The sequence below is a fragment of the Zingiber officinale genome, chromosome 4B (assembly GCF_018446385.1).
Source record: "Zingiber officinale cultivar Zhangliang chromosome 4B, Zo_v1.1, whole genome shotgun sequence".
Classification (NCBI taxonomy): domain Eukaryota; kingdom Viridiplantae; phylum Streptophyta; class Magnoliopsida; order Zingiberales; family Zingiberaceae; genus Zingiber; species Zingiber officinale.
The window spans coordinates 2,492,617-2,623,299 of NC_055993.1; the positions used below are offsets into that span (position 1 = coordinate 2,492,617).

Here is a 130,683-nt window from a genome sequence, read left to right on the forward strand (position 1 = left end):
ATGCCACAAAGTTATATAACAGTAAGAAATTAAAATAGTCTTTGAATTACGTAAGGCCGCCAAGGAAGCTTGGTTGTTCATCAGTACCGAAGCACCCTGGATCATTTGGTTCTATCATATTTATGAATGTTAAGAACAAATCGGACATTTGAAAATATTTTTAAGAATACCAACATACCTATGAGTATGCCACCACCTATGCCAGCCAAAATAGTAAATTATTCATGCCAATAAAATGAAAGTGATATACAGAACTGATAAACTAAAAATATAGATATAACTATGAAGATAAAATCCAGCACCAGCACTAGGATATAGATCACTTGTTCCAGTTGAGAGAAACTTACCAATCCTCGAATGAGGGAAAGAAAGGTGAAGTCACCTGATGTTGGTAGTCGCCTAGTCGGATAGAAAGTTACCTGTGAGTTTCTTTGTTATTATTGCAGCAATAGCAAAAACGAAGCCTTAATCCTTCCCCAAAACAGAATCTTTCTTTTGCACCACTCACCAAACGTAATCCAAATTTGATATATGCTAAAAGGATACAAAAATGACTCATTTATTTCACATAAGTCAAAATAAATAAAAAGAAAGAAATTTAAAAAAATATTAACTGATACTGAGACTAAGTTTCAAAACCATAAGATTGTAATTACAAAAGGCAACACATGCCAAACATTATTATCATGACAAAGTATCAATCATCTAGTTCATTCAATTCTAATACCATGTTAATAGGAAATTACTAAGGTAACTTTCCCATGGTAGTCCATTCTACCTATGATTACAGACTCCATCTCTCTATCAAATGCAAAATGAAAACTACAAACTTAGATGAATCACAAAGCTCTGCCATCAGGTTTCGTCGCTTCTCTGATCACCATCGCCAGTATCATGCAAAAAAAAAAAAAATCAACAAGAATAGTGACTTTTTTATATAACAAGCATCATTATCAAAAACAATTAAGTTAAAGCATCCTGACAATGATATTAAAAAATTTCTCAAATATAGTCTTAAATGGCTAAGATGCCCTTATTTTTTCAAAAAACCAAGTTTGCACTTGTAAAGTATAAAGTTAACTTTAAAATGAAGAGAAATACTACCAACTCTGATCTCCATGAATCAACCTTGTCGTGAAGAACTTGGATAATCGATAATTGGGCAGCCATATCTCTAGTTGCATCGTTGATGGCCTGACAAACAAAAGAAGAGATTCTATAACAAGAAAGTCCAAAACAACAACTATGACAAAGGTTGACCAAATACAACTATGTTGGAAAAGAGGAAAAAAAAAACAACACAAAGAAATGAAAAAGCATATGAGAATGATCACTAGCAGGAATTGAAAAAGGCTCTTTCTGCTGGATGCTAACTGGAGCTGCAACATTAAATTCTTGAATTCAGTATGATTAAGAAAAATAGTTTTGATTTGTTTTTTTTTTAAAAAAAAGTGCAATTAACAAAAAAAAAAGGCACTGCTATTCTTTTTTCTCCATTTTAAAAAGAAACATATTGCTTAAACAAGAATGAAGGAAAAATAAATTTTAAAAAGTGAGCTTAAATAGAATTCATTTAATATTTGAAAATTTGTGGTTATATTTTCATAAAGGACCATTTATTAGGAGATATATTGATAAAATTCATTAAGATAGTAAGAAACAAATCATTTAGGAAAAATTATACGACTTTCATAGAAAAGAAAGAGAAACATGGACAAAATGAGTGCTTAAATCTGAAAAAAAAAATATTATAGATTCACTAAGACAATATGGAAAGTGACAATCATTAAAGAATTACTTTTTTACACATTTTCTTTTCATCTTCTTTTGTCTCAAAGTACCGTTTGATTTTTCTTAATTTCATTGTGTATTTCAATATTTCATGAATGCGAGATTAATTATAAGTTTCTCTCTTAGAGTATAGATTGAAATTTATTGTATAGTTTTTTTCTTCATAACTTTACTCTATAGGTTGACAATAGAATTATATATCTGTAGGATCGTAAATACGCTAGGGGGGTGAATAGCGTATTTCAAGCATATTAACTAAAACATTTCCAATAAAGATAGGGTTATGTCTCAGCTCTATGTCTCTATCTTTTTACACTAATTATGGACAAACTCACTGGACACATTCAAAATGAGCAATATTAAACACAATGAGACAATTATGAACAAGAATCACTATCATGCATCTAACCAAAATGAGCAAAGAACATGAGCTCAGTTGCTTACCTGATCGACAAGAGTGCATGTCATCTGTAGAGACTTTAGAACGTCATAGTAGAATGTCGAGAAATCTACTGCCAATTGTAGACGGATTGGATTTAGTGGCGCTAATTCTGCCTACAAGAACAATACCATTATGCTATCAGAACAATACCCTTATCCTAATGAAAGATTGACTGTGACAAAAAGGAACATAACCAAAGCCGTCTTATAAAAGGATAAGGTATTATCAATAGCGTCCTTGCACTGGGATTCTGTCTTCAACTCTATCAGGTGACGGTAATAATCTCCCTTCATCTTAAGGTAGAAAACCTTGGATTCAGATTTGTGAGCGCCTGGGATGAGAATGGAGTCAATGAATTGGACAATGTTTTTGCATATTGACGATAGATCGAATTCGGCCCGTTCCTCGAAGATGGGAATGGAGTCGATATGGTTTCAGTGGTCGAGCTCTGTCTCTTCCATTCTTATTGAAGAGATGTTCTTCAATACGGTGCTTCGAGATAAGATGGCACTGCCATAAGCTTCCGAAAGGAGTTCGCGCTCCTCTGCAGTTAACTCCTTCTCAGCAGCCGTCTCAAGGGCAACCTTCTCCATAATCTCCATCATATCATCAAATCTACCCACCTTTTTTGTTAATTTAGCCAAGTATAGATCTTGTTTTCTCCATAACTTAGTTCTTTCACAATGCTTGAATGTTTTTGACATCATGTATTGAGGAAGTGTTACCATTGGAGTAAGAATTGTGGCTCTCATATGTGTATAAATATTGAAGAGCCTTCTACGCAAGCTTTGCCAAGTAGCCAAGTTAGGGAAGTCAGGGAACGAGTTAGGGTATGCAATCCCTGCAAATTGGAGCTTAACAATATAGTTTCAATCTCAAGACCAAGACCATAGTATCTCAGTGAAGATGGAGCTAGACAACTTTGCAGTTAATTGCTGACCGTACACATATATATCTTGTAGATGATATGGCATCCATATGATCCCTGAATATGTTCTTAAAACATTTGTTGCTTAACACATTTGTTGATACAAAATCAAATATATTCACTTTTAACTTAGTCCATTAGCAAGGTGATCACAAACTAAAGGAATGCACTAACTCAATAATGTTGGGCCTGTTGGCCGCATGAATCATATTCATCCATTGAGCTCTAATTAATCCTTCTTCCTAATAGCCTAAAACAGTGATGCGGCAAGAGATCATCAAAAAGAAAATCATTGAGAAAGAATGGTGCAATGTGTTTGTAGCATGGGAATATTATGGGAAAAAATGATTAAGTCTGATTTTTTAATAAGCTCAATTTAGGGTTGGTGATCTAAAAATAAAGTTTCATGGAATTTAAGATTTTGATATTAAAAACACCACCAATAAACTGTAATTGAGATATATAAAATATATTTTACTTACCAAATAAATCTTTCCAATACCTCCCATGCCAAACCGAAAAAGATCAGAATGTCTTTTCTTCTTCTTTCTGCAGTTAGGCCAAACTGGAACATCATTTCTTAGGCCAAACTGGAACATCTCACTCCGCAAGGAAGTTTTCTACCTGTCAAAAATCAACCTTTTTGTGTTTAACTTCCAATTTCCAACGGTCATGTTGCAGATCGCAACACACGAATCAAGGAGAAAGAGACAGAACGAATACCGACGGTTTCTTTTGGAGCATCGCTCAGATGTAAATCGATCTGCTCCGGCCTACTCCAGTCGCAAACCTCAGAAGCGTTTTCCGGCTGAAGGCGATGGAGAGATGGAACTGAATAGGGTGCATGGGAAATAGGGTTTGGTTTGGAGAGTAGGGGTGGCGGCGCAGTGAAATAGAGGGACCATCCCTAACTGCAAAATGCAATTTACACCTAACGAATTTATTGGATTCGGGCTGATATCTATTTCGGCCCAAATTGATCCAAATTAATCAATTCAAGTTCAGTTAGGTCGACCTGTGATTGGAGGTGCATCGATTGGACCCGATCGCGAACTCAATTCCCCAACCCACCCACGCAAGGCAGCTGTTTCTATCGTTATCCTGCTCCTTCCTTCTCCGTGGCGACGCCGTCATCCTCCTCCACGTCCACTCTACCAGCGTCCTCTACGGCGCCGACTGGGCTGCCATCGACCTCTCGGTCGAGTCCGAAGATGCTGCGTCGGAGGTGCCGCCCCAGAAGCTGGAAGAGGACTTCGACGCCTTCACGGCGACCAAGGTGCAGGACCTGGCTCAGCCGTTCGTCGAGGCGCAGATCCCCTTCAAGATCTACATCGTCAAGGACCACGACATGAAGGAGCGACTCTGACTCGAGGTCGAAAGGCTTGGGCTGAGCGCGGTCATAATGGGAAGCCGAGGATTCGGGGCATCCAGGCGGAATAATAAGTCTCGGCTTGGCAGCGTCAGCGACTATTGTGCGCATCACTGTGTTTGTCCTGTTGTGGTGGTTCGCTACCCCGACGATGCTACTGGTCTCGGATCCGGAGCCGTGGGATCGTCTTCCCCTCTTGCCAATGGCTCCAAAGTACCTGTGGGGAGGGATACCGAGCTCCATACTTTGCCTGAAGAGGAGCAAGAGTATCACGACGCTGATGACGAGCATCAAGGTGCGATCTTCTGTAAATTCATTAGAATTTAACTTTGCGAAATACTTAGGACAATCATTTAGTTAAATTGTGCCTGCTTGTTTGTTAAGGTATTCAAATATGTGCCTGCTTGTTTGTTCTGCTTGTTCTGATGAAGAAACACGGGTTTAAATCATTTAGTTAAATTGTTAGCAAAGTCTAGTAGGGGGTACATATTTAAGCAAAATTGGTATGGTAATTCAATCTTGGTATTCTGGTGTTTAGCTTGCACTAGAAGAAGTGAATTGCTTCTGCTACTGTTATATAATTGCCATATATATTAAGAGCCACTTGTATCAGTAGAAACTGATGTGTCCTGAGTTAATCTTTAAAGATTTAGTAGGGTTACAGTGACATCTGCACTTGTCAAGTGCTCTAATCAGTTTAAAACTCTACTTTTACATTCCTCCACTTACAGTAAAGTGCCTTTGTGGAGAAAACAACCAAGTTTGCATTAATCATTAGCTGCATTTTTTATCTAATTCATTTTGTTACTTGTTCTATTGAATATGCTCGTCAATGATTGGATAATTAGTTCACATGATTTAAGGATTTTCTAGTCTTTGTTACACCCCAAGTCACAACTATTAAGTTCTCTAATCATTTAATGTTGTTAACAACAAGTCACAGATGGAATGTGAGTTTTTGGGGGGTTAAATTTAGGGATGCATATTTAAGGACTTAAAGGCCTTAATGAAGTTTGGATTTAATTATGAAGCTCCGTTATGAACTCTAGGCCAAGTGAAGTAGTTTCCATATGCCGTGGGAGGTAATAATTTGTTTGCCATTTTTAAATGCAAGTTACATTCAAGAAGACATTCTATATTTCTAGTATGATGTTTACTTTTAAAACTCTGCCGGTGATGCTTTTTATTTTAGTTTCAACATAATACTTGCTGATGATGTACTGTGGTTTGGTCTTTAAAGGTCTAATCTGTTGGTTGCTACTCGGAAAACCTATAGGTTCCACTGTACAAAAATTTTGTACAAAGATCTGAACCTTTTCCTAGCTACCATGTGTTCTTTTAAATTAAATTTTGGATCTCCTGCGGAACTTAACACGTTTGATCCAAAACTTAATCTATTTGTTCTTTTAGATTTTGACTTGGATCTCCTGCGGAACTTAACACGTTCGACCCAAGTCTCCTTAAGTTATTAACTCCATTAAATATTAATTTCCATAAAAGGTTCCCAGTACTGACGTGGCGAGGCACATGGCCTTCTTGGATATGGGAGCAACCACCACCGACTAGACAAAACCTTTAATAGAAAGCTAATATTTAATTTCCTAAAATAACTTTAGGTTAACCAAAGAGAACAATCAAATCACAAGGAAAAGAAAGAAACAAAAGAACACAACATCAAAAAACATATTCGAAATACTAAAACGTAAGCCTCTTGTATTTGGTATTATTTCCATAAATAACTAGCATGATGCGGAAATAGAAATTACTAGTTATACCTTGTAGAAAAACCTCTTGATCTTCTACCGTATTCCTCTTCTAACCTCGGACGTTGTGTGGGCAACGATCTACCGAGATGAGAAACCACCAACCACCTTCTTCTCCTCCAAGCAAGGTTCGGCCACAAAAGAAAAGCTTCACCAAGGAGAAAAACCAAAATACTAACCAAGCTCCAAGAGATACTAACTTTCTCTCCTTCTTCTTCTTCTTCTCCAAGTAGTATCCGGCCACCACAAGAGCTCCAAGGAAGGGAGAGAGGTTCGACCACCACAAGAGGAAGAGAGGGAGAGGATGGCCGGCCACACCAAGGAACAAGAGAGGGAGAGGAATAATAGATGTCATGTCTTGAAGACACCTCACCCCTTCTTTTATATTCCTCGCCTTAGTAAATTAGGAAATTTAATTACAATAAATTTTCCTTAATTTCGACATGATTTAATTGAGAGAAATAAAATAAAATTTCCCAATTAATTTCAAGTGGCCACCATCATGAAAACAAATTCGACAAGTTTCAATCAACAATTAAAACTTCCTAATTTGTTTCCGGAAATTTTTAAAAATAAAATTTCTCTTTAGAATCTCTTCATGGTTGATAAAAGGAAATTTCTATAATTTTAATTTTATCAACACGTGAATAATTTTAAAGAAAAATAAAACATCTCTCCAATCTATAAATAAGGAAAGAGATCTAATCTCTTTCTTTAATCTTTGTAGATCTTTTACAAAAGAGATATTTTAATTTTAATTCTCTTTAAAATATATCTTCCACATAATAATAAAAATTAAAATTAAATTTCTTTTTAATTTTATTTGGCCGACCCTACTAGCTTGGGTTCAAGCTAGGGCCGCCACCCAATTTTATGGCCGGCCCCCTTTAGGTGGGTATAGAAGGTGGGTATAGGTGGGTATATAACTCTATAAATAAGAGGCTACGATAGGGACCGAGAGGAGGAATTGGTTTGGTCTCCGATAAAATTACATCCCGTGTTCGCCCAACACACAACTTAATTTTATCAATGATAATTCATTCCACTAGAGAACTATCATCAACTACCGCATCAATCCCAAATTATATTTTGGGCTCCTTCTTATTATGAGTGTTAGTCTCCTGTTTAAGATATCGAATGTCCACTAATTAAGTGAGTTATCGACAACTCATTTAATTAATATCTAAGTCCAAGAGTAGACCACTCAACCTTATCGCCACGTGACTAAGTCCACCTGCAGGTTTAACACGACAATCCTTACGAGCTCCTCTTGGGGACATTATCAACCTAGTATTTCTAGGACGCTTCTTCTATAATCAACAACACACACTATAAGTGATATCATTTCCCAATTTATCTGGCTTATCGATTCATCGAACCAAATCTCACCCATCGATAAATTAAAGAAATAAATATCAAATATATGCTTGTTATTATATTAGATTAAGAGACACACTTCCATAATAACCGAGGTCTTTGTCCTTTATAAAGTCAAGATAAAGAAACGACCTCAAACGGTCCCACTCAATACACTCATAGTGTAGTGTAATTATATAGTCAAGATAAACTAATACCCAATTACACTACGACCTTCTAATGGTTCGTTCTTTCCATTCGGTCGCGAAGCATCGCTTATAATTTATAAGTATCGATAACATCATCTTCGATGTGATACCACATACTATGTTATCTACAATATAAATTAAACGAACAACTACAAACAAATGTAGATAATTGACCAAATGTGATTCTTTATTCATAACGAATGTTTACAAAGCTTGCTTTCAGATACACCCAACAATCTCCCACTTATACTAACGACTAACGCCATATCTTCTACCATACATCCGATTCCCATTCCTCCACACGCCGATCGAAAGCTTTAAGGGCCTTAGTGAAAGGATCCGCCAGTTATCCGCTAATCTTGGCGACGATAACTTCTCCTCGCTCACGATATCTCGTATCGGGTACTTACGCCTATATGTTTACTCGCCTTACGGGCTCGTGGTTCCTTCGAGTTCAGAATGCATCACTATTATCACAATAAATTGTGATGATTTGCAAACCAGAATCACATCTAAGTCCATTAGAAAGTTCCCGAGCCATACCGCTTTAGCCGCCTCGAGGTCGCTACATACCTTCCACGGTTGAGTCCAAACGATTGCTAACACCTCCACGAAACGGCTCCACCTCCTAAAGTAAACACATACCGATGTAGACTTCATCATATCCCTATCTCGCCAGGAAATCGCTATGCAAACTATCTGCCCTGTAAACTAGCATATAATCTCTAGTCCTTCTCGTACTTTAATATACGCCATCGCAGCCCAATGTCCTCGTCTAGGTTACTCCGATATCTCACGACCACGCCCACTAGAAACAGATATCGTGTCTCGTACAAGATCGCATACATTAGCTTCTTACACCAAGCATAAGGAACGCTTTCACGTCCTCTATCTCTTTTGACGTCTTCGAGACATCTCTTTAGATAAAGCTACCCACGCCTAAAAGGTAAGAAACCTTCTTGGAATCTTGCACGCTAAAACGAGCAAGGATCAGATCTATATACGAAGCTCGGGAATGACACAACATTCTTTTCTTACGATCCCTTATAACTTGATCCCAAGAATTGCGCACATTCTCCCAAGTCCTTCATATCAAATTGTTGGACAACCATACCCTTACGCCCGATAATACCTTGACATCGTTGCCAATTAACAAAATATCATCTACGATAGACAAGAAATACCACCACGCTTCCAGCACACTTTTATATACACAAGACTCATCCGAACTCAATAAATACGATCGATTACTTCATTAAACCGATGTTCCAAGACCGAAGCTTGCTTCATCCATAAACGGACCGATCGAGCTTCAGACACTAGACGCTTCTTTCGCTTTTTCAACGAACCCTTCGTCGCTTCATATGGACGTTCTCTTCAAGACTTCCATTAAGGAAAGCGTCTTGACATCCATTCGCCAAATCTCATAATCCATATGAAAAAATGGATAAGAGTATCCGGATACATTTAAGCACGGCTACCGGTGAAAAGGTCTCCTCATAATCGATTCCTCTTTCTGACTTTCGCAACAAGCCTAGCTTCAAGGTTTCTACCTTCCCGTCCTCTTTTCCTTTTGTAGATCCACTGCATCCAACGGCTTTTACACCATCGTGGTTCTACAAGCTCCCAAACCTTATTAGAGTACATAGACTCTATTTCGTAATTCATCGCCTTTTGCCAAGACGCCGATCTATATCTTGAGTCATCATATATCGGGATCAGGTTCATGTTTACCCGGATCAAGTCCAAGACTCTCCCAAAAACACGAATCTTTCAGGTCGCTCACAACCCTCCCACTACGACGAGGCATGTTGGGTATCATGTGTGACACGTGGTACTTCATCTTGTATCGCTGGTACTCAACATGTCCCCTCTAAGTTCTTCTAAAACGACTTTACTATCGGGCTTGTGATCCATTATATAGTCTTCTTCTAAAACCGGGTATTAGTGCTATAATGACCTTCTGGTCTTTAGACTATAAAATAAACCACCTTCGCTCCTTCGGGATATCCTACAAACACGCCAACTTCTGACGAGATTCTAACTTATCAAGATCTCGTTTCAAAGACATGTGCTGGACTACCCCAACCGAATATGCTTTATGGGTTTTCGCCATTCCACAATTCTACGGGAGTAAGAAACGATTTGAAGGTACTAAGTTCGTAACGATATCAGCTTCCAGCATATCCCAAAACGACTCTCAATAACTCATCATCGATCTAACCATCTCCATAAGAGTCCTATTCCTTCATTCCGCTACACCATTCTGTTGCAGGATTGAATCTCAACCTCCGATAAGTAATTCCTAAACCTCCTAAGAGGTATTCGCCACCACGATCGATCAGAAGTGTCTCGATACTTTTACCTAATCGCTTCTCCACATCGCCCTCAGATTCTTCGAACTGTCAAAGCATCTTGATCATGCGATTAGGTAAACGTATCCATATCTCGAATAATCGCTCATGAAAGAGACAAAATATTCAAACCTCCTCTTGCCTGGACATACGACCACACAAATCGTAGTGAACCAACTCTAACACTTCTTCGGCTCTATACCCTCGGCCTCGAACGCCTCTGGTCATTTTACCTTCTAAGCAAGATTCACAAGTTGAAAAATTTTCCAACTCTAATGAACTCAAAAGTCCATCATAAGCCTCTCAATCCTACTTAAATTAATACGACCAAGTCTTAGATGCCAAAGATACGCTGTTGGTCAATCTTTTCTTATTAGAATTAGAAGACGAGTTATAAATTTCCATGTTTTGCTTTGTGGAATCGATTTAAAATATACAAATTGCCAACTAATGCACCAGATCAGATAATCACTTTATTTCTTTTAATAACTACATCATATCGAAAGAAACCGAATATCCATCTAAAAACAGTTTAGAAACCGAAATTAAATTCTTTCTAAACTGGGTACATAAAGACAATTTCTTAAACCAAATTTCTATTTCTACTAAAAGACAAGTAGACGCCTCCCATCGCAATACCGCCACCTAAGAGATCGCCACGTAGATCAGAATCTCCCTTCAGATAATGGTTTCCTCGAACCCCGCAAGGAATCGCAGACATCGATGGCTCCAGATTCACACACCAAAATGTAGATAACACCGCTAAACATGTTTCAACAACTAGAGTACGAGATATACCTTTGTTTTGTTCTTACGAGATCCGCCTTCCAACGTCCCTCATTGCAGATGAAGCACCCTTCTTTCTTCATTCCAAATTTTAAATCCGACTCGAGATTTATTCACTTTCACGAACCACTTGCTTTCTTCTTCTTCTTTCCTTTCGGTTTAAGTAGTAACCATTTTCAAGATAGTGAATTCGAGCATCGCGAAATAACCCTTCACGTCAAGTTCTCACAAGAGTTCCCCAATGAATAAATCCTTTATTCATATTATAGTTCAGTCGAAACTGCTCATAGGTAGCGCTTGGAGGATCATATCGATCCGGGTTTCCCATCAATTTCTCCTCCAAGGATCTCAATTTCGTTCGGATAAGCCATCATCTTTAGGATACGATCCTCACAGGAGTACCCCTCGTGGCTGTCATTATCTTTCTCATGGCTTCTTGCCTAATCCCCATGACCAAAGAGTTCCTTGAGATTGTTCATGATATCATAGGCTGTTGGTAAATCTTGATGCTAATGTTGCAATACATTTGACATTGAAGCCAAAATGTAACACCGCGCCATCTCATCTGCTTTTACCCATTTCCTATGATATTCAATCTCCTCTTGGGTAGATTCTCCAGTAGGTACATCAGGGCAATGCTCAGTCAGTACAAATTTATAGCTTTCAGCAGTAAGAACAATGTCCAGGTTTCTTTTCCAATCTATGTAGTTAGGTGCAGTAAGTCTATTTTGTTGAAGTATGATGGACAGTGGGTTGAAAGACATCCTAAGAATCACAAATAACTTTTGGCCAGAACTCTAAATTTAGAATAATATTGATTCCTCAAACAATACTATTTTAAATTAACCAACACCTTAAAACACCGTGAATTTTGTATGTCACGTTAGTGTGGACGTATACAAATTCAACATTTGTAAAAGGAGGGTTTTATCCCATTAATTTTATTATCTTGTCAACCTAACTTTTTGACAAATAAAATCAATAGTTGTTATCTTCGTCACACAAATAATAATAGTGACTCCGTTGGGAGGATACTATTAGACGTGCCAAGTGTATACCATTACTCGACACTAAGTCCATTAATAAGATTATGCCCTTCCGCTGGAGAAGATCACACGCTTAATTAATTTCCTATAGCATCCAAAATGGAAGTTCCAGTGATCCACAAACAAGCTCATCCGCATGGAGGAAGGCACTCAGAGCCAACGCCAAGTTTGTTTGCATCACTTACAAACCAAGAATGGAGACCATGGGATTTATTTAAAATCCTCTCCCACTTAGTTATTTATAAACGAGGAATTTTAACTACGCTAGCCTACTAAACTTGTAAACTAACACGCACACACAAGACAATATAAAAGCAATAAATAGAAATTTTAATTTTCAACTATTACGGCTTTTATCTCTAATCGTCTCCGCATGTCATTATCCCAAGTCACGCCATATTCGCCACCACCTCCGGGTCTGTCGTCGATCCATCTTGCTCCTAGTCCCGCCTACCGGGTCCTTAAGGTTCCACGCTGCAAGATTCGATCCATGACATAAATAGAATTTTACATTTCGATCCTATATTCCATAAAAGGAATGTATATGTATCTAGATCAAAAAATCCTAATAAAACTAAATACGACTCCTCAGATTTTAATACAATCACGCACACACATATAAATTGCCTCGATACGTCCAAGGGTCCAATCACACACATAATTAACTAAAAGCCATAATAGTTGATCCTCATCCACAAAGTTAGACATCCTACTATTATCCCGCCTAAATTATGTATTTATACGTGCATAATTAAACTAAATACCAAATACACAGAGGCAAAACCCAGCTCGATACCAATTGTTGGTTACTCGAAAAACCTATAGGTTCCACCGCATAAAAATTTTGTACAAAGATCCGAACCTTTTCCTAGCTACCACGTGTTCTTTTAAATTAAATTTTGATCGCCTCGGAACTTAACACGCTCGATCCAAAACTTAATCTATTTGTTTTAGGTTTCGACTGGATCTCCATGAACTTAACACGCTCGACCAAGTCTCCTTGTTATTAACTCCATTAAATATTAATTTCCATAAAAGGTTCCCAAGACGACGCGGGCACATGACCTTCTCGGATACGGGAGCAACCACCACCGACTGTATAAAACCTTTAATAGAAAGCTAATATTTAATTTCCTAAAATAACTTTAGGTTAACCAAAGAGAACAATCAAATCACAAGGAAAAGAAAGAAACAAAAGAACACAACATCGAAAACATATTCAAAATACTAGTAAGCCTCTTGTATTGGTATTATTTCCATAAATAACTAGTATGACGCGGAAATAAATTACTAGTTATACTGTAGAAAAACCCTCGATCTTCTAACCAGATTCTCTTCTAACCCTGACGTCATGTGTGGGCAACGATCTACCGAGACGAAACCACCAACCACCTTCTTCTCCTCCAAGCAAGGTTCGCCACAAAAGAAAAGCTTCACCAAGGAGAAAACCAAAATACTAACCAAGCTCCAAGAGATACTAGCTTTCTCCTTCTTCTTCTTCTCCAAGTAGTATCCGGCCACCACAAGAGCTCCAAGGAAGGGAGAGAGGTTCACCACCACAAGAGGAAGAGAGGGAGAGGATGGCCGGCCACACCAAGGAACAAGAGAGGAGAGAAATAATAGATGTCTTGTCTTAAGGCACCTCACCCCTTCTTTTATATTCTTTAGGTAAATTAGGAAATTTAATTACAATAAATTTTCCTTAATTTCGACATGATTTAATTGAGAAAAATAAAATAAAATTTCCCAAATTAATTTCAAGTGGCCTCCATATCAAGAAAACAAAATCGACAAGTTTCAATCAACAATTAAAACTTCCTAATTTGTTTCCGGAAATTTTTAAAAAATAAAATTTCTCTTTAAAATCTCTTCATGGTCGATAAAAGGAAATTTCTATAATTTTAATTTTATCAACACGTGAATAATTTTAAAGAAAAATAAAACATCTCTCCAATCTATAAATAAGGAAAGAGATCTAATCTCTTTCTTTAATCTTTTAGATCTTTACAAAAGAGATATTTTAATTTTAATTCTCTTTAAAATATATCTTCCACATAATAATAAAAATTAAAATTAAATTTCTTTTTAATTTTATTTATCTTCTACTAGCTTGGGTTCAAGCTCTACCACCATTGCTTGGGTTCCTAGCTAGCTTGGCCGACCCCTACCCCATGGGTATGAAGGTGGGTATAGCTTATAACTCTATAAATAAGAGGCTACGATAGGATGAGAGGAGGAATTGGTTTGGTCTCCCGATAAAATTACATCCCGTGTTCGCCTTAACACAACTTAATTTTATCAACGATAATTCATTCCACTAGAACTATCATCAACTACCGCACCAATCCCAAATTATATTTTGGGCTCCTTCTTATTATAGTCTCTCCGTGTTTAAGATATCGAATGTCCACTAATTAAGTGAGTTATCGACAACTCATTTAATTAATGTCTAAGTCCAAGAGTAGTACCACTCAACCTTATCGCCACGTTTGACTAAGTCCACCGCAGGGTTTAACACGACAATCCTTATGAGCCCTCTCGGGGACATTATCAACCTAGTATTTCTAGATACGCTTCCTTCTATAATCAACAACACACACTATAAGTGATATCATTTCCCAATTTATCGCTTATCGATTCATCGAACTAAATCTCACCCATCGATAAATTAAAGAAATAAATATCAAATATACGTGCTTGTTATTATATTAGGATTAAGACACACTTCCATAATAACCGAGGTCTTGTTCTTATAAAGTCAAGATAAAGAAAAACACTCAATCTACCAATACACTCTAAGTGTACTAGTGTAATTATATAGTCAAGATAAACTAATACCCAATTACACTACGACCTTCTAATGGTTTGTTCTTTCCATTGTCGTGAGCTACCGCTTATAATTTATAAGGTAATCGATAACATCATCTTCTGTGCGACACCACATACCATGTTATCTACAATATAAATTAAACGAACAACTATAAACAAATAGATAATTGGACCAAATGTGATTCTTTATTCATAACGAATGTTTACAAAGCTTAGGCTTTAGATACACCCAACAATCTCCCACTTATACTAACGACTGTCGCCATATCTTCTACCATACATCCGATTCCCATTCCTCCACATGCCGGAAAGCTCACTAAGGGCCTTAGTGAAAGGATCCGCCAGTTATCCCCGATGCAATCTTGGCGATACAACTTCTCCTCGCTCACGATATCTCGTATCGTGGTATTTATATGTTTACTCGCCTTACGGGCTCGTGGTTCCTTCGAAGTTGCAACTGCACCGCTATTATCACAATAAATTTGATGATTTTGGGCAAACCAGAATCACATCTAAGTCCATTAGAAAGTTCCCGAGCCATACCGCTTTTAGCCTCGTAGGTCGCTATATACTCGCTTCCACGGTCGAGTCCAAACGATCGCTTAACACCTCCATTTAAACGGCTCCACCTCCTAAAGTAAACACATACCGATCGTGACTTATCATATCCCTATCCGATCGAAATCAACTGTAACCCATGTGAGCGATCATCCGCTTGTAAACTAGCATATAATCTCTAGTCCTTCTCGTGTACTTTAATATACGCTACCGCATCCCAATGTCCTCGTCTAGGTTACCTCGATATTCACGACCACGCCCACTGAAAATGATATCGTGTCTCGTATATAAGATTGCATACATTAAGCTTCTTACACCAAGCATAAGGAACTCGCTTCACGTCTCTATCTTTCACGTCTTGGAGACATCTCTTTGATAAAGCTACTCCACGCCTAAAAGGTAAGAAACCTTTTGGAATCTGCACGCTAAAACGAGCAAGGATCAGATCTATATACGAAGCTTGGGATGTACACAACATTCTTTTCTTACGATCCCTTATAACTTTGATCCCAAGAATGTACATTCTCCTAAGTCCTTCATATCAAATTGTTTGACAACCATACCCTTACGCCCGATAATACCTTAAACATTGCCAATTAACAAAATATCATCTACGATAGTACAAGAAATACCACCACGCTTCCGTTACACTTCTTATATTAAGACTCATCCTGTTTCAATAAATCCATACGATCGGATTACTTCATTAAACCGATGTTCCAAGACTTTAAGTTGCTTCAGTCCATAAACGACCGATCGAGTAATTAGACGCTTTCGCTTTTTCAACGAACCTTCCGTTGCTTTATGGATGTTTCTTCAAGACTTCCATTAAGGAAAGTTGTCTCGACATCCATTCACAAATCTCATAATCCATATGAAAAGAATGGATAAGAGTAAGACTTAAGCACGGCTAACGGTGAAAAGGTCTCCTCATAATCGATTCCCTCTTTCGGAGTGTAGCAAGCCTAGCTTTCAAGGTTTCTACCTTCCCGTCGTCCCTCTTTCTTTTCAGATCCACTGCATCCAACGGCTTTTACACCATCGTGTGGTTCTACAAGCTCCCAAACCTTATTGGAGTACATGGACTCTATTTCGTAATCCATTGCCAAGACGCTGATCTATATCTTCGAGTGCTTCATTATACGATCGGAGATCGTGTTCACCCGGATCAAGTCCAAGACTCTCCCAAAAACACGAATCTTTCAGTCGCCTCACAACCCTCCCACTACGACGAGGCACCGCGTCAGGTATCATGTGACACGTGCATTTCGTGGTACTTCATCTCATCGCTGGTACCAAATGTATACGCCTCTCTAAGTTCTTCTAAAACAACTTTACTATCGGGCTCATGATCCATTATATAGTCTTCTTCTAAAAACCGGGTATTAGTGCTAACAATCTTCCGGTCTTTGGGACTATAAAATAAACCACCTTTCGCCCTTCGGGATATCCTACAAACACGCCGAACTTCCATTTAGATTCTAACTTATCAAGATAAAGTATCACTTCCCCAACCGAATATGTCTTAGATGGGTTTTCGCCATTCCACAATTATGGGAGTAAGAAACTGATTTGAAGGTACTAAGTTCAGAACGTATGCTTTCAGAGCATATCCCCAAAACGAATTCAATAACTCATCATCGATCTAACCATCTCCATAAGAGTCCTATTCTTCATTCCGCTACACCATTCTCATTGGGTGTTCCAGTGCGCATAATCGATCAATCCCACCTCGATAAGTAATTCCAAACCTCCTAAGAGGTATTCGCCACCACGATCGATCAGAAGTGTCTTCGATACTTTTACCTAATCGCTTCTCCACATCACTCAGATTCTTCAACTTATCAAAGCATCTGACTGCCGCATTAGGTAAACGTATCCATATCTCAATAATCGCTCATGAAAGAGACAAAATATTCAAACCTCCTCTCGCTTGGACATACATAGACCACACAAATCAGAGTGAACCAACTCTAACACTTCTTCGGCTCTATACCTTGGCCTCGAACGCCTCTTGGTCATTTTACCTTCTAAGCAAGATTCAAGTTGGAAAATTTTCCAACTCTAATGAACTCAAAAGTCCATCGGCTATAAATCCTACTTAAATTAATACGACCAAGTCTTAGATGCCAAAGATACGGTTCATTTCAAGGTTCTTTCTCTTATTAGAATTAGAAGATGAGTTATAAATTTCCATGTTTTGCTTTGTGGAAGAAATTGATTTAAAATATACAAATTGCCAACTAATGCACCGGAACGTATAATCACTTTATTTCTTTTAATAACTACATCGTTATCGAAAGAAACCGAATATCCATCTAAAAACTTTAGAAACCGAAATTAAATTCTTTCTAAACTGGTACATAAAGACAATTTCTTAAAACCAAATTTCTATTTCTACTAAAAGACAAGTAGACGCCTCCCATCGCAATACCGCCACCTTAAGAGATCGTTGACGTAGATTGTAATCTCCTTCAGATAGTTTCTCGAACCCCGCAAGGAATCGCAGACATGATCAATGGCTCCCCTATACACCAGGTCTTGTAGATAACATCGCTAAACATGTTTCAACAACTAGGAATGAGATATACCTTTGTTTTGGTTCTTACGAGGACAACCGCCCAATGTCTCCGTCATAGATGAAGCACTTGCTTCCTTTTTCATTCCAAATTTTAAATCCCAGACTGAGATTTATTCACTTTCACGAACCATTGCTTTCTTCTTCTTTCCTTTCGGCTTAGAAGTAGAACCATTTTGAGCATTGTGACGAAATAATCCTTCTGCTGCTTGAAGTTCCGTTAGTAGTTCCCCAATGAATAAATCCTTTTATTCATATTATAGTTCAAAGAACCGCTCAAAACTTCTAGGTAGCGCTTGGAGGATCATATCGATCTAGGTTTCCCATCAATTTCTCCTCCAAGGATCAGTATTTCCGATAAGCCATCATCTTTAGGATACGATCCTCACGGGTACCCCGCATGGTGGCTGTCATTATCTTTCTCACGGCTTCGCCTGAAGCCCTATCCCGACTAAAGAGTTCTCGAGATTGTTTCATATATCATAGTTGGTAAATCTTGATCGATGTTGCAATACATTCGACATCAAGCCAAAATGTAACACCGCCATCTCATCTGCTTTACCCATTTCCCATGATATTCAATCTCCTCGGTAGATTCTCCAAGAGGTACATCAGCAACGCCAACAAGATAAATTTATAGCTTTTGAAGAACAATGTCCGTGTTTCTTTTCCAATCTATGTAGTTAGGTGCAGTAAGTCTATTTTGTTAAGTACGATGGATACAGTGGGTTGAAAGACATCCTAAGAATCACAAATAACTTTTGGCCGTAACTCTAAATTTAGAATAATATCGATTCCTCAAACAATACTATTTTAAATTAACCAACACCTTAAAACACCGTGAATTTTGTATGTCACGTTAGTGTGGACGATACAAATTCAACATTTGTAAAAGGAGGGTTTTATCCCATTAATTTTATTATCTTGTCAACCTAACTTTTCACAAATAAAATCAATAGTTGGTATTATTTGTCACACAAATAATAATAGTGACTCTTGGGGAGGATACTATTAGATGTGTCTAGTGTATACCATTACTGACACTAAGTCCATTAATAAGATTACGCCCCTTGTTGGGAAGATCACACGCTCTTAATTAATTTCCTATACCATCCAAAATGGAAGTTCCAGTGATCCACAAACAAGCTCATCATGGAGGAAGGCACTCGAGCCAACGCCGAAGTTTGTTTGCATCACTTACAAACCAAGAATGGAGACCGTGGGATTTATTTAAAATCCTCTCCCACTTAGTTATTTATAAACGAGGAATTTTAACTATGCTAGCCTACTAAACTTGTAAACTAATACGCTGTATCAATGACAATATAAAGCAATAAATAGAAATTTTAATTTTCAACTATTATGGCTTTTATCTCTAATTGTCCTCCGTGTGTCATCCCAAGCTGCTGCCATATTTGGCCACCACCTCCGGGTCTAGCTGTCGCATCCATCTTGTTCCGCCTCTGGTCCTTAGAAGGTTCCACGCTGCAAGATTCGATCCATGACATAAATAGAATTTTACATTTTGATCCTATATTCCATAAAAGGAATGTATATGTATCTAGATCAAAAAAATCCTAATAAAACTAAATACGACTCATTTTATAATACAATCACGCACACACATATAAATTGCCCTCGACATGTCCAAGGGTCCAATCACACACATAATTAACTAAAAGCCATAATAGTTGGATCCTGCATCCAAGTTAGCACATCCTACTATTATCCGCCTAAATTTATGTATATGTGCATAATTAAACTAAATACCAAATACACAGAGGCAAAACCCTAGCTCGATACCAATTGTTGGTTGCTCTCGGAAAACCTATAGGTTCCTCTGTACAAACAAGTGTCGAACCTTTCCTAGCTACCACGTGTTCTTTTAAATTAAATTTTGGATCGCTCATGAACTTAACACGCTTGATCCAAAACTTAATCTATTTGTTCTTTTAGGTTTTGACTTGGATCTCTGCGGAACTTAACACGCTCGACCCAAGTCTCCTTAAGTTATTAACTCCATTAAATATTAATTTCCAAAAGGTTCCCAAGATCGACGTGGCGAGGCACACGACCTTCTTGGATATGGGAGCAACCACCACCGACTGACAAAACCTTTAATAGAAGCTAATATTTAATTTCCTAAAATAACTTTAGGTTAACCAAAGAGAACAATCAAATCACAAGGAAAAGAAAGAAACAAAAGAACACAACATCAAAAACATATTCAAATACTAAAACGTAAGCCTCTTGTATTTGGTATTATTTCCATAAATAACTAGCATGATGCTGGAAATAGAAATTACTAGTTATACTTGTAGAAAAACCTCTTGATCTTCTACCGATTCCTCTTCTAACCCTGGACGTTGTGTGGGCAATCCAAGACGAGAAACCACCAACCACCTTCTTCTCCTCCAAGGTTCGGCCACAAAAGAAAAGCTTCACCAAGGAGAAAACCAAAATACTAACCAAGCTCCAAGAGATACTAACTTTCTCCTTCTTCTTCTTCTCCAAGTAGTATCCGCCACCACAAGAGCTCCAAGGAAGGGAGAGAGGTTCACCACCACAAGAGGAAGAGAGGAGAGGATGGCCGACCACACCAAGGAACAAGAGAGGAGAGGAATAATAGATGTTGTGTCTCATGGCACCCTCACCCTTCTTTTATATTCCTTGCCTAGTAAATTAGGAAATTTAATTACAATAAATTTTCCTTAATTTCCTTGACATGATTTAATTGAGAGAAATAAAATAAAATTTCCCAATTAATCAAGTGGGCCACATCAATAAAACAAATTGGACAAGTTTCAATCAACAATTAAAACTTCCTAATTTGTTTCCGAAAATTTTAAAAAATAAAATTTCTCTTTAGAATCTCTTCATGGTTGATAAAAGGAAATTTCTATAATTTTAATTTTACAACATGTGAATAATTTTTAAAGAGAAAATAAAACATCTCTCCAATCTATAAATAAGGAAAGAGATCTAATCTCTTTCTTTAATCTTTTGTAGATCTTTTACAAGAGAGATATTTTAATTTTAATTCTCTTTAAAATATATCTTCCACATAATAATAAAAAATTAAAATTAAATTTCTTTTTAATTTTATTTGGCCGACCCTACTAGCTTGGGTTCAGCTAGGGCCGACCACCCAATTATATACCCTAGCTTGGCCGGCCCCCTATTGGTGGGTATAGAAGGTGGATATAGGTGGGTATAGTACTCTATAAATAAGAGGCTACGATAGGGACCGAGAGGAGGAATTGGTTTTGGTCTCCCGATAAAATTAAGCATCCCGTGTTCGCCCCGAACACACAACTTAATTTTATCAATGATAATTCATTCCACTAGAGAACTATCATTGAACTACCGCACCAATCCCAAATTACATTTTTGGGCTCCTTCTTATTATGAGTGTGTTAGTCTCCCTGTGTTTAAGATATCGAATGTCCACTAATTAAGTGAGTTACTGACAACTCATTTAATTAATGTCTAAGTCCAAGAGTAGTACCACTCAACCTTATCGTCATGTCGGACTAAGTCCACCTGCAGGGTTTAACATGACAATCCTTATGAGCTCCTCTTGGGGACATTATCAACCTAGTATCTCTAGGACACATTTTCCTTCTATAATCAACAACACACACTATAAGTGATATCATTTCCCAATTTATCGGGCTTATTGATTCATCGAACTAAATCTCACCCATTGATAAATTAAAGAAATAAATATCAAATATATGTGCTTGTTATTATATTAGGATTAAGAGCACACACTTCCATAATAACCGAGGTCTTTGTTCCTTTATAAAGTCAGTATAAAGAAACGACCTCAAATGGTCCTACTCAATACACTCTGAGTGTACTAGTGTAATTATATAGTCAAGATAAACTAATACCTAATTACACTACGACCTTCTAATGGTTTGTTCCTTTCCATTCTGGTCGTGAGCTACTATTTATAATTTATAAGGTACTGATAACATCATCTTCTGTATGTGACACCACATACTATGTTATCTATAATATAAATTAAATGAACAACTACAAACAAATGTAGATAATTAGACCAAATGTGATTCTTTATTCATAATGAATGTTTACAAAGCTTAGGCTTTCAGTATACACTCCAACATAATCTGCAATGTTGACTTCAAATTTTATGTTTGTAATCACAGTTTATTTTTCCTCTATAACTGCTGTTTTATTTTAGTAGTTTTTTGTGTTAACTCATCCGGATTTAGAAACTGAACATTGAAAGAAACTGCATTATTTGCAGAAGCCGGATGCAAACAATTTTATTATGATTTCAATTTGTGATTTTAGCAAGTTTTTTCAACTACTAATTTTTTGTGATTGGTTGATTAGCGTATCTTTATTGTAGTACATTATTCAGCAAAATAAATCTTCATTCTAATTATCGGTTGTAATCCTTTTCTTCTGATGTGTCCAATATATGCTTTTCTATTGTGGTGCAGATGCATGATAAGCATGGCATAGGCATCTTTGTTTATGGTAAGAAATTGTAGATCATAACCATGAGCTATTTTTATGCTATAGATGTTCTACATCACTGCCGCTAATTTTGGTAATTAAGAGATTGCACATTCATTTGTTTTTAATTTCTAGTGCAGATTCATTTCATTTAGGTTCTTAGTATTCAATTTTGTGTGTGTGTGTGTGTGTGTGTGTGTTCCTTGTATGTCTCCTCTCCTCTTCTTTCTGCTGACGTTGAATAAATTAATTACTTTAGGGAACTACTTGTGGCTAGTAGAGCTTTCAGTGGCTAAGACCATTGATTCAGCACCCAATGTTTTGAGTGCCCACTTGAGCTTGGATATAATGTCAAAATTATGTATCAAATAGACAAGCACTTAGATTCTGTAAGTTGTCTTTGGAAAAATATCGCATTTGAAAATAAATAACTTCAAATGGCCTGTAGTCAGAAATCCACCAAGGTAGCCCAGATCCAGGAAGTGTTAAGGTAATTACTAATTAGGAGTTGCACCATCAAAAGTTATCTCTTAGCTCCTTGCACTGCTTCAAGTAGGTTAATTCGATTCAGATAAAACCTGTATTTGCTAGGCTTTCTTTCTCTTTTGCAGATAATAATGACTTCCATTACCTTAAGATTATTCTCAGTTATCTATTAAGATCAACTTTGACAAACTTGATTCAATTGTTCTCAAATATTAGTTTGTTTGACTATCTTAGGCGGGCCACAAGGTTTATTTGGTATACGTCATTAGAGATCATTCATCATTTCATGTAAAACTTCAATAAATATAGATAATTTTTCTTTTCGAATTACTATAATATTTTCTCTTTTTCTTTTCCCAGACAACAGTTGACATGAACAAAGGTGGTGGTAATCTTAGTACGGGGAGTGAAACTCTTGTGTAAAGTCTAAAGTTAGTTGTTCACGCTGATGTTTGTTTAGTGTAACTCTAAAAGCTCATGAGTGCTCATCTTTTATATGTACCAGGCACTTGAAACCTGGAATACCATCGAAGTTCCTCCTGCTCTTTTTTGTTTTGTTTTGTTTTTTGTTTTTGTGTGTAAATAATCATGTTCATTTAGTCATATGGATCATATTTGTGCATGATATTAATAGATTTGAATGCTCTAATTTATTTTTCTTAGAGAAAATAAGCAGCAGTTATAAGAAATTTAAGACCATCTCTCATGCATATGCATGAGCTCAGGGCTCAACCTGAGCATGAGCACACAGAACTCCATCTGGTCCAACACACCATCCCGGTCGAGGTCACCCTCCCTCACCATACTCGCCGCCGCCTCCTCGGTGATGCAGCCGCCGAGTCCAAGTGCAGTGGCAGAGCTTCGCCTGAGGCTGTCCGCAGTGATGACACCCTTCGCCGGATCCATGAGCAGTCGGAACCCCTTGCACAGCTCTTCCATCAGCCCCTCCGTGCCTAGCCGCGCCACCATCACAGGCAACAAGTCCTCGAACTCGATCGACGATTCAGGTTTCTCCTCTTCCATGACGATATCTTAGTTTGTAAGTTGGATGAAGCCATTGCGCGTATATATAGAAATCCAAGGTCGAGGTTTAAGAGGACGGTGAGAAGGAAGTTAAGCTTGTGTGCATTACGTTGCGTGCATGTGAATGTGGTGTCGTGAGGAAGCTTTTTGGAGGCGGTCGCTGCGATTATTTGAGGGAGGTTCACGAGGAAACGACGGAGGTGAATTAATTAAAAGGTGTCCAAGTTAAGTAATGTGGGCATTCCTGTTGCCTTCCTGGAACCTACCTAGGGCTTTCACGCGTTCCGTCTTTAAGCATGGTGCTAAAATTGATATATATGTGAACAAATTCTTTGGAAAATTGATAAACGATCTTGTTGATTATTGTTTGTAGCGACTGAGCTTTCATATGAATTATTGTATCAAAATTTAGCCAGCAATAATTGAATCAACTTTCTTTCTGTTTTGCCCATGTTGACCAACTTTCTTTCTGTTTTGCAGATAATTATGAAGTTCCCCAGAAATCACTAGGGATCTCATAGTTAGCCACTGCAAATTTAGTGCTTGAGATTGGAACGACGCAGAGCCCTTTGCTTCTAAGATCATCCTATGGTTCATTCATCCTCTACACAAATAATCAATAACATTAATTAGCTCCTCCCAATTTTGATAATAATTAAAACAGATTGAAAAACAAAAACCTTACTTGCTGCATTTTGTGTGCATTCTTCAGATATGGAGAGCTTGAAACCTGGTTTGCATTAAACCCTATTTGACTGATTCAATTTGCTTGAAACTTTGAATGTCGCCGATGAAGATGATGTGACTAATCTAGGCTTCTTACTGCTAATTTTCTTCTCTAATGCTGAGGAAGAAACTAGTAAGTTAGCCTGCGTTGGTAATAACCTAAGTATCAGATATACATTGAAATGCCACTAGATAGAGAGAATTAATCAAGTGTGCGAATCTAGAACTCCACTTGTTGGTTTGGGATTGGAGGAGACATCCTCGAGCAGTTTTGATTCATTCAGGTGTTGTGTCATCTGCTGATAATTAGTTGGATGATCATGCATATTATTGAGAGTTTGTAGTAATGGCTGTGGATGATGGAGAAATGCTTGCGGTAATTGGCTTTCATTTTGTTGTAATAGTTATCCATCGTGATCACAGGATGAAGAAACTATCAGTGGGATGGTGGTGTTATTATTGATCATGTTGGCGGTGGAAATGCCATGGAATAAGAAGCTGGATCGAGTGATGTCCTCTTGTAGCAAGGCATGTAGGCTGATTGCATCATCACCTCTTCCACTGCAAGCAAAATATTGATCTATTACCAAAAGGGAAACAACTGATAGCTAGGTTTACTGTAAATTGTCGAATATGATCCCGGTGAGTTCACATGCGATTTGTTACACATGGATTTATGTCATATACTCATTATGTGATCTAACTTATATTTATTTTTTTTTAGGGTTTGAGTTATTGAATGTATGTTCATATTTTCAACGTTTTCCTTTGGAAATGTTTCATCAATCAAATATATACATAAACATGTATTTTAAATATAAATGAACACAAACGAATAGTTATGTGGGATGAAAATTATTATTTTTATTTTAGAATTATATATATATATATATATATATATATAATAAATTGGCAAAAAATTTAGCTTATATGTGTTTCTCAATTCGCGGGTCAACCCAAGTCCATCGCGGGCCGACCCGCGCGGGTCGCGGGCCTAGGCATGTCGGCCCGTGGCGGGTTTGGGTTGATAAAATTCTAACACAATCTGTTTAAATTATTTGACAGGACAAGTCAACCCGACGAACCCAACACAAATTGACGGCTATAAATACATGGGATTAGGAAACAAAATTCCCAAATGCTTATAATATTGTGTTTAATATATAGGTATGAACTTACAACAAAGGTTGGCTCCATTGGATGGAATTAGAAGACGAAAGAAGGTCGAAATTCAACGCTTTCACGTCTTGGAAAGTAATCGCACTGCTGGAGATCGACGTCGGCGACTCGTCGCAGGAGCTCGTGCTGGCGACGAAAACGTCGAAGGAGGCGGTGGAGGGCAAGTTGTAGCTCCTGGAGACGACGGCGAGGCCGGCGGTGGCGCTGAACCAGCTCCCGGTGGTGGATTGGAATTGATCGGCCATGGATTTGAGCATACAGTTGGGATTGATTTGGAGTGAGGGAAGAGGCAGCAAGGAAATGGATTATGGTTGGATACTACTATAATAGTGATCTTAGAATCGAACAATTTTTTTTATGGAATCGGTTTAAAATTTTATGGTTTTCAAAATTTGATCAAATTTTGAAATTCAAAAATATTTTCGACGAGGAATTTATGTCATATCTAATATTTTTAACCCTAATAAAAATTATAATATAATTTCCATCTACAGGTAATATTTTTTTTATAATCTAAATATCTAATTTTTTATAATAATTTTCTATTAACTATTATTAACTATCAGAATAAATAAATAAAAAACTTAAGATAAATTTTGATGGAGCTTAGAGAATTAAAACATGTGATTTAGAATTCCTCCTAGTCCACAACCTTTCCTTTTGGAAAGGATCTTTTTCTCTTGGAATTGGAAAATCATGATCAAAATAGCTAATCTAAAATTATTGAATTTGGATATGATTTTGTCGAAATGAAATGTCCTTATTTTACCTTTTCTTTTTATTTATTGTAAAAAATTTTACGATTATAAACAATAATAATGTTCGAAATCAATATATTTTTGTTTTGCTCCACGTAAGTCTTCTTCAATCAGGCTTGGACAGAATAACGGAGTAAATACAAGTATTAGTAGTATAGTAAAAATATATTCCTCATCATTAATATATTTGCTCATGATAATTGTGGCCTATCGAGAGAATCGATGACTGAACAATGGATCCTATAATTCTCAAATATAGTACACAATGTTCCTATAATTGAACTGAACAATGGATATCTGTTCCTATAATTTAACTGAACAATGGACTTTCCCCATTTTGAATAAAAAAGAATTAGTTACGCATAATGATGACTATTTTTCTCTCGCTCAAATTTTAAACTATTATATTTATTTTACAGTTTATTATTTTACCTATCGCGGTTTGATCTAAAGAATATTGGGAAAAAGAAAAGGTCAATTCGAACAATCTCGAATCAAGATTCAACGAAATCAGTGGTCGTCGGTAAAGATTGAGATATATTTTGGAAAGATCGAAATTTTACTCACTATTATTCAGTAGGCCGTCATATTTGTTATTAATTTTGTTTGGAATATTAAAATTAATTATTATTATTTACCCTATCAGAATATTAGAACCGGTTATTAAATTTATTAATGATTTTTATATTGATATTATATGATCAGGTAGTAAAGGAGGGGGCCCGTACGGACAGAGGTTAATGACACGTGGAGGTCAAGGTCGAGACGATCAACGTAAAAGGTGAGCTGAGCGGGAGACCACCTTGCCGATCGGCCGCAGCAAAAGGTCAGGCGGCACGGAGGTAACTTGACTAAGGGTCGAGTTTCCAACGCTCAGGAATCCACATACGACAGCTGGTTGGGCCGAGCGGCCTCTCAGCTGGGCCATAGGCCAACGTAGGTGCTATTCATCCGAGCATATGACCGAGTGGCCACTCGCTCGCCCTCGCCTGCGTCCCCCCCCCCGGACGACCAGTATGGCCGAGCGTCTCTCCCGCTCGGCCCGATAAAAGACAAAAGGTGCAGAAGAGTACAAAGGGGACGGCTAGAGATATCCTTCTCGAGATATGTGTCGTCGACAGATAGCATGGTCGGCGGTCGGACTAGACAGAGAATCGTACGGTGGAAGTTTCCACTATCATGTCAGAGATATGATCGGACGGTTACGGTATGGCGTTAGACGTGCTTTTCTGACACATCCATTTTGAGATATGTTTAGGGAAGCGTGCACGCATCGATAAGCATGCACGCACCTCCCCGGGGGCCTATATAAAGACCCTCAGACTTCGATGGAGGTATGCAATCAACCATACTGTAGCTACAGTTCTCCTTATTTTGCTTCATCTTTTTTCTCGCCTGACTTGAGCGTCTGAGGGTCGTCGTTGGGAACCCCTTCCCGGCTCGGCTTTGTTGCAGGTTCGCCGGAGGGCCACCTCATCCCGACGTCTACATGGAGCCAGCAGAGAGCGCTACATCCCTAGCTTCCATCAACTCACAGTTCGGACAGGATCAAATTGGCGCCGTCTGTGGGAACTCGAAGGCATAAACAAGCCGATCGCAGACCTTCTGAACGAACTCATCCGAGTGGATGTACTTCTGCCTCAATACGACGAACCGGCTTGGCTCAGCCTCCTGATACTCCTTGAGAGCAGAGCGAGAGGCCTCGAGGGCCTCCTGTAGGGTCTTCAGCTCGTCCTTGAGGGTCACCACCTCGGCCGAACAACCCTTCTTCTCGCCGTCAAGCAGATCCGCCAATTCCTTTACCCGTTGTTCCAGGGCGCGGGCCTCCACATTCTTCGCATCCAGATCGGCGATGGCGCTATTCTTCCAAGTGGTCTCCAGTGTTATCTCGTGGTCATAAGCTTTGACCTATTTTTCGAGCTGGCCCAGCATGTACGCCTGATCGGCTGTTTTCTTCCGCTCGGCCTCCAACAGTCCCTGGGTCTTGGAGAGCTCCCTCTGCAACTCGGCATATGAGGGCGCTCGAGGGGTGGAGAGCCTGCTAGAAATTTTGAGCAGCTTCAACTCTTCCTCCAGCATCGCCAGACGACCGACAACAGCTATGTCTTCCACCCAACGCTAGAGAAAAAAGAGCTTTTAAATCCCGAACGGAAAAATCATGCAAATAGGTTGCAAGGAATTCACCCCGGTGGCATGCTGCAGGAAGCTGTCGCCCAACTAGCCGGGACATATCGTGGCAACACGAGCGCGCGGGTCTTCCCATACCTTGGCGAGAGGCCCACGAATTGTGATGGCATGTTCAGGAGCCGTTGGCCGAGCGGATTCGGCCATATAGTCCTCTGTTGGGAGGTGCAGGACAGCCTTTATGACGCATCGTCCGCCTGACGTCGTATGAGCGGACACTGAAGGACCAGATGGTTGGTCTGATAGTGTTGAATGTATGCCCGAGCGGCGAAGCCGGGGAGGCACTGGAGGCAGGGAGCTGATCGACACCACCTCGAGGGGATCTGTCGGCAGATCCAGCTGGGAGGGTGTCCGGTCAGAGGAAAGGGTCTCGACTGATGGAGCCTTGCCTTTGGGAGAGAGAGACCCCGTCCGCGGGGGCACTGGTGTGGCTGAAGCGGCCGAGCGCAGAGGCACCTCCGTGCTGCGTCTCTTCCGGTTAAGGGGAAGATTGTCCTCTAGTCGGAGCTCTCCTCCCGAGCGGCCGGCTCCCTACTGGACGATGTTGCACCCGTCGCCTCAATTGGAGAAGTCTGGACGGCCGATGCCCCAACGTTAGCCTCGCTCTCACCCTCGTGAGAGCCGACCGGAGCGATATCCAGTCACTCCATTTCCTTGGCGGCCGCTGCCTCGATCGCCACTGCTTTCTTCTTCAGAATTTTGAATAGCACGGACTCCATTACGACGTTCGCTGTGAGGTAAAAGGAAGAAAATCAGTTAGACACAAGGCAAATGCATAAGTAAATTGCTTACCAAAGCTGCTCGGGAGTCTGGTTCGGCTCGGACTCAGGCTGAACATGTACATCACTCCTTCTTGTAGAAGCTTATTGATATCGAGCTTCAGGCTGACCATCATATTTGCAGCTTGAAGGTAGTCCGGGCGGGTCTTATACCTCTTTAGCTCGGGGGAAGTAGGTGGTCCAACCTGCCACTTAGTCAAGAAAGGGTGCCGCCCGGGAAGACGAAGGAAGAAAAAGTATTCCTTCCAATGCTTATTGGAAGTGGACATCTTATCGAAGAAGACCAAGCCAATTCGAGACTGGAACAGATAAGTGCCCAACTCGGATTGTTTGGAGTAATAAAAGTAATAGAAAACCTCCGGACGGAGGGGAATGTTGTGGATTATAAATAACACAACTACCCCGCACAAGAGGCGGAAGGAATTAGGCACGAGTTGGCTGAGCGGAATACCAAAGAAATTACAAACTTCGACGATGAAGGGATGGAGAGGAAACCGCAGACCGGCTACAAACTGGTCACGGAAAAAGCAAAGTGTGTCACGCGGTGGGATGTGCGGCTGATCGGAAGGTGAGGCCAAAATAAGTTCGAAATCAGAGGAGAGGTGAAAGGCATTGATCAGGCTCTCCGCGTCCCACGCCTCGAACCGCGACTCCATGGTCGTGTACCATGGGCCGGGAGCGAGCTCAGAAGGCTAAGAGGTGCTGGTCATTGCCGGAACAATGCGAAGAGCAAAGGCCGAAGAAAAACGGAGAGGACGATGAAGAAGGTGATCGGAACAGTGCTAAGAGAGTGCAAACACAACGGGAGGCAAAGAAAAGCGTGAAAGAACGAAGGAACAAGGGGCAAAGAGTTCTTACAGAAAAAAGGATGTTCAGAGAAGAGAGCAAATGGTCGGAGTGCGAAGAACCAGTTCGCCGGAGAACAGAGCAGGAACCTTCGAATGCACGCGATAACACGAAAGCGGCGGAGTAAGAGGAGACGGAGTTATAAAGCTTGGGCCCGATCGCTCGAAGCCGTCCGATCCAGGTCAAGGGATCCGAGGAGCAGATCTGGCCGTCAAATTCAAAAGGGCCAAGTGTCACATCAGCCCTGACAACACGATCGAGCGGTGACGGCTGCATGGCCACGTGGCGATGACTCATAGGTCGCATTTAATGAGCGTCATTATGCAGGCGTGGGCGCGTGCTCGGCCTTAATGGCGAGGATTTGCACGAATTCCGAGGAGATTTGGAGGACATCAGCATTGACCGACGTTGGGTCGGCTAGGCAATCACCGGCAAGTCGAACTCTCCGAGTATCAGTGGGTGTCACACCGAACGACAACACCTTGCGTGGCCCCCGAGCGGATGGGCATTCTCATCAGCTGCGAAACGACCGTCATGTCGCCAGGCCAATAGTCCAGTCAGTCGGAGTTGCAGCCTCCTTCGACTAGACTTGAGGGAGAGGCACGTGATCCGGTAGCAAAGGAGGGGTCCCGTACGGACAGAGGTTAATGGCACGTGGAGGTCAAGGTCGAGACGATCAACGTAAAAGGTGAGCCAAGCGGGAGGCCACCTTGCCGATCGGCCGCAGCAGAAGGTCAGGCGGCACGGAGGTAACTTGACTAAGGGTCGAGTTTCCGACGCTCAGGAATCCACATACGACAGCTGGTTGGGCCGAGCGGCCTCTCAGCTGGGCCATAGGCCAACGTAGGCGCTATTCATCCGAGCATATGACCGAGTGGCCACTCGCTCGCCCTCGCCTGCGTCCCCCCGGACGACCAGTATGGCCGAGCGTCTCTCCCGCTCGGCCCGATAAAAGACAAAAGGTGCAGGAGAGTACAAAGGGGACGACCAGAGATATCCTTCTCGAGATATGTGTCGCCGACAGACAGCATGGTCGGCGGCCGGACTAGACAGAGAATCGTACGGTGGAAGTTTCCACTGTCATGTCAGAGATATGCTCGGACGGTTGCGGTATGACGTCAGACGTGCTTTTCTGACACATCCATTTTGAGGTATATTTGGGGAAGCGTGCACACGTCGATGAGCGTGCACACACCTCCCCGGGGGCCTATATAAGGACCCCCATAGATAGTTAGTATTTTTGTGCATAAATTTGGCTCTTTAATTGAGTATTTTGCATCTCCTCATATGATGAATTCTTGTTTTATCTTATATCTTATGAGTCGAGGATTATTTAGAGCATTGTTGCATTTTCTATATATTTCTTGTGGAATCCTATCTAATAATGGTACTTTATTTGTTTTGAAGGAATAGGCTCATTGGACTACAAGAATTTGGATTGGGCCCGATCCATTAAATGGAGCTTTCCTCTTGAGCTAACCCATGTCAAACCTTCTCATCAAATCCCTAATTTTCCTCCTAAACTAAGCCCTAAACCAAATGCAAATCCCGGTTCAAACCTTGGTATAAAACCCAAAAGAATCGCGGATGAACAGTGGCTGCGCCTACTGTTCATCGTGCCATCGGCGATTTCTTCTCCGTTAGCGCGCGCGCAAGCCCCCGATTCCAGTGATAATCCCATCTTGAGCTACAGATCCATAGAGGAAGATGCAAGGAAGCTGCTGACCTATTTTTCCTGAAGCTGGAAGTTCGCCGGAGAGGTCTCGACGGAAAATTTTGCTAGGATTCAATCTTCATCTCCACTCCTGTTTGAACGGTGATGATAGCAGGAGTTCATCCTCTGTATTCGGGGAACATCAGAGAGGTTTCTCTGATGGATTTCGACTTACATCAGTCCGCCATCCACCATCCTGCAGCAAGCCATTGCTGAGCACAGAACTGAATCTCAGATCCAGATTTCGACAATTCCACACAGATCTGAACCTGTACTCTTCCAGAGAGGTTTCTTTGGTCAAGATCAGCGGAGTTCAGATCTGAAAACAGATCAGCTGCGTTTTTTTTCTGCTTTTCTGGATTTCGCATTTGAGGTTTCAAGTGAGGACTCTTGTGTGACGACAAGAGTTGTGATTCAAGAATTGGTTGTGATTGGAATTGGTTTAGTTTTAATCTTGCATTTTATTACTGTTTTTAGCTAGATCTAGATTTCGTTTGTAGCACAGTTTAGTGGACAGCTCAGTTTCTTTCCATAATTTTGCTTTTATTCCCTGTTCTGTAATGCAGAATTTCCAGCAAGTTTCTGTTAATAAAATTAGTTTACAATTCTGGTTTTCAATTCAATCATTTCAGTAGATTTTGTTGAGTTTAAATAGTTCCTGGTCTTGTAGTTGCTACAGCTTTGATTACTGTTCTTTGATATAGAAATTTCCAGCAGAATTCTTTAGTGGACTTAGTTCTGTTTTTATTTGATGTAGTAATTCCAGTAGTTGCTGTTAGTGTAATTAGGTTTTAATCTTTGTGTTCGTTGTAGTAATTTCATAGGATTTGTTAAGTGTAATTAAATTCAGAACTTGGCTTAGAGAAGAATGTTATTGTTTAGCAGTAAGAGTAGTAGTTGGTTGACTGTAGTTGTTTTAGATCTTAATTCTGCATTTTAACTCTTTTCCTCTTGTTTCTCTAGCTCTATTTCTGCACTTTTATTTCTGCAAATTTAATTCTGTTATATCTCTTTTAGTTTCTAAATCACAAAGTACGTTAGTTTTCTTTATCTAGGATTTAATTGTTGCTTAAGATCAGTTTTATTAATTGCATTTCAATTCTTAACTTAGGATTTGAAACAAATCTAAACACTTCAATTTTATCAGGAGAAAACCTCAAAAGATAAATAATTCTAATCTAAGATCAAGCATTCTACTATTAGTTTCCTTGTGAGATTCGACTTGGGACTCGTACTACATCATCGTTTTTATGAATAGAGAGTTTTCAATATTAAATTGTTAATTTGATGATTGACCATTACCAAATTTTGGCGCCGTTGCCGGGGAAGCTAGTAGAGTTAGTTTGTTTTTAGATTGTGCATAGTTTATCTTTTCTTTGTTTTCACTTTCTTGATTTTATTGTCTATCCACTTTTGTTCTAATTATTGATTTTTGGTGGTATGACCAGGTCTTCATGTGATAAGTTACTTGATATTGATCCGGAAATTGAAAGGACCTTCAGAGCTTTGAGAATTCAGGAGAAAATTTCAGAGGACTCAGGAAGTTCTTTATCATCTTCAGATACCCCCATGGCTGATCATAGTAGGACAATGAAGGAGCTTGCAGCTCCTGATGAGGCTTTCAAGTATTCATGTATCACTTACCCAACTTTAGCTGGTGATTTTGAGCTGAGATCAGGGTTGATTCATTTGCTTCCCAAATATCAAGGATTATCTGGAGAAGACCCAAACAGACATTTGCATGAATTCCATGTGGTTTGTTCAACCATGAAGCCACAAGGAATTTCAGAAGAGGATATCAAGCTAAGGGCTTTTCCATTTTCACTTACTGGAGTAGCAAAAGATTGGTTGTATTATTTACCACCGGGATTTATTACTTCATGGATTGATATGAAGAAGGCTTTCTTGGAGAAATTCTTTCCAGCCTCAAGGACTGCAACTATTAGGAAAAGCATCTGTGGGATTCAGCAAGTGGTGGGAGAGACATTATATGACTATTGGGAGAGATTTAAGAAATTATGTTCAAGTTGTCCTCAACACCAAATCAGTGAGCAGTTACTAGTCCAATACTTCTATGAGGGTTTATTACCTATGGACAGAAGTATGATAGATGCAGCAGCCGGAGGAGCTTTAGTGAACAAAACTCCAGAGCAAGCACGGGAGCTAATTTCGAACATGGCTGAAAATTCACAGCAATTTGGAAGTAGAGCACTCACTACTAGAGGAGTTGGTGAGGTTCAAATGGTTTCTAATGAACAAAAGGAGATAAAGAATTCATTGATGGAATTAACGACCTTGGTGAAACAATTAGCTTTGAACAATGCTACTCAACCTTCTGTTGTGCCGAATATGCAATTTCCATGTAAACAAAGCATAGTTTGTAGCATTTGTTCGAGTCAAGATCACCTTTCAGAACTTTGTCCAAATCTCCATCAAGATGAATCTTTGGCAGCATTCTCTAGAGCTCAGTTCCAACAAAAACATGACCCGTATTCATCTACATATAATCCGGGTTGGAGAGATCATCCAAATTTGAAGTATGGCAATTTATTCTATCAACATCCATCTTCAAATCAGCATTTCAGCCACAATTCCAGCAATTTCCAGCAACCTCAGCAAGGTTTCCAGCAGCAAAATCAGAATTTCCAGCAGCATAATCAGAATTTCCAGCAAGGTTTTCAGCATCATTATCAACCTGCAAATCAATATCAGCAATCGTATCAGCCTTATCAGCAATTTCAGAATCAGAATCAGAATCAGCATTATCAATCTCAAAATCAGAATTTCCAGCAAGCAATTCCAGCACTTCCAGCACCTACAAAGATGAGTTTAACTCAAGGAATTTCCAATAATGTTTCAAATTCAGATCCACAGCAAGCTAGATTGGAGGAATTAATGCAACAAATTCTTCAGCAGCAACAAAATCAGGAAAGGCAGATTGGGCAATTGGCTTCTAGCATTAATCAGATTCAAGCTCAGGGATCGAGTCAATTACCATCTCAAACAATTCCGAATCCTAAAGGGAACGTTAGTGCATTAACTTTAAGGAGTGGGAGAAAAGTTTCAGAATCTTCAAGAGGAAGAGCTGCTGCTGAAAATTTTTCAGAAATTCAGCCATCCGGTTCCAGCAATGAAGGACTTCCAGAAGTGCAGAATGTGCCAGTTTCAAGTTCTAATCCAATTCACATTGATCCATACGGTTTGGAACATTCACAAGGAGGTGGAAATCTGATGCCAGATTTTTCCAGCAACTCTTGTCTAGCTGAACATTTTCCAACAGCAACAACTTCAGAAAGCAGCAAATCTGGAAATGCAGGATTTCAGAATTCAGAGCAGAGCATTCCATTGCCTTTCCCTCAACGCAAAGTTCAACCAAGGAAGAATGTAGAGGAGGAGAAAGCAAAGGAGTTCCAAGAGCTTGTGGATTTATTTAGCAAGGTAGAAGTAAATGTTCCTTTACTCACAATGATCAAGCAAATTCCAAAATATGCAAAATTTTTGAAGGATCTTTGTGTGCACAAGAAGAAATTGAAGGGGAATGAGTTAATTAGCATGGGAAAGAATGTGTCTGCACTTCTTCAAACAGTTCCTCAGAAATGCGAAGATCCTGGAGTTTTTACAGTTCCTTGTGAGATTGGGAGTAATTTGTTTAAAGATGCCATGCTGGATTTGGGAGCTTCAATTAATGTGATGCCAAAATCAGTTTTTCAGACATTAGGGATTGGACCATTACAACCTACAGGAGTAGTCATTCAGTTAGCTGACCGCAGTCAGACTCACCCAGCTGGAGTTATTGAAGATGTATTGGTTAAGGTGAGAGAACTTATCTTTCCTGCAGATTTTTATATCCTTGATATGGAGGGAGACTATCCGGCCAGTAGATCTCCACTCATTCTTGGACGACCATTTTTGAAGATTGCAAGGACTAAGATTGATGTTCATGCGGGCACACTTTCTATGGAGATAGGAGACACAGTGGTCCGATTCAGTATTCTTGACGCTATGAAGCATCCTAGAGAGGATCATTCAATTCTTAGTTTGGATATTTCAGAGGAGCTGGACAGTATAAATTTCTTTTCAGTGATTGATTCAGACTCAGATGCTGCAGAGGGTGGTATAGGTGATTTTTTGTTTTCAGAAGAGGAGGATATTTCAGCCTTGGGAGTGGATGATGAGTCTTGTGGAGTATATCCGAGTGAGAAAGATAATTTATGCGTAGGGGATTGCTTAGGAGAAGCTCTATCCCTAGGATCGCCCAGAGAAGAGAAATTATGTGTAGGGGATTGCTTAGGAGAAGCATTACCCCTAGGATCGCTTTCAGTTGACCAGACACAGGATGAGTTGAAGCAATTACCGCCACATTTGAAGTATGCTTATTTAGGAGAGAACCAGCAGCTACTTGTCATCATAGCCCAGAATCTAGAACCAGAACAAGAAAGCAGATTATTAGAGATTTTGAGGCAGCACAGGAAGGCCATTGGATGGACTTTAGCAGATATTCCTGGTATTAGTCCTTCTATTTGCATGCACAGGATTTACTTGGAGGAGGATGTGAAACCAGTGAGACAACCCCAGAGGAGACTTAACCCGCTGATCCTTGATGTGGTAAAGAAAGAGGTGACTAGACTTCTACAGGCAGGTATCATTTACCCTATTTCTGACAGTAAGTGGGTAAGTCCTATCCATGTGGTTCCAAAGAAATCGGGGTGACAGTTGTGACTAATGAAGAGAATGAGTTAGTGCCCACCAGAGTGAAGAATTCTTGGAGAGTTTGTGTGGACTATAGGAAGTTGAACCAAGCAAGCAGAAAGGACCACTACCCCCTACCTTTTATTGATCAGATGTTGGAGAGACTAGCGGGCAAGTCACATTATTGCTTCCTAGATGGTTACACGGGATATTTTCAGATTTGCATCGACCCAGAGGATCAGGAGAAGACCACCTTCACTTGTCCTTTCGGTACATTTGCCTACAGACGGATGCCATTTGGATTATGCAACGCTCCAGGAACTTTTCAGCGATGCATGGTAAGTATTTTTGGTGATTTATTAGAGCATTGCATGGAAATTTTCATGGATGATTTTTCTGTATATGGTTCATCATTTGATGCATGTCTAGAAAATTTGTCTAGGGTTTTAGATAGATGCATTGAGACTGACTTGGTACTTAATTTTGAAAAATGTCATTTTATGGTTGAGCATGGTATTGTTTTAGGACACATAGTCTCTAAGAGAGGTATTGAGGTAGATCCTGCTAAAGTTAGCGCTATATCTTCCTTATCTTACCCCGCATGCGTGCGGGATGTTCGAGCTTTTCTTGGCCATGCAGGATTCTATAGGAGATTTATTAGGGACTTCAGTAAGATTGCTCTTCCACTGTCTCAGTTGCTTCAAAAAGATGTGGAGTTTCAGTTTGATCAGAGGTGTAAGGAAGCTTTTCAGAGATTGAAGGAGGCTTTGATTTCTGCACCTATCATCAGGCCACCAGATTGGGCTTTACCTTTTGAGCTGATGTGTGATGCTTCGAATTTTGCCATAGGGGCAGTACTTGCACAGAGAGTAGAGGGAGCACCACATGTGATCTGTTATGCATCGAAGACCTTAGATTCTGCTCAAGCAAACTACACCACGACAGAAAAAGAGCTTCTTGCCATTGTTTTTGCTTTAGATAAATTTCGATCATATTTACTTTGTTCTCACGTGGTTGTATTTTCTGATCATGCAGCGTTGAAGTTTCTCCTTAAGAAGCCAGATGCTAAGCCCAGATTGATTAGATGGATGCTTCTCCTCCAGGAGTTTGATTTGGAGATTCGTGATAGGAGTGGAAAGGAGAACTTGGTTGCAGATCATTTGAGCAGAATTGAAGGGGATTTGGACAATACGGTTATTGATGATGATTTTAGAGATGAGCAGCTCTTCAGGGTGCATGGTGAGTCTCCATGGTATGCAGATCTGGTTAATTTTTTAGTAGGTAATGTTTTTCCTACACAATTTTCAAAAGCTCAAAAGGATAAATTGAGAAGTGATTCGAAATATTATGTGTGGGATGATCCTTATCTGTGGAAATTTTGTAGTGATCAGATTATTAGGAGATGCATACCTGATTTCGAGTTCCAGTCGGTACTTACATTTTGTCATTCATTCGAGTGTGGGGGACATTTCGGACCACAGAGGACTGCAAGGAAAGTTTTGGAGTGTGGATTGTACTGGCCCACCCTTTTTCGTGATGCCTATGTTTTTTGTAGATCATGTGATAGGTGTCAACGAACTGGGAACATAGGACCTAGAAATGAAATGTCTCAACATTTTTTGCTATTTTGTGAGGTTTTTGATGTGTGGGGTATTGATTTCATGGGCCCATTTCCTGTCTCTTTTGGATTTTCATATATTTTGCTAGCAGTTGATTATGTTTCCAAATGGGTGGAGGTCATCCCCACCAGGACTGATGATTCTTCAGTTGTTTGTAGTTTTGTCAGGACACATATTTTCTGCAGGTTTGGCGTGCCCAGGGCAATAATTAGTGATCAAGGATCACATTTTTGTAACAGACGCATGAAGGCTATGCTGAGCAGATATGGAGTTTCACATAGAATTTCTACTCCCTATCATCCCCAAACAAATGGACAAGCAGAAGTATCAAATAGAGAAGTGAAGTCAATTTTGGAGAAAACAGTGAGACCTGACAGGAAAGATTGGAGTAAGAGATTAGATGATGCACTTTGGGCTTACAGGACAGCTTTCAAAACACCCATAGGGATGTCTCCATATAGGATGGTGTATGGTAAAGCTTGTCACCTTCCAGTGGAAATTGAACATAGAGCATTTTGGGCAGTGAAAGCTTGTAATTTTGATGCTAGCACAGCTGGAGAAGAGAGGAAATTACAACTCCAAGAACTTGAAGAAATTAGACTAGAGGCATTTGAGAACTCAAGGATCTACAAAGAAAAGACCAAGAATTTTCATGACAAACACATTATAGGGAAGGAGTTCAAAATTGGTGACAAAGTGCTTTTGTATAAATCCCGGCTTAAATTGATGAAAGGCACATTGAAATCTCGTTGGGAAGGACCCTTTAGTGTGACTAACATTTTCCCTTATGGAGTCTTGGAGATAAAGGAAGAGTCTACTGATCGGAAATTCAAAGTGAATGGACATAGGCTAAAGATATTTCATGAAGGAGCAAATGGGATGGTGATGCAAGAAATGAACAGTACCGAGGTCATCTATCCAATGTGAAAGGGGAGTCTTGCTATTTCTCATTATTTCTCGTCTTCGTAGATATACATGTTGTTACATAATTGCATGAATAATTCACTTGTTCGTTTTGGTAATTTTTATGTTTTCTAATAATTCACTTGTTTACTTGTTCCTGTCTTTATGTTTTGGTGGCTAGTTTAACTTTTTCGTTTTCTTAATAATTTTGCTTTCAAAATTAATAATTCAACTTTTAGGAATCAAGTCCTTGTGAGTATCGTGGAACTAAACTTGGTAGTTTCAAGTAGTAATAAATGGTACACCCCCCTCCTTTACACTTCTTTATATCATTTTAGAGGTTTTAAAATAAAGTTACATTTGAGCATGAAGTTTCAAGTCTTTGTTGCATAAATGAATTCTAGGCTTGCGTAAGGTTACCATTTAGTGATGGATTCTAATTGATGATTTGAAATAATAACTTTTGCTTGCCTAGTGAGGATTGAGCCTACTTGTGTGATGCACTGATGGTTTTTGTCACTCTAGAACTTGCTTGAATCTTTTCAATATTCCACTTGATCAGAGATTAAATCATTTGAATGAAGGTTATTCCAATTCCCCACTAGTTTTCACTAATTGTCTTTTCCTAAATCATCATATTATTTATCTTTCCCTTTGTTTTATTATCTTGGATATGGTTACAAGGGATGTTGTGTGATGCTTTTATTTTGACCGGGACGCCAAAAATTTAAGTGTGGGGGAAATAATTAGTCTTTGAGAGTAATCATTTACAACAAATGAAGGACCTGTTTTAAGGGAAGAAAGTTATGATTTCAATTTATGGAATAATCAGCATCAAGATTTGGATGAAAAGCAGAACTCAGATTCTGGAATTTGCCATTTTGTGAAGAAGAAATGAAGTGCTGGTTCTTGATATGAAAAACATTCTGCTGATACTGAATTGCTGAAGCTGAAAAATGATATACAGTTTCTGAAATTTTCAGAAACTGAACCTTAATTCCAAATTGCTGCAGAAGCATAATTTGTGTTCAATCTGTGCAGAATTGGAATGGAATTCTCAAGCAAATTGGAATGGAATGTCAACTGTTTAAGACATCAGATTAGCAAATTGAAAAAAAAAAAAATGGTTGCAGAAGCAGAATTCGTGTTCAATCTGTGCATTCAGTGAAGTGGTAATGCATTGGAAGGAAGTACAGTAGAATTCCATTTTTGAAAGTGAAAACTAGAATTGCAGAATTCAGAAATTGCTTCATTTGGTTTAAACTTATGGTTGCAGAAATCTGTAGAAGTTGAGTTTTGAAATTCTGATACAATGGTTGCTGCTGTTCGTGTTTGCACATCATGTTTTTCAGTAATCAGAGGTGATACTGATAGTTAATGAACAAGCTGAGAATTGTCAGTTGGAGTTGAAATGTGTTCAGTTTCAATTCCTAAGTTTCAGACAGAGCTGGAATTTAGTATCAAGGTGTATCACAAATCTGATGCAGCATTTCAATGACTGATACGTTCAAGGGAAGCCTTGCAAGAAGCAGAAACAAATGGTATTTCAGATTTGTCAGGTCCATTTTGATCTCAAGAAACTGAGTACATGTGTGCAGGAAACATTGGACAGTTGAGAAATTAGATGAAGGGCTAATCTGTGCAGAATTGGATGAAAAAAAAAATGGATCAAGGGGCAGCAATGCAGAAACAAAAACAGAATTGCAAGAACTGAAAAAAAAAAATAATGCAGAAATATGATGTTATGCATTCAGAAGAGAGAGCAAGGATGTATTCAGTTTTGTGCAGAAACACAAAAATGCAGATTTGTGCAGAGTTGCAAGAGCTGAGAGTTGTTAGCTGAAGTTGAAATATATTCAGTTTAATTGATTCTTAAGTGCTGATGGAACGAAATGGGACAAGTAAGATCAGAGAAGAGAGAGCAAGGATGTTGGTCCTGAGATAGAAACAGGTGCAGATAATTCTTAACTATGATGTGCAGAAATATGATGTTATGTGCAGGAATGTGCAAGACTGCATACTGAGTTTTATACATTAATTAGTTTAGCTTGATCGGACTGAATGACAATTAACTGTATTTGGATCAAATAAGAAGATAGTCTTTTGAAGGTTCAAGTTCAAACAGATTCGGAAAGGTTAAGAGCAATTAAACAGAATGCCCAGAAATTCTGCTGATGGTTATTTCTGTGCCAATCTGGGGATCAAGTTGTAACCAGTTAGAATTGCTGAAGCTTGTAATTCTGTGAAGTATGCATTAATATGGATCACAAGAAGTTAGATGAAGAGGAGTTGAGATTTGAGAGCAGTTAATGATGTGTAGTTGGTACAAAGTGAGGGCTGTATGAAAAATTCAGAATGGCAGTAAACTGTGCTATATGGTGTAGAGCTATTGGATCACTGGAAAATCAGAACCCAGCTATTGTTTGAGTACGATTAAATGATGATCTTGTCTCTCTACAACTTGCATGAATTGTAGGTGGTGAAATAGATATGAAAAACAGAAACACAAGTTGAAAACTGGAAACTGAAACTATTTCTGCAGTTTGTGTCTGTTATAGAATTGCAGCTAGTAGGAATTAAAAATTCGAGTTGAATTCTTGTGTCATTTGCAGAAAATAGGGTTAAGTCTTGCTGTAGATCAAATTCAAAGGAGGATTCCAATAAAAAAAAAAAAGAGAAAATGGCAAGGACTGCAGCTACAATTCTGAACTGAACTTTATTTTTCAAGAATATTCAGTTTTGTGCACAAGTTCTTTTTGATGTCTTTGATCCGAATGGATGGAATTCAAGGTACTTTTGATACAATTTTGGTACAGAATGAAGGGAATCAATAGCATGTAATGGCTGAATCAAATTACAGCTTGACCAAATGTTGTGAAAGAAATTTTGGAGCCACCTGCAGAACCAAATCTATTTTATTTAATTGAAAAAGTTCTGAAAATTGTTGAATCTGCAGATTAAAAGAGGGAATGAAGGATATAGCATGGAAATGTGCCAGCTTTCAAATTTAAATGCAGAATGCTGGAAACGGAAGTGAGACCAACAAGGAAGTACTAATTAAAGTATCTGCCATGAGTAAAAATCTGCAAAAACATTGATCAAGACTAAGAGTACAGGATTGGAAGCCATGGCTGAAAATTAGTATCACATAGCATCCTAACTCCATGTCTTCCACTTCTACTTTAACCTCTGTTCTTTTTATGGCTTTTCTAATTCTAATGCTTCCATTTGCTTTTGCTTTTGCTTTTGCTTTTGCTTTTACTTTTAATGAACCTTCATAAGAATGTATTTTGATATCTGTGATGGAGGTGAGAATTAGATGAAGAGCAAGCATATGGTAGTGCTTTTGCCATAAGTAGCTTGAGTGATCTCTACCATTACATGAAATTGAAATTAGGATGAGAGCCACTGAAAAATACCATGTGAGAATTAGTTGTGTTATTATTTTCATTTTATTCATGATGGATGAAATCATTGAGTGATTAACCGAAGTAAGAATGGAGTTCATTTGCTTGAGTCTTTGGAACTTCATAATTTTAGGTGACTTCTTTTTACTATCTTCTGAATATGATTAAAGAAGGCAAAGGGGGGTACGACTTAAGTCGTGTTTTTAGTTTGTTCATTTGCCCGGGACGAGCAAAAAGATTAAGTGTGGGGGAGTTGATAGTTAGTATTTTTGTGCATAAATTTGGCTCTTTAATTGAGTATTTTGCATCTCCTCATATGATGAATTCTTGTTTTATCTTATATCTTATGAGTCGAGGATTATTTAGAGCATTGTTGCATTTTCTATATATTTCTTGTGGAATCCTATCTAATAATGGTACTTTATTTGTTTTGAAGGAATAGGCTCATTGGACTACAAGAATTTGGATTGGGCCCGATCCATTAAATGGAGCTTTCCTCTTGAGCTAACCCATGTCAAACCTTCTCATCAAATCCCTAATTTTCCTCCTAAACTAAGCCCTAAACCAAATGCAAATCCCGGTTCAAACCTTGGTATAAAACCCAAAAGAATCGCGGATGAACAGTGGCTGCGCCTACTGTTCATCGTGCCATCGGCGATTTCTTCTCCGTTAGCGCGCGCGCAAGCCCCCGATTCCAGTGATAATCCCATCTTGAGCTACAGATCCATAGAGGAAGATGCAAGGAAGCTGCTGACCTATTTTTCCTGAAGCTGGAAGTTCGCCGGAGAGGTCTCGACGGAAAATTTTGCTAGGATTCAATCTTCATCTCCACTCCTGTTTGAACGGTGATGATAGCAGGAGTTCATCCTCTGTATTCGGGGAACATCAGAGAGGTTTCTCTGATGGATTTCGACTTACATCAGTCCGCCATCCACCATCCTGCAGCAAGCCATTGCTGAGCACAGAACTGAATCTCAGATCCAGATTTCGACAATTCCACACAGATCTGAACCTGTACTCTTCCAGAGAGGTTTCTTTGGTCAAGATCAGCGGAGTTCAGATCTGAAAACAGATCAGCTGCGTTTTTTTTCTGCTTTTCTGGATTTCGCATTTGAGGTTTCAAGTGAGGACTCTTGTGTGACGACAAGAGTTGTGATTCAAGAATTGGTTGTGATTGGAATTGGTTTAGTTTTAATCTTGCATTTTATTACTGTTTTTAGCTAGATCTAGATTTCGTTTGTAGCACAGTTTAGTGGACAGCTCAGTTTCTTTCCATAATTTTGCTTTTATTCCCTGTTCTGTAATGCAGAATTTCCAGCAAGTTTCTGTTAATAAAATTAGTTTACAATTCTGGTTTTCAATTCAATCATTTCAGTAGATTTTGTTGAGTTTAAATAGTTCCTGGTCTTGTAGTTGCTACAGCTTTGATTACTGTTCTTTGATATAGAAATTTCCAGCAGAATTCTTTAGTGGACTTAGTTCTGTTTTTATTTGATGTAGTAATTCCAGTAGTTGCTGTTAGTGTAATTAGGTTTTAATCTTTGTGTTCGTTGTAGTAATTTCATAGGATTTGTTAAGTGTAATTAAATTCAGAACTTGGCTTAGAGAAGAATGTTATTGTTTAGCAGTAAGAGTAGTAGTTGGTTGACTGTAGTTGTTTTAGATCTTAATTCTGCATTTTAACTCTTTTCCTCTTGTTTCTCTAGCTCTATTTCTGCACTTTTATTTCTGCAAATTTAATTCTGTTATATCTCTTTTAGTTTCTAAATCACAAAGTACGTTAGTTTTCTTTATCTAGGATTTAATTGTTGCTTAAGATCAGTTTTATTAATTGCATTTCAATTCTTAACTTAGGATTTGAAACAAATCTAAACACTTCAATTTTATCAGGAGAAAACCTCAAAAGATAAATAATTCTAATCTAAGATCAAGCATTCTACTATTAGTTTCCTTGTGAGATTCGACTTGGGACTCGTACTACATCATCGTTTTTTATGAATAGAGAGTTTTCAATATTAAATTGTTAATTTGATGATTGACCATTACCACCCTCGCCTGCGTCCCCCCGGACGACCAGTATGGCCGAGCGTCTCTCCCGCTCGGCCCGATAAAAGACAAAAGGTGCAGGAGAGTACAAAGGGGACGACCAGAGATATCCTTCTCGAGATATGTGTCGCCGACAGACAGCATGGTCGGCGGCCGGACTAGACAGAGAATCGTACGGTGGAAGTTTCCACTGTCATGTCAGAGATATGCTCGGACGGTTGCGGTATGACGTCAGACGTGCTTTTCTGACACATCCATTTTGAGGTATGTTTGGGGAAGCGTGCACACGTCGATGAGCGTGCACACACCTCCCCGGGGGCCTATATAAGGACCCCCATACTTCGACGGAGGTATGCAATCAACCATACTATAGCTATAGTTCTCCTTATTTTGCTTCAGCTTTCTTCTCGCCTGACTTGAGCGTTGGAGGGTCGTCGCTGGGAACCCCTTCCCGGCCCGGCTTTGTTGCAGGTTCGTCGGAGGTCCACTTCATACCGGCGTCTACGTGGAGCTGGCAGAGAGCGCCACATCCCCAGCTTCCATCAACTCACAGTTCGGACAAGATCATTATATTATTATATAACTATATATAAAGTTAATGTACAGCATTTTAATTAAATAATCAAATTAAGTTAATTCCCTCGAAAAGATCATTATTTGGAGATCGATTCCTTCGAAATGATAACATCTATGTTCCTGCAAGATAAAGCACGGGCTCCTATTGCTTATTGCTTGTCGTAATCCTTATGAAAGGAGGGGTGCGAGCTGAGCTCGAGCTAGTCGAGCTCGAGTTCGAGCTAGTCGAGCTCGAGCTCGAGTTTCATATTTAATTATGAACTCGAGCTTATTTTTTTTTAATTTTTAATTATTTTTTAATAAATAAATTAATATATTATATATTAGATACTATGAAAATAAATATTATTATTAATTCGTTTGACTCAATAAGCCACCGAGTAAATAATAATCGAGCTCGACTCGATTTCTAATTAAGTTGATTCGAATTCAATTAACTTTGAGCTTGAGTCAAATTGGGTGATTTAGATCATTTGTATTCCTGGATGTGAAAGTTTGAATAATCATCAACACCAAGCTAGTACATAGTGTTTAAAGAACATAAGTTGGAGCAAACATAATGTACGTTTGGCAACCATCATCCATCGAACGATGAATTGAAATGAATGTCCATGATTTATTTTATCCATGTTAATCTTGAGATAGATTAATAGAGATACTAGAAACAAACATATTCACTTTTTACTACTATGAATTAAAATGAAAGTGGAACCGAACACAAGTTGCCGGAACTCCGGTTGACAACGGACCGAGGGAGGTAGGAGCCCAATATTTAAAAGAAAATTAATTTTAAAATATTCCAATCAAATTTAAAATTATCCTATCTGTTCTTCGCATGCATGTGAGTCACAATCCTTATCTATTATTCAGATTCAATCATTGAGATAGTGTTTTTTTTTCATCAATTATCTATTATTTAGAATCAATCACGTCGATCACTTGCCTTGTTCAATTTCTCCACTCGGAAACATTAATCACAAACAGATAAAACAAGGATTCCACATTTAATCCTGCGCTATCCTCCAGATCATCAGATCTCTGATATCTAACTCTTGTCTCGTAGCTGCTCAACAGGAAAGCATCAACATCGGCTGGTGGCGCTGATCTGATCCTTCAGCTCTTGGATCCGCTCCGTAACAGTTCAATTCCAACAACCGTGCCTGAACACTCAACGCCAGACTCCACAGCATGACAGTGGCCTCACAGGGGACGCCGCCCGATGAGAGAGGGCGCCCAGGGCATTCATTCATTAATTGCTCCAATTCTGATACTGGGCTCACCGCGACCACACAGATTGCGGCAGCAATAACAGATCTTTGTCTGTTGTTTTCTCTTCGGAGAGGTGGAACTCTGCTCGTTGAATGTTGCCTCCGATGGCAACAGAAGATCTTCGGCCCTGTCGGGAATGAGTGAAGGAGAAGCATTTGGAATGCATAGTCAGATCTGCGATGAGTGACACGTTATATAGATTCCAGCTCTACTCGTAAGATTTTTATTTTATTATTAAAATGTTTTAGTTTGGTCTTCTTACTTGTTCGAAAGGTCTATATAATGGCTTGCCGTTTGCCGCTTGCCTCGCGGCGGAGTGTAGATGAAACTCACCTCTCTGCTCCAATGCGGGTGCGTCGCGATGTGGCCGGAGGATGCGCCGGAGACGACGCCGGTGCCCCCTCTTGGGAACGTTGCTACCGCGGCGCCCCGTGCCCGTCGCCGCGGCGTGAGACGCAGCTTCAAGCCCTGGAGGCCGTCGCTCTCAGCGATCTCTGAGCGCGGATCCACGACGGCGGTGGCGGCGGGGGCGGTCGATGGAAAAAGGGGTAGTGATGAGTCGGGCAAGGCGAAGGCTACCGTGTGTCGTCGAGTTCTTCCTCGTTCTCACAGCGATGATAACCGGTAATTAACCTCCATGGATAACTCACGTCCTCCTACTCTGTTAAAATTTAAGAAAAAGTGAACATTTTGATCCGAGTTTCTATTCTAGAAACACGAAGATTCTTTCAACTTTTGTAAAATTTAAGCTCAACGCAAAGAATTTTAATTCAGTAGTGTTGAATTATGCTATCTTGATAACTGTCTCTCTGATCTGTAGCTTTATTGAGTAGCAAGCAACCATAAACTTTCCGGTGGGTGCCCTGTACGTATCTAACAAGTGGGACTGAGAATTTGGATGACTTTGGCCTTTCAAATGGCTATCCCCATCATAATGATAATGTGTCTCAAAAGTGTGCAGTGATATATACTTGTCTTCTTTCGGGGATGAAAGCGATGATTCTCTTTTATCTTTTTGCATAGTTTCAACATCTAATATCATATGCTACAACTAAGCTATTTATTCTTTGGGACTGTGAGAGGAAAAGGAACCCTTGCATGATCTTTTTCCTTGACTTAGGACAAACCCTTGGCTGTTTAGCAGTGAGTATTTACTTGATTTTTCTTGTTTGTCGATGTATCCTCATGTGAGTTTGTCCCTCTTTCAGGTACAAGGATGTTTCTTCAGTCATTTCAGCAATTAGTCCCACTGCATATTTGTTCTAGTGCCTAAATCAGTCTACATTTGGGATCATAAAGAACATGTGATGAAGCATTATTGTCTTCTGGGAAGTCAGATGTATGTACATTTTTTTTTCATATTCTTATCGATACAAATTAATTTCGTGTGCATATCAGAATATCACCAATTCGAAGTACTGCAAAATGTATATCGGTGTAAATATTAGTAGGAACATAACACATAAAGAAGCATATCGACTATCTTGAGTTCATTTGAGATTGGGAATTAAAAGTTTGCTAGAGGTTGGTAGAGATGAGATGTGTAAGGGAAAAAGAGGTTTGGAGAGCTATTGAGCTCATTAGCGGTTGATTTTATGGGGCCATAATAGTGGCTTTTTATATAACAAACATCATTATCAAAAACAATTTAGTTAAAGCATACTGACAATGATGTTAAAAAATTCCTACAAATATCGTCTAATATGGCTAAGATGCGCTTATGTTTTCAAAAAATCAAGTTTGCATATACTTGTGAAGTATAAAGTTAACTTTGAAATGAAGAGAAATACTGTCAACTCTGATTTCCATGAGTCAATCTTGTCGCGAAGAAGTTGGATAATCTATAATTGTGCAACCATATCTGCAATTGCATCGTCATAGGCCTGGCAAACAGAAGAAAAGATTCCAAGAAAGTCCAAAAGAACAACTATGACAAACCAAGTAGAATTATGTTGGGAAAGGGAAGAAAACAACACCAAGAAATGAAAAAGCCAGATAGATTGATCAATAGGTGGAATTGAAAAACAATGGCTTTTTCTGTAGGATGCTGACTGGAACTGCAATATTAAATTCAGTATAATTAAAATAAATAGCTTTGGTTTGCATTTTCAGAAAAGTGCAATTAACAAATAAAAAAGGAAAAAAAAAAGACATCGTTATTCCTTTTTTTCCATTTTAAAAAGAAACATGCTGCTTAAACAAGGAGGAAGGAGAAATAAATTTTAAAAAGTGAACTTAAACTGAATTCATTTAATATCTGAAAATTTGTTGTTATATTTTCATAAAGCACTATTTAGTTTGAGATATAATGATAAAAATTAAATTCATTAAGATAGGAAGAATCATTTAGGAAAAATTATAAAACTTTCATAGAAAAGAAAGAGAAACAAGGACAAAATGAGTGCTTAAAATATGAAAAAACATTCATAGATTCACTAAGACAATATGGGAAGTGACAATCATTAAAGAATTACTTTTTTTTTTACTTTTTCTTTCATCTTCTTTTGTCTCAAATTACCGTTTGATTTTTCTTAACTTCAATGTCTATTTCAGTATTTCATGAATTAACACGAGATTAATTATTGTTTCATTCTTCCAACGGCTCTCTTCTTCTAGGATCTCTCTTCTTCAATCAAAATTTCAAAAGAAAGATTAACCACTACCTCTCTTTTAGCATTCTTTTTCTCTTTTAGAGTATAGATTGAAAGTTTATTGTATAATTTTTTTCTTAACTTTCTACGAACAATAACCCAATCTCTACAACTTCAATATCTTGTTAAATTTTCAGATTGAATAGAGTTGATGAACTGAATTATTATATCAACAGTTTGGCGTTAGATCAAATTCATGAAATTAGGTCAAAGAATTGCATCTTTAAAATTTTTCAACTTTGCTGCATATTTAATCCTACCGGTTATGACTTGTAATTTCATATCTTCTTGGATCCTGTCCGAAATTCAAAAAAGATGGTTAGTTGGAGATGTGGTTCTACGGTTGACTGGAAGAGGACTTCCGTAATCCTGCAAGACAAGAAGCATTAGTGTCAGGCTGAGAAAGGATTCTCGGCGTTAACCTTCCGACGCTCAAGTTAGTTCTCGACTCAGTGGAAAATAGTAGCAAACTATAGCTAGAGCGTGTAGAATGACAAATTTGCACATACCTCCACTTGTAGATGGGAATTCCCATTTATAGTGTCACTGTAGTATTTGTGTATGTATTTCCAAGCGAATGCACATTTTTCAAAATTTTCTAGGAAAAAATAAGTCAAAAAAGTGTCTCTAACATCTTTCCTTAAGGAAGCACGCAAATCCCTGATGTGCTGAAAGTTTCTAAAGTACAGTTTGGCTGCTGGACATGCTCTGTTGTCAGTGGCACAAACCTCCAAAAGAGTATGATGAGATACGTAGGTTGATCCCATTGTAGGCCGATCGGACGTCGATCGGGGGCCGCCCTGCAAGGACGTCCTCGCTCGGTCATCTTTCTTTATTCGGCATTTTTGTTGTTAGAGGGTTGTCTTTCATCCGACAGACCATGGTGTTCGACCGGGACGATGGTTGGGGGGGATTTAAGTCTTGTTTCTTACCACAGTGACAGGCTTTCTATGGAAGGTTGTTCGACCAGCCATGTCTGAGTGGTAGTGCAACCCATTCGACCAACTACGCCTGACCTAGGGATATGTGCTTCAACTATCTTTACTTTGACTTTTGTGGACTCTTTTCATCACAGTATGATTCTTGATAATTTATAACCTACATATAATTCATGATTTTGATTGTGGTGTCCCCTTAGGGCGGTGCGATGGTTAAGACATGGGGTACTGCCACATGAGGTCTTGGGGTCGAAACTCGACGTGATCGAGCATAACCTCCCCCATGTCTTGGCCATTTGCACTAATGACTAGTAGTCACCCGTGATTTACTTCCTCCGTATTGGCCTAGAGACGGGTTGGCGGAGGCACGGGGGGCGAGCGAATCGCCTTTTGCCACATGATTTTGATTGTGGTATTTTCTTTAATAAAGTGTTCCCAAAACCAAATTATGTTTCATATAAAATAATTTTACAGAAATTTACATAAACCTTTTAACATAGTATATGCGAACAGATTCTATCTGAAATGAATTCCAAGAATGTACATTCTAATGAGAATACTGATCATGCATCTAACCAAAATGTGAAAAGAATGTGCATTCTAATAAGCTCAGTTGCTTCATATGAGCCTGATTAATCATTTTTTTTCAGTCGCTTCATTTGAATAATTATGGCAAAAGGTAAATACGTTCATCCCCAGCACCCCCGTCAATCCGTCCCAGGGCCAACACAGAGTTACTTCATATGAACAAGATTATATATTTTGTTGACCCCGCAGGTCATCCGAGTTGATGTGTGGCGGATGTTGCCACAATGAGGTCGCAGGGTCGATCCTCGGGACAGCTGGGGAATAAATATCTTATCCCCCGTATTATATCATATTCATCACATGCTCACTTGGATGTTACGATTTACTTTTCTCGTGATGGCCTTGGGTCGGGTAAGCGTTTCGTTTTTTTTTTTTTTTTTTTTTTTTTGCCACAAAGATTATATATTTTGTTAGGCCACCTGTCCTCCATCTCCACTTTCCTCTCTCTATAAATTCCCACCCAGCCTCTGGTCAAGAAAAATCAGCTCATGAGCTCGTAGGTCATCAGTTATGGAAGGCCAGCAGCAGAATTCCAGGTCTAGAGTTGTGAAGGTGAACTCAGAGCAGTCGTGGAACACGTTCATCAACCAAGCCAAGGACCAAGGCTCCCCTGTAAGCCCTCTCATGGCTCAATTTCTTCCTCTCGGTCGCTCCTTTTGATGCCTGCCTGATTGCGTTGTAGGTTTTCATCCACTTCGGCGCTTCATGGTGTGTTCCCTCCCTCGCCATGAACACGTTCTTCGAGGAGCTGGCCATAGCTTATCCGGGCATCCTCTTCCTCTCGGTGGACGTTGATGAAGCCAAGGTGAGATGGATTTTTTTTTCCTTCTTTTTCACAATTCAGGAATTTCATGATACAAAATTTACCACTGTTTATTTGTTTGGTGTATTGAATGGAAATGGCAGGAGGTGGCTTCTAAGATGGGGGTGAAGGCAATGCCAACCTTCGTTCTGATGGGAGATGATGGCGCAGTGATAGACAAGACTGTCGGGGCCAATCCGGAAGAGATCAGGAAAAGGGTGGATGGCTTCGTCCAATCATTCCGCAGCTCAAAAATTCTCGAGTGAAACCAAAAAAAAAAAAAACAGTTTGATAATAAGACTTGTTTCTTGTCATTATGTGATATGTTTGACTGAGGCCATGCTGTAAATATAATCTGTAACAGATCGAACCTACATCAATGCAGTTTGAAGGTTCAATAAATAGATATTCTTTAGATAAACTTCTAAATTATGATAAGTCACTTAAACATCATTAAAGTAATCACACATTCAAAAATTTTCAAATAGTTCTACCCACTAAACTTAGTATAAAACTTTAGTCTAACCAACTAGGATTAGTAAAGGGTAGCTTCAGTTAGTTCAACTAAGCTAAATGTATCAGGTCAAAGTCATATCTTCCTAGACATGCATAGATAAAATTTTCCTAACTTACTATCATTCAAAACTTCTGAGTGTTGTTTGTCAGGTTAAACTTTTATCCCTTTTTATTACCTAGCTGAGTAAACTATTATTTTGAAGGTGCCAACTAATTTGGAGCCTCCCCTAAATTATTAAATTTGGATTTAAGTCTTAGTTTTATGTCGATTATTTTTATAGTTATAATAAATTTGATGGTAACTTGAATTTAAATTAACTTTGTAGTTATTTAATTTAATTTTTTTTTTCAATATGAGTTTGAATTTTTTTTTTTTATTTTATATTTTAGGTTTGGGTTTGAATTAATAGATTTAGTTGGATTTGGTTTTAGATAATGAATTTCATTTTTAGTTACACAACATTGATTAAGTCCTACTTGCGTGGTTAGATATGCTTTCAAAACCCAAGTTTTATTTGTTTCAAATTTTGACTTATTAAAGAAATGAAAGTTTTATTTATAGAGTTGGACTTATATCCAAGCTTGGACTTATTGTGTATATCTTTTTATATTTTCAGAATTAGGTCCAAATTTTTAGATCTTGTGGTGAAAGTTTCTAATAATCCTTTGAGTTTATTAATTTCACCTTTAAAAATTATATTTTCCTCCTCAAGTTTTATATCTTGATTTAGATTTCTATTTTCAATTTATTCCTTGAGGTGTTGATTTTCCTCGAGAAGTATTCAGTTTGTTTTTTAGATCTAATTAATTTTTTATTCAAACATGTAATTATTTTTAAAAAATTAGCAGTTAAGATAGAAGATACCTTGTTCGAACCTTCGGAAACGAGTGCGGACTCGTGGCTTGATTTGCCTTCGGACTCATCGTCTTATTCCGACTCACTTTCTGATTCCGATCCAGATGCTATCAGTGCAAGGTAGTTGTGATGCTTCTAATCTTCAACGTCTGATTCTTCCGAAGATGATTCGTTCCACGTCGCCTTAAGTGCCTTCTTTCTTCTGGTTGTTTTGGGTTTGTCCTCTTTCATTTTTGAATACTCGTGCTTGTAGTGTCTTTTCTTGTTACACCCGCAGCATGTGACCTTCGCCTTCACGTCATTTGATTTGATCACCTTTTATAGGTTCTTCATATAGTTGTTCTTTCTTCTAGTGAACATTTTTTTTTGACCATGTTCACTAGTTGTTCTTCATCGGCTTCTGAGTCAGATTTAGATTTTGTCTACGGTTTATTCTTGTACTTGGCTTCTTTTGAGAAACCTACAAAAAATGCAATACCTTTTTCGACCGGCTTTGAGTTAGTCTGTTCGTGGAGTTCAAGTTCACAAAATAACTCATCTAGTCTTAATTTATTTAAGTTCCTCAAAACTTTATAGGCATCTACTATAGATGCCCACAGTGTATTTCGAGGAAAAGAGTTCAAGGCATACCTGATTACATCCCTATTCTCTAGTTGGTGTCTGATTAGGTGGAGTCCGTTCAAAATGTCTTTGATTCTTGCGTGTAGCTGAGTAGTCATTTCTCCATCTTACATTTTAATATTAAATAAATTATTAATAATAAGTCATGCTTTATTACCTTCGCATCACTTGTGTCTTCGTGTAGTTCGATCAGTTTATCCCAGAGTTCCTTAGCATTCTTGAATGGGCCGACGCGATACAGTTCTTCCGTAGTAAGATAAACATATAGTCAAGGTCTCGGACAAAGTCTCAGACAACATAATAAGATAAGAATAGAACTTAAATTTTGTCTCCCCGAGACCAGAATTTAGTCAAGGTCTCAACTTAGGTTTCCCAAATAGACCTAAGCTGGATCGACGCATATAGTTGTTAGAGTGTATACTAAAAGTCTAGCTTTTGTATAAATATTTATTTAGAAATAAAGAATCACAATGGTCAAATATCTACATTTATTTGTTAAATGTAATTTGTTCAATTAATTTATATAGTAGACAACATGGTGTGTGGTGTCACACACAGAAGATCATGTTATCGATTCTTTATAAATTATAAACAGTTGCTCGCTACTAAAATGGAAAGGAACAAACCGTTGAAGTAGTCGTAGTGTAATTAAGTATTAATTTATCTTAACTAATAAATTACACTAATACACTCCAAGTGTATTGAGTATGACCATTTTAGGTAAGTTCTTTTTGTACTGACTTTATAAAAGAACTATGCCTTAGTTATTATGGAAGTGCGTGCTCTTAATCCTAATATAATAACAAACACGTATATTTATTATTTATTTCTTTGACTTATTAATGGGTGAGATTTAGTTCGATAAATTAATAAGCCCGATAAGTTGGGAAATGATATTACTTATAGTGTGTGTTGTTGATTATAGAAGGAAACTGTGTCCTAGTAATCTAGGTTGAGAATGACCCCAAGAGGAGCTCATAAGCATTGTCATGTTAAACCCTGCAGGTGGACTTAGTCCGACATGACGATAAAGTTGAGTGGTACTACTCTTGGACTAAGATATTAATTAAATAAGTTGTCAGTAACTCATTTAATTAGTGGACATTCGATATCTTAAACACAGGGAGACTAACACACTCATAATAAGAAGGAGCCCAAAATGTAATTTAGGATTGGTGCGGTAGTTCAATAATAGTTCTTTAGTGGAATGAATTATTATTAATGAAATTAAGTTATGTGTTCGGGGCGAACACAGGATGCTTAATTTCATCGGAAGACCAAAACCAATTCCTCCTCTCGGTCCCTATCGTAGTCTCTTAATTATAGAGTATTATATCCACCTTCTTACCCATCCTATAGGGGTCGGCCAAGCTAGCTTGAAGTCCAAGCTAAGGCCGGCCAAAGGCATGGTTCATGAGTTCATGAGGTGGCCGGCCCTAGCTTGAACCCAAGCTTAGGTGGCCGGCCCTATTAAAATAAAAAGTAATTTATTTTTTAAAATTTTTCTTATGTGGATTCCATGGTTTTAAAAGAGAGTTTAAAATTTAAATCTTTCCTTTTATAGCTTTCTACAAAAGATTAAGAAAAGATTTGAAATCTTTCCTTATTTGTAGATTGAAAGGTAGATTTTAATTTTGAGAAAACTTTCCTTTTTTAACCATGTTCATAATTTAAAAGAGAGTTTAAAAATTAAATATTCTCTTTTATTAGTTTCTACAAAAGATTAAGAAAAAATTTGATATCTTTCCTTATTTGTAGATTAAAAGGAAATTTTAATTTTTAGAGATAATTTTCCTTTTTGGAAATCATCCACATGTTTAAAAGAAAGATTTTAATTTATAAAATTTCCTTTTTATAAATCACCATGAAGGGAAAAATTATTGGAGAAATTTTTATAAATTTCCGGAAACAAATTAAGAAGTTTTAATTCTTATGTGAATTAATTTTTCCTTGATTGAGATTAGAATAGTGGCCGGCCATATGGTTTGAGAAAAGGAAATTGATTTTAAATCAATTAAATTTTCTTTTTCATGGCAAAGGAATTAAGGAAGTTTTTATTAAAATTTTCTTATTTGCCAAGACCAAGGAATATAAAAGAGGGGGTAGAGGTGCCTTCATGGGGGATAACCTCTATTCTATTTTTCTCCTCTCTTTTTCTCCTTGGGTGTGGCCGACCCCTCCTCTTTCTCTCTTTCCTTTCTTGTGGCCGAAACCTCTTCATTGGTGGAGTTGTTTTGGTGGCCGGATCAAGCAAGGAGAAGAAGGAGAGAAAGGAAGCCTAGTCTCTAGCATCCCTTGGAGCATTGGTGGTGGCCGAACCTATCCATCAAGAAGGACTCTTGGTGGCCGAAACCTAGAAGGAAGAAGAAGATGCTTGGTGGTTCTCATCTCGGAAGATTGTTGCCCACACACCGCCCGAGGTTAGAAGAGGAATACGGTAGAAGATCAAGAGGTCATTAAAGTTCACAAAGAAAGGTATTACTAGTATTTATTTTCCGCATCATGCTAGTTTATTTTTCTTTGTATGAATTCCAAACACAAGAGGCATTAGATCTAGTTTTTCGAGTTTGTGTTTTCTTTGTTTTCGAATTTGTGATTCGATTGTTCTTTTTGGTTAACCTAGAGTTATTTAAGGAAATTAAATATTAGCTTTCCTTAAAAGGCTTTGTCTAGGCGGTGGTGGTTGCTCCCATATCCAAGAAGGCCATGTGCCTCGCCATGCAGTCCTGGAAGCCAATTTTGAAAATTAATATTTAATGGAATTAATAACATAGGTGGATTTGAATCAATAGTGTGAAGTTCCGCTTGCGATTCAAATCTAAACAATTAAGAACAGATAAGTTAAATTTGGAATCAATGATGTTAAGTTCCGTCTGCGATTCCTAATTTAACTTCTAAAGAACACAATAGGTTATTTAAGGAAAAGTTCGACACTTATACAAAAAATTTTGTACAGTGGAACCAGTACGTTTTCCTAGGACTAACCAACAATAGTTCACTGGATCTTACTGGATCTCTCCTCCAGTTTCTTACCTGTTACTTATCAACTATAGTCGCTTGACTTGCTTTTGACCCACCAGATCTTCCCGCCAGCTGTCAGATCCCGCGGACCTAACTAGACTTCGACCGATTGTCAGGTCTCGCTGACCCAACTAGACTTTCCACTAGATATCGGGTCCCGCGGACCTATCTGGACTTTGTACTAGCTATCGAGTCCCACGGACCTAGCTGAATTTCAACCTTGTGTCAGATCCTTCAGACCCGTCAACTCTTGCACATTTGGTAAGGTAATTAGACCATAAAATACTTTAACTTTAAACCACTTGTCATTCACCAAAACCTGAGTTAGATTATTAGTACAAATTGCACCAACATAAAGTTTTCTAATTTCTAATGGAAACCAAATAGAAAACATGAAGCAATTGTAGTGCAACATCATGATGAATAAACCCCCTAAAAAAAGTGGTTAAAACTAAACCCTGTAGAATTCGAAACTTGGAAGTTCTACACTATAATTTGAGCATATAAAGTTTTCTAATTTCTAATGGAAACTAAATAGAAAACATGGAACAATTGTAGTGCAATATCATAATGAATAACTTCCAAAAACAGTTATTACAACTTAAGACATATGCATTTCATAAAAATAGATTTGTAACTAAGATGCTTGCACAAAAAAATTGAATCAACTATGACGATTGCACTCAAAAAACTACATTAAAACTGAGATGCATAAACTAAATAAAAGATTTAAAATGACACCCTATAATATCGAAAACTTACAAATTCTGCAATTGAACTTGGGCACCTAAAGTTCTCCGACGATTAAGGGAGAACAACTAGATCACATGAAATAATTTGACATGCTACATCAAGATGAACACCCAAAAAACAAATTTTAAAACTCACAACTAAAGAATCTGAATTCCTCCAGTTTTAGAACCTATTTAAAACATCAAAACTATTGTTACCATCAACTAGAACAAGAAAGGAACAATGCATCATGAAGGAAAGCTCCTAAAACAGTGATAAACATATGAATATATGGTATGTGAATTTCCACCAGTTATAAAAACTAATTAGAGCATCAAACTTGGTAGAGAACATGCCTTTAATTTTTAGCTACCAACTCTCTCTTCTTTGCCTTTGCTTAGAGCTCTAGAACCAGTGGAAATTTGGTGAGGATGAAAGCTTAGGGCCGGTGGAAATTTGGGAGAAGATGGAGCTTTAGGGTTTTCGGAAGTAGCCAAAGAAATCTAAGGAGAGGAAAGCATAAATTTTTTATATTCATACTAAGTCTTATAAATTTTATACATAATAAAAATTTATATTCATAGGTTATATATGTTGGAACCCCAATGTGGTTTTGGTGTGAGCAATAAGTTAAGTTAGGTCCTGTCAATTTTTAACCTTATGTCTAAGTGTGCAGGAGCTTAAGAGCACAGGTAGTCGAGCGGAAGACGCAGCTAGCGAGAAGGATGTCACACGGTGCGTCCGAGGACGAGGCGCTGCGGAAGAGTACACCGACGGACGAGAAGAAAGCATGTGGTGGTTCCGACCCCCTTTCTAGTCAGCCGCCGCGATCCAACAATATAAATTTTTATATACATACTAAATCATATAAATTTATAAAAAAATTTATACACATAGGTTATATAAATTTTTATTTACTTACTAAGTTAGATAAATTTATATAAAAATTTATACACATGGGTTATATAAATTTTTATATACTTACTAAGGGAGTGTATTCAATCAAGAGTTTTAATGACTTTCATTAATTTTTTTAGTGATAAAATTTTTATTGACTTTTATAGAATTGCACATAGTTGTGAAAAGAATTCCAAGATTGGACTTTTCCTATACATACTTTATATATCTCCTTTTCACTCTCCACGGCTTGTAACTTGAAAGTAAGAAAACGTTGCCGAGATAACACTACACGACGCGAAGAAAAATTGGGTATCCCATATCACACACCAAAAATTCATCTAATTGATGAAAAAGGAAACCACGATAAAATATCAATTTTTACCATCATACATACAAAAAAAATATGCTCATAAACAAAATACACACATACAAATCGACAATCACATAATAATCAAGGTAGGTAGTTGATGCTCAAATGAGAGTATATGCTTCCCGCAATAGATTCAAACAAATACAAACCACCACAATTTCTTTTGGATTAACCAAAATAATAAAGTCAAACGGTGTAATCCCAATAGATGTTCACCTGCCTGCGGAGAGAGATCGAAGAAGAGCCGAGGAAACGGAAAGAGAGCGCTTGATTAGCAGATGGAGCTCAGTTTTAACAGCAAAGGGGGTTGATCTAGGAGCAAGGAAAAGGCAGAATCGTGGAGAAAGGGAAAAGAGAGGCAACAACGGTCAAAAAGAGAAAGACATGTTGGGTTAAAAGTCCATAGAAATCTCAAGGATGAATAGATGACTTTTTCTTTTATTTTTTAAAGTTTACCAAGGATTTAAAGTTTGTATCCAAAGAATTTTAAAAGAATTTATGAAAATCCATAAAAGTTTAGATCCCAAAAGATTTTCATAGAGTTTTAAAAAGTTAAGTTTCAATACCATATGACTTTTTAAATCTTTATAAAAATCTAATTTGGATATCATTAAATTTTTATGGAGTTTATGAGGCCAGATCCTCTAGTCCAGAATTTTCTGGACTAGAGGAGGCCCTGCATGTTTATTGGTGAGATGAATTGGACCCCACCTATTTAACAGGTGGGGTATAGTTCACCCATCCAATAAATATGCAAGGGTCTAGGATTGATCCAGGGATCCTGGACCAGAGGATCCTTGCCCGGAGTTTATAAAAGTCTAGTTGAATATACCTAGACTTTTAAAATCCCTAAAAGTCATTGAAAGTAATAAAAAAAAAAATCCAAGATTGAATATACCCCTAAGTTATATAAATTTTTATATAAAAAATATATACACATGGGTTATATAAATTTTTATATACTTACTAAATTATATAAATTTATATAAAAATTTATACACATCAACTATACAATTTTTTATATACTTACTATTTTTATATAAAAATTTATAAATATGGATTATATAAATTTTTATATACTGGATATAAAATAAATTTTATACATATTTATATCCAACTGTTTTTTTTGTATAATTAATCAATTCAAATTACATAAATATAAGCTAACTTAATTAATTAAATCTAACTAAATCTATCTACTTAAATTCATCAATTGTAAAATAATCAAATAAATCATCTTAATTAAAATAATTTAATTTTAGACACTACAGTTTGGTTCAAGTTATCATATATAACCGTAGTTAACATAACCAAAGTTATCGAGAATAAAATATAACCTAATGTTATTTGGTTTAGTCTAGGTAATACAACAAAAACTTATTTGTTTAGAGGTTTAATGTATAACCTAGTGTAACATTTTACCGTATTACCTTCGGTAGGAAAATGTAATAAAACCTTGTTATTTAAATTTTTAAAAATTTAAATTTCAATATATATATAATATTGATAATATTATTATTAATAGTGATATATATATAAATAAATAAAATTGGATAGTATTTTTATTTTAGAATTTATTTAGATAATTTGATTGGGAGATTAAGTCTATTTAGTTTATCTCAACTAATAGTTAGGAGTTCATTGATTTAATATAATATAGTTTCAATTAAAAATACTAAAGTTAAAAAAAATCATTCTTCTTCCCTCCCATCCTAGCTTCTCCGATAGCCACCCACCGACCGCCACCCATCGACAGTCGCCTGCCGACCACTGCCCACCGCCGCCCACCACTCACTGCCACCATCCGGTGACCTGCTGCCACCTTTGACGACTCTTGCTGCTGCCCGTCAACTATCGCCCGTCGATCGTTGCCCGCCGCTCGTGCTGCCATCCGGTGATCCACTACCATCTTCGACGACCTTGACTACCGTCCGTCGACCACCACCGGCCACCTGCTGCTGCTGCTGCCTATTGCGCACGCTTGCTGCCACCTCTGCGCTTGAGTATGATGGTTATGAGGATAATTTTGGATTTTTTTTTTTACTTAACCTCCAGAATCGAGAAAGCCTAAAGCAACCCGAGGTATTCAAATTCCAGGTTTGATGCCCCAATTGCTTATGTTTGCTGATATTTCGGAATTATGAAAAACTTTGAAATATAGAAAAACTCGAACCAAATACGGTTATCATGGATAATCATAGGCAAATAACCTTTGGTTACCCTGAACCAAACTTAGAAGATTCTCTTGTTTTTAATAACAAATATAATTTTGAGTTTCTCCAATATGGTGAAATTAATTATCTACTACTTAATCTTGTATCATCATGATTGATCTTTGAGATATTGAAGAATCTTATAATAAGTTAATTGCGTCTTCAATTTATATGTGCAGAACCGTATTGAGAAAGTGTTTAAATTTTTGAAATAAAAGCATTTATAGACTTTTTTTTTTGTATATTGAACAATGGTTAATGATTGATTAAATTGAAATCGAACCAGCTAAACTTTTTTTACAAATCATACTGAACGAACTTCCTATAAAAATTGAACAAATCAAACCAATAAAAAAAATCAATTAATTTAATTGAAAACCAAAATAATTTAATTTTCAGATAGTCGAATTAACCAATTGGCTCTTACTTGAACAGTTGATTGATCACTCTCCGGGTATGACCAATGAGCGTGAGTCAAGAATTAGAAACTTTAAATTCCATATTTTGGCATAACAATCGATTGTTATGCATTTATCAGTCGACTGTTGTATCAATGATGGTTAATAGTAGGAGTCGATTGATATATTCGATTTAATTGGTTTAATTGAATATAGATTTTTAAAATCGAGATCGAACTGATAAAATTAAATTAATTGATTTTTTTATAAAATAAACTTTCAAATTAGCCAAAACAAACTTTTAAATTCTATCAGTTTATCGGTTAATTGGATTTAATACCGATATTGATAAGAGTAAGTGACTTTGAAATAAGAGAAGTAACTGAGAATGAATGAGAATTGTGAATTATGAATGATTTGAACCGGGGATGAAATTAGAGTACTATTTATAGGAATATTTAAAGAATCTTTAGACATTAATTCGGTCATTTTACGTTAGTTCGACTAAAATAAGTGAGCAATTAGAATAAAGTAATGGGTCATATAGGCCTATAGCTAAAGTAATCCACCCTTTTCCGTGAACATACACTCTATGGAAGATATATTCATAGGGTAGAGCACATAGTCTCAAGTTGCAAGCAGCTCTCAGCTATTGCTTATATCTATAGAATATCATCGAATGAAAACCAAATGGGCAACTCATTGACTCACCATCATTTCTTCATATACTAAGAAGCTGAAACAACCATAACAATGATGCTTGTGATACTTCCAACATCAACCCCTCACTGCCATTATCTCTTACACACACGGATCCTTCATCGCTACCAAGTAGGTCATAGGTTCTGGCTAAAGAGTATATGGGCAGAAATTAGAGCACTGAGAGCAAACATAAGGAAGCAGGAATGATATGGGAAAATAACTAGTACCAATGTTAGGAATGCATCTCTTCCCCAGTTAGACACCAAGTCATCAGTTCGAGCACTATCTGAGGACGATGAGGAAATCAAAAGATATACCAGTATTTGTAATAAGCAATAGAACAATTCATGCATCCATCAGCTCATTTATTATTGTCCAAACAAACTGAAAAAGGTTTGATTAAATCGAACAAATCGATCAAATTTAAAATTCAATTCAGTTATTTCTATTTTTTTTAAAAAAAAAAAGATTTTTTTCGATTAATTCGGTTTGGTTTCAATTTTTAAATTTATTATTTAGTTAAACCGAATATAAAAAACCAAACCAGTAAATCTCCCATGATTCATTATTATTAAAAAAAAATCAAATTTGATTTTAGTTAAATCTACTATTGTTAATTAAATAATATTTTATTAGTTCGATGTGTTCAATTTTTATTAACAAAATTTGATCAGTTCCATATTTTAAAAAATTTGGTATATTCGATTTCAATTAACTCAGTTAAATTTGATTCAGTTTGGACCGAATACTTACTATAGTCAAACTAAACCACAAATCCGTATTCCCACCTCTCTCATACGAATATCTATACAGCCCCGGTCCTTCGACTCAGTAGGCCCCGACGAAATAATAAAATGAGATCCCAAATAAATTTCTAATAATATATAATTTATCTACAATGACTTCTTCTAGCATTTCTATTTGTAAAATCTTTCATAATATTATCAGTTTCAAGATTTTCTAAGATGTCTTTCTCAATACATAAAATTGCCAATCAATTTAATCTTTTTTAAGACATTGACGATATCATATATGCTTTTAATAATTTTAATTTTGAAAAACTTTTTTCAATGTATGCTACCGTAACAGACATAGTCAACAAAATTCTATAAGCAATTACAACATTTGGATAATAATCTACACATTGAACAAATTAAAGAATAACAGTTGCAGAATTATCATATTTGGTAAAGTCGTTTGTAATATTTTTAATTCAGTAAATAAATCATCTAACTCAACATATGATGAGTTGTCATGAGTTAGAGTAGATTTTAAATTGACACAATATTTTTCTCAATTCATCAAGATCCAAAGTTCTTAATATTTTTGAATCGAATAAAAAATCAAATATATTTCCAAAGGTTTTCATTTGCTCGAATCTACATTTTAAAGAAGCAATTGTCTTGTCCACAATAACAATAAAATAATCAATTCTAAAGGACTCTTCTGATAATGGAACTTCATTATCTTCTCTTTCATTAAATTATCTTTTCCTAAAAATTCGGTGCTTTGTTATAAATATTGGCTATATATTCTTATCTAATGCAAGACTCTTAACAATAGTCAAACTTGCAACAAAATAATTATTCCTATACTTTCCAAAAAATGAGATTACACCTTCTAATTGTTTCATGGCAGAGTCACTGCACATAGATTTTGATTTTAATTTCTTACTCACCATATTTATAGAAAATAAGATATCATACCAAATGACCATACCAAGTAAAAATTTAAAATTTTCAATTGAATCAGCTAAACTTTCAGCTTCACTTATTGACTTTGCATCATCACAAATATTATTTAATTCAAGTAAAGCTGCTCTCATTTCCACAATTTAAAATCTAATAGTTTGAACACTTTTAATATAACTTTCCCAATGAGTATTCGACAAAGATTTGACGGTTAATACCTTCACATTATTAAGTAAAATTTTCAAACTTTTAGCAAAACTTGAAAATAATGTATATATGTGTTGCACTACTCCAAAAAAAAAATAACTTTAACATAAGAATGTGTCATATCACTAAGACTATGACAAGCACATGACATATACAACGCTCTTGGATTTATTTCAAGTAACCTCTTTTGAACTCCTTGGTGTTTTCCTTTCATATTGGAACCATTATCATAACCATGACCTCTAATATTTTCAATACTAAGAACAAGTGATTTGAACACATTTTGTAATTCATTAAAAAGTCTTAAACCAGATGTATCATCTATTTTTAGAAACTCTAAAAAGTACTCCTCTATTTTCACTTTATTACCTGACATATTAACACATCGTACTATAAAAGTCATTTGTTCTTGATGACTTATATCTGGAGTACAATAAAAAATTATTGAAAAATATTTTTCTTCTTTAATTTTATTAATGATAACACTATTAGCTAAAATAGAAATCAACTCATTCTGAATTTTATAACCCAGATAATGATAATGAATTTCATTACTTTAAATACGTCTAATATTATCTTGCATCACATAATCAAATTTAACAATCGTTTCAATCAACCCCAAAAAATTTTCATTATTGTCTTGATAAATTTTTTTATTAGATCCTCGAAAAGTCAAACATTTTATAGTTGCCAATATTCTTGTTATAACTTGTCTTCAGCGCACTTTTTCTTTGGAAATTTCTCGTTGTAGATCTTTATCAATTGTTAGATTTTTTATCTAATTGCATTTTTAATTCAATCCAAGTGTTCATGTTAATTATATGTTCAATAGTATTTTCATGTTCTTTAAGTCGTTCACTAAGATGCTTCCAATTTCTAAATCCATCCTTTGCTAATGAACTTCTATTGTTTTCATATTTAAAAAACTTGCAACAAAAGCAATAAACTTTATCCACATATTTACTATAAGCCAACCACTTTCGGTCTCTTATTTCTCTATTACTTAAATGTCTAGAATAATGAGGACAAGAAAAATACCTAGAAGTGTCATCCAAAGGATATACAATATTCATTTCTCTTATAGGCTCTTTTTAACTAAAATATCACATGTATTGTTATCAAGATTATCCCAATTTCTTGGATCATATATATCAAGTGAAGAAATAAATTGTTCATCAATGTCAATATTCGCATTATCTACCCTATTTAAGACATTTTCATGCTAACTCAAATTTTACCTTTCTTCATTAACATCATGAATCTCATTACACTCATCTACATCATTCACAGTCATAGTTGAATTTTGTGCATTTTCATGAGAACTTTTAAGAAAGAATTTATTAATAGCACCTCTTTGTGATTCAATCAATTATTCTACTTTTTTTCTTTTTTGCCTTTTCTCACATCCAGAAAGATGTTTTTTAATCAATATCTTATAATATACAAAACCACAATAATTACAAAAAAAACAAATTATTCAAATTATTTCACTAGTAAGGAATAATAGCACCTAGAATATGATAGTTTTCAATATTAATGGAAATGTTCTCAGTTGTTAAGTTAAGCACCTCATCAAATAACACCTGTTAAAAGAAAATTAAATCATTATCAAATTAAAACTAATTAATAAAATTATGATACTTAAAGAAACAACAATACTAATTATAACAACACAAGTTCAAGCAGAAGTAGTGACTAGTGACTCATCGAAACAAGATTAGATTGTCTGATCCTTGTAAAGTCTAATTCATGCTTATATTATATACAACAGAATCATGGCTAATATAACAAGCTATAAGCCTATATAAAAAAAAATGCAATTGGTTGAAGCACAATGGATACTTCTTAAATTTTGATTTTTTTTTCCTTTTTTCTTTTGCACCATATCCATGGTGAACAGAATAATTTGTATGACTGAAAAATTATGTAAACCTAAACTTATTATCATTGAATCTACATAGAAACTACAAGTCTACAATAGCAGCTATCGCAGAAGGAAGTGGACAAAATATGAATTTGAGGTGCTCACTCGGTTTTAAATCAAAGACATCAACAAGAGAGATTAATAACTGGTCATAGGCCAAGGAGAAATAGCACACACACCCTATAGAAATTTTTAATTTGATTAGCAAGTACCAATTTATTAAGAAATAACAATTCTTCGAGTGAGTAAAGAAAAATAGCATCTTAGCATAGCTAGCAAGAAACCACTAAGGCTCACACTGTTACACACTAGTCACCAAACACCACTGAACGAACAAAATTCTCCAAAAATCAAATCTAGCAAAAATTTGAGAGCAATTTTTCACAATGACAATAGACAACCAAAGCTCACAATTCACAATGAAAATTTTAATTCAATGAATCAATGGGTTGTATTTATCATCTCTATGGACACAAAAAAATTATATATTGGTTCTTGGAAATTCCACAGAACACAAATAATGGTAAAAAAATCTTGAGAAGGGACAGAGATGCAAAAGAAGAAGAAGAAATGCGACAAAAATAGCCATTGAAGAGTAATGAAGACTTAGATGAGCCGTGAGAGAAAGAAGAGGAAGAGATGCGATAGTAACAGAGAATTTCAAATAGAAAAGGAGGAGAAGGCATATCACATATCTTGGAGTCCTCTTTCTCGTAGGCGCAGGTGCAGGTAGCGCCGCGATGACCGCTGCAGCGAGTTTTTCATTGTGCAGGTGTAGGCGGTAAAAGCAAAAACTTTTGCCCTAAATATGTTTTTCGTTCCTGCACTATTAAACGTAATACTTAGAAAAAATTTTTGGCCCCCCCTAAAATCTAAGCCCAGGGTCATCTCCTAGGATTGCCCTCCTCCAGAGTCGGGCCTGTATTTACATGCATTATTTATTAACCGACTGCCCATCTCTTTCCCACAATTATATTATTTAACACAACTCCATAACACAAAACCGTTCTCATCCCTCCTCAATTATGGTATAGTAGGAGTCACATGCCTACTATTAGGTTATCAGTTTTGTAATCATGTAAGAGGGATGAGGAGTAGGAGTTATGCATCTTTGCATGCTAAAGTTTTTGCATCTTACCTTGTTGAGACTTGTTAGATTTGAGTTAGTCTAAATCATTCTTAATAAATAAAGGCAACTATTTTTAAATCAATTGAGTGAGCAATGGTCGATTGTTATTTTGGGTTTAATCAGTTGAGATTGAACTAAATTATCCAAATTAATTGATGTTTAAAAAAAATCAAATCAATTGAATTGAACTTTTAAATTTGATCGGTTTTATTTGTTATAATTCGATTTAATCAAACTTTTATTCACCATAAACAGTGATTTATTACCAACATTATCTACTTATCAAATGCAATATGCAAACTATGTCCTTGGATGAATCATAAAGAGAAAGCACATACCCAGTTTTAAATCATTGCGCAACTCCACCAGTTCGGTCTCTTCACTAACTACCATCTCGAGCATCATGCAAAAAAAAAATCAGTAAAAAAAAGTGAATTTTAATATAAAAAACATCATTATCAACAACAATTTAGGCAGTGTTTCATTGGTGGATTTGAAAATGAGAAAATAAAGTAAGAGTAAAAGATAGTTTTTGAATGTGGGTTTGAGAATGATAATTTAAAAATGATTTTTAGATTTATAAGAATCGGTCAAACATATATAACTAAGGTGGATTTAATTTTTATTTCCATTCTCATTCTACCTTATTATTTAAAGCATACTAAGATATAAAAAAATTATACAAATATTTTCGGTATAAATGACTACAATAATATTTCAATGGTGCTTAACTATAATTGTTTCAGCCGTTGACAAGATTCTAAGGAGATTATTTGTAACTCATGTTTAACAATATTTGTACATTAAACGTTTTCCTTCTTAAAATCTTCTGTGCATCCACAAAACGAATCTACCAATCGACTCTTAATCAACTTTCCGCATGTGAGAATTTGAAACTCTAAATTCGAGCATAGATTGTTATATATTTATCAGTCTGCTATATCAATGACAGCTAATAACATGTTGAGTTTAATTGAATTTAGACTTTCAAAATTGAGACCGAACTTATTAAACCTAATTAATCTATTTTTTTTTAAATAAACTTTTGAATTAATCGAATCGAAATTTCAAATTTAATCAGTTTGATCAATGAATGCAATTTAATAGATCTTTTACTCACCATTTATTTCGAGTTGATGAAGTGATAAAAAAACCACTTGTCAAGTGTAGAGGACATTGTTTTTTTGTAATGTGACGCACGCATGAAAAAAAATCTCTGCGCTTCGTAGCTGGGTTTACCTTGATGATGACTGAGAGGATGATGGAATCCCGGATTAGTGTAGTTGATATTTATATGAGTGATTAGTTTAATAAATTTTAAAATTAATTTTTAGTGAATGTTAATCTTCCTAATTTATTTCATTTCAAAGAGTGTGGAATCATCAACGAAGAGCCGTTAAGATGACGATTTTGTCTTTACTCCAATTGAGAGGATGATGAAACTACATGGTCATAGTAAGGTAAATGCAGTTCCATTGCGATTGAAGTTCTGACCTTTATTTTTGGAGTTCAGGAGTTTTGAAGTTCGTAGGCAGTCAATGTAAAGAATGGAATAATTAAAAAAAATATGTTGAATTCAAAATAAAATTATTTCGAGTTCAATTTAAATTATTTGAACTTTGCCTCAAATAAAACTGAATTATAATTTAAAATGATTTATATTCGAACTCAATTTAAAATATTTAAATTGAATATATTTAAATTAAAATTATATGAAATTAATATTTTAATTCTAACGGAATAAAAAAAATTACAAATTCAACTTTATTTTTTTTTAAAAATTAATAAATATATTAAAGTTTGACTAAATTTAATAATTTCAAATACAAATTAAATATATTTTTTTAAATCAGCTTAAAAAGCTTGTCAATAGGTAAGCAAGAAAAAGACTTTTTGTTAGTTTTGAGTCCAATTATTTCATAGGTAATTGGCCATTATTAATAGTTCTAAAAAAAATAATATATATACAGATTCAGTTAAAATTACTTAATATAAAATTTTAAAAATTAAACAATAAAATCTATCAATCAACACGTTCCCACCCTATCTAACAATATTAAAATAAAAAAAATTGCTTATATCTAATAATAAATTGCTTATAAATAGATTAGATAATAAAGCTTCTCTCTTTTAGTTGTGCCCTGTTTATGATGCTTATCTTCTACCAAAATAAAATAATAAAACAACACCAATAATAACAACACTTTTTATTATAAAAAGAGCCAGTCGATTCTAGTTGTTTCTTAATAATTTAAACCTGCAAAACCAATTTCAACCATCTGATTTCCGTCGGAATTAGAAGAGAAAAACTCAATTAATTCACAATTAGTCATGCCAGATTTCTCAAACAAAAAACAAGAAGAAGATCCTGTGAAACAAACAAAACAGAACAAAACTTCCATGGCCATCATCATGGATATGAACAAGATTAGATATTTTGTTAGGCCACCTGTCCTCCATCTCCACTTTCCTCTCTCTATAAATTCCCACCCAGCTCTGGTCAAGAAAATCAGCTCATGAGCTTGTGTGTGGGTCATCAGTCATGGAAGGCCAGCAGCAGAATTCCAGGTCTAGAGTTGTGAAGGTGAACTCAGAGCAGTCGTGGAACACGTTCATAAGCCAAGCCAAGGACCAAGGCTCCCCTGTAAGCCCTCTCATGGCTCAATTTCTTCCTCTCGGTCGCTCCTTTTTGATGCCTGCCTGATTGCGTTGTAGGTTTTCATCCACTTCGGCGCTTCATGGTGTGTTCCCTCCCTCGCCATGAACGCGTTCTTCGAGGAACAGGCCATAGCTTATCCGGGCATCCTCTTCCTCTCGGTGGACGTTGATGAAGCCAAGGTGAGATGGATTTTTTTTGTTCCTTCTTTTTCACAATTCAGGAATTTCATGATACAAAATTCACCACTGTTTATTTGTTTGGTGTGTTGAATGGAAATGGCAGGAGGTGGCTTCTAAGATGGGGGTGAAGGCAATGCCAACCTTCGTTCTGATGGGAGATGATGGCGCAGTGATAGACAAGGCTGTCGGGGCCAATCCGGAAGAGATCAGGAAAAGGGTGGATGGCTTCGTCCAATCATTCCGCAGCTCAAAAATTCTCGAGTGAAACCAAAAAAAAAAAACAGTTTGATAATAAGACTTGTTTCTTGTCATTATGTGATATGTTTGACTGAGGCTTGAGTGATGCTGTAAATATAATCTGTAACAGATCCAACCTCAATGCATCAAAATTTGATATCTTAACTCTCTAAAAAAGAATCATATTAAAACCAGTTGAAACTATGTTATTGCAGGATGTTCTTGATATCAGAAAATAGAATGAAGATACAGGTTTGATATCATTTCAGTGTTTGATAGGAGAACAAACCTCAAGAAGCTTCTTCTGTCGCCCCTTCGAGTCAACAGGGAAACGCCTCAGAAGGCAAAATAGACTGTAAAGATATTAGGATTCATAAGGATGTTGTCTGCATTACATATTAATGATCAATAAAGCAAGATATTACCTTCCTCCATACACTAAGAAACCGAGTGCAGCTACGAAGGATATTACTGAAAAAGAAAACAAAACACCAAATTAAGTTAAGCAAGAAACAGTTCTTCAGCAAAGTAGGAGAGGAACCAAAATCTAGCTATTCAAAATGAAATCTACCTGCTACAAAGATATTCCCAATTAATTCAACAATCCGATTGTCCTTTATCCACGGATACATCCATATGAAAACCTAAACATAGATAAGGAAGATTGAAGAATACCCTCCAATTCAACAAATGGTACTGATCCTGTCCAGAATCTAAGTCAAACAAAGGTCAGTTGAGATGGTGTCGGTGTTGACGGAGAAGCGACTTAGACACACCTAGCATATGCGCACCGAAAAACGGACCCCTCACGTGGAGTTCCGGGACAGTGGTGACAAAATCGGCGGTACTTAGGCTCTGCGTACACTCAAACAAGTACACGGAACGTTAGAGAACAGAAACTAGGGAAAAAGTCCCCGGCGCAGGTCTTTCGACGTTCAAGTCAGATACTTTTTCTCCAGAATAACAATGTATGAAGGAAAAAAGAACTATAGAAGACGAGTGGAATGTGTGCGTGTACCTACTCAAGGGAGAGGACCTCCCTTTTTATATGACATTGTGTACCTCTAGAGCCTAACCATTGTCAGAGAATGTCGAGTGTCTGGACCTCGGGAAATAGCTCTGGATCGATCGGTCGATCGATTCAGAGTCTCCAATCGATCGGTCGATCGATTGGGAGTCACGATTCTGCGCAATAAGCCCTAGATCGATCAGCCTATCGATCCAAGTATTTTCCGAGAGCACAGAGGCACTCTGGATCGATCGACTGATCAATCCAAAGCCTCCCCAATCGATTGGGAGCAATCCGATCGATTGGGATTCGACCGTTGGTGCGGATAAAGCCGTTGACGAGTATTTTTCTGCGCACTTCTTCCTGTCTTCTCCACAGGCGATCACGACAGCTTCTCCACAGCGATTTTTCTTCCTCACCGCCAGTTCTTGAAGGTTCTTGGAGGCTCATCCAACTTAAGAGGTGAGTTGCAACAAGAAGAAGAAGAAGCTAGGGTTTTCATTGTAATCTTGTAAGATTCATTTGTATTTTTGCTTCTTTCTTTCTCATTGTTGTATTGTGAGGTTGTAAGGCTTCTCCGCCTTCGGTAGTTACCGAGAAGGAGTGTTTTTATAGTGGAGGGTGCGTGAGTGTGTGGATCCTTGGATTAGTCACCTCTTCTTGAGGTGGATACCAAGTAAATCCTAGTGTTAGCGTTGAGTGTTGTTTCTTTGTATTTTCCGTTGCACATCATCTCAAGAAACAAACAACGACGAGCACGTGATCGCGCCGAGCTATTCATCCCCCCCCCTCTAGCTACATATTTGGTCCCAACAAAAACCACGTAATCTACCCTCTCCCTCTCATAGGAGTCTCGATCCAACATCTACAACTTCAATATCTTGTGAAATATGCAAATTGAATAGAGTTGATGAAACAAATTATTATATCAAAACTTTGGCATTAGATGAAATCCATAAAATTCTCTTTTGAAGATTATCTGCAACATCAGGTCAAAGAATTGCATCTTTAATGTTTTTTAACTTTGCTTCTGCATATTTAATCTTATCAGTTATGACTTGTAATTTCATATCTTGGTAATTTATGTTATAAATGGTTCATGATTTTAACTATGTTATTTTATTTTAGAAAGTGTTATCCTAAAATCAAATTATGTTCCGAACTATAAGATGAAATAATTCTATGGAAATTTACATAAATCTTTTAACAAAGTATAAGATACCAAATTAGGGGATTCTACGTGATTCTCATATTGTTAAAGAAACAAATCAAAAGTAAGAATAAAATGAATACCAAGAACGTACATTCTAATGAGCAAGAGTAGACATGAATGAGAATCATTAATCATGCTTTACTTTAGTCAGCTACTTACCTCTATATGTCTTTTCTGGATGATTTAGAACCTTGCAATAGAACTTCTACCTTAGCAATTTCAGTAAATCATGAGGACAATGACAAGAAGAAACAGAACCTGAGTGGCCTGATAGAAAGACATTATTTTTAATAGCGGTCTTGTGCTCAGATCTATTCTTCAACTTAATCAGGTGGCCAGAATAATATAATCTCCCTTTATCTTAGAAACCTTGGATGCAGAGTTTCAAATTACTGGCATGAGGACGCAGTCGATCGATGAGGTAGACGAGATCTCGGACTTGATCCATTGCCGGTAAACATTGTCTTGGTTGCTAAGTTTCATCTCCTTCATCTCCGTTGACGAGATGTCCTTCAAGATAGCGAGTTGAGGTCTGATGTTGTTCTCGTAAGTTTCTAAAAGGAGCTCACACTCTTCCGCAGTTAATTAGTTGTGCTCATGAGAGATCTTCTCCATATGCTCTACCATTGCATCAGACTTCCCCACCTTCTTGTTGGTTTCTACTTGGAATATCGTACCGGTTCCCCTGTATAAAAATTTTGTACAAGTCCTGAACAATTCCTAACAACCTATTGTATTCTTTAGAAATTAAATTTGGAATCGCAAACAGAACTTAACATTATTGATTCCAAATTCAACTTATCTGTTCTTAGTGGTTTAGACTTGGATCGCAAATGATGCTTAACATTATTGATCCAAATCCACCCATGTTACAAATTCAATTAAATATTAATTTCAGAGATCGGCTTCCAGGTTAAACATGGCGAGACACTAGGCCTTCTTGGGTATGGGAGCATCCACCACTTCCTAGACAAAGCCTTTCAACGAAATTCAATATTTAATTTCCTTATAGTAACCCTAGGTTTAACCAAAAAGAACAATCGAATCACAAGTTCGAAAAACAAAAGAAACACAAAATCGAAAACATAAATTTGATAACCTAGATTCATTAGCATCTTCTGTTTGATATTTCAAGATCTAAATAAAAGGATGAACTAGTTATGATGCGGAAACTAATAACTAGTTATACCTTTTATAGCTTATAGACCTCACGATCTTCTGTGGTATTCCTCTTCTTATCTCGGACGTCGTGTGGGCGACGATCTACCGAGATGAGAATCCACCCAAGCCTCCTTCTTCTCCTTGCAAGTTTCGGCCACCACCAATCTTCAAGAGATGAAGAACTTTTGGCCACCAACCAAGCTCCAAGGGATGCTTAAAAACAAAGCCTCCTATCTCTCCTTCTTCTCCAAGCAAAATCCGGCCACCAAGATCTCTCCAAGAAGATGATGTCGCGGGCCACTTGAGAAGAAGAATAGGGGAAGAGGAAGAAGAGAGGGTCGGCCACTACAAGGAAGAGGAATAATAGAAGATAGATTGTTATGAGGTGAGACACATCTACCCTCTCTTTTATATTCCTTGGTCTTGGCAAATAAGGAAAGTTTTAATTAAAACTTCCTTAATTTCCTTGCCAATGAAAAGAAAATTTTAATTAATTAAAAAAATTCCTTTTCTCTATCAATGTGGCCGGCTACTTCAAATCCTCCAAGCAAGGAAAGTTTTTAACACAAAATTAAAACTTCCTAATTTGTTTCCGGAAATTTTTAAAATAAAAATTTCTCTTTAAAAATTCCCTTCATGGTTGGTTATAAAAGGAAACTTTTATAAATTAAAATCTCTCTATTAAAACATATGGATGATTACAGTAAGGAAAGTTTTCTCAAAATTAAAATCTTCCTTTCAATTTACAAATAAGGAAAGATATCAAATCTTTTCTCTTAATCTTTTGTAGAAACTATAAAAAGATATATTTAAATTTTAAAAGTCTCTTTTAAAACCATGAGGATGGTTTAAAAAAAAAGAAAGTTTTATCAAAAATTAAAATCTTCCTTTTAACTACAAATAAGGAAAGATATCAAACATTTCTCTTAATCTTTTGTAGAAAGCTATAAAAGGACAGATTTAAATTTTAAACTTTCTTTTAAATCATAGCTTCCACATGAGAAAAGATTTTAAAAAATTAAAATCCTTTTAATTTTATTGTGGCAGGCCACCAACTTGGGCTCCAAGTTAGGGTCGGCCACCTACTTGCTCCATCAAGGCTTGATCTTGGTCGGCCCCTAGCTTGGGCTCCAAGCTTGGCTTGGTCGGCCACCTTAAGAAAGGTGGGTATGGGTGGGTAAAACACTTTATAAATAAGAGGCTACGACAGGGACCGAGAGGAGGAATTGGTTTTGGTCTCCCGATGAACTTGAGCTTCCCATGTTTGCCCCGAACACCCACTCGAGTTCATCAATAATAACTCATACCACTAAAGAGTTATTATTGAACTACCGCATCAATCCCATATTACTATATGGGCTCCTTCTTATCATGAGTGTGTTAGTCTCCCTGTGTTTAAGATATAGAATGTCCACTAATTAAATAAGTTACTGACAACTCACTTAATTAATATCTAGCTCCAAGAGTAGTACCACTCAACTTCATCGTCATATCGGACTAAGTCCACCTGCAGGGTTTACGTGACAATCCTTATGAACTCCTCTTGGGGACATCATTAACCTAGATTTCTAGGACACAGTTTCCTTCTATAATCAACAACACACACTATAAATAATATTATTTTCCAACTTATCGGACCTATTGATTTATCAAACTAAATCACACCCTTTGATAAATTAAAGAAATAAATACTAAATATATGCGCTTGTTATTATATCAGGATTAAGAGCACACACTTCCATAATAGCAAAGGTCTTGTTCTTTTATGTAGTCAGTATAAAAAGAATTTACTTTAAATGATCCTGCTCAATACACTCAGAGTGTACTAGTGTAATTTTATAGTCAAGATAAACTAATACCAAATTACATTACGACTATTTCAATGGTTTGTTCCTATCCATCTTAGTCGTGAGCTATTGTTTATAATTTATAAGGAATTGATAACATGATCTTCTGTGTGTGACACCACACACCATGTTATTTACAATATAAATTAATTAAACAACTACACTTAGCATATAAATATAATATAGACATTTGACCAATGTGATTCTTTATTTCAAAATAAATGTTTACAAAAAGCTAGGCTTTTAGTATACACTCTAACACTTTTTTTTCAATTTGGTGAAATATAAGTCCTGTTTCCTCGCTGCCGCTGCCATCGCCTCAGGATCTCTCTTCTTGAAAAGGAACTGAAAGAGAGAGGCGAGGCATGTAATTTATAGCAGTTTGATTCAGATAAACCCTAAACCTAGTTTTTTTACCTGTGATCTTAATGGATAGAAGTAGGGGCCACCGTGATAGATTCCTTTGTAATAAAAAAAATCAAGAAGAATCTTTGTATTAGTTTTGAGTTTTTTTTAAATTGGTATCATATATTCGAGATACTGACTAATCTTGAGGTGCATTAAAATTTTCTATCGCCACTAGAAAAATGAGAAAAATGTTCTTAACAGACAACTTATCAACTCAATCTTCATAAATCAATCACTAATTAAATAAAATTCATCCGTAGATGAAAATGAATTTAGAACATCTACGATGGATAGTGTTATAAATGACCCAAACGTTCATGAATAAGCTTAGTATTCGGCTTGATAAAAGCTTATTTATATTCGTTCAATATACACAAGATTAATTAAATAAATAAGTTTGAACAACTCGTTAAGCTAAACAAATAAACTTGAGCACATATGTATTCAGCTCATTAACAGTCGTGAACAACGTCACGAACCATATTTATTAATAAAACTTTTTTCAATATGCTAAATAAATAATAAAATAAAATAAATAAATAAGTTTGAATTATCAAGCTTAATAACCTATCAAACAACTAAAAGTTTCAAACAATCAAACAAACTTGAATTGAGAGTTCGATAACATCTAAACGAAACAAGATCAAACTGAGCTCAAGCCAAGCTTGAATTGAGAGCTCGATAACATCTAAATGAACCAAGTTCAAGCCAAGCTTTAAACAAACTCAACCTCATAAAAAATAAACCAAGTCAAACTTGAATAATTATTTAAAAGATTGGTTCATTTTAAGCTCAGCTCGGCTCGGTTATCTTATCAAACAAGCTTGTACACCCCAAAGTTGGGTTCTGCTCGGGTCGGCTCATTTATATCCCTAAAAGTGGGAGCTCCTTCTGTGACTGTGAGTTGGCAAGGCCGAAAAACCTCCCTCCCATAGTGGATGGAGGGTTTTCGGTTTAATTGAAGAAGCGGCTCCATGGTTACGGAGCCGCTTCTTCAACTTTTTTTATTTTTTTTACATTAAAATATTTTTTAATATTTGTTAAAAAAAATGGATAGCGGCTAATAAAATTAGCCGTTGTATATAGTTGATTGGCTAAAAAGTCCATGTTCAACAGTTAAATTTTTTATTTTAAAAAAAATTATAAATATATGATTGATTTCATCTTTTTCATTTATCTCATCGTCATCTTCACTTTCTACTTCTTATTCCTCAACTCTCTATTCTTTCAACTACAAAAATATCTTGATTTATTTCAAATGACTCAAAATCCAGATTGATCTATGCTCCATGAATTCTGGAGAAATGAATTGGCAGAAGATACGGAGGATATAGATGAACAAAGAATGCTCTGGCTATATGAGCAGCGGCAAACGGTACATCATAGAGCTCAAAGTTATTTCGATAGAACGCAGAGGAAAAAGTATTTGAATCAAGATCGTAAAGTTGGGCATGCTCGTCTTTTCAATGATTACTTCTCTAATGACCCGATATATCCTGATAAAATATTCCGATGTTGATTCTGAATGCAAAAATAGTTATTCCTTTGTATAGTCGATGTCGTGAACAGGGGCGGATCCACCCTTGGGCTAGGGTGAGCTCCAGCCCCACTTATTTTTAAAAATTACTAGTAAAATTTTATTTCAGCCTCATCCTCATTTTATTTTAGTCCATGTAATCTATAGTAATTTCATTTCAATCCTTATTTTCTTCCTATTAAATTGCTAAAAATTTTAATTAAACCTAAATTTTCCCTTATTTGCTGCTTCACCTCCCTACATATACTGCTCTATCTATCGCACAAGCAGCCAGTGTCACTGCCTTCCTTGTCCCTCCTCGCATGCGTCTAGCAGTGACTTGACTAGCACAACCGTGGCAAACTTTCTCCTTATTAGTGCGCTATATCTGTAGGGCATTGTCGTAGTCGTAGTAATGCCCCTGTCGTCACTACCCTCCTCCCTGACTATCACAGCATCACATTCATTGCTATCTCCGCTGATAGTTTTGTCATCATTGCTCTCCCTGCCACAAGCGACGTCGACTCTGCCCTGTCATCACGACTCGGTCGCAACCATTGTCGTCGGAACGCCAACACCAACGATTAGCCCCAGGTAATTTTAAATCCTGGCTATGCGCCTGGTCGTGAATAATTATTCAGAATATTTTCAATAGAAGGTTGATGCAACAGGGAAAAAAGGTTTGTCACCACTTTAGAAATGCACAACAACTATCGGTCAATTGACGTATGGAGTCCTTGCTTATCATTATGATGAGTACATATGGATTACTGAAATAACTGTCATCCAATGTTTATTCAACTTCTGTCGATATGTAATTGAAGTGTTCGAGGCCCAATATTTGAAAAGACCTAATGCTACTAATGTAAGATATCACAAATTAAATAATAGGGTTATTTGAGAAATAATCTTATTGAAATTTTTGCGAATTTTTAGAGATTTTTCGGGATTTAAACGGAGGTTGTATGACACGTTTAAGGGGATGATTATGGGGTATAGAGAAAGCATGTTTGGAATATCCCTTAAGTGGGAGTTGATTAATTTTATTAACGCTTAAATAATCTAAGTATAATCACAAAACCTAGGTTTCTATTTCTCCTCTCGATTCCTCTTCCCCTAAGCCTCTTGCGTCGATTTCTCTTCTTCCTTCCCCGAACCCGAAAACTTCTCATCCCGATTCCTCCCCTTCCCTTTTCTCTTCACACTACACCGACCACCGTCTGCGGCGCCTCCGACCATCACGGGCCGATGCTAGGTCGTCGCCGCCCTGACGCCGCCGATCTCTACGTCCACCAGCACCAATTGTGGTTGCGACGAGGGAGGAGGCTAGCTCTCGGTCAATCTTCTTCTCCACCCGATCCTCCGTCGTCTGCCTATTCCTAGTCGCAGACACCAAGTAGTTGTTGGGGCAGAGCCGAGCACCAGATCCTATCTCTTCGGTTGAGCCCTAGTAGTCAATCCATCGCCGATTCCGTTTTTCCCAGATTCGTCGTTGTCGGCCACCAGAAGCTCACAGCCAGCTCAATGTGTCCTTCACCCACCATGGGATTGACCTAGACGTCACCTTCTTCCTCTGCCATCCCCTCCAGCATGCGCGATCGGCAGCCAGGGCCAGCCACTACCAACGTTGAGCCCTTCTCCCTATGAGCAGCCACCGCAAGCATGGAGTTTTGTTGTGCCCTAGCTCCACTTTATCACTATCGCCCTCTCGATCCCGACGTCGCTGCTGCCCCGGCATAGATACCCATCGTCGTGCCCTTGCATCCGAGTGTCGAGTCTTTCTTCGTCTTCACTGATCTAGATTAGGGATCCTTGTTCCGGCTAGAATACTCGCAGGTATTAGCGATACGAACAGAACCTGAAGATCAATGGGAGGTAGGGTTCTTGTTTAAGGTTTGTGGATTTGAATTTGGGGCTAATGCTTAGATGTGGATGTGTGGATTTTTGATCTAGGATGCTTGATTTGGAGATCGTCAGTTTTATCCAGCTCCGGCCATAGTTTCCGGTAGCGGGTGCTCCATCGACAAATTAATGACGAAGTATACAGCATGGGTGAGTTTGGTTTGATTCATGATTGTTATTTGGTAGTGGCTTAGATGGATGCATGGTTGATGTTAGGATCATTGAATTATTGTGGATGAATTAAGTGTGAATTGATCTTAGAAGATGACCATGATTAAATTGATTAACTCATGAGAAGGATTGAATTGAAGGAATTGTGGATTGAGTTAAACCTAATTGCATTAATGAATTAGGTTAATTACTTTGATTAAGGTTTTCCCTAATTAGGTTGAGGATTTTATTTAGCTATTTGCTACATATGTATTAGCTAAACACATTATGTGATCACAGGATTTTGATTCGAGGCGAGCGTCTCGACATGGATTGATTTGATACGATCTTCTTTTTGGAGACGGGTACTTCTAACTTATCTTCTTGATATGATCATTTTAGATATGCATAACAGTTTATAACTAGTAGTAATTATTATGTTTGCATTTGCTTTGGTATGTTACAATTTGGTTTTTTGTAGTATGCTTATATCTTTATCTGTTATGCATTCATGCTTATACCATCTTGATTGTTGTCATGTGTACTCATGTTTTTAGAAATAGTGACATACATTGACCTACTGTGTAGTAGACTCGTTATTTGTCATATCTGATTTGTGTACTTAAATTTACGATTCTTAGATCATTGTATGATCTATTTCCTTTTTGGTGCATTATATGGAAGTGTATACTGTTTGTATCTACATGTTTAGTGTCATGCACCATTTGGGACGATTGTATGCTGAGCGATTGTCGGCTCTATTATTGTTGAGCACATCGCCAGTTACATGATCTGCACATACGACCACTCATGGGTTAGTGGTATATCAGGCAGAGTGTGTGCAGTTAGCTCTGTCAGTGCTCCGTTGGTCCACTCATGGGTAGCGTGACGCAGCGTGGTAGCACGTCAGGGATCCCTCCTCTGGACTATCTCGGAGAGATGAAAGCATTGCGCTCCCCCACTCTATTTAGGGTAGGAGGATAGGTGTACTCCGACAGCATCCTGTCCACTCGGTCACTCAGGAGCAGTGATGGCAGAGTGCACAATTGTCATAGCCCTACCCACTCGATCTCACCATCGCGTGTGAGATGGCTGACATACGTCAAAGGTGACACATGTCATTTTTGCATCATATGCATGGATTACATTTATTGTTTGTGATTGCTACATTTTGGATGTTGCATTTGCTTGGCTTGCATATGTTTGACATGCATACATATGACATTTTGTATCTAGTTTGACGACCCTTATATTCAGATAGGAGGTCCTAGTGAGTATAGTTTTCTTCAACCTTTTCAGTTTGCATTTCCTACTTTTGTTCAAAAAATTGTACCACATGATTATTACTGTTAGTTATAACTTATTATGTCTGTCTATCGGGTATCCACTGAGTTGTTGAACTCACACCGTTAATATACTGTTATTTTAGGCTTTAGGTAGATATTTGTGGAGTCGCTTGGAGTATCTTGTCTGTCGGTCCTACGTCACATCCGAAGACCTGATTTCTGGTTTCATTTGTACTTTATTTGGTTTATGTATTTGGTGTACTTAGCATTGCATATTCCGGTTTTATTTCTGATTTGTTGTGATGTGATGTCTTGCATTGTTTTGTTGTGTAAACCTAGCCGGCTAGCAATCATTGTTTTTTATTTGTAATGGTTTCTATCATTTTCTGCTATGTTTTTTATTTTTGTACAGTCGAGTGGGTTGTTTAATATATATATATATATATATATATATATATATATATATATATAACTGCGTGGTTATGAATATTTTGTTCCAGTCGAGTGAGCTGAGTATAAACTGTGTGGTTGTGTATATATTCCAACTGTGTGTAGCTGATATATATTTTTGTATGTATAAATACTTCAGATTGTCACGTGTACAGGGGAGATGCTGCCGGATTTTTCCTCTGGCTGGGACTCCCCCGGGGTGTGACAACTAATATCCAACACTTGTTTAAAATGCATAAGCAGAGACACGACTTCCCTGGCATGTTAGGTAGTCTTGATTGTATGCATTGGCAATGGAAAAATTGCTCTATCGCTTGGATAGACCAGTTTCTCGAGGAGATCATGGTGTCCCAACAATTGTGCTTGAAGTCGTCGCATCTTCGGACTTGTTGATATGGCATGCCTTTTTTGGGATTGTAGGGTCACATAATAATATCAACGTGTTTAACAAATCACCTTTATTCAACAATGTCTTATATGCACCTGAGGTTAATTTTTTTATTAACAATATATAATATACAAAAAGATACTATCTGACCGATGGGATCTATCCTAAATGGACTACTTTTGTCAAGAGCTTTCTATATCCCCAGTATCTCAAGAGAAAAATATTTAAGGAACGATTGGACGTCGCGAGAAAGGATGTCGAAAAGACATTTGGGGTGTTCCAATCATGATGGGTAATGATAAGAGGTCCAGGACGATTTTGGTACAAGGATAATTTGAAGGACATCATGTATACCTGTATTATTTTGTACAACATAATTATTGAGAATGAGGAAGATGCAGTATTCAATAGATCCTCCATCACAAATATTTCAAGGCTTCATCCAGGAATTCCAATAATACATCCAGAGAAATTACGAACTACATGATAATCAACTACATCATCAACTTCGAGCCGACTTGATTGACTATATCTAGATACGCTACAATTGTAATTAGTGAAAAATAATTTATTAATTACGATATATGTAATGTAATATTTATGTAATTTTTTAAATTATTAATATTATTTCACGTTATTAATTTATGAATTTAAATTTTATAAAACATTAATTATATAAAATGAAAATATAAAGGAGCGGTAGTGAAATATATATAATGAAAAGTATAAAAATATAAATGAATTGTTAAAAAAGTATTTTAATAATAAAGAAATGTGTAAGATTTTTTACTTATAACATGATACAAATATGATAACGAAGGAACACTCCAACCGTTCCCATCACTGTGAATGCTCCTACTGTCATTAGTAATGATATAGATTCATTCTTAAACTTTTATATATATATATATATATATATTAACTAATATAAAACTTTTAAAATTAAAGATCAATCAACAGGTTCTCACACTAATTAGCAATATTAAATTAAAAAGACAGCTTATATCTAATAATAAATTGCTTATAAATAGATCTTCATAGAACAATTCATAGCACTTAACCATAAACAAACAGTTGTGCCCTGTTTATGATGCTTATCTTCAACCAAAATAAAATAATAAAACTGCAACAATAATAACAATACATTTTTATATATAAAAAAAAAACGCCAGTTGGTTCCAGTTGTTTCTTAATAATTTAAAACCTGCAAAACCAATTTCAACCATTTGATTTCCATCCGAATTATAAGAGAAAAAACTCAATTACCAGCCCCATCAATTCCCAATTAGCCTACGATTCTCAAACCGCCATGCCAGATTTCCCAAACAAAAAACAAGAAGATCCTGTGAAACAAACAAAACAGAACAAAACTTTCACAGCCATCATCATGGATATGAACAAGATTAGATATTTTGTTAGGCCACCTGTCCTCCATCTCCACTTTCCTCTCTCTATAAATTCCCACCCAGCTCTGGTCAAGAAAATCAGCTCATGAGCTTGTGTGTGGGTCATCAGTCATGGAAGGCCAGCAGCAGAATTCCAGGTCTAGAGTTGTGAAGGTGAACTCAGAGCAGTCGTGGAACACCTTCATCAGCCAAGCCAAGGACCAAGGCTGCCCTGTAAGCCCTCTCATGGCTCAATTTCTTCCTCTCGGTGGCTCCTTTTGATGCCTGCCTCATTGCGTTGTAGGTTTTCATCCACTTCGGCGCTTCATGGTGTGTTCCATCCCTCGCCATGAACGCGTTCTTCGAGGAGCTGTCCATAGCTTATCCGGACATCCTCTTCCTCTCGGTGGACGTTGATGAAGCCAAGGTGAGATGGATTTTTTTGTTCCTTCTTTTTCACAATTCAGGAATTTCATGATACAAAATTTACCACTGTTTATTTGTTTGGTGTGTTTGAATGGAAATGGCAGGAGGTGGCTTCTAAGATGGGGGTGAAGGCAATGCCAACCTTCGTTCTGATGGGAGATGATGGCGCAGTGATAGACAAGGCTGTCGGGGCCAATCCGGAAGAGATCAAGAAAAGGGTGGATGGCTTTGTCCAATCATTCCGCAGCTCAAAAATTCTCGAGTGAAACCAAAAAATAATAATAATAAAAAAACAGCTTGATAATAAGCCTTGTTTCTTATATTATGTGCATGATATGTTTGGCTGAGGCCTGAGTGATGCTGTAATTATAATCTGTAATGTTGAAGGAGCTGGGCATGGAATCTTACTCTCTAGTTCTACTCTTTAGTAGGTTAGTCTTGCATGAGCGAATAGTCTATCGAATGGGATGATACCGCCCGGAAACACTTTTCTGAGGGAGCTTCCGCAGAATGTAGAGAACAAGTGCCGAAGGGAGTATTTCGGTCAGCTGAATCATACAAAACCATGGATTTGCTTTTAAAACCGGACCGACCGGCTGATACAATGAAGTTTAGGTTACATTACCATGTAGAAGGTGAAATCCAGAAGAGGATGGCCCAATTCATCTAGTGAGGTACCAGAGCCAATGGCTGATGATAGACCAAGCTGCAACATTTACAAATAGAAAAAGGCAGGGAAAGAAATGATTAGCATAAAGATTTGATGAACTTATTTTCCTCTCATTACCTTAATACGGGATCATCAACACTCACCGCGAGGCACCTTATGAGAAAACAGGTGAAGCATATTGCAGTAACAGATCCAACCTGCATCAATGCATCAAAATTTGATATCTTAACTCTCTAGAAAAGAATCATATTAAAACCAGTTGAAACCATGTTATTGCAGGATGTTCTTGATATCAGAAAATAGAATGAAGATACAGGTTTGATATCATTTCAGTGTTTGATAGGAGAACAAACCTCAAGAAGCTTCTTCTGTCGCCCCTTCGATTCAGCAGGGAAACGCCTCAGAAGGCAAAATAGACTGTAAAGATACTAGGATTCATAAGGATGTTGTCTGCATTACATATTAATGATCAATAAAGCACGATATTACCTTCCGCCGTACACTAAGAAACCAAGTGCAGCTACGAAGGATATTACTGAAAAAGAAAACAAAACACCAAATTAAGTTAAGCAAGAAACAATTTTTCAGCAAAGTAGGAGAGGAACCAAAATCTAGCTATTCAAAATGAAATCTACCTGCTAGAAAGATATTCCCAACTAATTCAACAATCCGATTGTCATTTATCCACAGATACATCCATATGAAAACCTAAACATAGATAAGGAGGATTGAAGAATACCCTCTGATTCAACAAATGGTACTATTAACCAACAACAGATTATATAAACATACTCCAATTTGCTAATTGCAAACTGAAAGAATGGATACCTGAATGAAGTATATTACACAATTAGCAATGATGTATGTGATCCTCAGCTTGTCTGAAGGAAGATCCCTTGCCTGCCATGTCGTTACGGATCATCGGGAATTAGAAAATCCAACAAAAATGGAGAACATGAGAGCACAACTTATACCAACCTGATGATATATTTCAGCCCAGGAAAGCACAAGCAGTGTGTAAGTAGAAAAGAATAATAACCCTGGAAGATCCAACAACACTAGAGCAAAAACCTGATCAAATGAATCAAAAAGATTTCACCACCAGATTACAGATTCCAAACAAGCTGTAACACTAAAAAGACATGATGGCTGCATCAAAGGTGATCAAGGACATGTGTGTCGCTTACACTTGGCCGGAAAAGTAAAACATGATTGTGGAACCCGAAGACCAGAGCGCGAACTGCAACATTAGATAATGGAAAAGCAATCTGCCGTTAAGGATCTAAACGAGCAAAGATGGGTAAAAAAATCAGATTAAAATCGATGCCGAAGTCACCTCCGTTCACCAAAAAATTCATGAAAAGGAAAACCTTCTGCGCCGTCCAACCATATTCAGGGACTCGAAGTTGGATCCTCACCACTTGAATCTGCAGGCGACGAATTGATCAAACTAGGAAAGTTGCGATCTTTACATTAAAAAAAGGGTAAAACTGTTCAGCTGATGGCATGTGGAGATTGGGGAATACTAGGGCGAAAGCAGAGACGCAGGAATACGCGGCGCAAAGGGAGTAGAAGGCGACGTCCTGCCATTGGGAGGACTCGTCGGTCTTCACCCACCAGCTTCGAGCGGTTGCAGGGAGCCAACTCATCCCGGCGATGTCCATTCGGATCTAGAGAGGCAAAGAGAGATTAGGTGGGAGTAAAGATGCTGGAATATGCCTTGCGGGAGGAAGAAAGGCCGAAGCCGTAAGCGACCCACCGGTCTACTCTTCTGGCAGCTTCGTCAAACCAGCGACTGCTTCGAATACGTTGCTTTGTTCGACAGGTGGAACGGGAGTCAAATCAGCATCAGATCGATCGGCGCCGCCGGATTTTTGGGCCACTTGGGTCGGTTTTTGATGGAGCAAAATTTGGCTACCGCCGGCGTATGCGCCTTTGGAATGGTCGTTTTCCATCACAATTCACAAGCATTGAAAATGATTGACAATTAGGGATATGGTAGAAAAATAAAATAAAATCCGACATCCAACGGTCCCATAAAATCAGCCCCATGATTATATATATATGAAAAGATAAATCAAAAAATTATAATTGACCAATGCAAAGAAAAAAAAAATTTTCTTAACTTTATCGACATTCAAATCTTATCCTTATGATAACAACTACACTAATCAACTCAACTTTGCCCCAACAGCGGTTGACAATTAGGGATAGAGCAATATACAAGAGAGGCATTAACAAAAGATTAAAAATAGTAATCTTTCAAAAATGTGAAGAGCAAATGTGGAAGAAGATTCACCTAAAGAAAGTTTTAAAAACAAAATAATATAGAGAAATTTAGATGCCTTTCCATTTTTTAAATACTCTCCCAGAAATGTTGAATTTTATTATTATTTATTTATTAGTGTAAATTAAATTTCTCACAAAATAAAGCAAAATGCTTAAGAAGATTTGCATTGGAAAGTTTTAAAATCCTTTCTCTGTTAACAAATAACAAAGAGACATTTTTAAACGGTTAAACCTATTACAAAAATTTGGCAGCATTTACTAATAGTCCGCTTTTTCCAAAGCATTGTTCAAAACAAAAAAAAAATACAGCGCAGCGATCAGTTGCATAACGTTATTACTGGTGTGGTAGTTAATTCAAGTAAATTGCAACAGCAAATGCAAGATGATGCTAAAAGGAAAGAAATATTTTCCATGACTGGAAATTATTATTACATACTGCCTCGACCCTAGACTTGCATATAGAAAGCACAACTTACGGCTAAAAGTACCATGATTTCCATGACTGGAAATTATTATTACATACTGCCACCATCCTAGACTTGCATATAGAAAGCACAACTTACAGCTAAAAGTACCATAGTCGCAGTAATAAAGTTTCAGACGTCCGCTTGGGATGCTCACGCTTGCTCAAGCTCCTTGAGGAAATCCAAGTGATCAACTAGAACCTGGAAAACAATTAAAAAGTTCTTGACTGATTCAATAGACGAAATAGTTAAATGCACATGAACATAGAAGAGTGCATTACCAATCCCGCCAAGAAATTAACCCAAACTAAACATTTATTGAAATGATTGGACTTGGCATTTAGGAAGTGCAAACAGTAGATAAACAAAATAAAAAAGTGAAATGATAAATTGGTGCAGTAATCTTGGGAAATGATTGTTTAACATTATCTGCCAGATAATTTATTGATAAAACCAAACGAGGTAAGTTATCCAATAAACATCAAATAGGTTTAATTCAACCTCTAAATCTTGAGAAAAGCTCAGGCATAGCTGCCTCTTTCAAAAATGGCCGAATAAGACTTTGTTTTGATTATTTTAGATCAGTATCTTTGACCTTTGTTAGAACTTATCCGTGAGAATTGAACTATGACCTCTCAAGGAGCAAAATCTCATCATTACCAAGTAACAATTTAACACGTCAAACTTACAGAACAGGAAATATATATAACATTGTCTTGTCCTCGACAATTCTCACCAAAATACAATTTTATGCAAAAAGTATCCATTGACTTTTATTTATATATAATCATTACTAGAAAAGTATAGAAATCATAACATGATATTGAGTCACAAGTATTCATTTGACTTCCATTCTTAAGCAATCATTATTACAAATTAATAACCTTTCTCGTATTTGATATATTGAGAAGTGATGTACACATATGAGAATGGTAGCGAAAGATATTACTGTGGAACAAAATCATATTTTGAATAAAATATTATTTTTAATGGATATTTCAATACTTTTTTTATAAAAAAAACAATAATGTCTTGAGATGGTTGTTTTTGCAAAAGAATGACATGAAAGCCAAGGACTGCACAACAATGAAGTTGAGAGAGATTTCATCAAAAATTCAGGCAATTTTTGAAACAAAAAATTAACAGATACCTTATTCATGCCATTTTGAAAGTTTTGTTCAGGAAATAAAGGTATTCTTAGAGTTTTTATCCTTTAACATATTAAGGGAAGCTGGGGGCATGAGTTTGTCATAGCAGATAAGAACACAACAAAGTTCGTCACCCCAAAAAATTGAAGAGATTCCATAAAGCACTACCAAGCTACATGCAAAGGGACAAAAAAGAATTTAACTGAGCAATTTATTTCTAGAAACCAAGAAATAAATGAAGACTTACTGTTTTCCAACCATCTGGATCCAAAAACGAGACAATTTTGGTGTTGATTCCTGGAATTGGTCCGGGTTGTCTTGTAATTTTTCCTCCTAGCTCCTTGGTAACTAAATCAACAACAGCGCCACTTTTATAAACATCTTCAGTGCTAATAGCAACCTACGCACAGATACAAGAGATATTAGTAATTTAATGGCTAAAATTAACAGAATATTACGAAAGATTTTAAAAAACCTGAGCATATGCATTCCCTTTTGTGTATTCTGTCACACCATAGTTGTAAGTCAACTCTAGAACAATTGATTCTGTCTCTTCAGCGTAACCCAGCATCGCAATAGTATACTGTTGTTCTTGTATGGTTGGAAGAAAGGGTGAGCATGATGTGAAAAAGCAAAAGATATAGCTCTATATAAAAGTATATGAGTTAAGCCAACGCCACAAAGATATACATGTATCTGAATTATAGGAACCTATATATGAAATTATCATTATATCAATCAACATATTTATCATAACATGAAAGCCAAGATTGTGGCACACACACGTCAGACTAATGCCCCTACACAAATTAAATGCACGATTGTAGCCCTAGCCCTCAAAAGATTTTGACACATGCAGCATAATTAGATTAACAACAGTAAGACCAATAACCATCAGAAAATGATGCTGTGCAATATGACCTTGTAATCAGGATTGTCTTTTGTCCTCAGCAACTTCATCCCACAAGCCTGAATGAAAATGACAAAACACATTGAGAAAATGATGAGTTTAAAGAGGAGACAGAGTTTGATAATATACTTGTTCAGCTATATAGATAACACATCTGTCACATAACAATGAAATCAGAGAAACAGATGTATTCAAAAAAGAAGAAATACACTTGGCTTGTTCTGTATCCAGCTGATCAGATATAAGTAGCAACTGTTTTGTGCACTCTAAATAAGGGCAAAACCATCGAAAATAAATGGAACCACAAAGGCAACAAAGTCTATCTATTGCAGATTCTCAAGGGAACAGTCTGATATAACAATCAAAACAAACTAAATGTATTATATTATAATATTTGGTTTATTAACAGGTTAGACACGATGGAGCGAATGCATGGCAACCGGTCACCAAAACTATGAAAATTATCTGTGGAAAAGAACCACGAATAGATATTGATGCACAGATAAGGCGTGAACTGAAACACTAAACTCTAATAAGTTCATAACGACAATTATAGGTATTTGAAACATCCTGCAAATAAGAAAGTAGTTGAACTATGCTGTTCAAGAAGGATACTGTTTTGCATGCATTTAGAAATTATCAAATTGAACAAAATAAGCAACTATATTTTGACATCTTTAAGATTGAACAACCAATAAAACTTATAATATAAGTTACCTTCTCATAAAACTTGATAGACCTTTCCAAGTCACCTACTCGAAGCATGACTTGGCAAAGTGGTTCAGGTGTGGGTCCCCTTTGAATAAGCTCGAATACATAGCCATCAGGGTCTTCGACAAAAGCAATGACTGTTGTTCCTCCTTTAACAGGACCTGGTTCACGTTTTATCTTCCCACCTTTGGATCTTATGTCCTCAACTAATTTGTAGACCTACAATTCGAGTGATTTTGTTTCCTTCCAATTAATGTTTAGGTGATAAATATCTAAATGGGACAGAATTAATCACAAATGTGCAACATACATCTTCTGATGCAATAGCAAAATGGCCAAAGCCAGTGCCAATATCATACTTATCCACCCCATAATCTGCTCAAAAGAAGAGAAAAGAAGATATGAAGTCATTTACTGAATGTTTAACTAAAAAGTGAACAACAGACATGTACAAAGTGCCAATAGTTTGGAGCCTATGATTGCTGCTAAGACAATCATCAGAAAATTTGATAAATTTTGAAGGAGTTCACACATGGGGTCTTAAGTTGATGGGAGAAAAGGATTTTCTACAATGAGATGAGAAACATACTATATGTCAGCTCCACCACAAAATGAGAATCTTCTGGTCCAAATCCAAGAAAAGCATTTGAATATTTCTCTTCAGGAATGTCACGCTTACGGAGCAGTTTCATTCCAAGGCATTCAGTGTAAAATCTAAAGGAATATCACAGCGTTGTTTAGTAAATAGGGATTGGTGAAGCTAGAGTAAGATATCTTAGAAGATTTGATGGTCAAATTTTTGACAAAACAGACTCTATGGTACGGTCCAAATTGCCAACACGATAAACAGCATGTAAAAAACGACGCTTGTCTTTCTGAGCCCATTCAAGCAAGTTCTCGCTGGAAAGAGACTCTACTTCAGCACCAGATGCCATATCTAAACCAAGATAATCATGTCAATATATCAAATGACAATACTAAAGTAGAACTACTCATTTAAGAAAGTAAATGCCTAAAATGACAGTTCGATTGGAACAGAAAAAGCTAAACTTAGACTACTTCAGAGGCTAATTATGAAGATGTGGCAGATAAAAGGTATGACAATAAATTGTTAATTTTCTTTAGGGGATTCAAACTAAAATCCACATTCACCACATAAGCAAGCTTTAGATAGCAATCGAAATTTAAGCAGAGAAGCAAATGACCACTGACTCATTAAACTTTAAGAATGACTGTGATCATATCCAAATAGATTTCTTTCTCCTTCATACTAGAAAGGTACTAGAATTATGGATAAAAGTTATATAGTAACACATAGGGAATGGTTAATTAACAAACATCAACTAATGGTATCAGATATAAATCTTTGAAATCTTAAAAAGAATTATTTTCTAATTTAAAATTTGGAATATGTTCAAGGCATTAGATTAATAAGCTTATTGGTCTAGTAGGTTTAAACACAAAATATTAGTTCTAAGTTTAGGGTTTTATCAAGTCTATATATACACCAATCTAAATAATATTTCATTATTAAGCAATACAACATTTACCCATTCTCATAATCCACATGGTATAAGAGACCCCTCTTCTAAGAAGTTCCAAAAAAGGCATCCCTATCATGGGAATGGTAGGTTGCAAATTATCCCTACCATGTAGTCGTCTCTTCGTTGTTGTTGCACGTGCACTCTAGGACAAGGATATAGTTGGGCAGGACATAGATCAACAAGTTTTTGCAGTAAAGGAGATGTCCCATTTATAACAACTTAACAAGATTATATCATAACCTTAGAGATAACAAATGTGTAAGCATGACAAAATTAGTTATGATAATATACCACGGAATGATACTTGAAGGTGCGTTGCAGTACAATGAGCCATGAAGTCACAGACCTAATTTATGGAACATTTCCAACCTATTTACTTAGCAAATTTCCCATAATTTAATTAGCTACTTCTGCATAAGGTCTCTCTCCTGGTTAGCGACTCTGCAGGGATGGCATCTCTGACACTAAAAACGCCAGAGTTTTACCTAATAATACTTTTTTAAAGTACAAGACAGCAACAAATACACACAGAAAAATCGAAAAACACACCGCGCTGGAATCAACACAGCAATCGGCGACTCCTGGAACCTGGATCGATCTTCTAGCCTAATGCGATAGTTAAAATCGAACGTAATACTATTCTCGAGACTGTAAAAGTACAAGAAAACGGAGACCGAAACCCTAAATGCATGAAGAACGGAGAGTTTGGAGACATACCGAAGAAGAATCGGAAATCTCTTCCGAGAGAGCGGTGAAAGCTTGATCCACTGCCTGCCTGCTCTGGCAGGGACTAAATAGGACCTTTCTGGAAGAAGGGAGTGTGATCTCATCCAATTGGTGGTGTAAATAGAATCCGTAAAATTCCCATCCCGTATCTGGATCCTTTGGCGTGAGCGTCGCAGGCGATGCCACTTGTCCTGTTCAGTTTCAGTCTCTACTTTACCTGAAATCCTTGCAGGATAACTTTATATAAAACAAAAAAGGTAAAAGGTATATATATATATTTTAAAAGGTAAATATATATATATATATATTTAAAAAGTTGAATAATTCCTTGAAAGTTATTTTTTAAAATAATTTAAATGTCTAAATTTTGTGATTAATCATGAAAGTAAACGGAAGTTTTCCTTTATCAACTTTTGTTCAGGGACCAGTTAGAGGGAAAAATAAAAGTAAAAGTAAAGGGCAAAAAAAAAGTGGAATGTTACGTGTCATTTGGCATCCATCCACAAAACAGTGTGAAGTGTGCTATGTGATCTTGTGAATTGATGGCTTTGATGGCCTCTGTTTTTCGTTCTTAACAACAGCATTGATGTGCAGTAGTACACGATGGCATTGAGCCAACGCTCCAAGGGATCAGAGGAGGTAAACAGAAGGAAGCTTTGTTTGATTCTCCGAATGGATTGGGTAAGCGTAAGAACGATTATTCTAAGGGAAATGGATGATCCACAAAGTTAAGCATAACTGGTGTAGCTCGGGTAGGTCATATGGGGGTTGTCGCATATGATATAGCTTGGGTAAGCAATATAGGAGGTCGTCGCTCCCAAATCCCTCTCAAAGGCTCCACAGACCTGAGCCCCTTTTTCTTAGTGACCCGTGGTATTATTATTATTATTATTATTAGCAGATCAGATTTCTTGTTTTTTTTAGTGTTGTTATTTGCTCCCACGACTGAATGATCGAACTCCTCTCTCCAATTAAGATAAATTAGTCTTTTAGTCCTCTTGGTATTCTTGTTATTATCCTCAAACAGGATTGGTCTTCCCGTTTCCAGGGTATTCTCATTATTATTCCCAAAACAAGATTGATCTTCGGTCTTCATAATATTCTCATTATTATCTCGACGAGGTTGAGCTTCTACTATTCTTAACATTCTTATTATTCCTGATCAGGATTGCTTAGATTTCCCACCTTCTCATATTTATATGTCTCTGATCCTGTCGGAAAGTTGAGAAGATGGACCTATCAGTGTGACGTATCTGGAATGTCGACCGCATCCCCATGACCTGGATGGTGAGCTGTCCTCCGCGTTGACCAAGTCGTTCAAGGTCCTATGGTCAACAGTACTTGTAGCCAGCGACCGGATTACCCCGGTCCCTGTTACCCCGATGCTCGAGGCAAATCCCACGGATACATAAACAGCCAAATAGTGGTAGAACAACTAAATAAATAGAAGACGAGTACAGTGACGTACCCTGGCCGCGAGGGGCGCCCTCGGATAGGTCAATAAGTTGGTCACAGTGCTGATCGAGTTGTATCGGCCCGGACGAGTAAAGGAGTGTGAGCCAGCTGAGGAACCGGATCTAGGGGTGACGACATAGAATCCGATGCAGCATGGATCCAAGAGGCAGCATGTCGGCCGAAATATAACGACGACTCCTGAGTCGGGATACTACAACGGCTCATAGGCCGAGATATGATGACGACTCGCAGGCCGGATGATACAAGTAACTCACAAGCATGATAACAATATGAATAGCGAAACACAACACGGCTTGATAGTCGGAGTATGCGAATCTGAGCACTCAAACGGTGGCTGACTGGAGGGTGACGGCGGCAAGACTGGCAAGCGGCTACTGGGAGAGGTAGCGGAGAGGGGAAACAGAGGAGGGGAGCAAGGGCTCGGTGTGTGCGACTAGCTGCAGCGATATGTGCGACCAGCGACGTTGCAGATCTCTCCCTGGCGACAGATTAGAATCCTTGGCACAGGTGAAGTATTGTTGCTCGCCCTCGTCCTCGCCTACTGTCAGTCCGCGAATAAGAAGAGGCAACCAAGCAGTGTCTTGCCGAGGCTGGTGTCGAGGGAGAATAGGGAGAAGAAACTCCATCATTGTAGACTTCTGTTCACAAACATGAAAGGAGAGGAAACAGTGTTCCTTCTTGCTTCTGCTCACCAATGGGGAAGAAGCGACAACTTTGCTGCTCGACAGCTAGGCCCAGGAGGCAAGGCATAGAGGAATCGATAGCTGGAGATCGTAGAGAAGAGTGGAAACCTCATAGAAGTGGATCGAAGAAGACGACGAGGACGGAAACACGATGTCGAGAAGAGGACTCGTGAGAACGGCAAGGATCTGGCCATGGCCTCTATTCCTTGGCAGCGGATAAGAGCCAAGCCCCAAGCCCCCCACCTCTCGTAATCATGAACAGTGCTCCTTTTATCCCTAAACCCTTAAGGTACCCAAAAGACGAAAATGCCCTCCTCCATCTCCTTAATTCCTCCCAAGTCCCATAATACATCCGCATCAGTCCCCATGACTGAAAGATTGATATTTTTTCTCCAAATGTGACGAGAATTTGTGTTGACACTTTAAACATCCACAATATTATTATCTGCATGACCACGGAATTGGACACCTCTTCCTAGCTAGGATAGAATCATTACTTGGCCTTTTGAGTATTATCCACACAACTAAGGAATCGAGTTCCCCTCCCGACCGAGCTAGGATTGGTGTTCTACACATTCTTAGCGGTCCTCTAAGGTGTTTACTTATTCAGTTACATCTCTGATTTAGGAAGTCGCATGATCCTTGCCCTCTTAGTGATCTCATGCTTCTATCAAACATCATTTACCTTTACTTTTCAGTCTGACTCAAAGAGAAACATGTGATGGTTTTTGGGGATCCTATCAAGATTAGGGAGGAGACAACTCAGCCCGACTTGAAGGAGGACTTTACTACTCAGCCCGACTTGAAGAAGGACATGATGGTATCTGGGATTACTCACTAGTCCTTTCCCAAGTGTTTAACTTTTGTCATACAACATCCTACTAGTATTTGGGTTATCCCCAAATAGTCTATCTCTTCTCTCGAGCACTTTTGTGTTAGGGGTGGATCTAGGTGAGGGTCGAAGTGGGCTAAAGTCCTTGTCAAGATCCGTCAAAGAAGAAGGAGCCATGGAGGTTGCGGTGGGGCTAACTCCTCTCAGTCCTCACTGAGCGACGTAGTCCCAAATGTGAGTGGTGAGTGATGACAAGCGTCTAGGGAAATGGGGAAGAAGAAGAAGCTTTTGTCTTCACCGTCTTCGATCCACTAACTCCTTATAAATAAAATAAAAAAGACCATCTTAATATCTTATTAACTTTGCAGCCGGTAGCCTTATCTGACGACCACAAGGTCCACAGCCAATACTAATATATCACCAAGTGTTAATCAATACTTCAATGCAATAGCCTAATAGTAATTTTGTAATTTATTAATTTAGTATTTCTATGGTTTTTACAATGTCGAATTGAAATTTTTGTTATTAAATATATTGATTATATTGTAAAAAAAAATGATTAGCCCTTGTTAGAAGTTGTCTCTACATCCGCCCCACTCAGTGTTTCTCTTAAACCAATCAACCTACATTCCTGAGTATTTGATGTTCATCCCACAGTATCTCATTCGGACTCGGAATAGCCATTTAGAGTATGTTCTCCTGAGCACGCGGTATTTATTCAGCGATTTCCCATTTGGACTCGGAAAGCTTAGTCAACCTCAACCTCCGTCAACTTGCGTACACGAATGGCTCAATAATCTTTGACAGCTCCACAGAAGGTGACACATGGCGAACGGGCCCACAGTGTCAGAGGTATGATCCAACGGTTGCCTCTAATGCCCTAACCACCCCTTAGATGGATAACTAGTAGGTTCCGTGGAAATTTCTTCCGAAGGGCTTAAAGATGGACGGAGGTAAATGGAGAGGTATATCTTTCTTCTTGTGTGCAGAGATTACTCTTCTCCACTAAACTCTCTTTAGCATTTTAATTTCTCTTTTTCTATTTGTTTCCTTTATTCTTTGAATTAAATTCTAACTTGAACGTTGGAGTGATAGTATCGGTAACACTTGTCAATCCTAACTCATTTTACTTCTTGATACGGATAGGGAGAGGGGGCAGGGAAGGAATTAAAGGGTGGAGGAAGGGAATTTTTGTCTTTTCATTGGTAGGGTTTTAAGGGGAGGAGTTACTGTGCGAAAGGAGGAGGTTTTTTTCTTGTTCGTAGCTTCTGCTCGAGCGCCGCCAATAGGAGCATCTGCTCCCTCGCCCTCTCTTGCTTCCCGTCGGCGCTGGCGCCGGCCTCCGGCTTCCACTTCTTCTCCTCCACCTCCTTTCATCTGGTCCTTTTCGTTTTCTCTCCGCCGCCGCCAACAGAAACGAAGGAAGGACCTTCTTCCTCCCGTGCTCCTTGCCGATGCCGGCCGATAACCGCTTCTTCTTCTCCTCCTCCCCTCGAGTGATGGCTGTCGGTGACCATAGCTCCTCCTCTACTCTCCCTCGCTGCCGTCCGCACCTCTTTTTCTTCCTTCTCACGCCTTTCGCCGGAGTCGACGCTGCCGCTGCCCTCCCTCACTAGCGACGAGGCCATCTCCTCCTTCGAGTTCTCTCGACTGCCGCCAATGAGCCCCTCTCGCCTCTCCTCTCGCCGGAGCCGCCCCCTAGCAGTCCCCCTTCCTCCCTCTCGGTGCACCAGCAACCTTCTCTCCACCTCCCGGCCAACGCCGTTGGATTTGGGCCGCTGCTGGCGCTAGGTAGACCCGACCAGATGCCCTTTGTCGTGCCGACACTGTCGACGCCTTCGTGTCGCAGCTGCTGCCTCCTCCAGATGATGGCTGGCTGTGACCATCTTTGAGAGTCCGACGTTGTTTAGGATTGGATTTCTCGTCGTCGTGTGCTTCCGACTTGTGCGCCACTATGGCATTCCCGACCTTCGTGTCGTTGTTATGGTTCGGCATCACTGATTTGATCGTATTATGCTTTTGTTGTTGTCTCGGCCTGTGTGCCGAACTCATATCCCGGCCTGCGTGCTGGTGTCGTGTCCCGGTCTACGTGCCGGTGTCGTGTCCCGGCCTGCGTGTCGATCTAGTGGCCCGGCCTGCATACCGACCTAGTGTCTCGGCCTACGTGCCGACCTCATATCCCGGCCTGCGTGACGATCTAGTGTCCCGACCTGCGTGCCGACCTAGTGTCTCGGCCTGCGTGCCGACCTAGTGTCTCGGCCTGTGTGCCGACCTCATATCCTGGCCTGCGTGCTGGTGTCGTGTCCCGGTCTGCGTGTCGGTATCGTGTCCCGGCCTGCGTGCCGATCTAGTGTCCCGGCCTGTGTGCCGACCTAGTGTCTCGGCCTGCGTGCCGACCTCATATCCCGGCCTGCGTGCCAGTATTTTATCCCGGTTTGCATATCGTCTTCCAGTGTCGTGCTGCGTTCCACTCCTCATCGTCGGATCCAGCTTGATCGAAGTCCGCTACTCTTCCGGGTCGCGACAACTTGAGCCGCGTCCCATCCGAGGGCGCCCCCCTGGACCAAGGTACGTTTCTCGTTCATATTTCATATGCATTTTCATTATTTCATGGCTTAGTCTTGTACTCATATATTCGTTGGATCTGCCTCGAGCATCGGGGTACCGGGGGCCGGGTTAACCCGGTCGCTGGCTGCAGGTAGCGTTGACCAGAGGACTTTTGAAGACTTGGTCGACACGGGAGCCATCTCAGGACACACCCCCTCCGGGACGTCGCGACTTCGTCAACATTTCATCCACTTCACCCGACGGTCCGTCTGACTCAGCTTCCGGACGGGATCAATTTGGCGCCGTCTGTGGGAACACAACAGCCTGTTCTGAAATGTGAAGATGGACGATGTCGGGAGGTTCTCTGCTATTATCATAATCCCGGAGGATCTCGATGCACATATTATTTTCCATCCTCACTCCACCTGTATTCGGGAGTTGAGGGATCGAGTGGAGCTTCAGCTGGCTGACAGGTTAGTTTTTTCGTTATGTTTTTTCCCTGACTCCACGGGTATTCGGGAGTTAAGGGACCGAGACCAACCCTTAGCCGGTTGGCAAGGCTTCCCGATCAGGTACGATTACAAGCTCTGCTATCTTTTTACGATTATAGGAACTGCTATATTTCCCTGATAAAATAGTAAGAGCCTAGTTCCTTGATCAAAGACTAGAGTCTTCAATTTCTGATCGGACACTAGGGGCCCAGCTCCCCGCTCATACTCTAGGGGCACAGCTCCCCACTCATACACTTGGGACACAGCTCCCCGATCATAGACTTGCAGTACCACTTCCCGATCAGGATCTAGGGGCCTCGCTCTTTGATTACAGGCTAGGGACCTTACTCTCCGATCAGGGGCCCAGTTCCTCGATCATGTGTGCTACAGGCTCTGCATCCTCTTATCGCTATAGGCTCTACACCCTTCACCATGAGACTCTGCATCCTCTTATTGCTACAGGCTCTGCACCCTTCATCATGAGGCTCAGCATTTTCTTATTGCTATATGCACTTCACTCTATTATTATTATATGCTCTGCATCCTTCACTTGTTGTGCAGCCTCTTACATCTACAGGTGTTGCTCTCTTCATCCACGGTGCTCTGCTTCCTTCTATGGCTATGGGCTCTGCTCCCTTATATACGCCCTTTATCTTCTCCCCTCGCTCCACGGGTATTCGGGAGTTGAGGGATCGAGACAGATCCGCAGTCGGTTGGCACCACACCGCTGTCAGGTATGACATAAGCTTTATTTCCTCATACTGCTACATGCGTCGCTTTTACTAGCTTCAAAGCTTATCCTTCCCCGTTCGGGGTTGAGTGGTTTTCACTGGTCTCAGACCAGCTTATTGGATTTCATATTTCCCCCGCTTGGGGTTGAGCGATTGTCACTGGTCTCAGACCACCTTATTGGATTTCATATTTCCCCCGCTCGGGGTTGAGCGATTGTCACTGGTCTCAGACCAGCTTATTGGATTTCATATTTCCCCCGCTCGGGATTGAGCAATTGTCAATGGTCTCAGACCAGCTTATTGGATTTCATATCTCCCCCGTTCGAGGTTGAGCGATAGTCACTGGTCTCAGACCAGCTTATTGGATTTCATATTTCCCCCGCTCGGGGTTGAGCGATTGTCACTGGTCTCAGACCAGCTTATTGGATTTCATATTTCCCCCGCTCGGGGTTGATCGATTGTCACTGGTCTCAGACCAGCTTATTGGATTTCATATCTCCCCCGTTAAAGGTTGAGCGATAGTCACTGGTCTCAGACCAGCTTATTGGATTTCATATCTCCCCCGTTCGAGGTTGAGCGATAGTCACAGGTCTTAGACCAGCTTATTGGATTTCTTATCTCCCCCGTTCGGGGTCGAGTTATCGCCGTCGGTCTCGGACCGGAGTATCATTACTGGTCTCGGACCGGAGTATTATTACTGGTCTCGGACCAGCGCCATCGCCACCGGTCTCGGACCGGAGTATCATTACTGGTTTCAGACCAGCGCCATCGCCACGGTCTCGGACCGGAGTATCATTACTGGTCTCGGACCAGTGCCATCGCCACCAGTCTTGGACCGGAGTATCATTACTGGTCTCGGACCAGCGCCATCGTCACCGGTCTCGGACCGGAGTATCATTACTGGTCTCGGACCAGCGCCATCGCCACCGGTCTCGGACCGGAGTATCCCAGACTCTCGCCTCAGTGCAAGTTATAAGTGAGCTCTGTTTTCACGCCCAACGACCTTTCAGGTCGGCTCCCATGCGAGAATTAAAAGTGAGCTCTGTTCTCACGCCCAACGACCTTTCAAGTAGGTAGCCCCAGACTCTCGCCTCAGTGCGAGTTATAAGTGAGCTCTGCTCTCACGCCCAACGACCTTTCAGGTCGGCTCCCATGCGAGAATTAAAAGTGAGTTCCGTTCTCACGCCCAACGACCTTTCAGGTCAGTAGTCCCAGACTCTCGCCTCAGTGCGAGTTATAAGTGAGCTCTACTCTCACGCCCAACGACCTTTCAGGTCGGCTCCCATGCGAGAATTAAAAGTGAGCTCTGTTCTCACGTCCAACGACCTTTCAGGTCGGTAGTCCCAGACTTCTGACGGGCATGGCTCAGATTATTCTCTTCTCCCCTTGCTCCCCGGGTATTTGGGAGTTGAGGGACCGAGACGGATCCTCAGTCGGTTGACATCACTTTGTGATCAGGTATGATAAAGGTTCTGTCCCCTTATATTGCTACAGGTTTTGTTTCTATGGGCTTCAAGGCTTATCCTCACCCGTTCGGGGTTGAGCTATTACCACTGGTCTCGGACTAGAGTATTACCACCGGTCTCAGACCAGAGTATTAACACCGGTCTCAGATCAGAGTATCATTAACGATCTCTCGGTCAGGCGGTCAGACCAATTCCAGTCAGGCTTTCAGACAAATTCCCGGTCAGGCTTTCAGACAAATTCTCGATCGGGCTATCAGACAAATTCCCGGTCGGGCTTCTAGACCAAGTCCTGGTCAGACCTTCAGATCAATTCCTGGTCAGGCCTCCAAATTGCTTCTTTGTCAGGCCCTCGGATTGTTTCTGGGTCAAGTCTCCAGATCGAGTACTGGTCAGGCCTCCAGAGCACCTCCCGGTCGGGGTCCTTGACTCTCGCTCCGGTGCGAATTATAAGTGAACTATGCTCTCACGCCTGCAGGCTCTCGCCCCAGTGCGAGTTATAAGTGAGTTCTGCTCTCACGCCCAACGACCTTTCGGTCGGCACTCATCGCTCTGCTCGCAGCTCTGTCTGACACTCACCGCACTCGCTCTGCTCACTTGCCGCTCTGCCCGGCACCCATTATACTCACTCTACTCGCCGCTCTGTCCCGCACTCAGCTCCCACGTTCCGCTCACTGCTGTTGCTTGGTCGACATTCATCGCTTCACTCGCCGCTCTGCTCGGCACTCATCGTGCACGCTTCGCCGCTCTGCTCAGCACTCATCGTGCACGCTTCGTCGTTCTGTTCGGCACTCATCCTTAGCGCTTCGCCTACCGTTGTGGCTGGGTCGGCACTCATCGCTTACTTGTCGCTCTGCTCATCATACTCACTCCTCACTCGTTGTTCTGCCCGGCACTCATTATGCTTGATTCATTGGCCGCTCTGCCTGGCACTCATCATACTCACTTCTCACTCGTCGTTCTGCCCGACACTCATTACGCTTGATTCACTTGTCGCTCTGCTCGGCACTCTCAGCTCATGTTTTTGCTCACCGCTGTTGCTCGCTCGACACTAACTGCTCACTTGTCGCTCTGCCCGGTACTCTCAGCTCACGTTTCCGCTCATTGCTGTTGCTCGGTCGATATTTTTTTGCTAGGTCGTGACCTATTGTCGATAGGTCGGCATAGGCTCGGTCGTGCTCACGATTTTGCATGTCCACCATTTTCTTTATTACCAGGTCGCGATTTACTATTGCTCGGTCGACACCTCCCCGATCGCGCTCACGACTTCGCTCATCGATCCGTCCCTCTATTTCTCAGTTGTGATTTATCGTCGCTCAGCATGTACCTTCCCGGTCGCGCTCACGACTTCGCTCATCGATTCGTCACTCTATTTCTCGGTCGCGATTTATTGTGGCTCGGTCGGCACTTTCCTGGTCGCACTCAAATTTTCGTTGCTCGCTTGGTTTTATTTGAGTCACTTGGTCGGTATTGCCATAGCTACTCGCTCAACTCGTTCAATGTGATAAGATGAGCAAGTGACCTGATTCTGCGTGCGGTAGCGATTCTGTTTAGGGATTGGTCTAGTCAGTCGGACTTGCGCCTCCTTCGACTAGACTTGAGGGGGAGGCTTATGATACGGATAGGGAGAGGGGGCAGGGAAGGAATTAAAGGGTGAAGGAAGGACATTTTTGTCTTTTCACTGGTAGGGTTTTAAGGGGAGGAGTTACTGTGCGAAAGGAGGAGGTTTTTTTCTTGTTCGTGGCTTCTGCTCGAGCGCCGCCAACAGGAGCATCTGCTCCCTCGCCCTCTCTCGCTTCCCGTCGGCGCCGGCCGCCGGCTTCCGGCCGCCGGCCGCCGGCCTCCACTTCTTCTCCTCCACCTCCTTTCATCTGGTCCTTTTCGTTTTCTCTCCGCCGTCGCCAACAGGAACGAAGGAAGGACCTTCTTCCTCCCGTGCTCCTTGCCGATGTCGGCCGATAACTGCTTCTTCTTCTCCTCCTCCCCTCGAGTGATGGCTGTCGGCGACCATAGCTCCTCCTCTTCCTCTTCTCCTCCTCTACTCTCCCTCGCTGTCGGCCGCACCTCTTTTTCTTCCTTCTCACGCCTTTCGCCGGAGTCAACGCTGCCGCTGCCCTCCCTCACTAGCGACGAGGCCATCTCCTCCTTCGAGTTCTCTCGACTGCCGCCAATGAGCCCCTCTCGCCTCTCCTCTCGCCGGAGCCGCCCCCTAGCAGTCCCCCTTCCTCCCTCTCGGTGCACCAGCAACCTTCTCTCCACCTCCCGGCCAACGCCGTTGGATTTGGGCCGCTGCTGGCGCTAGGTAGACCCGACCAGATGCCCTTTGTCGTGCCGACACTGTCGACGCCTTCGTGTCGCAGCTGCTGCCTCCTCCAGATGATGGCTGGCTGTGACCATCTTTGAGAGTCCGACGTTGTTTAGGATTGGATTTCTCGTCGTCGTGTGCTTCCGACTTGTGCGCCACTATGGCATTCCCGACCTTCGTGTCGTTGTTATGGTTCGGCATCACTGATTTGATCATATTCTGCTTTTGTTGTTGTCTCGGCCTGTGTGCCGACCTCATATCCCAGCCTGCGTGCTGGTGTCGTGTCCCGGTCTGCGTGCCGGTGTCGTGTCCCGGCCTGTGTACCGATCTAGTATCCCGGCCTGCGTGCCGACCTAGTGTCTCGACCTACGTGCAGACCTCATATCTCGGCCTGCGTGCTGGTGTCGTGTCCCGGTCTGCGTGCCGATGTCGTGTCTCGGCCTGCGTGTCGACCTAGTGTCTCGGCATGCGTGTCGATCTCATATCTCGGCCTGCGTGCTGGTGTCGTGTCCCGGTCTGCGTGCTGGTGTCGTGTCCCGGCCTGCATGTCGATCTAGTGTCCCGGCCTGCGTACCGACCTAGTGTCTCGGCCTGCGTGCCGACCTCATATCCCGGCCTGCGTGCCAGTATTTTATCCCGGTTTGCATGTCGTCTTCCAGTGTCGTGCTGCGTTCCACTCCTCATTGTCGGATCCAGCTTGATCGAAGTTCGCTACTCTTCCGGGTCGCGACAACTTGAGTCGCGTCCCATCCGAGGGCGCCCCCCTGGGCCAGGGTACGTTCCTCGTTCATATGTCATATGCATTTTCATTATTTCATGGCTTAGTCTTGTACTCATATATTCGTTGGATCTGCCTCGAGCATCGGGGTACCGGGGGCCGGGTTAATCCGGTCGCTGGCTGCAGGTAGCGTTGACCAGAGGACTTTTGAAGACTTGGTCAACACGGGAGCCATCTAAGCACACACCCCCTCCGGGACGTCGCGATTTCGTCAACATTCCATGCACTTCACCCGACGATCTGTCTGACTCAGCTTCCGGACGGGATCACTTCTCATATCATTTGATCTAAGATTTTTTTTTTGGAGAGATGGACATAGTTGAGAGAGAGGAAGAGTCCAAGCAAATAAAAAATAAAGACACCATCGATAACAATTTTAAATATTTTTATACCACAAACAATCATTAGCCATCAATTTAAAAAATCCATCATTTTTTTATTTCCAATAGTAATTACTAAATAAAAAAATTAATAATCACTCACTTCTAGTTACTCTGTTATATATATCTTTTGTAATGATTTGTTTTTATTTATTTAATTATTTTTATTGAGATTAACATCGGGTAAAAAAATTGGAGTGTGATATGCATCTCCTTTCCGGGCCTCAGTCTTAACTGAATGTCCTTTATCTCTGATAATCCGAAATCATATTTATATATGTCAAAAATCAAATCATACCGGTCTAACGACAAATTTTGAGGACACGTAATTTTATTATTATTCAAATTAGTTTTATTGAGATTTCATCAAAAAATTTTTATTAATCATTAAGTAAATTGGGAAGTACATACGATGCGATGCGATGATCAATTTAAAAATTTAACATCATTTAATTACGTCTTTTATTTAGAGAAATTTTTTTATAAATATATTATAATTAGAATTTAAATCATGAATATCTGGATGATAATTTAAATATTTTATCGTGACATATTATCAGGATAATTTTATTGGTAGTCGTGTGGCAATAGGAGCAGGTGGCGACCGCTTATTTTCACCCCTTCTCCACTTAATTATATTTTAATTAAAAATATATTTATTCTATCTGTAAATTGTGTGTAAAAGTCTACCTATAATTTTTCTATAAAATTCCTTTTCACATACAAATTATTTAAATTTCTGACGAACAAGAGCCAAAATTAAAGCCGAAGTTTCAACCTCCGCGGGCTCAACTATCCAATCCTACAACCGTACTGGTTTATTGCGACGGCGGACCCGTGAAGGCCACGCCGGGAAATTGAGTCGCTCGCCGGCAGCCAACGGCGCCGCCAGAGGAATAGCTTTTCGCCGGCAGTGAGGTACCGGCGGTGGCGGCGTCCCTCTCCTCCTCTTTGATGGTATCAAGCACCCTCTTCGCCACGCTACTCTTCTTCACTATCGACACGAACTGCGGCGGCGCCACCTCGGTGACGTAGCGGCGCCCGACGGCGTGCACTTTGGCTTTGGCCGCGATCATGTTTTTATTCCCAGAGCGGCGAGCGGAGACGAAATTCTCATTGCTCGGAAGGAGACATTTATAGATAGCTACGGAGACTTCAGCGCGAGTCGTTCGCCCGTGGTCGATGTTCTAGCGAGGTTAAATAAGTAAAATACTAATATTTTTTTTTCTTCTTTCTGTTTTTTCCCCTTCTTGAACGGCGAAGGTGGAGTGGACGATCACATCAATGGCCAAGAATCAACATCACTGATGCCGGCTTTACTTTCAGCATTAATACATATATTTATATTTATTGATTTATTTTATGTATTTTTTTAAAATAAAATGTTTAAGTGGTTTAATTAGCGGATCCGAAATTTAACGGGTCATTCTCCGGTCCGGCCCCTCCTCAGTTGGTTATGGTTCCAACTTGCTCATGTCACGTGCTGACTACGTGCGCATCTAGAGCCCACAACCCGATCCGCATCTGGGTCGTTCAGTTGGCTGAAACTACCGAGCCACCTTTATTATTTTGAAAGTCTCAGGTCGTCGGAGTGCTAATCGTTATCCGCTCAGGCCAATAGAAGTCGCGTTGTAGATGTTTGGTGTCTTGAACATATCACGGGATGAAATGGCGCATCAAGCTTCGGCTTCAAGCCAGTTTGTCGCTTTCCCCTTCGGACGTGGCCGGCAATGCGTCCAGGTTAACCGATGGGCGCTCAGTGCCTTCCATATCTCACAGATCGTCGGTTCTTCCTCTTCGAGATGGCTCGATTTGGTGGATGGATTCAGTTCCTGATCTCCTTCCTCCGAGTTCTGATGGAGAGGCCCGTTCCCAACGAGGTTCAGCTCGCTTTCTGAAGCTAGGTGCGATTCCTATCTGATTTGGTGATCGATTTCTCGATTTCAAGATGAGATTTTGTGGTTCGCCGGAGTAAAAAATTTGTGCTTTTTTTGCCGGCGTAGGTCGCTGATTAATTAGATGGCCTGGTTTGGTAGCTGGATTCGATTGGCGATCTTCATCCTGCGAATTTTTACGGAGAGGTCCGCTTCGAGCGAGCTCCTACTCGTCATCTGAATTCCAAGGTAGGTTGAATTAGGCGCCTTGGTCTCTGCATTTTGCATTCCTTTCCTGTATCTTAATGAAGTTCTACAATTTAGAAGTTTTGCTTCGCTGTTCGCTTTTTAGTCTCTGTGTTTGGCTCTATCGTTTTTTGGTTCAGCAATGATTTCCGGATTTCAATCAAAGTCCCGAATTTTTTTCAACAATCCGTCAAAAAATTCTGATACGTTGTAAAAATTCTCACTGCGTTTTCCGTTTATTGATCGTTTCTCATGAAGTTCTCAGAAATCATTTGTTGGATCGTAAATCGTGCTGTTTTTCCAGTTCGCACAGATGGTTGAGCCACACTTAAAGATACAAACTCAGAAGACTCGAAGATCAAAAATCCTACAGCAATGGAGGACCAAAGCAACAACACTCTTCAACTTGTAATTAAGTTCTAAATTTACTTTTTTGCTTAAATGTAAAAGAGTTTAGTTGAGATCAGAACTAGCCAGCTTACTAGTTAGTAAACAATTACCATGGCTAAGATTGTTGCAAGTACGATGGCAACCAATCCTTTTGTGTTGCAAGGAAGATGGTAAATTCAAGTTTTGTGAAGTGAATATTTCCATCTTTTGTTAGGAAAAAAGAGTGTTTCAGCAATGCATTTCATAACTACGACAATTGCGCAAACTTTTGGTTTAAACAATAAAAAATCACATAATTTTCTTTATATCCTATATTTAAAATGTCTATTTTGGATAATGAAATATTCAAAGGCTTACTATCAAAATAACAAATATATGATTTAGATATGAGAATTTTGATCTTTGAATTTGAATTCATAATTGTGCTTTTTTTCTCAAAACACACCCTTCATTATTTTCCAAAGCATACCCTCCAAGTAGACACAGTAGAACCCTAGGAAGTAAATAAGAACTGAAATTTTGTGTGCATATGAATAACATGGTTTAGCAACTTTACTAGGCATATCTAACAGTGCAAACAAGACCTTTCTATGAAGCACCTATCTGTAATGAGCTCAAAACGAGAAGTTATGCTTGCAGTGCCTGACATGTCGGCAATAGCTTCATGGATGCAAAGGTGAACCATTCTCAGAAAATCCTATAGCTTCCATTGAGCCGGTAATGCCCTCTAGAGCCTGCACACACACGCTCGAAAACCCTACCAGAGCCTGGAACACATTGGGGAGGCTGGTCTGCAGATTGTTCAGTGTCATGGCCCGGCTCTTCCGAACGGATTCCAAGTACCGTGCCTTTTCATCCTCCAACCTCTTCTTCAAAGCATCGAGTTTTGGGTACTTAGTTGACGATGCTAGTTGGTGATTCACCTGAGGGCCTTGGACCGTCTGTTGGATTATATGTTCATCATTGTGCTTCTCCTGTGAGCGAAGAGAGCTTAATTCTCTATCCAATCTGCTCTGAAGTCGGTCAGACTGCTTTCGCAAGTTGTGCTCTTCAGAGTGTTGAAGAATGATAGAGCGAATGACTAATAGAAAGCACTTAATTGCCTCGGCTGCTACCTGTTGAGATGAACATAAAGATAAGACCTCATATGGCAAGCAAGTTCAATGCCCCAGTTATTAGAAACCATGTAGAACTTCCATCTAATACGATATCGCAATGCCATTTTGAACAACTTTGGTCATCCTATCGATCCAATTTATCTATTTATAGAACCTACTACTTATTGTTCTTCAAAATATCCTTGTCATCTCAATTTATTCACACATTTTCTATCCATCAGACAGTTTTTATTATACTAATGGAACTTTACAAACAGAAGAGTGTGAGAAGTAATATTACCTTGTCAGGTAGCCTATCGAGAACTCTTTGCAGCTCTTCACAATATCCACCGATCCCGGTAGTTGAATCCATTAGTTGATCACTTTCAGGAAGGCCCTCAGTAAGCCTAACCCACTGGTTGAGAATGTGCAGATACGCGCGCTGACAACAGAAGAGATTGCAGAAGGTACCATACCACGATCTCACCTCTGATTCGAGCTGAGATATAGCATGACGAAGTGAATCAGTTGTTGGATCGCTGCCGAGATGGTTTTGTAGAAGGTTGGTTTGTTGAGAGACATGGTTTTGCACTTGATGGCATTCATACATTGTTCTCCACATCTTCACCAGCCTTAAGAAGTTTAAAATGGACAAACAGAAGGAAGCACATTACGAGTCAAGCAATAAACTCCAACTTCTAAACTTTACAGTTACACAATGGGCATATTCCAAGCTTACCCGACTGTGAATTCAATTAACTGAGGGAAGAGCTCTTCATCCCTAAGCTTTGATATGGTTAAACATGTTCCGTTTATTGACTCCTTTAAACAGATCATCCGGCATTGCAACTCCTCAATGTCTAAGCGAGTTTTCTCAGTTTTCACAGAATCATAGTCTCCAGCTTCGAGTTTGTGCAGTAGTAAGATTGTCCTCTTATGCTGGGACTTGGCAATCTCCCCATCCTGGAATTAGTAAAATTTATTCATAGAGTTGCGCTTGTATTTTAGCATATCGATTAGTCATGCTTGGTTAAATCACCCCTGATAAACAGATAAAGTGCTGTATAAAGAGAGGATGACTAATTTACACATGGATAGATCGAGGACTAACTACAATAGCATGTTTACCTTCACTTGCTTATAGAGCTTCTGCTCCTCGGCAAAAAGTCTTTCGAGTGTCGTGCAATGCTTACCGGGACTAGAAGCATTACTCGCACCGTGAGCATCTCGGTGAGAATGAGAAGATCGGAAGGACCAACTCCAAGACAATGCATTTACAACCTTGGCAGACTTTGAATTCTTTCCTGAAAACACATATGACAACCATACCATTTTCACCTACTGAGTTAAACAAAACCAGAGAGAAGAAATTCTGTAAATTAATTCCTTAAACATGTAATCAGAGGCTTCTCCCATCTTCTGTGTGGCTCAATCTTACAGTTCTAAACAGTAATTCACAATGTTTGAGACAGAAATATAGATTCATTCTCTAAAGATTATGAATTCATTCTTTAAAGAAGCATTCAGATAACAGTATTAAGGTGGAAAACAATGAACTATGCGCAGCATCAGACAGAGATGAGGTAGAGATTACCTTTCCTCCTTTCTGTATCCCAGGGATGAGAACAGCTGCGATTTGATTCTAGAACAACTGCAACATCCTTCCCTCCGGCAGCAGCTTTCAGGAAATACTCATCCACCTCTTTGATGATCCCGGCCAATGTCTTCTTGCTCCTCCATACGACCATTCCCATGTCTGTGTCTTTGGTTAGCCAACTCACCACTGACGAATTGTCGTCGGCCAACTCCTTCAATGTGCAATTGTCATTCACCGCATTCAATGTCACAGCATAGGTTTCCTCTTCGGGGATCAGTTTCTCTTCTTCCTCCGTCTCTTCTTCCTCCTCCAGGAACTCCGACTTGGTCTCCTCCCAGTTCTCTTCTTCGGCGGCAGCCTGAATGAGAGTTCCTGAGTCCTTCTGAGGCAGTGGGGAGGAGAAGCTCGAGGAAGCAGGCGGGCTGAACGGATCCCAGAACTCCCAGACCGAGCCGGGGACGGTAGGCGGAGGCGTCGAGCAGCTCTGGTCGTCGTCTTCTGAATCGCTCGAGTCGTCCTCGACGGAAGCTTTCTCCTCCACAGCCTCCTTCGCCGCGACGGGACTATAACTCGGCGGCGGCGGCGGCGGCGAAGGTGGCAGAGGCGGCGGCGGGGGAGGTGAGGGGGGCAATGTGAGGTCGGTAGGGGGAGTATCATTAGGGACCATCGTCTCAGTCTCGGTAAACTGCCGAAGAGTCGCGCCGGTGTTCCTCAAGGACTGGAGGTACGCCATGTGAGCGGCGGCAAGCTCCGCCCGGCAGGTGAGAAGTCGCTTCATCAACCTCCGCCGCTCCTTGCATCGCCACACCACTTCGTCCACCTCCACCCTCGAGTACGTGCACCCCATTCCGCCGCACCAAAAAAAAAGGAGAAACAAAAGAAAGGGCAATGTATCAGATCTTTGTCTCGACTACTCAACGACTTCGCCGGAAAACAGCTCAAGTTCCACAAAAATTAAAACAAAGAAAACGAATCCGCCGTTCCCAACTCATACACAAGCTGCCATTTCTCGGGAACGGCAACTTTAGCTTGAAAGCTAAGCTAAATACCTAATCCAAACTAGAACCGACAGAGAGATGAAGATAAGGGGTTTTATTTCACCGATAAGGGCGAGGGTAGGGGAGAGAGCAAAGGAACGAGGACGCGAGGTTTAAGCAAGATGAGATTTTGCTTAGACAAGAATGCTCATCTGCGCCATATAGTTGATGATTGCAGGAAGAGACAAGAAAGGAGGCGAGAAGGGTATGCAAAGACAAAGCAGCGGCGCCCTGCTGCATGCTCTGTCAGCCGCAGCTCCCTGTCGCCTTTCCCGGTCGCGCCTCTCCCTCACTTCCCATCATCAAAGTGCGTTGTCGGAGAGAGAGAGATAGAAAGAGGGAGAGAGAGAGGGGGTTTGGTGAGGTGTGGGACTTGGCTTTAAAAGATTAAGCATGTTAGTAATCATGGCTAAGAAAGAGTGAATCATCGGTCATAAATGCAATGCTGCGAAGAAGAAAGAAAGAACCAAGTCTCTTTATTGCATATGAAAAACTAATTATTTTGTATTTACATTTTTTTTTTCCGAAGAAGATATTAAAAAAAGTTGAAGAATACTTTTTGTTTCAGGGCAATTTAACGGGACGCACCCTAGTTTTTTCTGAAATTAAAATGGAAGTATTATATATTTTAGCTAGTGGTGCATACACCCTTCATTTTCACCCGTTAATCTCCATCGTTAATTAAATTTGAATAATTTTTTATGATATAAAAGTGTTCAATAAATTTTTGACAAAGGATATATACACTTAAATTGTAGGTTTGTGGTAGGCCGATTAGAGAAGATGAATAATCCTAAAAATAAATTAGAAAAATGTTTTACTATTTAAATTAAACAAGGACATAATATTAATAAAAATAAATAACTAACATAAAAAAAAAAAAAGATAAGAAGGCTCAAATAGCTATTTGATTAGAACCTATTTAGTTGTTAATTCAAGATAATGAAAAATTCACTAAAAACTCATTCGTTGAAGGCGGAGTAGTCTTTTACAAACGTTGATAACCCAAGAAATTATCTAGGAAATGAATACAGTGAATGTTATTGAATTCCTAACTTCAGAGGATTTTTTATAGCCTCATGGGATAAGGTTATCATTGGCTGATGTGGCTCAGAGGTGCCTCCAAAGGGATTTAGTGTGCCTTTAGTGTGGATAAAATTTTATCCTAAATGCAACGATCGCCAACACTTCTACCACATTGGAAGGCTCCTTTGTGCGGATTGAAGGCGCCATCGTGCCTTTGTATAAGGCGCCTTCGCACCTTCGAGCTTGCTTAAGGTGTCTTCGTGCTTTTTCATCTTAGGCGCCCAAGCAAATTGAGGTGTCTCGGGTCTTGAATGTGGTAGCTTCTCTATCGAAACTCGAGGCACTTCCGATGCCATTGTCGACACTTCGAGAACTATTCATCCGAACTGTCTCTCTTTTCTGTGTTCGCTTGGATGATGCTCCGGCTGTCCAGAATTGAGCTCATCCGAATCCAACTCCAGTCTTCCCTCGAAGCAGGCTTCCTCCCGGCTTCTTGCCCCTCGGATGTGTCACGTGCTTCATTCTCATCCGTCGGTGTACTTTTCTATAGCACATCGTCCCTCGGATGCACTGAGCCCGTCGACTCACTTCTCATATCATCCTTCTCACTAGTTGCATCTTCTGCTCGACTTCTTGTATTCCTAAGTTCCTGCACACTCAAACATAAAGCATCAAAACTGTATGATCTAATTTAACTCGGTTGACCATATCAAAATTAACCCGGAATATTTACATAAACAAGTATATATTTGATACTAGTATTTCACCAGTAGGACATTATTTTATATAATTAACTAGCAAAATTAGTAAGTACGATGATGGTAGATCGTGCAATTAGAAAATAAAAAAATATATAAATTTTGAAAATTTTCCTTAAATACAAGGTTTATTGTTGAATTTTTCTATTTGCTATCATTATCACATATCATAATTTTTAGACTTCAGGGATTCATAATTCTGGATACAACGATATACAACTGACCATGACTAAAAACAGGGTTCTTCAAAAGAAGTCCTACATGAGATAATAATTGACCCTGACATTTATTGATTGTCATTGTGTATGATACAATCAAAGAATACTTTCTTCGTTAGAATTTAAAAGGAACTCTTATATCAGAAGGGGTCAATGACATTCTTGAAACTAGCACTTTTATGACCTGCATTACTTTCAATGAGAATTTGTTCTTTCGAAATATAGTTTTCGAGCCTTGTCATGATTAATCTAATGTCATTGAATAATCCAAGAGAATGATCTATGTTCCACACCAGTATATTGTTGGAATCGCAAGGTTGTTTTGATGTGATCAAACAAATTAAATTATGTCTTGTTGGTTTTTGATCCCTGTGTCTAAGTGTGCAGGAGCTTAGGAGCACAAGAAGTCGAGCAGAAGACGCGGCTAATGAGAAGGACGACACGGGAAAAGAATCGACGGGCTCGGTACATCCGAGGGACGGAAGGGTTGTGGAAGAGTATATTGGTGGACGAGAAGAACGTGCGCGATGTTCGAGGGATGAGAAGTCGAAGCGGAAGCCTGCTCGAGGAGAAGGCCGAAATTGAACTCTGGTGAGCCTTATTTCGGTTAGCCGAAATCACCCAAGTGAGCGGAGCCAGAGCGGAAGACCCGGACCGAGACGAGCAACACTGGAGCAGAGGGCCCGGACCGAAAAAAGTCAACAATGTTGACTTTAAGGGTTCGGGCTCCTAGAATCAGTCCGGACTCTTGGATTAACAACCCCTCCCCCCCGGTTGAACCAAGTAAATCCCTTGAGCCTATGTTTTTTTGTTTATTCTAATTTTATTTATGCAAGTGTTCATTTAAGTCCGAGAAGAGTATTTTCTATTTTACTTTGTGTAGGACTATTCAACCCCCTTCTAGCTGACCAACTGGGGACCATCACATACCTTTAAGTTTAACTCATGATTCGGTACTCCAAGATATTTGGTTTAGAGAAATCATGTATTCGTTTATGGATTGAATGATATCAAGAGTCAGCACCAAAAATAGCCCTATGTTGAAAATATAAAGTATCGTGTTGGACCCTTGGGCGACCGGCTAGAGGGGGGTGAATAGCCCTGCAATCAAAAATCGAACCTTTCTCGAACTTTTGTAACTTAATTAAAATGAACACTTGCATAAATAAAAATAAGAGATTAAAAGAAGAAGCACGAGAGATTTACTTGGTTACAACCGAGGAGGTTGTTAATTTAAGAAAGTTGAAAACACACTAATCTTTTCTTTAGACGGAGAAGCCTCTTTACAGCAGTTAACACATTCAATTACATACTAGAACTTAAGGGGATTCAATTACAAGTGTTGTGTTTCATTTCATAGGTCCAGGAATATTTTTATAACCCCTTGAAAAATCTTATTCTAGGCTGGAAGGTGCCTCCAACATGCTAGAAGGCGCCTCCATTGGTGATCCTGTCCGAACCAGGAGTCAACGGACACTGGGCACGTGGCGCTCCCTGCTGGATCCTCGAGCGCTCCGGCGAACCTGCAGCAAAACCGAGCCGGGAGGGGTGTCCCGGCGACGGCCCTCCGACGCTCAAGTCAGGCGAGGAATAACGAATAGGTGGCCTCAAGATGAAGATTTGCATACCTCCGGTGAAGAAATGGAGACCTTATATAGACCTCTCGAAGAAGCATGGGCGCGCCAGTCAAAGCAACCACCTGCCTTTGACCATGCCCAGGTATGGGTCTGTCAGAAGGGCCATGCCCAGATATGGATCTGTCAGGAAGACGTCTATGAGGCCATACTGCTACTGTATCAACCTTCCCATGATGTGACGGCAAGATCCTCCATCGTGTGATCTTGTGTACGGCCTAATCATCAGACATGCTTCTGCTGATATCCCATAACCCGAGCCGAGCGCATAGGCCGCTCGGCCACCTTTGTACCCTCGCCCCTATCCTGGCCGAACGGACCACCCGATCGGCCCTTCGGTCCCAGCCGAGCGGACTTCCGCTCGGCCCTTCGATCTTCCTGCCTTGGCGTCGGAAACCCAAGCCCATGGATGGGTTATCTCTAGCTCCGCTCGGACCATTACCCGCTTGGCCAGCCTTCCATCCGTCCTTAGGTTGGGACCCTTCAGAAAGTGGGCCCCCCATTCTTACCGCCGGATCACTTGCCTTCCCTTCAAGTCTAGTCGAAGGAGGAAGTGAGTCCGACTGACTGGACCATATGTGTCCGAGCGGGCGGTCGCCGTCTTTCTGTAGCTTATAATATCCATGGGGCCGTTCGGCCCTTCTGCCAAATTCAGCCGGTCGGCTCTTCATTTCGGTTGTCTTGTCGCTTAATGTGGATATTTGCTTGTCTAGATCTTCTCGAAAATCACACAACTCCTCCCCATTAAGTCGAAGCATGCGTGGTATGGGCGCATTAATTGTGCCTGGCGACAGAGCGCCACGTGTCGACCATTGTGTGGCGGCGACGTTACTTACGATGGGACGCCCTCGTTTAAAATGGATGGCCCGATGGCGTCCTTGCCTTTCGTGACCTGGATCGGACAGCGGAGGCCGACAGGCCCCGGTTGTATAAAGTCTCAGTTCCCCTCCTCTGCCGCACGCTCGCTCGTGCTTCCTCCTTCTGCCTCCTCTGCCGCTGTAGCCTTCGGCGATCCAGTCCCACTTTCCGGCTGCTACCATTTCCCCGGTGATCTTTTCCGCCCGTTTCCTCCTCAGTGAGTCTTCTTCCTTCACTTACTAAGTCTTCCCTGCTCATTTCGCCCTTTTCGTTTCCCTTCCTTCGATTTCTTGCTATTCTTTTCGCCTCTCCGAGATGGCAAGTTCCTCTGAACCCGCCACCAGCGTTCACGGTCCCTGGTATGTGGCCATGGAGAGTCGGTTTGATGAGGAGGGTGCTCGGCGCCTAGTTCGGACGTATGGGATTCCCGATAACCATGAAATAGTTATAGCCGACCCGACTGACCGACCACATGACCCGCCGATCGGCACAATCTGTTTCTTTTTAGACCAATTCCAGGGTGACCTTAGATTTCCTACCCATCCTTTTATTTTAGAGGTTTGTAACTATTTCCGCATCCCGCTCGGCCAACTTGTGCCGAATTCCTTTAGGCTGCTGAGCGGAGTGGTCGTTCTCTTTAAGTTGCACAGTATTCCTCTTGACCCTAAAATATTCCACTTCTTCTTCTACCCCAAACAATCCGAGCCGGGCACTTTTATTTTCCAAAGTAGAATAGGCTTTAAATTTTTCGATAATATGCCGACCTCCAACAAACACTGGAAGGAGTTTTTCTTTTACATCCGACTTCCCGAGCGGCCAGCATTCCGAACCAGATGGCAGACCGCTGTGCCGACTCAGCCGGAGCTTGGCAAGTTCAGAAGCAACCCAGCCTATCTTCATGCGGCGAACTGGTTGTCCGGTCAGCGATACAAGATCGACCAGTTGCTGCTCAAAGGGGTGTTGTATATTTTCGGATTGTCTCCCGTTCGGGCAAATCTCCCCTTCCGCATGAGTAAGGACCCTTTACTCCCTTGGTCTTTTTTTGTCTAATTGATTTTAATTTCTTTTATTGCAGCTGAAGTCATGTGGCGCTCCAAGGCTACCGCTAACCTGAAATTGAAGTCCGTGGAGATTGAAGCGGCTACGAAAAAAGAGCTCGCCGAGCGGGGACTCATCCCCAGCCGCCCGGCGGATGCAGGAGAGGGAGGGGCGCAGTCCGCCCCTGAAACAGAAACTGCCCCATCCGCTTCAACGGAGGTTGAGGCGGATCCTGTTTCCTCGGCCCCCGCCGAGCTGGGCGTTCCCCAGGTTGGAGATCCACCATTGGAGGTTCGGCGGAAACGTCGAAAAGACCCCAGCCTTCCGCCGACCCAAGAGGGGGAACCACAAGCGCCGATCAGCGTAACTTCGCCTGACCGCACGCCCCCGCAGATCGGGACCCCTGTGGCCTCGCCTATCGCACAGCCCTCCGGCTCTCCTCCCCGAACTCGCCGCCGCTTACGTCGGTTGGACGAAACTTCCACCATAGGGGAGTCTTCGCATCAGGCGGCCGCGACTGAAGAAGCGCCATCCGGCCACCCTACCATCAAGACTACCCTCCGATTCCCGTCAGAGGAATATTTACTGTCTGCCCATCGACCATCGAGCCCCGTTCACAAAATAACCATGACTGGTCCGCTCGCCAAGCTCTTCGAGGACGCCCAGATTCAGGTGGCCCTTATGACGCCCAAGCAGCTCGGCGATAACAATATGCAGCAGGCCACTCAGGTAAACCCATCTTCATTCCCATGTCATGCTGTTGTTTGATTCCTGATATTATTATTTCCCTTACAGCGCTGGGCTGAGCAAATTGCCACGAGCCATCGGCTAGTCGAGTTGGAGGATCTCCTAGAAAAACTCCAAGTGTCGGGAGGTCCCACGGCCGAGCGGGAGAAACAAGCTCTTGAGGCCGAACAGAAGAAGGCTGCCGATCTGGCTGCAGAGGTGGTCCGACTCGATGACTTGGTGAAGAAGCGGGACGGGGACGTGAAGCGCGCCAATGGTCGGAAGAGGCGGGCAATTGCTGATCTAGATAAAATGAAAGTCGAAGTCCGGGCCCTAGATCAGCAGTCTAAGAAGCTAGGGGCCGAGCTGGATGCCGAGCGGGAGATCCGTTCGGCCGAACGCACAAAAGCTGAGATGGACTTGAAGGCTGTCCGAGATACCTTAACCGCTTCCCGAGCGGCACTCAAAAAATATAAGGAGGGCGAGCCAAGTAGGCTAGCAGCAGCGCGCCAGGAATACCTCCGCTCGGAGCGCTTTGGCGAAAAGTTTGGTGGCAACGTCTCCTCAACCTTCCTCGAGGCGGTCAAGGTCACCACGGCGTACTTCAAGAAGGGGGGCATCTTCCTGCTGACCTGAGCATTCCCCCTCCCGAACTGGCGGCCATGATTGACGACATCCCGGACACCTTCTTTAACTTTGAAGACCCCGAGTGAGGCGAGTTTTTTGAGTGCTTTCTGTGTTTCATCCGCTCGGCGGATGTAAAATTTTTGTATGTGCCGTTCGGCATAATTTTTCTTATAATGAAACGATGTCCCTTTGCTTGTCTTCCTACTCATTGTCCACAATATTCTTCTGTTTGCTTAACGTTGATGCTTAGCGTCAGTCATGTTCTTAAGCATTCTCCCTCACGCGTCCGATCGGCTTGGCTCATTGCATAAAGTCCGAGCGAGGAGGCCTACTCGCTTTGCACGTATCCTGCCTGCGTGAAGTCAACAAATGCCGAGCATCGAAGGACCAACCCCCAATCGGGCCTGAATGTTTTAATATTTGTAGTTTCCGCGGTTTCTTACTCTGATATTCGTTCTTCCGCTCGGTATATTTATAACCGATCGGCGCGGCTCTCGATTTTTAACGACGGTGCTCGTCGGCGCGGATGTTTATAGCCGATCGGTGCGGCTCTCGATTTTTAACGGCGGTGCTCGTCGGCGCGGATGTTTATAGCCGATCGGCGCGGCTCTCGATTATATAGCCGGTCGGCGCGGATGTTTATAGCCGATCGGCGCGACTCTCGATTTTTAACGACGGTGCTCGTCGGCGCGGATGTTTATAGCCGATCGGCGCGGCTCTCGATTTTTAACGACGGTGCTCGGCGGGGATGTTTATAGCCGATCGGCGCGGCTCTCGATTTTTAACGACGGTGCTCGTCGGCGCGGATGTTTATAGCCGATCGGCGCGGCTCTCGATTTTTAACGACGGTGCTCGTCGGCGCGGATGTTTATAGCCGATCGGCGCGGCTCTCGATTTTTAACGACGGTGCTCGTCGGCGCGGATGTTTATAGCCGATCGGGCGCTCTCGATTTTAACGACGGTGCTCGTCGGCGCGGATGTTTATAGCTGATCGGGCGGCTCGATTTTTAACGACGGTGCTCGCCGGCGCGGATGTTTATAGCCGATCGGCGCGGCTCGATTTTACCGACGGTGCTTGCCGGCGGGGTTGTTTATAGCCGATCGGGGCGGTTCTCGATTTTAACGACGGTGCTCGTCGGCGCGGATGTTTATAGCCGATCGGCGCGACTCGATTTTAACGACGGTGCTCGTCACACGGATGTTTATAGCCGATCGGCGGCTCGATTTTAACGACGGTGCTCGTCGGCGCGGGTAGCCGATCGGCGCGGTCTCGATTTTTAACGACAGTGCTCGTCAACGCGGATGTTTATAGCCGATTGGCGCGGCTCTCGATTTTTAACGACGGTGCTCATCGGCGCGATGTTTATAGCCGATCGGCGCGACTCGATTTTAACGACGGTGCTCGTCGGCGCGGATGTTTATAGCCGATCGGCGTGGCTCTCGATTTAAGGTGCTCGTCGTCGCGGATGTTTATAGCCGATCGGGGCTCGATTTTTAACGACGGTGCTCGTCTCGCGGATGTTTATAGCCGATCGGCGCCTCGATTTTAACGACGGTGCTCGTCGCGGATGTTTATAGCCGATCGGCGCGGCTCTTTACGACGGTGCTCGTCGGCGCTGATGTTTATAGCCGATCGGCGCAGCCTCGATTTTAACGACGGTGCTCGCGGTTTTCCCGCTTTTTATAGCCGGTGCGGTTTCACGGTTTAACGTCCGGCTAGACGACTCTAATTTTGACGCCTGCTCGCAAGCTTTTGCCCTCCTTTTTATCACTTTTGGTTCCTTTCACCCAGCTCGGATAACGTACTCTTGGCCGAATGGCTCAGGGTCTGCTTCGTCGAGCATCTGGGCTAGGATAATATACCTCCGTCCGAATGGTACGGGGCCTTCAATCTTTTGTTGGCGATGTCTTATTTGTTCTCTTGATTTTTCATTTCTGCATTTCAAGTATTCAGTAGAAAAAAAGTACATAAGATGATTTACATAGGCACGCCTTTCACCCTGCCCGGTAAGGCTGGAGGTGGTTCGCGCTCCACGGCCTATCTAGCTGTCGACCTTCCTCATCCTCCAGATAATACGCGCCCGAGCGGAGCTTTTTGATGATTCTGAAGGGACCTGCCCGTGGAGCTTCAAGCTTGCCGACGTCGCCGACCGGCTTGACTTTCTTCCAGACAAGGTCGCCGATCTAGAATGATCGGGGAATGACGCGCCGGTTATAGTTTTGCTTCATTCGTTGTCGGTACGCCATCAGCCGAACGGACGCCTTTGCCCTCTCCTCTTCTACCAAATCCAGCTCCATGTTTCTCCGTTCGGCGTTGTCCTCATCGTAGCTCTGGATCCGGGCGGACTCCACGCCGACTTCAACCGGAATGACGGCCTCGCCACCATATACCAAATGGAACGGTGTGACTCCTGTCCCTTCTTTTGGCGTTGTTCGGATGGCCCACAAGACGTTCGGCACTTCATCCGGCCAACTTCCTCCCAAATGGTCGAGCCGAGCGCGCAGAATACGGAGAATTTCCCGGTTGGCCACTTCAGCTTGACCGTTGCTCTGAGGATAGGCCACGGATGTGAAGTGTTGCTCAATGCCGTAGCTCTTGCACCAATCCTCTAACATCTTCCCTGTGAACTGCCGCCCGTTGTCGGACACTAGTCGGCGAGGGATGCCGAACCGACAAATGATGTGTTGCCAGATGAATTTTTTAACCATTTGTTCAGTGATCTTTGCTAGCGGCTCGGCCTCCACCCACTTGGAGAAATAGTCTACCGCCACTAGTAAGAATTTCCTCTGCCCAGCCGCCATCAGAAATGGACCGACAATATCCATTCCCCATTGGTCGAACGGGCATGAAACGCTTGACGCCTTCATTTCTTCGGCCGGTCGGTGGGAGAAGTTGTGATACTTTTGGCATGAAAGGCAGGTAGATACTGTCCGAGCGGCATCTGTTTGTAAAGTTGGCCAAAAGTATCCGGCCAAGAGGATCTTCTTGGCCAATGAGCGCCCGCCCGGATGATCCCCGCATGATCCTTGATGTACTTCCTGGAGGATGTAAGCTGAGTCCTCCGAGCTTACACATTTCAGCAAAGGGCGCGAGAAAGCTTTCTTGTAAAGCTGATCTCCGATGAGTGTAAACCGACCGGCTCTTCTTTTGAGGAGCCGGGCTGCATATTCATCGGATGGTGTGGTGCCCGAACGGAGGAATTCTATAATAGGCGTCCTCCAGTCACTTGGAAACGCGAGGCCTTGCATCCGGTCGACATGCGCCACCAGCAGTACTTTTTCAATTGGTGGCTAAATGGCAACTGGTGTTATTGAACTCGCGAGTTTGGCTAACTCGTCTGCTGCCTGGTTCTCCGTTCGGGGGATCTTCTGTATAAGGACCTCTCGGAAAATAGCTTTGAGTTTTTCAAAGGCCTCAACGTAGAGTTTAAGCCGAACATTGTTGATTTCGAAGGTGCCAGAAAGTTGTTGAGCGGCCAACTGCGAATCCGAATAGAGAGTCACCCGACCGGCACCCACATGCCGGGCTGCCTGCAATCCGGCTATGAGGGCCTCATACTCTGCTTCGTTGTTGGTAGCCTGGTAATCCAGCCGGACGGATAGGTGCATCTTTTCTTCCTGAGGTGAGAGTAGTAAGATTCCGATCCCACTTCCGAGCCGAGTGGAGGATCCATCCACATATATTCTCCACATAGCTTCCGGCTCTGGCCTTTGCACTTCGGTCACAAAATCAGCCAAGGATTGGGCTTTGATCGCCGAGCGGGGCTGATATTGGATGTCAAATTCACTTAATTCTGTCGTCCACTTGATAAGCCGTCCGGACGCTTCTGGATTCAACAGTACTCTTCCGAGTGGACTGCTCGTCCGGACAATGATGGTGTGAGCCAAGAAATACGGTCTAAGGCGCCGAGCGGCTAGAACCAAAGCAAAGGCCAACTTCTCGAGCCCGGTGTAACGAGATTCAGCATCTTTAAAAATGTGGCTTAGAAAATACACCGGCTGCTCTTCACCGCTTGCCCTCACAAGTGCTGAGCCTACAGCATGCTCAGTTGACGACAAATAAATATAAAGTGACTCACCCCCGATCGGCTTGGCTAGCACTGGCAGAGAATTAAGATATGTCTTCAATTCTCCGAACGCTCGGTCACATTCTTCGTCCCACTGGAACTTAGTAGCCTTGCGCAGGATCTTGAAGAATGGAAGGCTCCGGTCGGCGGTTTTGGAGATGAATCTGGACAAAGCAGTTATCCGACCGGTCAACCTCTGCACTTCTCTTGTATTTCTTGGGGGCGGCATGTCTTGCAGAGCTTTCACCTTGCTAGGATTTGCTTCGATTCCCCGTTCGGTCACTATGTACCCCAAGAAACGCCCTCCTTTTGCTCCGAACAGGCACTTCTGGGGATTTAGCTTGACTCCATATTTGCGCAGCGTTCGGAAGGTTTCTTCCATGTCCTTGAAAAGATCGGCCGCTCGGACGGATTTGATAAGAATGTCGCCCACATAGACTTCCAGATGATCTGCTCCTTGAACACTTTGTTCATCAAGCGTTGATAGGTGGCCCCAGATTCTTCAATCCGAACGGCATCACATTATAGCAATATGTGCCGCCGGCCGCTTACTTTTTCTTGATCTTCCCAAGCGGCACTTGATGATATCCTTGATAGGCGTCAAGCATGCAAATTAATTCGCAACCGGCCGTAGAGTCTACCAATTGACAAGGGATAAAAATCTTTGGGGCATGCTTTATTTAAGTCCCGAAAGTCGATGCAGACTCTCCACTTGCCGCCCGGCTTGGAGACTAATACTACGTTAGCCAACCAGCTCGGGAACTGCACTTCGCGTATGTGGCCGGCCTCCAGAAGTTTTTCTACTTCCGATGATGCTCGGCACTGAAATCCCTTTTCCTCTGCTTCACTGGCCGAGCGTCCGGTCGGACATGCAATTCATGCTGCGCCAGGCTCGACGAAATTCCAGGCAACTCATGTGTCGACCAGACGAAGACATCATGATTTCGTTGGAGGCATTGGATCAGTTCCTCCTTCTGCTCCTCCTCCATATCAGAGGCGATAAAAGTAGTGGCCTCCGATCGGGTCAGATGGATCTGAACCTCCTCCTTTTCATCATAAATTAAAGCAGGAGGTTTCTCAGTTATGGCATGTACCTCGATTCGGGGCGCCTTCCGAGCGGAATTAGCTTCTGCTCTGACCATTTCGATGTAACATCGCCGAGCTGCTAGCTGATCTCCTCGTACTTCTCCCACTTTGTCCTCCACGGGGAACTTGATCTTCTGATGGAAGGTTGAGACGACTGCTCGGAATTTGCTGAGCGCCGGTCGTCCCAAAATGACGTTGTAGGATGAGGGGGAGTCGACCACCACGAAATTTATGGTTCTGGTCCTCCTGAGCGGCTCCTCTCCCAGCGAAGTAGCCAGCCGAATTTGTCCGACCGGCTGAACTTCGTTGCCAGTAAACCCGTATAGCGGGGTCGTCATGGGCAGCAGCTCGGCACGATCAATTTGCAGCTGATCGAACGCCTTCTTGAATATGATGTTGACCGAGCTCCCTGTGTCAACAAATAGGCGGTGAACAGTATAATTTGCTATTACCGCTTTAATGAGCAGAGTGTCGTCGTGGGGCACTTCTACTCCTTCCAAGTCTCCGGGGCCGAAAGTGATTTCCGGTTCACTTGCCCGCTCTTGACTACAGCCGACTGCGTGGATCTGTAGCTGCCGAACGCCCGCCTTTCTGGCCCGGTTGGAGTCTCCTCCGGTTGGCCTGCCAGCAATGACGTTGATCTCTCCCCGGGAAGTATTGCTCCTGTTTTCCTCTTCCCGCGCGGACGGTCGTGACCGTTCTCTGGACACCCGGCGATTCTCCTGTCTTGGAGATCGGTGCCGATCGGGTGTCTGTTGATGTCGCCTTTCGGTGCGGGTCCGGTCGGCTTCACGGGTCCTTTGTCTTCTGTCGATGGGAGGAGACCGTCGTTCGGCTTTCCTGGGAACGGGATTAGCCACGAAGGGAAGATTTCGACAATCCCTCGTGTTGTGCGTATCTGACTGGTGGAAGGAGCAGAACATAGGGGTCCACCTCTTCTTTGGCCGGCAGCCACTTCTTGTACGTGCGACCGGGGGGGGATCGGATTGCTTCGCCCTCGGTCCTCGTGGTGGTGGCCGAGCGCATGTGCTTCCGCCTCGAGCAGTGCCCGCCGTTGAGTTTTTCCGAAGCGGCTTGCTTCTTCCACATTTATGTATTCGTTGGCCTCTGCAACATGTGATCATAATCTCGGGCGGCTTTCGGATGAGCGACCGGAAGAAGTCCCCATCTACAAGGCCTTGCGTGAAGGCATTCATCATCGTCTCCGATGTGGCTGTTGGGATATCCATCGCCACTTGGTTGAACCGCTGAATGTAAGCTCGAAGCGATTCTCTCGGCTCTTGTTTGATGGCGAACAAGCTGACACTTGTCTTCTGATACCGTCGACTGCTAGCGAAATGGTGGAGGAAGGCCGTTCGGAAGTCCTTGAAGCTAGTGATGGATCCGTCCGGCAGCCTCCGAAACCACCGTTGCGCCGATCCCGAGAGGGTTGTAAGGAAGACGCGGCACTTTACTCCATCTGTATATTGATAGAGTGTAGCTGTGTTATCAAACTTACCCAGATGATCATCCGGGTCTGTTGTTCCATTATACTCGCTGATCGTCGGAGGTACGTAATGCTTGGGTAGGGGGTCTCGTAGAATAGCCTCCGAGAATTGGCGATTGATCAGCTCGGGAGATGTGTCCGCCCGGGGAGCTTTCCCTTTTCTGTCATCCCGCCTTGGCATTTCGTCTGAAGAAGAGCCTCTATCTCTCCGAGCTGGTACGGCTGCAGGGGTGCGAAATAAGGCCCGGTGGAATGCGACGGTGGCCTGAGGTGCTTCCGCTCGGCCGCCCGACGCAGATGTTGCTTGTTGCTCCGGCCGTTCGGCCGCTGCTTTCTGTTTTTGTTCCACAAGTTTGGCGGCCCTTATCTCGACTAGAGCTTCGAGTTCTTCCGTCGAAAGCGCCACCGTGTGTTGTCGTCCAGCCTCGTCCATCGTTCTTGTTCGGATGCAGGTGCGTTCCCACAGACGGCGCCAATTTGATCCTGTCCGAACTAGGAGTCAACGGACACTGGGCACGTGGCGCTCCCTGCTGGATCCTCGAGCGCTCCGGCGAACCTGCAACAAAATCGAGCCAGGAGGGGTGTCCCGGCGACGGCCCTCCGACGCTCAAGTCAGGCGAGGAATAACGAATAGGTGGCCTCAAGATGAAGATTTGCATACCTCCGGTGAAGAAATGGAGACCTTATATAGACCTCTCGAAGAAGCCTGGGCGCGCCAGTCAAAGCAACCACCTGCCTTTGACCATGCCCAGGTATGGGTCTGTCAGAAGGGCCATGCCCAGATATGGATCTGTCAGGAAGACGTCTATGAGGCCATACTGCTACTGTATCAACCTTCCCATGATGTGACGGCAAGATCCTCCATCGTGTGATCTTGTGTACGGCCTAATCATTAGACATGCTTCTGCTGATATCCCATAACCCGAGCCGAGCGCATAGGCCGCTCGGCCACCTTTGTACCCTCGCCCCTATCCTGGCCGAACGGACCACCCGATCGGCCCTTCGGTCCCAGCCGAGCGGACTTCCGCTCGGCCCTTCGATCTTCCTGCCTTGGCGTCGGAAACCCAAGCCCATGGATGGGTTATCTCTAGCTCCGCTCGGACCATTACCCGCTTGGCCAGCCTTCCATCCGTCCTTAGGTTGGGACCCTTCAGAAAGTGGGCCCCCCATTCTTACCGCCGGATCAATTGGTATGGGTAAAAAATAAGCTAATTCAGCAGCTTTTTGTTCAATTTCTTGTGAAATCAAATTCTCATCAGTACAATCAAGGGAATGACTCCTTGGCCCCTGATTTCCATATAAAGGGCATGATGAGTATAAAGACCCTCTTTAACCTATATTCTGATTGATTGAATATCTCTCATAACGAATCGAAGGAAGATTCGACGATTTATTCTAGGAAATCCCTAACGAAAAATACACTCTTCCCTCTTTTCTATTGAATCGGTCATAACAACTACCTATATTCCACGAAATAGTGCATCACAAATAGAAGCTAATGAACAGACATGCGATCCCATAGAAAGACATCACAACCCCCCTAAGTAAAAAAAACATGTTTTGCTGAGATGAAAATACAGAGATTAAATTCCTACTAAGACAACTGGAAGTTCCAACCACTAAGAATCCTAGTAAACCTAAAAAAAGGTTACAGGCCAACAAAAATTACTAGTTTTCGAGATTCCGTTATAAGTTCTATCCATGTATGTTTTGATCGCCAATTCATACTATATTGCATTCAGTTGCATTCGATTGGAATTGAGTGAATAACCCAAATAAATTTAACTTTACCTTTTTTGACCCTCAAGTAACTTTCACCAACTAGCACTATTGTTATGTGAAACATCAAGAGTAATTAGTTAGATACATTGATTTTTCATTTTTTATGTTTGCTAATTCATTTTGAACCAGCTATATCCACATATATATGCATTTATACAGATATTATATATCCGCATAAAAGTTATTTCACATATGTGTTTGGCAAAAGACAAATATCATACCATATTTGTAACACCCAGCAATTTCATATAAATTTATTTTAAGAATAAGAGAAAATGAAACCAAAGAAGAAAAGAGAAAAAAAAGAAGAGAGTGGTCAAGGCTTGAACCTTGAACCTCTTAACAAATGGTAAGCTTTAAGTGGTATGAAATAACCAATACCCCAAGAGGAAGTGTTGTTAGAAATGAAAGGAAATTTGTGGTTAAAGGTAAGGAAGGTAATGGGACACCTTTTTCTTTCACCAATAATAATGAGAGTGATGAAGAGAGAGCAAGAGAATGACAAGTTGTGTTATTCCCCTTTCTCCCTTTTATTTAGAATAAATAGAAATAAAAAGGTAAGGAAAAGAAAAGTTCATTCCTCCCTCTTCCTTTCATTTAGGATAAGAAGTAATAAGAGGGCAAAGGAAATTGGTTTTCTCTCCTTCCTCCTTCTTCTTCCTCCACCGAAACTCCAAGCTTCCCTTCTCCCATTTCCGAATTCAAGCTAAAGGTTTTCTTCCTAGGAAAACTTCACAAAGGGAAGTCTTTAAAACCTACTTCCCCTTACAAGCAAGATAAGCAAAAGGGAGTTCTAGAAGCAAAAGCTTTCTTCTTCTTCTTCACCAAGAGTATTTTCTTAGTAAATCAAGCAAGAAGATGTAAGTATCTCCCTCACCTACAGTACAAGTGGTTTTCGAGTGTTTTTCCATATTTTTATGTTGCTTAAAACCTAGGGTTAGGTTTTGTAAGTTCGGCCAAGACATGAAACAAGAGTTGAGGAGAGTTAAAAATGTTAACCATGCTTGATTATGTTTTCTCATGATGTGTAAACCACTATGTGATAGAGCTCCATGCTTAAAACCTAGGATTAGGTTTTGTAAGTTCGGCCAAGACATGAAACAAGGGTTGAGGAGAGTTAAAAATGTTAACCATGCTTGCTTATGTTTCCTCATGTTGTGTAAGCAATTATGTGATAGAGCTTCATGCTTAAAGATTGTTAAATGAAGCCTAGAACCATGCTTTAGAGTTTCGGCCAAGACTTGATGTTAGGGTTAGAAACTCATCTATGCTTGCTAAAAGTCTTATTTGCTATGTCATGTATTCTATGATATTAGTTTAGAACTTCATGCTTAAAGATTGTTAATTGAAACCTAGAACCATGCTTTAGAGTTTTGGGCAAGACTTGATGTTAGGGTTAGAAACTCATCTATGTTTGCTAAAAGTCTTATTTGCTATGCCATGTATTATATGATATTAGTTTAGAGCTTCATGCTTAAAGATTGTTAAATGAAACCTAGAACCATGCTTTAGAGTTTCGGCCAAGACTTGATGTTAGGGTTAGAAACTCATCTATGTTTGCTAAAAGTCTTATTTGCTATGCCATGTATTCTATGATATTAGTTTAGAACTTTATGCTTAAAGATTGTTAATTGAAACCTAGAACCATGCTTTAGAGGTTCGGCCAAGACCGGGCCCTAAGTTAATGGTCCATGGGATGGGCTCCTAAGTTGCCCCTAGGTCGAAGCACGGGCCCAGTTCCCTAGTAGGTTCGGGATTAGCTACCTCGGATTTATTTAGGGATGCGCAATTCATGTATGTGGTACAATGTCGGGCCCTCATGTTGAGATTTATGTTTAAGTACCTATATGATATATGCTTTCAAAAGAACATCTTGCATATACTTATTTTATGCTATATGATTTTGATACATGTTTTCAAAAGAACATCTTGCATATACTTATTTCATGCTATGTGATTATTATACTTTAGGAAGATGCTCTCTTGAGATATGTCTATGATACCTAGATAAACATGCTACTACCTTATGTTTATGCTCTCATATGCTATGTTTATGATTTTGCCCAAATGAGTATGACACTACTTTATGCTAGCATGAAATGTTAAATCTAGATGTGGGTTAAATGAATATATCACTACTCCATGATTTATGATTTTTGTGAGTAGGAAAGGATCTTACTAAGTTATGTGCTTATTGTTAGGACCAAAAGTAGCTAGAGGGGGGGGTGAATAGCTCGTCGCGTGCTCGTTGCTCGGCGTTGCTTGTTTCTTCTAAGATGTGCAGCGGAAAATACAAAGAAACAAATCACACAACGCTAACAAGGTTGGTTTACTTGGTATCCACCTCACAAGAGGTGACTAGTCCAAGGATCCACACCACGCACGCACCCTCCACTATGAAAACACTCCTTTTCGGTAACTACCGAGGGCGGAGAAGCCCTACAAGACTCTCAGTACAAGAAGAAAGGAAAGGGAAACAAAATACAAGCGCAAAGCTTACAATGAGTACAGAAAACCCTAACCCTAGCTTCTCTTCTTGCCTTTGATCCGCCTCTTGACTTGGAAAGCTTCCAAGATCCTTCAAGAACTGGCGATCTGATCTTTGAGAGCGCTGTGGAGGAGTTGGCGAGAGATATGGAGTGAATCGGTGAAGTTCTGCTGAAGAAATCGCACGCCAACAGCTATAAACGACGCCAACGGTCGAATCCCAATCGATTGGATTGCTCCCAATCGATTGGGGAGGCTTTGGATCGATCCACGGATCGATCCAGAGCGCCTCTGTGCTCTGGAAAAACTTCTGGATCGATCCACGGATCGATCCAGCACTTATCGCGCGAAGCAGCAGCGTCCCAATCGATCCACTGATCGATTGGGACCTCTGGATCGATCCACGGATCGATCCAGAGAGGTTCTGTTCGTGGGGACTCACCGGATCGATCGGTGGATCGATCCACTGATCGATCCAAACCTGCTGGATCAATCTACGGATCAATCCAAACCTGCTGGATCAATCCACGGATCAATCCAAACCTGCTGGATCAATCCACGGATCAATCCAAACCTGCTGGATCAATCCACGGATCAATCAAAACCTTGGTTTTTGCCCAAAACCAAGCCCAAAGCCCCCTAAACCAACATCTAGTCAACCATAACTTGTTGGTACATAAGACCTAGCATCCGGTCACCCTTGGCCAGCTAGGACTCTCTCACCAAGTGTCTGGTCAATCCCTTTGACCCACTTGGACTTTTCTCTTCTTGCCAAGTATCCGGTCACTCCCTAAGACCTACTTGGACTTTTCTTCCTCGTGCCAAGTATCCGGTCAATTCCTTTGACCTACTTGGACTCTCACCAGATGTCTGGTCAACCTTGACCCATCTGAATTTCTCTTGCCTGGCTTCACTCACCAGGACTTTCCCAATTGCCTAGATTCACTCACTAGGTCTTTCACCTGGCTTCACTCACCAGGATTTTTCTCCTGCCTAGCTTCACTCACTAGGACTTCCCAATTGCCTAGCTTCACTCACTAGGTCTTTCACCTGGCTTCACTCACCAGGATTTTCCTCCCGCCTAACATCCCTCACTAGGACTTCCCAGTCAAGTATCCGGTCATCCTTGACCTACTTGACTCTTCTTCAATCAATATCTTATTGTCAAACATCTAAACCCAAACCAAGACTCAGCTTGGTCAACCAGGTCAACCTTGACCTGAGGGATGTTGCACCAACAATCTCCCCCTTTTTGATGTTTGACAATACCACAATAACACTTACAATGCCACATGTAAGTTAGGCTAATCCCATAGCCTCATTCTTCATGCCACTAGGTAATGAAAGCATAAGTTAATCTTTTCATTCTCCCCCTAAGAGGGCAAACTCCCTCTTAGATAATGAAAGCCTAACTGACTCCCTTTCACTAGTCTTTTCATTCTCCCCCTATTGGCACACATCAAACTCCCCTGTAGGGCACACTCAACCCATCTGCAGGCACACATCAACCCATGCCTCAATTTCGGGTATACTTCAACAAATCCATTGTTGAAAGACTCTCCCCCTAAAGAGTTGCTCATCGTTGTTCACAACATTACTCGTTATGATCAACACGATAAAGAAGGTCCCATACCCTTCATTCATCCTTAACTTCTCCCTCATTGTAGACAAATACTCAACCCTGAGCATTTTCTAACCACGTGAGTTCCTACTTGAACTAATGAGGATATCCACTCCCCATTTCAAGTTCAAAAACTCATACATGAGCATTTTCCTTAAAAGAAGGTTAACCACCTTCCAAGGTTCATGAAAAGATAATTTTTCATGTCTTTAAAGAGTCCCTCCCCCTAAAGACATGGTGGTAACTTCTGTCATTGCACCAACAATGACTTGGAATCCCTAAACCTTTAGGAAACCCAAATTTAGAAGTTTTGAGGTTCAAATATTCAAAATTTGAAACAAACCTCAACCTAAACTTCAACTTAGCCTTCCTTAACCAATCCATCCTTGTTTTCACATGAAAACACCCGGTTTATGTATACAAATGTATTTTTAGGGGTTTAGAATGGTTACCTAGACTAAAAATAGGTTTAGACTGCTGAGATCAGGCCTTCCCAGCCAAAATCAGCATCCTGGATCGATTGGGGTTGGGTTCCAATCGATTCAACCTATTTGAATCGATCCACTAATCGATTCAGGATGTATGGATCGATCGGCTGATCGATCCAGCGAGCTTCTGTTCGCAAGAGTTGCCTTCTGAATCGATCCACGGATCGATTCAGGCACTCCAATCGATCCATGGATCGATCGGAGCTCTGATAGTTGCTGAAATTCCATTTCAGTCAACTTCAGAAACCCCTAGAGAATTCTACAAAAATCCAAAAATCATGAAATTTCGTGTAGACATTATTTAGGGCATACTTAATCATGGAAAAATAGTTTTCTATGAAAATACATCATATTTTCAAAGATTGACATAAACTTGAAAACTTGCAAAAACTTTAGTGTTTTCTTCAAGTTTGTGTCTTACTATTCAATGGTGATTACTATCAAAAGATAGCCTTCACCAAGGTTTTCCAAAAACATTTTAAAAATATTTTCAAAACCAATATCCCATCATGTTCCTTGGGCATAATGCACATGACTTATACATTAGCTTTACCAATGATGGGAAAACACATAACTATGTGTTTTGATGAACCTAAAACTCAAAAGAATGCACTAAATCAACATCTTGAGTTTTGTTCATCTTCCTAACATCTCACTTGTATCTAATGTACACTAAAACACGTACAAGTCACCTTATAGTCCTTGTGAGATGTGAGATTTTGGTTTTGCCCTAATCTAGGAATCATGCATATCTATCTAGGCATTCTAGAGATATTAGACATCCACCTAGGATGTCACTTGTCAATAATTGTTGTTAAATGTCATTTGTCCTTAATTACAAGGAAATAACCTAATGCATGATAATGTTATGGCATACATCAAAATAAAATAACTTTCAAAAGAAAGATCCCTATAACTACATGATGTATGAATGTCATTGTTAGGATCCTTCGTACTCGGCTAGAGAGGGGGGGTGTGAATAGCCGCCCCAAATCGATCGCGTTTCTTCCTACAATTCGTTAGCGCAGCGGAAAAATAAACAAGGAAACGAAAACAAGAAGATCAAACCTCAACGCGTCGATGTAACGAGGTTCGGAGATGATACTCCTACTCCTCGGCGTGTCCGTAAGGTGGACGAAGCCTCTCAATCCGTCGGTGGATGAGTCCCCGGAAAACCGGCTAATAATATACTCCTTGTGGGTGGAGAAACCTC

At 40.2% G+C, this 130,683-nt stretch overlaps 11 protein-coding genes, 2 long non-coding RNA genes and 1 pseudogene across 19 annotated transcripts; 7 read left to right on the forward strand and 7 right to left on the reverse strand.

The window, feature by feature from the left end:
- Nucleotides 1–543: 543 nt before the first annotated feature.
- Nucleotides 544–4,072, reverse strand: LOC121974410 (14-3-3-like protein GF14-12). 5 transcript variants are annotated; one of them, XM_042525461.1, is made up of 5 exons: nucleotides 3,885–4,072; nucleotides 3,644–3,785; nucleotides 2,236–2,346; nucleotides 1,129–1,194; nucleotides 544–873 (listed from the first exon to the last, which is right to left on the reverse strand). In XM_042525461.1, exons 2-5 carry the CDS (start codon nucleotides 3,758–3,760, stop codon nucleotides 856–858), a joined length of 312 nt encoding a protein of 103 aa, XP_042381395.1. In that variant the 5' UTR covers nucleotides 3,761–3,785; nucleotides 3,885–4,072; the 3' UTR covers nucleotides 544–855. The 5 variants fall into 5 exon arrangements, with proteins under 5 accessions (XP_042381395.1, XP_042381394.1, XP_042381392.1 ...); XM_042525460.1 differs by having other exon boundaries at nucleotides 1,105–1,194; XM_042525458.1 differs by having other exon boundaries at nucleotides 544–1,194; nucleotides 3,889–4,072.
- Nucleotides 4,073–4,182: 110 nt separating this feature from the next.
- On the forward strand, nucleotides 4,183–25,296 carry LOC121974413 (annotated as a pseudogene).
- On the reverse strand, nucleotides 23,614–24,359 carry LOC121974412 (calcium-binding protein PBP1-like). The gene has a single exon (XM_042525463.1). The coding sequence runs from the start codon at nucleotides 24,007–24,009 to the stop codon at nucleotides 23,677–23,679; it is 333 nt and encodes a 110-aa protein (XP_042381397.1). The 5' UTR covers nucleotides 24,010–24,359; the 3' UTR covers nucleotides 23,614–23,676.
- Nucleotides 25,297–32,359: 7,063 nt separating the features above from the next.
- On the forward strand, nucleotides 32,360–36,905 carry LOC121977246. The gene is made up of 2 exons (XM_042529836.1): nucleotides 32,360–32,528; nucleotides 33,644–36,905. The coding sequence occupies exon 2, from the start codon at nucleotides 33,765–33,767 to the stop codon at nucleotides 36,903–36,905; it is 3,141 nt and encodes a 1,046-aa protein (XP_042385770.1). The 5' UTR covers nucleotides 32,360–32,528; nucleotides 33,644–33,764.
- Nucleotides 36,906–46,589: 9,684 nt separating this feature from the next.
- LOC121974415 lies at nucleotides 46,590–48,237 on the forward strand. Of its 2 annotated transcripts, XM_042525467.1 has the most exons (3): nucleotides 46,590–46,918; nucleotides 47,027–47,328; nucleotides 47,913–48,237. In XM_042525467.1, exons 2-3 carry the CDS (start codon nucleotides 47,027–47,029, stop codon nucleotides 47,968–47,970), a joined length of 360 nt encoding a protein of 119 aa, XP_042381401.1. In that variant the 5' UTR covers nucleotides 46,590–46,918; the 3' UTR covers nucleotides 47,971–48,237. The 2 variants fall into 2 exon arrangements, with proteins under 2 accessions (XP_042381401.1, XP_042381400.1); XM_042525466.1 differs by lacking the exon at nucleotides 46,590–46,918 and having other exon boundaries at nucleotides 46,984–47,328.
- A 3,038-nt stretch (nucleotides 48,238–51,275) lies between these two features.
- Nucleotides 51,276–52,000, forward strand: LOC121974414 (thioredoxin-like protein CXXS1). Its single transcript, XM_042525465.1, has 3 exons — nucleotides 51,276–51,493; nucleotides 51,564–51,686; nucleotides 51,788–52,000. The coding sequence occupies exons 1-3, from the start codon at nucleotides 51,392–51,394 to the stop codon at nucleotides 51,947–51,949; spliced, it is 387 nt and encodes a 128-aa protein (XP_042381399.1). The 5' UTR covers nucleotides 51,276–51,391; the 3' UTR covers nucleotides 51,950–52,000.
- A 17,378-nt stretch (nucleotides 52,001–69,378) lies between these two features.
- LOC121977306 (thioredoxin-like protein CXXS1) lies at nucleotides 69,379–70,197 on the forward strand. Its single transcript, XM_042529895.1, has 3 exons — nucleotides 69,379–69,607; nucleotides 69,679–69,801; nucleotides 69,905–70,197. The coding sequence occupies exons 1-3, from the start codon at nucleotides 69,506–69,508 to the stop codon at nucleotides 70,064–70,066; spliced, it is 387 nt and encodes a 128-aa protein (XP_042385829.1). The 5' UTR covers nucleotides 69,379–69,505; the 3' UTR covers nucleotides 70,067–70,197.
- A 147-nt stretch (nucleotides 70,198–70,344) lies between these two features.
- Nucleotides 70,345–70,743, reverse strand: LOC121977307. Its single transcript, XR_006110779.1, has 3 exons — nucleotides 70,610–70,743; nucleotides 70,464–70,509; nucleotides 70,345–70,391 (listed from the first exon to the last, which is right to left on the reverse strand). It is a non-coding gene; the product is annotated as an uncharacterized LOC121977307 (long non-coding RNA).
- An 11,695-nt stretch (nucleotides 70,744–82,438) lies between these two features.
- On the forward strand, nucleotides 82,439–83,593 carry LOC121974419 (thioredoxin-like protein CXXS1). Its single transcript, XM_042525473.1, has 3 exons — nucleotides 82,439–82,987; nucleotides 83,058–83,180; nucleotides 83,284–83,593. The coding sequence occupies exons 1-3, from the start codon at nucleotides 82,886–82,888 to the stop codon at nucleotides 83,443–83,445; spliced, it is 387 nt and encodes a 128-aa protein (XP_042381407.1). The 5' UTR covers nucleotides 82,439–82,885; the 3' UTR covers nucleotides 83,446–83,593.
- On the reverse strand, nucleotides 82,665–85,812 carry LOC121974418 (tobamovirus multiplication protein 1-like). 2 transcript variants are annotated; one of them, XM_042525472.1, is made up of 12 exons: nucleotides 85,609–85,812; nucleotides 85,376–85,519; nucleotides 85,186–85,276; nucleotides 85,037–85,089; nucleotides 84,828–84,920; nucleotides 84,678–84,749; nucleotides 84,485–84,557; nucleotides 84,339–84,384; nucleotides 84,203–84,266; nucleotides 83,967–84,046; nucleotides 83,805–83,885; nucleotides 82,665–83,727 (listed from the first exon to the last, which is right to left on the reverse strand). In XM_042525472.1, the coding sequence occupies exons 2-11, from the start codon at nucleotides 85,511–85,513 to the stop codon at nucleotides 83,846–83,848; spliced, it is 750 nt and encodes a 249-aa protein (XP_042381406.1). In that variant the 5' UTR covers nucleotides 85,514–85,519; nucleotides 85,609–85,812; the 3' UTR covers nucleotides 82,665–83,727; nucleotides 83,805–83,845. The 2 variants fall into 2 exon arrangements, with proteins under 2 accessions (XP_042381406.1, XP_042381404.1); XM_042525470.1 differs by having other exon boundaries at nucleotides 83,993–84,046; nucleotides 85,609–85,804.
- Nucleotides 85,813–86,527: 715 nt separating this feature from the next.
- LOC121974417 (lactoylglutathione lyase GLX1-like) lies at nucleotides 86,528–91,727 on the reverse strand. The gene is made up of 9 exons (XM_042525469.1): nucleotides 91,633–91,727; nucleotides 90,185–90,308; nucleotides 89,961–90,085; nucleotides 89,682–89,746; nucleotides 89,378–89,590; nucleotides 88,672–88,719; nucleotides 88,226–88,333; nucleotides 87,998–88,150; nucleotides 86,528–86,803 (listed from the first exon to the last, which is right to left on the reverse strand). Exons 2-9 carry the CDS (start codon nucleotides 90,304–90,306, stop codon nucleotides 86,756–86,758), a joined length of 882 nt encoding a protein of 293 aa, XP_042381403.1. The 5' UTR covers nucleotides 90,307–90,308; nucleotides 91,633–91,727; the 3' UTR covers nucleotides 86,528–86,755.
- Nucleotides 91,728–104,021: 12,294 nt separating this feature from the next.
- On the reverse strand, nucleotides 104,022–104,409 carry LOC121974420. Its single transcript, XM_042525474.1, has one exon. The coding sequence runs from the start codon at nucleotides 104,401–104,403 to the stop codon at nucleotides 104,146–104,148; it is 258 nt and encodes an 85-aa protein (XP_042381408.1). The 5' UTR covers nucleotides 104,404–104,409; the 3' UTR covers nucleotides 104,022–104,145.
- Nucleotides 104,410–105,047: 638 nt separating this feature from the next.
- On the forward strand, nucleotides 105,048–105,798 carry LOC121974421. The gene is made up of 3 exons (XR_006109997.1): nucleotides 105,048–105,231; nucleotides 105,331–105,450; nucleotides 105,752–105,798. It is a non-coding gene; the product is annotated as an uncharacterized LOC121974421 (long non-coding RNA).
- A 473-nt stretch (nucleotides 105,799–106,271) lies between these two features.
- Nucleotides 106,272–110,006, reverse strand: LOC121974416 (protein ALTERED PHOSPHATE STARVATION RESPONSE 1-like). Its single transcript, XM_042525468.1, has 5 exons — nucleotides 108,529–110,006; nucleotides 108,063–108,238; nucleotides 107,674–107,897; nucleotides 107,236–107,566; nucleotides 106,272–106,952 (listed from the first exon to the last, which is right to left on the reverse strand). The coding sequence occupies exons 1-5, from the start codon at nucleotides 109,376–109,378 to the stop codon at nucleotides 106,500–106,502; spliced, it is 2,034 nt and encodes a 677-aa protein (XP_042381402.1). The 5' UTR covers nucleotides 109,379–110,006; the 3' UTR covers nucleotides 106,272–106,499.
- Between the last annotated feature and the right edge of the window lie 20,677 nt (nucleotides 110,007–130,683).

Bases quoted from the DNA above. Each gene is read 5' to 3' on its own strand.
- LOC121974410 (XM_042525458.1), bottom strand. From the start codon at position 3,760: ATGTTCCAGTTTGGCCTAAGAAATGATGTTCCAGTTTGGCCTAACTGC. The intron at 2,347-3,643 runs GTAAGTAAAATA...TTGTTCTTGTAG, and splicing joins GTATTGGAAAGATTTATTTG to GCAGAATTAGCGCCACTAAA. The intron at 1,195-2,235 runs GTAAGCAACTGA...TTTGTTTGTCAG, and splicing joins CATGCACTCTTGTCGATCAG to GCCATCAACGATGCAACTAG.
- LOC121974412 (XM_042525463.1), bottom strand. From the start codon at position 24,009: ATGGAAGAGGAGAAACCTGAATCGTCGATCGAGTTCGAGGACTTGTTG.
- LOC121977246 (XM_042529836.1), top strand. From the start codon at position 33,765: ATGGCTGATCATAGTAGGACAATGAAGGAGCTTGCAGCTCCTGATGAG.
- LOC121974415 (XM_042525467.1), top strand. From the start codon at position 47,027: ATGAAACTCACCTCTCTGCTCCAATGCGGGTGCGTCGCGATGTGGCCG. The intron at 47,329-47,912 runs GTAATTAACCTC...TCCCTCTTTCAG, and splicing joins TCTCACAGCGATGATAACCG to GTACAAGGATGTTTCTTCAG.
- LOC121974414 (XM_042525465.1), top strand. From the start codon at position 51,392: ATGGAAGGCCAGCAGCAGAATTCCAGGTCTAGAGTTGTGAAGGTGAAC. The intron at 51,494-51,563 runs GTAAGCCCTCTC...ATTGCGTTGTAG, and splicing joins CCAAGGACCAAGGCTCCCCT to GTTTTCATCCACTTCGGCGC. The intron at 51,687-51,787 runs GTGAGATGGATT...TGGAAATGGCAG, and splicing joins TGGACGTTGATGAAGCCAAG to GAGGTGGCTTCTAAGATGGG.
- LOC121977306 (XM_042529895.1), top strand. From the start codon at position 69,506: ATGGAAGGCCAGCAGCAGAATTCCAGGTCTAGAGTTGTGAAGGTGAAC. The intron at 69,608-69,678 runs GTAAGCCCTCTC...ATTGCGTTGTAG, and splicing joins CCAAGGACCAAGGCTCCCCT to GTTTTCATCCACTTCGGCGC. The intron at 69,802-69,904 runs GTGAGATGGATT...TGGAAATGGCAG, and splicing joins TGGACGTTGATGAAGCCAAG to GAGGTGGCTTCTAAGATGGG.
- LOC121974419 (XM_042525473.1), top strand. From the start codon at position 82,886: ATGGAAGGCCAGCAGCAGAATTCCAGGTCTAGAGTTGTGAAGGTGAAC. The intron at 82,988-83,057 runs GTAAGCCCTCTC...ATTGCGTTGTAG, and splicing joins CCAAGGACCAAGGCTGCCCT to GTTTTCATCCACTTCGGCGC. The intron at 83,181-83,283 runs GTGAGATGGATT...TGGAAATGGCAG, and splicing joins TGGACGTTGATGAAGCCAAG to GAGGTGGCTTCTAAGATGGG.
- LOC121974418 (XM_042525470.1), bottom strand. From the start codon at position 85,513: ATGGACATCGCCGGGATGAGTTGGCTCCCTGCAACCGCTCGAAGCTGG. The intron at 83,886-83,992 runs GTGAGTGTTGAT...TAAATGTTGCAG, and splicing joins TTCTCATAAGGTGCCTCGCG to CTTGGTCTATCATCAGCCAT. The intron at 83,728-83,804 runs GTAATGTAACCT...TGTATGATTCAG, and splicing joins TGGATTTCACCTTCTACATG to CTGACCGAAATACTCCCTTC.
- LOC121974417 (XM_042525469.1), bottom strand. From the start codon at position 90,306: ATGGCATCTGGTGCTGAAGTAGAGTCTCTTTCCAGCGAGAACTTGCTT. The intron at 89,747-89,960 runs GTATGTTTCTCA...TCTTTTGAGCAG, and splicing joins TGTGGTGGAGCTGACATATA to ATTATGGGGTGGATAAGTAT. The intron at 88,151-88,225 runs GTTTTTTAAAAT...ATCTGTGCGTAG, and splicing joins AAGGGAATGCATATGCTCAG to GTTGCTATTAGCACTGAAGA.
- LOC121974420 (XM_042525474.1), bottom strand. From the start codon at position 104,403: ATGATCGCGGCCAAAGCCAAAGTGCACGCCGTCGGGCGCCGCTACGTC.
- LOC121974416 (XM_042525468.1), bottom strand. From the start codon at position 109,378: ATGGGGTGCACGTACTCGAGGGTGGAGGTGGACGAAGTGGTGTGGCGA. The intron at 108,239-108,528 runs GTAATCTCTACC...ATGTGTTTTCAG, and splicing joins GGATACAGAAAGGAGGAAAG to GAAAGAATTCAAAGTCTGCC. The intron at 107,567-107,673 runs GTAAGCTTGGAA...AAACTTCTTAAG, and splicing joins TTAATTGAATTCACAGTCGG to GCTGGTGAAGATGTGGAGAA.